This window comes from Aethalodelphis obliquidens, unplaced genomic scaffold, assembly GCF_003676395.1.
Source record: "Aethalodelphis obliquidens isolate GAN/ISIS:26980383/991018 unplaced genomic scaffold, ASM367639v1 scaffold125, whole genome shotgun sequence".
Lineage (NCBI taxonomy): Eukaryota > Metazoa > Chordata > Mammalia > Artiodactyla > Delphinidae > Aethalodelphis > Aethalodelphis obliquidens.
In genome coordinates, this window is record NW_020838069.1 from 1,236,701 (window position 1) to 1,340,583 (window position 103,883).

At 54.5% G+C, this 103,883-nt stretch overlaps 7 protein-coding genes and 2 pseudogenes across 41 annotated transcripts; 2 read left to right on the top strand and 7 right to left on the bottom strand.

Annotated features, from left to right (window-relative positions):
* The first annotated feature begins 417 nt into the window (after positions 1–417).
* INKA1 (inka box actin regulator 1) lies at positions 418–2,654 on the top strand. Its single transcript, XM_027098845.1, is given in 3 exon segments — positions 418–1,067; positions 1,812–2,108; positions 2,110–2,654. Coding segments are annotated over 3 exon segments (1,014 nt in total). The 5' UTR covers positions 418–854; the 3' UTR covers positions 2,614–2,654.
* Positions 2,655–2,828: 174 nt separating this feature from the next.
* UBA7 (ubiquitin like modifier activating enzyme 7) lies at positions 2,829–13,359 on the bottom strand. Of its 7 annotated transcripts, XM_027098837.1 has the most exons (24): positions 11,391–13,358; positions 11,138–11,306; positions 10,904–11,038; positions 10,688–10,794; positions 10,280–10,370; positions 10,044–10,179; positions 9,746–9,843; positions 9,506–9,652; positions 8,909–9,091; positions 8,620–8,727; positions 8,383–8,463; positions 8,150–8,305; positions 7,891–8,056; positions 7,606–7,811; positions 7,443–7,507; positions 7,168–7,351; positions 7,020–7,094; positions 6,582–6,765; positions 5,972–6,054; positions 5,605–5,691; positions 5,322–5,513; positions 3,677–3,769; positions 3,501–3,601; positions 2,829–3,043 (listed from the first exon to the last, which is right to left on the bottom strand). In XM_027098837.1, the coding sequence occupies exons 1-24, from the start codon at positions 11,444–11,446 to the stop codon at positions 2,914–2,916; spliced, it is 3,033 nt and encodes a 1,010-aa protein (XP_026954638.1). In that variant the 5' UTR covers positions 11,447–13,358; the 3' UTR covers positions 2,829–2,913. The 7 variants fall into 7 exon arrangements, with proteins under 7 accessions (XP_026954638.1, XP_026954639.1, XP_026954641.1 ...); XM_027098838.1 differs by lacking the exon at positions 8,383–8,463 and having other exon boundaries at positions 11,391–13,359; XM_027098840.1 differs by lacking the exon at positions 8,150–8,305 and having other exon boundaries at positions 11,391–13,359.
* A 958-nt stretch (positions 13,360–14,317) lies between these two features.
* Positions 14,318–41,825, bottom strand: TRAIP (TRAF interacting protein). 3 transcript variants are annotated; one of them, XM_027098565.1, is made up of 15 exons: positions 41,617–41,825; positions 34,565–34,622; positions 33,978–34,061; positions 31,530–31,569; positions 30,797–30,924; positions 29,471–29,565; positions 28,857–28,970; positions 28,012–28,099; positions 27,169–27,258; positions 26,633–26,721; positions 18,843–18,998; positions 16,554–16,602; positions 16,131–16,280; positions 15,969–16,019; positions 14,319–15,747 (listed from the first exon to the last, which is right to left on the bottom strand). In XM_027098565.1, exons 1-15 carry the CDS (start codon positions 41,712–41,714, stop codon positions 15,622–15,624), a joined length of 1,416 nt encoding a protein of 471 aa, XP_026954366.1. In that variant the 5' UTR covers positions 41,715–41,825; the 3' UTR covers positions 14,319–15,621. The 3 variants fall into 3 exon arrangements, with proteins under 3 accessions (XP_026954367.1, XP_026954366.1, XP_026954368.1); XM_027098566.1 differs by lacking the exon at positions 33,978–34,061 and having other exon boundaries at positions 14,318–15,747; positions 41,617–41,809; XM_027098567.1 differs by lacking the exons at positions 14,319–15,747; positions 15,969–16,019; positions 16,131–16,280; positions 16,554–16,602 and adding an exon at positions 16,976–18,447.
* Positions 40,509–40,863, top strand: LOC113615785 (small nuclear ribonucleoprotein G pseudogene; annotated as a pseudogene).
* Positions 41,826–43,253: 1,428 nt separating the features above from the next.
* On the bottom strand, positions 43,254–55,063 carry CAMKV (CaM kinase like vesicle associated). Its single transcript, XM_027098690.1, has 10 exons — positions 54,918–55,063; positions 47,613–47,721; positions 47,371–47,502; positions 47,114–47,188; positions 46,762–46,900; positions 46,263–46,618; positions 46,028–46,164; positions 45,789–45,867; positions 45,466–45,553; positions 43,254–45,169 (listed from the first exon to the last, which is right to left on the bottom strand). The coding sequence occupies exons 2-10, from the start codon at positions 47,705–47,707 to the stop codon at positions 44,597–44,599; spliced, it is 1,674 nt and encodes a 557-aa protein (XP_026954491.1). The 5' UTR covers positions 47,708–47,721; positions 54,918–55,063; the 3' UTR covers positions 43,254–44,596.
* Positions 55,064–58,718: 3,655 nt separating this feature from the next.
* Positions 58,719–65,880, bottom strand: LOC113615795 (uncharacterized). Its single transcript, XM_027098608.1, is given in 3 exon segments — positions 58,719–59,959; positions 59,962–62,968; positions 65,173–65,880. Coding segments are annotated over 2 exon segments (3,744 nt in total). The 5' UTR covers positions 62,489–62,968; positions 65,173–65,880; the 3' UTR covers positions 58,719–58,742.
* A 1,862-nt stretch (positions 65,881–67,742) lies between these two features.
* MST1R (macrophage stimulating 1 receptor) lies at positions 67,743–87,041 on the bottom strand. 18 transcript variants are annotated; one of them, XR_003431136.1, is made up of 21 exons: positions 85,778–87,041; positions 83,118–84,413; positions 80,300–80,488; positions 80,097–80,225; positions 79,753–79,923; positions 78,914–79,074; positions 78,394–78,559; positions 78,144–78,280; positions 77,564–77,725; positions 77,375–77,468; positions 77,008–77,220; positions 76,760–76,906; positions 76,517–76,679; positions 76,246–76,347; positions 75,964–76,170; positions 75,606–75,686; positions 75,273–75,454; positions 75,069–75,178; positions 74,505–74,806; positions 74,106–74,242; positions 67,743–68,865 (listed from the first exon to the last, which is right to left on the bottom strand). XR_003431136.1 is itself a non-coding variant. In XM_027098790.1 (21 exons), exons 1-21 carry the CDS (start codon positions 86,021–86,023, stop codon positions 68,829–68,831), a joined length of 4,368 nt encoding a protein of 1,455 aa, XP_026954591.1. In that variant the 5' UTR covers positions 86,024–87,041; the 3' UTR covers positions 67,743–68,828. The 18 variants fall into 18 exon arrangements, 16 of the variants coding, with proteins under 16 accessions (XP_026954591.1, XP_026954586.1, XP_026954582.1 ...); XM_027098790.1 differs by having other exon boundaries at positions 74,569–74,806; XM_027098785.1 differs by lacking the exon at positions 67,743–68,865 and adding an exon at positions 71,795–72,342 and having other exon boundaries at positions 74,569–74,806; positions 85,871–87,038.
* A 1,490-nt stretch (positions 87,042–88,531) lies between these two features.
* MON1A (MON1 vesicular trafficking associated A) lies at positions 88,532–101,896 on the bottom strand. Of its 10 annotated transcripts, none has more exons than XM_027098808.1 (8): positions 101,494–101,753; positions 100,338–100,468; positions 97,152–97,238; positions 92,832–92,971; positions 91,117–91,473; positions 89,779–90,544; positions 88,917–89,064; positions 88,534–88,816 (listed from the first exon to the last, which is right to left on the bottom strand). In XM_027098808.1, exons 3-8 carry the CDS (start codon positions 97,217–97,219, stop codon positions 88,676–88,678), a joined length of 1,620 nt encoding a protein of 539 aa, XP_026954609.1. In that variant the 5' UTR covers positions 97,220–97,238; positions 100,338–100,468; positions 101,494–101,753; the 3' UTR covers positions 88,534–88,675. The 10 variants fall into 10 exon arrangements, with proteins under 10 accessions (XP_026954604.1, XP_026954609.1, XP_026954603.1 ...); XM_027098802.1 differs by lacking the exon at positions 97,152–97,238 and adding an exon at positions 94,796–94,842 and having other exon boundaries at positions 91,117–91,602; positions 100,338–100,409; positions 101,494–101,752; XM_027098799.1 differs by having other exon boundaries at positions 91,117–91,602; positions 100,338–100,409; positions 101,494–101,752.
* On the bottom strand, positions 97,025–97,125 carry LOC113615868 (uncharacterized; annotated as a pseudogene).
* Positions 101,897–103,883: the final 1,987 nt, after the last annotated feature.

The window sequence follows — 103,883 nt, forward strand, 5'->3', positions numbered from 1 at the left end:
TCTCCCCTTGATGGCTCATCCAGATCCCATACAAAATGCCACCTCCTCTGAGAGTCCCCTCTCCCAACCTGGCCCGTTGCCCTCATTCCCTGGTATTTTTCTGTCTACAGACTTGTCTAGTTTGTCTCCAGTTAGTCTGTGTCCTTGAACCTAGCCTCCGACTATGGAGCGGGCTCAGGGAAGGTGGGTCAGAGAGCCCCGCCGTAGCCCCTTGTACTCAGCCCGCATGTGGTCTGGGGCAGAGGGGATGGGAGTGTCGCCGCGGGAATCGCAGCTAACCGGGCGCTGCCCACTAGAGGGCAGCCCTGCTTAGCTAGGCCGAGATGAGGGGCAGATAGGGCGGGGTCTGGGCCTTGGCCGAGGCTCCTCCCCGGTGCTGCAAAGAGGTTCGGCGTTCCCGGAGTCCTCTGAGGGGCCGGACCCCTCCCATGACTTCCAGGGACTGTCAAGGCCGGCTACAGGAGCGGATTCAGTGGGTCGAACCGCGAGTGGGCCACATCAGTGCCGAATCCGACGATTGGGGGCGCTCTGCCCGCCCAAGGGCGCAGCCGGGGAACCCGCGCGGGAGGGACCACAACTCTATCCTGGGAAAAATGGGGAAGCTGAGGCTACCGCAAGGCAGCGACTTGTCCTGGGTCATGCAGCGAACCCGGAGTCAGCTCAACGGCCTGGGTAGTCAGGGGCCGGACGCGGCCCAGCTTCCAGCTATAGTCCCGCCCCTCCCCCCAGAGCTGCTGTGGAGTTGGTAGTGGGTGTCCGGCTCACCCACCCGGCAGAGTCCGGGGGGCGGGGCCACATCAGCCCCGCCCCAGCCCCATTGGCTGCGGCGCTAGGGGCGGGGCCGGGGCTGCCAGATGTTGGGGCGGCAGCGACGGCGGGAGCTAGGGAGAGGGAGGAGCCGCGGAGCCAGGCGGAGGGTAAGGGCGCCGCTGGACGGCCCGCGGGGCCCTCTCCGCATCCCTCTGGCTGGAGTTCGAAGAGGAACTGGCAGGCCTGGCGGGGGCTCCGGAACGGGCATGCACAGTGCTCGGCTTGACAGTTTCCTGGGCCAGCTCCGCTGGGAACTGGTGAGGCTTGGGAGCGGGTGTGGCTTGTGAGGACGTGTGTGGGGTGCTCGGCTGCCTTCCTGCCCGAACGGCACTCGGGTGGGGGGCTCTCCCGAGTGCCCATCCAAGACAGGATGGGGGCGGGGCGACGCAGATGACCCAGATGGCCCGCGTCGGGTTTCGGACGGTTGGAAGCTGTGCTGGGCATCAAGTAACAGCCGCCCAGCTGGCCGTGCTGCCGGCGCGGCGGAGGAAGTTGGTGGGAGAAACTTCTTGTGGGGCGGAGCAGGGGGCTGTGAGGGACTAAAGAGGTGTGGCGCTGCTATGGATGCCCCCTATTCCAGGCTGGCCTGTACCTCTGTCCTCTATACCCCACCTGGCAGGTGCTCTATTCTTCTCTGAAAGACGCTGCGGGCTTTGGGGAGCTGAATCCCTCAAGAGTCACAGGATGCCCCCCCCAGCCCTGAGCAGGACTTATTTCCCAATGCAGGCCCGCAACCCTGCCTCCCGCCCTGGTGGCGGGTACCGACTTGCCCGGCGCTGCGTGCTGCAGCCTGCCGGACTGCCACCAGGTCGGCCGATGGGAGCCACACGAGCTTCGTGTGCCAGCGCCCCATGCCGGCCCTGTGCCCACTAGAGGCTTTGCTGCCTAGGCCTGCAGGCCAATCCAGCCCTCCTGGGCCTTCTGTTTTGGAATTGGCCTGACCAGGCAGACAGGGGTGACAAGCACTGCTCCTTCGACTTCTGCCCTCTCTTCTTCCACAGCTGTGTGGCCGGGACACAGACTCACCCCCAATGCCTGGCCCCCTTCCAGAACCCCCCAAACCTGGCCCAGGCATGCGGCTCAAGCACCGGCTCAGGGCCTCAGATGCCTTGGAAGAGGACTCAGCCTGTGGTGTGGAGGAAGAGGAGGAAGAAGCTGTGGTGACAGGAGACAGGGGTGCAGCCTTGGGAGGCCCCAGGGAGCATGCCCTAGACTGGGACTCTGGCTTCTCAGAGGTGTCAGGCAGCACATGGAGAGAGGAAGAGCTGCCTGTACTCCAGCATCCAGCACCCTCAGCATGGCCCCCCCCGTAGACAGCGCCTCTCGGCCAGTGGCATCCCCCTGCCTGGCAGAGCTCCTGCGGCCAGTGTACCACCTGCCCACCGACCACGGCCCAAGTCCACCCCAGACGCCTGCCTGGAGCACTGGCAGGGGCTGGAAGCTGAGGACTGGACAGCAGCCCTACTTAGCAGAGGTCGTAGTCGCCAGCCCCTGGTGCTGGGAGACAACTGTTTTGCTGACTTGGTGCACAACTGGATGGAGCTGCCCGAGGCAGCAGGTGAGGGGGACAATGGGGGTGGGCCCCGTGCCCGTGCTCGGCCCCCCCAGTTCCTGCTTGGCCTCTCTGAGCAGCTGCGGCGCCAGCTGGCCAGGGCACGCCGGGCAGCAGTGGCAGGAAAGCGACTGTCATGCCCACCTCGCCCGGAACCCGAACTGCCTGCAGAGGTCTCACGCTTTGCAGCCCTCATGAGTTGCCGCAGTCGCCAGCCCATCATCTGCAATGATGTTGTCAGCTACCTCTGACCCTGCCCTCCAGCCTGGGACAATAAAGGCCTTTCTCTGCACTGTCCTGGTTCCATACCCCTGAGGCTCCAGGAGGCAGCCTCAGTCCTGCAAGGCACAACTCAGGCAGGCGAATCTAAAGAGCCTTTTCCCTCCCTGCAGGGGTCCCTGTCATGTCCATGTCACACCCCATGTGTCTGCCCCGTGTTCCATCATCTATCCTGTCCACTTACACCTTCCTTCAACAAGCATTTATTAAGCGCCTACTGTAGGCTTGGGATGCATGGCTCAACAGAACTGGGTGGTGGGGCTGCTGCCTTGTCACAGCTTGTAGTGCAAGGGTGGGAAGGTAACGTCCTCCTTCTCACCCTCATAGCTGAGCTCCAATACCAGCACCCGCTGCCCAGGCTTAGGCACCTGGCGTGTCACCTCCAGCACCAGATCCGTCACCCTGGTGGCATGGGGGGGAGAGGGGTGGGGAGATTGGGTAGGTGAGCAGTGGCAGGCAGAGAGTGTCCTGGCATGGACTATAGGGTGTTGGCGGGCCATAAGGAGCCCAAGCCAGGAGCAGGAGCAGCCCAAGACAGGAAACATCTGAAACTATTTTAAGAGCGGCTGGCGGGGTGGGCAGGAGGCAGGAAGCTGTGAGTCCTCTGGGAGTGGGCTGTGAAAGGGGAGCTGAGCAGGGCGTGAGCTGGTGGGGCTGGCCAAGCAGGCAGCTCCTAGAGGCCCCTCCTCAGGCTCTTGGCCCTCACCCCGCCCCCAGCCCATTTGCTGGCTCCATTTGGCAAAAGAAAACTTCAGGAAGGTGTGAGGGGCCCAAATGGGATTGGGAAGAGGAAAGGCTGCTTGTCCCCCACCTCCAACCTCCAGGGACAGAATGAGGTTAAAGCCAGGTGTGGGCTCACCTGCGGGACAGGTGCTGGTCCTGCTTTTCAGGAGACCATCCTGCCGAGTAGAGTAGGGCCTTCCCGTGCAGCAGCATCCTCACCCTCAGCCCATTTAGTTTCTAGAGAGAGACAGGTTAGGTGCCAGCTGGGCCAGGCTGGGCCAGGCCTGGGGGAAGGGCAGGAATGGGGCACACCTGGACATGGGCCAGCAGTGACTCCAGGGTCCTCTCGGGCTGCCCAGCAGGCACTTCCAGGCGGTCCCAACAGGTCCACTTCCAGTGATGGAACTGGGGGGCGGTAGTGGGGAGGAGTGAGAAGCTTCTTACACACACACCCTCCCCCTACCCCAGTTACCAATAGCTTATGGCCCCTTTCCTAGGGGAGGAGCTGGACTAGAGGCAGGAAGGAGAAGCCAGTGGGTGGGGGTGGAAGGTGGGATCTGGGCCCAGAATCTCAACACCCTCCCCGCCCATGCTGGGGCCAGCACAGGAAATGGGGCTACGGGGCCCCCACAGAGGGAAACAGGCGATCCATCACACAGTCGTGTGTGCGTGTGTGTGTGTGTGTGTGTGTGTGTTGTTGGGGGGAGCAATGCTTCCTGAGGAAGCGGGAGCAGGGCTGCTGCAGTCTCTGATAAAACTGCTTGTTCTTCAAATGCAAGGCTGGATGCTGGGGGTGGGGTAAATCCTGTCCCCTAATCCTTTACCACCAGGGCCTTGGACTACTCATGGACACATGGCAAGAGGCACAGTGACTCTAGCAGGAACACAGTCCACAGAGGACTCCTCTTCCTGTCCCTTTGTTCCTTCCTTATTTCTGGAGTCTTGGGGTTCTGGTACCCAGAGCTGAGGGCATAAGGGTAGCAGGCAGCCAGGCACCAAGACAGGAGGAGTTCTGCCAGCTCCCCAGAAAACACAGTGGGGTCAAGCTGAGACGAGGCCAGAGGTGAGATGGGGGACCCTTCCCCTCCCCCTCCTCCACGGACAAAGGCAGCTTGTGTTCTAGCTAGAGGAGGGGCCCCTCACAAAGGGGCTCTGTGTGCTGTGCCCTGAGGGACCCCAGGGCTGCTCAGCAAAAGCCCAGTGCTGGCCCATGACCTCTCCCCTCTCCCCTGGTGAGGGAATTCTCTCTGTACCCTCTCCTCTGCCCTAAGGAAATGCCAACTATTGCAGAGCCTGGGCACACAGCCAGGGGCATTCATAGCCCTACACTTGAAGGAACACACATGTACACAAGCCCACATGTGTACTCACATGCACACACACGCAAGCCCACATTGTGAAAGAGCCCTGCAGTCCCATCTGGCACACAGATGTGCAAGCATGCTCCCTCCATGCCCACACACCACAGGGCCAGGGATGCCCAGACCAGTGTGCACTCACACCTGTGACATGAATGCACACATCCCCACAGGGCTGCACACCCCACACCCGTGGTGGTGAGCTCAGTGCCCTTTAACTCAGGTCGAGGGGGCGGGCCAGGATCCCCATGCTTTGCAAGGCCGATATTAGGCTCTGTTTGGGGCTAGGGCCCTAGTCCCCTCTCCCCCTCAGGGGCACTTCTGGGAAGGAGGGAACTGCGGGGGATGTCTGGCTCCACTAATGAGTTAAAGCTGCAGCTCCCCCAGACCCTGACTGTTGGGGGGTGGGGGTGGTTGACGGCTGCTTCCTGTGTCTGACAGGTCCCAGCCTGGCTTTGCAGCAGGGAGGCGACTGGAGGGAGTCTTGATGACTCCCCCAGAGTCTGGGTCCTGATGAGAGCCTGAAGCTGAAGTAGGGCCTGTTTGGGTAGGTGCAGGGAAAACTCAGGTCTGGTATGGGTGGGGTGTCAAGGGCTCACCTTCTGGATGGCTGGGGCGTGAGGTACCCAGCGGCTAAAGTAGTTTTCAGCCAGGTTCAGGTAGCTGTGGCGAAAGGCACTGCGGGGCCGTGGGCTGCCCACCACCTTATACAGCTCCAGGCCCACCAGGCCAGCCACAGCTGCCGTAGTAGTGGCAATGGCTGGGGTAATCTGGCCCACAATTCGCTTGGTCTGCCAAGGACAGGAGATTTGGTCTGGGCCCAAGGCATAAGGCTAGGGTTTGACCCCCACCTCCAGGCCTGAGCCCCAAGGGGCAGGGTACCTTGGTGCGGTCGGCTGGTGGGATCCCATAATTCTGAGCTCGCAGGCTCGCCGCTGCCGCCACAAAATCCACATGGAAATCATTGTCCTGTGAGGCCCAAGGCACAGTAGTATTAGCATTGTCCCAGTGCCCCTCACCTCGGCCGACCCTGTGCCACTGCACAGCTCTTCACGCAATTCGGTGGGGTGGATGCTCATATCTCCCCACTTAACAGATAAGGAGGCTGAGGCTCGGGGAAGCTGAGCTGCTTCTGGGGTCCTTCTGGGAGGAAAACTCAGGCCAAGGGGCTTCAAAGCTACCTTCTTAGCTCTTGACCTTCCCCAACAACCTCTCTAGCCCGGCCCTTCACCCCCACTTGGGCTCCCACCTTCTCAAATGTCAAGGGTTCCAGGGGAGGGCCCACAGTCCAGATTTCCAGGGCTTCATGCAGTTGCTTCGACTGCTCAGGGCCTGTCAGGAGAAGGGGGTGTCGGGGCAGTCCTTAGTCCCCATGTCCTGCGCTCCTCTGGAGCCTGCTGCCTATCCTTGGTCCCTGCCAAGCCTATCACTTACCACTTTCAGGGAGACCCCTTGATGGATGGTGCAGTCTCCTGTCTAGCAGCCCCAGCCCTCACTTGTGTGTGTGTATGTGTGTGTGTGTGCGCCCATGCACACCTATGTGACTCTGTTCTCATCTGGGGGCCACAGCTAGTTGCTCCCACGGTTTGTGTTTTTTTGTTTGTTTTTTGTTTTTGTTTTCTTTGGCTGAGAGTCTGCCAAAGGAATGGGGGTGGGGTGGGGGTGGGGTAGGCAGCAGGGAGAGGACCTACTGAGGGGCCAGAGGATGAACCCAAGGCTACAGAGAAGCAAGGTCAGAGGGCCTGAGAGGTATTGAGTTGGCTTCAGGGCCCCCAGACCCTGTCTTCTTTCTGCAGCACAGGCTGAGGAGGGTCAGGCCTTTGGGTGACAGCACGGGGGGCCAGGGTCAGGGACCTCACCAAACTCAGCATAAGCCGAAGCCAGCTTCAGGTCACTAGAAAAAATGGGGGCTAAGTCCTGGGGGTCAGGCAATGGCAGCAACTTCAGCAGTCGCCTGAGCACAGTCTGGTCCCGTGAGCCAGGCAGCCCATGCATCTGGGCATACAGGTTGGCAGCCGCCAGCACGTAGAGGAGATGCGTGTCCTGCAATGAGACCAAGAGCATGGGTGGCTGCATGGGCTTGAGCGAGCTTGTGTGGGTGCATGGGGTGGGGGTCACCGCCCATTTGTGGATCTGTTTTGAGTGCCTGCTTCTGCCTCCCATTTGGACACCCACATGTGCACAAACATGGCTCTCTCCCTCTCAGCATCTGTGCATCTCTACAAAATATAGAGGTGCCCACCTCCGCTCTGAGGGGCCATATTCCCATCTCAGGGCCGCCAAGGGACTCCACTCACTTGGCTGGCGTCAAACTCCAAGGGCCGGGGACACTGTTTGGGACCCGACCAGAAACGAGTTCCATTCTCTAGCACCTAGGGAAATGGAGGCTGCTGGGCTCAGTCGGGCCACCCTGAGCCCTCAGCCTCCTGACCCCTAGCCACCCACTTTGTCGGGTGGGAAGCGGCTCAGCAGCTGTGTGATGCCATAATGGAAGCAGAGTTGCCACTGGCCAAGGGCCCAAAGCACGCAGTCTCGCCAGGTCTGTGGACGCTGTCTCAGGACACCCAGCACCACCTGCTGCACGGTCAGCACCTGTGACTCATCCAAGTGTGCCAGAGACGTGAGTGCCCTGCGGACAGAGGAGGAGGTCTGAGGCTAAGCCCTAAGCCTCTTGGTGTTAGGGAGCCTGGGCTCCCATTCACCCTTGTTGGCGGTCTTACTGTTGGTGGCAGTTGACGGTCTCGGCAGACAGATGGAAAAGTCCTTCAAACTCATCCCGGGCCCACTGTGAGGGGAGGGAGGAACCATGAGGTGCCGGTTGGCAAAGGGGTCTGCAGCTGAGGACTGAGCCAGGTGGGTAGGAGTCTCTGGGGTTCTTCTCACCTGCAAGGTGTGCTCGGTTGTGCTGGGGAAGTGCCGCACGGTGCAGACAGGGTAGGAGGCATCCTCAGAAGCTGCAGCGGAGGCGGGGGCTCTGTAGTCCTCAGTCACGTGTGGTATGAACACACAAGCACTGCCCAAGGTGCCCTTTGTGCCCGCCTCCAGTAGTGGCTTCAGATAGTGGGTGCAGCGAGCAGCCACATAGCGCCCTGGCGAAGGGGGCAGAGGGTCAGAAGTGGGGCTGGCACAGCCTCAGACAAAGGGTGAGTTCTAGGCTTGAGCACTCACGGGCCTGGAAACTGTCCAGGGCAGCAGCCACGCCATCCACACTGGAGAAGAAGTTGTCCCCATAGATGTGCTCTGTAGTAAGATCCAGCTGGTAGGTGAGCGGGGTCACCTGCAAGTCTGAGTTCAGGCGGCGAGCGGCCTCTGCAGCCACCTCCGCCTTTGGCCTCTGAGAAGAAAGCAGGAAGACGTTGGGTGGGGGAAGGGGCGCATTGTGGGAGGACAGTCCAGGACACGGGTGTGGGGCTAGGTCAGCACTCACACCAAAGTCCTGAGGCCTGAAGAGAAACTGCCGGCTGAGGTTGGAGCGCTCCACATGGTCCATGTCAGCAACAGTCACGCCCCCACTGCCGCCAGCACCCAGGCCCACTAGGGCAAAGCCTTTGAGCAGCTCACAGCCGATAGCGCCAGCACCCACCTGCCAGCAGGAGCAACCTTAGCCAGAGGGCCAGGACTTGCCCTTCCACATACTCCCAACCTCACGACATAGCTCACCAGGAGGTAGCGCTGGTGGCTCAGCTTCTCCTGAAAACCAGCCCCAAACACTGCAATTTGCCCGTCATAGCGGCAGTCTCTCTAGGGGACACAGACAGGGGTCAGTGATGGCCACTGGCCTGTGCTGCATCTCCCTCCTGCACCCAGTTTTCCAGGTCAGGATCTCGGGACCGTGCTTCCTCTTTCCCCCCAGTCCTGAGTTTGGATAAGGCTTGCACCCCTACCCCAGGTTCTCACCGGTGCATAGTCCTCAGGATTGGGAAAGGGCTCCTCATCTTCTGGAAGGCAATCAAGGGCATCAAAGTACAGCCACTGGTCCAGGGGCATAAACTTCTTGGAGACTGCCTAGAAGTCAGCACTTCAGTCTGGGGACTCTTCCCACCTCCTAATCCCCTCAGATCCTGGCTGAGGGCTGCACCCAGGTTGGTGAAACCCCCAGGGTCACTATCTGGTGTTGGGCACCCTGTGGCACCCACACCGACCTCTGCACCCTTCCCAGCCCCGCCCTGCCTCTACCTGTACCCACCTTCAGCACTTCCTGAGCAGCCACTGCACCCAGCACAGCTGCCATGGGGCTCAAGCCACCAGCACTGCTCAGGGCAACTCTCCGCACCAGAGCCTTATCCAGCTGCTCTTCCAAAGGCTCTCCTTCTGTCCCCTTCAGTGATTCCAGGGCCTGGGCTAGGTCCACCACCATCTCTGCATCAACCTATCGGGTAGAACTCCGTCGGTAAAGCAGCCCCAGCTTGAGCTCCACTCCCCATTTGAAACCTTCAGGCAGCCATCCACCCTGTTCCACAGAAGAGGAAGCAGAAGCCTGAGTGGGAGGGTCCCACTAGTGGATGCCCGGTGCCAGAGAATGGCCCTGGAGGCTTCCCCAACCTGGAGGCACCTTCCAGGCCAGATCTTAGGGGTTAGGAGTAGCATGGGTCCCCAGGCTTTGTGCTTGGCCCTTTCATGGACCCAGCCTCTGGTCTACAGATACTGTGTACCATCTCCTTTATATGAGCGGGGAACTGCTTCTGGATTCAGTCTTGGATCTGTAAGACAGTCATTGTTGCCTCCTGGTAGGTGAGGCCCCGTTAAGACAGAGGCTGGAGGGAGGGGCATCGGGGCCACTCACAGGATCCCAGGGCTTAGGAGGGCGGCCATGGAGCTGCTGAAACTTGTGCAGTGCATGGAAGGCCTGATGCAGGCAGTGGGCACGGTGAACTTCCTGGGGACTCTGGGCCACAACACGGGGCTGAAACAGGGCTGTGTCCAGGGGCTCCTGCAGAGGGCACTCGGTTCACATTCATGTCCAGAACACTGTGGGTCCCTCGAGGTGCCCAAGCTCCCCAACCTCAGATGCACTTGAACTCACGTGGCTCACAGTCTTGGGTCTCTTGACCTCAGTGACAGCCCCACCACGCAAGTAATGAGAGAAAGTTGTTGTGTCCCCAATCTCCAAGGTCCCATCTCCTGGGGGAGATTGAGCCTGGTCAGTATGCCCTCTGAACCTGAGTAGTTCCCCACACCCCATCCTGTCTTGCATCTACATTCTTGATGTTGCTCCACCCTGAGGAAGGGGGAGGGAGAACTTATCTCCAAGGACCAGGCTGTGTCCACCCCCAGTGGGGACCTGGGCACTGAGCCTGGAGTTGGAGTGGGGTTGACTTAACTCTGCACGTGGAGAGGCCGAGGAGCACAGCCGTTGAGCTCCACCATGCCCTCAATGCCTGAGAAAGTCACCAAATCCCCATTGTTGAAGCGGTGGGCATCAGCCTCTTCTCTCAGAGTGAGAATGCCAGGGGAGCCCTGGATAAGAGGTGGCTTGCTCAGGGCTGCCTGTCCCTGCTTTCCACAGGCTCTGGCAGCCCCTCCTTAGTAGGTGAGCACCCCCCACATTAGCACCCACCTGGGAGATGTGCTGGATGGCAGCCACCAAGGGTTCTGCCTCTGTAGGGTCCTGCACAGTGAAGTCCTCACCAAAGTCACAGAACAACTGCCTGTGGTGGGGTGGGAGGGGTCACTGAGATGGCTCAGTTGTTAACTGCCACATTTGTGGTGAAGGGTGACGTACACTAGGGCAAGCCCAGAGGAATCGGGAAAAGAATGCTGGGAGAGGCTTGAAGGATTTACTGGATCAAGTCTGGAGGCTGGGGTAGAGGAAGCACACAAATGGGACTGGGGACTGTATAATCAAGAGGGGATGCCGGGACAGGCCTGAGGTTGGGTGGAGGGGATCTGGAGCAAGCCTGGAGCTGGGGACAGCACTGGGACCAGTTGCTGCCTGTGATGTGGCAGGCTAGGTAAGCCATCTCACCCCACGAGGCCTCGGGTGTCAGCCACCAAAAAGCAGACTCCGTGTTTATGGCAGATGGTGCCCACCTTCAGCTGCTCCTGTAGCTCCGAGGCAGTCAGCACCACCACCTGGGTGGACCTCATGATCAGCAGGGCCAGAACCACTTCAAGCCCACCCTGCTGCTAAAGGCTGGAGGGGGACACTGGGCTGGCCTGGAGAGTAGGGCTGGGAGGGCACCTGGAAGTCCAGCAGCAGGTCCTCGGTGATGTCACCTGTGTGGATGCACACCTGAACAGCTCCATTGAGCTTAGCCAGAAGTTCTTGAGATGCCTCAGCCCTGCTCCTTCCCAAGTCCTGCTCTGAGAGGAAGAACTAAAGAGAGACCCAGTCTGGCTTTAGCAAGGAGTTTTCTCTTGGGCCCTCTCCCCAAGGGCTATGGTCTGGAAACCCATAGCCCCCCAGGACCCTCACCTGGGCAGACAGGTCAGACCAACAGGTAGGGTGGGGATCATGAAGAGTGAGGCTGCCCACGCCCATCAGGACCAGGTTTTTGGCCACCTCAGCCCCCACGCCCTGCAGGCCTGACAGTAGCACCTTGGCTCTCTGAATCCTCTGCATGGCTGGCAAGCCCAGCACATACCTGTGGGTGGGAAGTAAGAGGGCAGGCGATTGGAGATCAGAAGTCAGAAGGCCACCCCGCTCTCCTCCCCACCTCGGGCCTCACAGCTGCCGCGAGTATAGCTCTTCATCCAGCAACTTGGAGGTCTCCAAGACATCCATCCTGAGGCCTGGGGCCGGAAAACAGGCTGCAGCGCTTACAGATAGGGTCTCTGCGTGGCAGGTAGTGCCAGCAGGAGCCAGTGCAAACAGGCACTAAGGCTAAGGAGTGAAGGACACTGCTAGTCACAGCTTTCTTCCTGGTTCCTCTGTCATTTCTGGGGGAAAGCAAAAGTGAAAGTGAAACTAGACTGAGCAGGCTCCTGGTCCTGCCTCCAGCCTGTCCAGCACAGCCTAGCCAGGCAAGGAAGAGTTCTGGCAGCTCTAGGGCACTGGTAAGGTAAGACAGAATTCCTGGATCTGTTCCCCCTCTGGGAGAGCAGGTATTTCTCTTGAGGGAGGGGGCAGGGCCATAGGAGGGATCCATGCGGTCTCCTGTAGCTCCCTAGATGTCCTGAACCTCAGGCCCCTATCCCCCTCAGGGGCCCCTGCCTGGATGGGCTTCCTGCCCACAGAGTACCGGTGGGAACTCCCTTGTCCTGAGCACTCACCTGGTCTCCTAACCACACACAGAGACTTAGAGACCCTAGAGGGCAGAGCCAGTCCCATCCCAGAGGCTGTGAGAGCTTATGGATTATGTTGTCCCACATCCAGGGTTTAAACTACAGACTTGGGGTGGAGCCTAACATCTTTGAGAGCACCTGTGTGCCCCTGCGCCATCTCCTCAGGGATCAGGGATTCCCCTCTGCCCACAGCTGCCTGGTCAGGACAGTCGGCAGCTCTAGGTGGCCTGTCAGGATCTCTCACTGATGAGTGCCAGGACTCAAAGAGGGTTCTCAGTCTCTGAGTGCCAGCCCTGAGAGTGGGAGGCATGGGGCAGCCATGATCACGTGTCCTTATTTGTCATTTAAACTTTTATTTTGAAATAATTATAGACTCAGAGGAAGCTGCAAAAATAGAAAGGAGAGATCCTGTGTACCCTTCACCCACAGATGTCCCCTTCTGCCTTCTTAGGAACTTGGGGCCAGTTCTTTAGAGGATGGACCACAGCTCCCCACAAAAGTCCACAATAGCTAAACCAGGTGCTATCATAAATTCTTTTTTTAAAATTGAGGTAAAATCCATACAACATTAAAATAACCATTTTAAAGTATACAATGTAGTGGCATTTAGTGTATTGACTATGTTGTGCAACCACAATCTCTCTCTAGTTTCAAGACTTCATCACCCACTGAAAAACACCACAACCATGTTAAATAATTGCTACCCATCCCACATCCCACATCTCACCCCCTGGCAAACACTTATATGCTTTCTGTCGCTAGGCATTTGCCCATTCTGGATATTTTATATAAAAGGAATCATACAAAATGTGACCTTTGGTATCTGTTTTCCTTCACTTAATCTTTTTGAGGTTAATCCAAATTGTAGCATGTATCGGTACATCATTCCTTTTTATGGCTGAATAATATTCCATCAGAGGCATATATCACAATTTGTTATCCAGTCACCTGTTGACATTTGAGTTGTTTATGCCTTTTGGATATTATGAATTGTGCTACTACGATTGTTCTTGGACAAGTATTTGAGTACTTGTTTTCAATTCTTTGGGGTATATGTCTAGGAGTAGAATTGCTGGGTCACATGGTAATTCTATGTTTAATTTTTTGACAGACCAAAAAGCTATTTTCCACAAGCAATGTACAGAAGTGATCTCCACATCATGGCCAAACTGGTTTTCCTTTTTTTTTTTTTTTCAAATTATATCCATCCTAGAGGGTGTAAAGTAGTAGGTAATTGTGGGTTTTTTTTTTTCATTCAGTGAACATTTATTGGCTGTGTTATACGTACTAGGTACAGAAACCAGGGCCAGATTCTTAAGTAAGTGGTATCTTCAAATAGATACCAAAAGGCATTTGATGAAATTCAACATCCATTCCTGATTTTTTTTAACTCTTATTAAAATAGAAGTAGATATTTTTTAAAATTGTGGTTTTAACCATTTTTAAATGTACAATTCGGTGGCATTAAGTACATTCACAATATTGTGTAACCATCACCACTATTTCCAGAACTTTTTCTTTATCCCAAAGAGAAATACTGTATCCATTGAAAAGTAACTCTTCAACAATCTTAGATCCCCTGTTTCCCTGGAGCTTCTATTCTATTTTGTCTCTATGACTTTCCCTATTCTAGGTACCTAATGTAGGTGGAATTATAAAGTATTTGCCCTTTTGTGTCTCATTTATTTCACTTAGCATACCTTTTCAACATTCATCTAGGTTGTAGCATGTATCAGAATTTCGGTCCTTTTTTTTATTGTGATAAAATATGCATAAAATGAAATTTACCATTTTAACATCTTTAAATGTACGGTTCAGTAGCATTAAAGACATTCACATTGTTGTGCCACCATCACCACCATTCATCTCCAGAACTTCATCCTCCTAAACTGAAACTCTCAACCCATTAAATAATAACTTCCCATTCCCTCCTTCCCCACCCGTGGCAACAGCCATTCTACTTTCTGTCTCTATGAATTTGACTACTCTAGGTTTCTCATATAAATGGAATTATACAGTATTTGTCCTCTGTCCCTGGATTATTTCACTTAGCTTAATGTCTTCAAGGTTCATCTATGTTATAGCATGTTTCAGAATTTTTTAAAAGGCTGAGTAATATTCCATTGTATGTATAGACCCAGAGTCTTGTAGTTTTCCCTCACAGAGATCTTGTACATATTTTGTTAGATTTATACCTAAATATTTGTTTTCTTTTTTCTTTTCTTTTTTGGTGCTGAAGTAAATGGTATTGGGTTTTTAATTTTAGTTGTTGGGACTTTCCTGGTGGTCCAGTGGCTAAGACTCCATGTTCCCAATGCAGGGGGCCCAGTTTCAATCCCTGGTCAGGGAACTACATCCCACGTGCCACAACTAAGAGTTTGCATGCCACAACGAAGATCCCATGTGCTGCAACTAAGACCTGATGCAGCCAAATAAACATTTAAAAAAAATTAAAAATAATTTGAATTGTTCATTACTGATCTATAAGAAAGCTATCAGCCAGCCACTGCACCCTTAACTTGATGCTACACTTCCCCTCACTAACTGTCCCCGTCTCAAGGCAGCACCAGAGGGGTCCAACCCCCATAACCAAGAGCGTCACTTCCTCCCCAAGAAGCCCAAGGCTCCTCCACACCTGCTGGAGAGCAGCTGGGCACTCTCAGCCTGAAGCATTCTCCCCTGTGCCAGGTCCATGCTGGGATCTGCAGAAACAGGTGAACTCCCATCCAGTAGTGAGAGAGGAAAGTTTAGGGGTCCTCATCCAAGCTAGAAGTTCAAAGGGAAGTCTTCTGGGAGAAAGTGCTTTTGAAGCTAAGATGCAGAGGCTAGCAATCTGTCTGGCAGAGTTGAAAGGTGAAGAGGGGGGTGTCACTGGTCATTTGTTGTGCTTGCTGTGAGTTCCCTGTGTGTCTAAACCCTAGTTCACCCATTTGCTTTCCTGCTTATGGCCTTTGCACTGTGCCCAGGTTAGAGACTGTGGACAAAGCTGAGGTGATGTCACTCTTGCTACAGTCTCCCTGTGCCCTATGAGAGGGCAAATGCCTAAGCGTGAAGCTGCTGGGTCTGGGTCTAGGTGAAGGTCCCGCTTTAGAAAATCATGCCAGACAGTTCTCCAAAGTGAGGGCAAATTTACACTCCCAGAGTCAGGAAGAAAAGACTCTATCTTTTTTATTTCACGAAGAAATCTGGCCCCCCTCCTCTCCCTACCACCATCCCCCATTCCCCGCCCTGCTTGGTCCAGGCCAACAGCAAGTCAGAGAGACAGGCAGAAGCTTGGGCAGGCTGAGGCTGCCTGAGAAGCCTCAAGCACTTTGGTCCTTACAGTCAACAAAAAACCCTGGTCTGCAGGACCAGAAGCAGCCCAGCCACATCCGATCATGGCTATAAATGGGAGCCTGGAATACGGAGCAAACCCTGCTGGCAGGAACAGTGAGCTGATCACATCAGCTCTCACAGGGAGACCCAGTATGATGGGGGGTGGGGCAGTGTGTGTGTGCAGGAAAAGCACAGTTTCTGGGCCTCACCTTCACCCCCATCTTCTTGTTTATCCTTGTCCTCAGGGCTGGTCCTAGAAGAGGGGCCATGCCCCGCAAACCATCTGCCGAGCCAGTCCGCAGTCCTCGGCCTATAAGTCAGAGGCATGTATCTGGCCACTGATCAGACTCACTGTTCTCACTACCACAGGAAGGTGTCCAGCTTGGCCTGGGAGGGAGGGAGCACTGTCCTGGCCCCCAGTCTCTGCTTAGCCCTGGCCTTGGGCTTGGGTTTAACGGGCAGTGAGCGGATCATAGTCGTGTCAGTCTGAAGGAAATGTCAAGGAAGAGGCCTAAAGAGGGGACTGGAATGGAATGCAGGGCAGGAAAGGCTCAGACTTGGTGGTGGGCAGCCCTGCTATACTGAGTAAGGTCTGGCTCTGCACACCTGGGGCTGCAGCCACTGGTGGGCTGGGGTCTGGGGGTACAGGTGAGGGATGATGTGGGCGCCACAGCTCAGCTCAGCCCAATGCTACAGAACAAGGATACAGGCTGGATGAATTTTGTCCGGCCTCCAAGTCCATCGAAGCCAGTCCTTACCTAAAGCAGAAGGAAGAGGTGAGTGGGCCAGGCTAATGGGCTAGGGGGCTGGCCACCCAGCCCCACCCCCAAGGAGGCTGGCACTTGCCACTTTTAGGAAACCACACTCACTGCATCTGTGCTGCGACAGGGCTCTGCCCTGGTCCTCTTGGTTTGTTTCTGGCCCAGGACAGCATTCCGGATGAAGACAGGGAAGGCACCAGCCAGCTCCTCATCAGGCTCTCCCAGACAGCGCTGGCCACCCAGCAAGAGCTGGGACTCCTGCAGAGGAGACCCCAGAGCCAGGCTTGATAAGCCGGATGGCAGCAAACAAGGAGGGTAGGAGGTGTGTTGGAATAGGATCAGGATCTCTGATGCTTCATCAGGAGGCAGGAAGGACAGTGAGTAGGGTTCCCAGGGTGGCTCCAAAGTGCTTCAGTCCTCCAGGGGTGAGAGGACTCTGGCAAGACCCTGACCTCTCAGAAAACCAGATTCATACTCAGTCCCGGCCAGAGTTGGAGGGTGATTGCCTGAGCTTCTTCTGGGAAGCCTTACCTGCTTGGGGCCTTTGGGCATCTTCTTGAGAACGTCCTGAACGGGAGAACTGCAAGAGCAAAACGTGAAGACAAGAGGCAGGTGAGCAAGACATAAGGGGTAGGTGAGGGACTTCCCTGTTGGCAGAGTGGTTAAGCATCCGCCTGCCAATACAGGGGACACGGGTTCGAGCCCTGGTGTGGAAAGATCCCACATGCCGCGGAGGAACTAAGCCTGTGCGCCACAACTACTGAGCCTGTGCTCTAGAGCCTGTGAGCCACAACTACTGAGCCTGTGCTCTAGAGCCCGTGAGCCACAACTACTGAGGCCCACATGCCTAGAGCCCGTGCTCTGCAACAAGAGAAGCCACCACAAGGAGAAGCGCGCGCACCGCAAGGAAGAGTAGCCCCCGCTCGCCGCAACTAGAGAAAGACCTCCGTGCAGCAAAGATGCAACGCAGCCATAAACAAACAAGCAAACAAATAAATATATTTTTAAAAGGGGGGGGCAGGCGAACCAGGCTCAGCACATTCCCCTTGGGGAGCCACCGCGTGGCATGGCTGCTGGCATGGCTGCGTGCTGGGCAAGGCACCTCAGTAATCCCTACCCCAAGAGCAGGTCTGTGAACAGCTGGATAGCCACAGCCACCAGAGTGGTGGAGGCAGGGGAGGTTGGGCCATATTTCAATCTTGTGGCTTCCACTCAGGGACAAACCAATTCCACTCACCATTGGAATGATGGGCTCTCAGTCACCTCACCACATCCTGGGCTGTATGTGGGGCTGGAGAGCCCAACAAATTCACTACCCACAGAAGGCAGGCCACTCATGCCCTGAAAATGAGCTCAGGCCTAGCCCCATCTGCCCAGAGAGGGGTCACCACCTCCAGAGGACCCTCAGTAAGTTAGAGAGCCCGTAAAGTACTCTCAGAACACAGGGTTAGGCCATCTCCCTAGATAAATCTGTGCAGGTAGGGTCTGGGGCAGAACAGGTCATGGCCCCAGGCCCTAGTCTGCCACTCCTAGTTCCAGAGCTGGACCCAGTGTTTCCATCCAACTCCTGGGGACCCTAGCAGCTGGATACCCTCTTCTCATATCTTCCCAGAAGAGTGGGAGAATGGTGACCTAAGGCTGACCCTGTGGATTCTCAAAGCCATAAGGACAGGGGCAGGATCAGGGCCTGCAAATATTGAACCCCTCTGTTCCTGCCCCCATAGCCTGTGGTGATGCCGCATGATGACCATGGGAAGAATCTCCTCTTGCTCCACTTGCAAGTCCGGTTCTGGGGAGGCTGGGCTCCCTCACCCCCCTCACAGGCACTGAAGATGGTAGAAATGTCTCTAAAAGGTATGGTAGCCTGCAGGCCCCAGGTGCCCACTTTCAACCTGTATAGTTAAAGAGGCAACAAGAGGAAGCCAGAGTACCGAGCAGGCACTGATAGGCCCCCTGACTGTAGCCCACATGCTCTAGGTTTGTTTCTCACTGCTACCAGGCCTGGCCCTATACAGCACTGGTGCCTCTGCCCCTGAGTCTGGGGAGGGGTAGAAAATCCAGCTGGCTTTCCCTTTTGTCCTCTCCCTGGGCCTCCTCTACCTCCACTGCCTAACATCTCAATTTCTTTCTCTCATGTCCAAAGTCTTTGACTGAGAAAAAACTTGCTCAGCCCCTGACTCCCTTACCTGAGCAGCGTACAACTACATGGATGTACAGGAGTAGCTCTTGTCTCCATGATGAACTAGTGGCCTGCCTGGCCAAGGACACAGCCTCCCTACTCCCAGTCCCACTGTACCAATAGTGCAGGTCCCACCCATACCACTGCAGCTCCTCATAGCTTTTCATGTCTGCCCCTGTGGGCTACCTCCTTAAGTGGTAGGGCTCTGGTTCCATGGTCTGATATGGTCCTGCCTCAAGCATGAGCCTGTGGGGCACACAATGGAAGAGGAAGTTCAGAGTCCCTGACTTAAGACTCCAGCGAGCCCATTCAAGGTACTGGGAGCACCCTGCCTCCCAACAGCATCAGCCCAGACCTGCCCCTGCTAGGACCCCCATGTTCTCTCTAATTCACATCCCCAACTTTGCTTGAAGGGTGATTGTGAAGATTAATGAGACAAGCAACAGAAGGGCTTTGTACAGATTGAGTACTCAGGAGAGGGCAGAAAGGTAGCTGGAACCAAAGCCATGGCCATGGCCATGGCCAAGCCCAGGTGACCCTCACTGCCCTGTCAGCCACTCAGAGTTATTAGGGTAGGACCTGCAGAGATCTCTTAGCCATCCTCCCTCCAGGCTGTGGAAGGGCCAGGGGCTACCACTTACTGTGCCTTCTCTGGGAAGAGCCTCTTGGCATGGCCACGCTGGGTGCTGGAGGGCTGGGCTGGGGGAGTATCCACATTAAAGGTGGCATTGAGGTCAATATCATCGCCGAAGGCTGGCCGGCGAAGCTTCAGGTTCAGCATCTCCACAGGAGCTGGGCTATAGGCAGAGATGGCCTGGTTAATCAAGACCACAGCGGCAGCCCAGAAGGACAAAAGCCCCTCAAGCATCAGAGATGGCTCAGCTCCAGGGGCCTGGAGCCCACACCTGGTTTAGAGCCATCCTGCAAGGAAGCCCAAATCTTTACAGAAAAAACCACTTGGCTTAGTCCTTCACACAGTGGAAGTCTGGAAGACATGAAAGGAAGCAAGCAAAAACTCACACAAAACCCAAATGTACAACTAAAAGGTCTTTTGTTCACGTAGCCTCATTTCTCAGAATGCAAGGCAAGGATCCTGTCAGAGAGGTGACCACAGACTGAAGTAAAGGGATGTCCCTTCCAGTGCTACTTATTATGACAAATGGCACAATCTTAGAAACTGGCAAAATGACTCCCCTAGGGGGCTGGTACTGTCATAGCTTGAATATGATATACACATTAAAGTAGTGTTTCTAGAGAGTAAACTTAATAACATGGGAAAGTGCTCATATGTTAAATTTAAAAAGCAATACAAAACTCTATAGTCAACAAAAGAAAAAACAGAAAAATTAGACTTCACAAAAATTTTAAATTTCGCGCATCAAAAGATACTATCAATAGAGTAAAAGGGCAATCCACAGAATGGGAGAAAATATTTGCAAATCATATATCTGTTAACGGATTAAAATCCAGAATATATAGAGAACTTCTAAAGCCCAACAACAAAAAAGCAAATAACCCAATCGAAAATGGGCAAAGGACTTGAACAGACATTCCTCCTAAGATGATTTATAAATGGCCAATAAAGGGGAGTTCCCTGATGGCCTAATGTTTAGGATTCTGGGCTTTCACTGCTGTGGCCCAGGTTTAATCCCTGGTCTGGGAACTGAGATCCCCATAAGCCGCAGAATGGCCAAAAGAAACCTCCCCTCTAAACAAATGGCCAATGAAGACATGAAAAGACCCCCAATACCACTAATCATTAGGGAAATGCAAATCAAAACTACAATGAGACACCCCTCACACTCATTAGGATGGCTACCATAAAAAAAAACAAAACAGAAAATAACAACTATTGGTGAGAATGTTCTTAAATTGGAACCCTGTGCACTGTTGGTGGGAATGTAAAGTGATTAAATCACTGTGGAAAACAGAAAGACAGTTCCTCAAACAATTAAAACTAGAATTATCAAGTGATATAGCCATTCCATTTTTGGGTGTATGTGCAAAAGAACTGGAAGCAGGATCTCAAAGAGATATTTGTGTATCCGTGTTCACAGTAGCATTATCCACAATAGCCAAAAGGTGGAAGCAACCCAAGAGTCCATCTACAAAAGAATGCATGAGCAAAATGTGGTATATACATACAATGGAATATTATTCAGCTTCAAAAAAGAAATTCTACAACATGAATGAACCCTGAGGACATTATGCCAACTGAAAGAAGCCAGTCACAAAAAGACTGTATGATTCTACTTACATGAGGTATTTGGAGTAGTCAAGACCATAGAGACAGAAAGGAGAATGGTGGTTGCCAGGGGCTGAGGGGGAGGGGGAGGAAATGGGGAGTTACTGTTTAATGAGTATAGCATTTTTTACAAGACAAAAATTCGGGGGATAGATGTTGGTGATGGTTGCACAACCTTATGAACATCTTTAATACCACTGAACTGTACACTTAAAAATGTTGGTAAGGGACTTCCCCAGTGGTCCAGGGGTAAAGAATCCGCCTTCCAATGCAGGGGACGCGGGTTCGATCCCTGGTCGGGGAATTAAGATCCCACATGCCGCGGGGCAACTAAGCCCATGCGCCACAACTACTGAGCCTGCGTGCCTCAACTAGAGAGAGAAAACCCGCACGCCACAACTAGAGAGAAGCCCGCGCGCCACAGTGAAAGATTCCACATGCCACAAAGAAGATCCCGCGTGCCGCAACTAAACCGGATGCAGCCAAAAAAAAAAAAAAAAGTTGGTAAATTTTATGTTATGTATATTTTACCACAATAAAATTGGGGGAAAAAAAACCAAAGAAAATTCTAGGTATAGTATAATCACATGACTTGTGCACACACATCCCCCACTCTACCACATACAGAAAAAGGACTTGAAGGGATTTTCCACTGGTCAATGGTGACTACCTCTGGGATAAGTCCATATTTTCCAAATTCTCAACAATGCATGTGTTTTTACTTTTTTTAATGGGGGAAGGGTATAATTCTATTAGAAAATTTAAGCCAACAGGATTTTTTCTAGCCCATCCAGACCTGGTGGGGCTCCCCAGCTCCTGTGATCAGAGAACTCCGGGGAGTGGCAGGGGAAGCCCCAAGACCACTCTTTCCCTCAGGAGCCTTTCAGAGCTGCCCACAGCCCTACTCTCACTACTCAGGGACAGAGGGATGAGCTGTGCCGTATTAGTCTCTGGCCAGGAGCCAGATGGGGTGTGCAGATCAGAGGAAAGGAACTACCTGCACTGACTTGGGTAGGTAAGCAATCTGGGAAGCTTGGACTCTCTCTTTCTTTCCCTGGCCAGACCCCTGGAAGCTCTACCCTTTCCTTGCCTGTAGGTGGAAGCAAAGGCTGCATAGACCCACCTCAGACCAACTTCACGCATTGCTTTGCTTCCCACTCTGGGAACCACAGCATAAAGCAGCAGTCAGGACCACTCATGCCAATCTTTTTTTTTTTTTTAATAATTTTATTTTATTTATTTATTTTTATTTTTGGCTGCATTGGGTCTTCGTTGTTGCTCACGGGCTTTCTTTAGTTGTGGTGAGCAGAGGCTACTCTTCATTGTGGTGCTCGGGCTTCTCACTGCGGTGGCTTCTCTTGTGGAACACAGGCTCTAGGCGCGTGGGCTTCAGTAGTTGTAGCCCAGGGGCTCTAGAGCATAGGCTCAATAGTTGTGGCACGTGAGCTTTAGTAGTTGTGGCTCGCAGGCTCTAGAGTGCAGGCTCAGTAGTTGTGGCGCACGGCTTAGCTGCTCTGAGGCATGTGGGATCTTCCTAGACCAGGGCTTGAACCCGTGTCCCCTGCATTGGCAGGAGGATTCTTAACCACTGTGCCACCAGGGAAGCCCCATGCCAATCTTCTGTAAGATCTGTTACTCTGCCACTTTTTACCAATCTCAGCAAGTCCAGGTCCAGGTTAAGAGAGGTGCACTCAGGTGGCAGGCAGGGTCTGGCTATGACAGCCATTTTGCCCTCCAGGTGGCTCAGGGTAGGACTTCCTGCTGCCATTGCCTCAGACCTTGCCCAGTGGTGTTCATGGCATGTGCCCAGCCTTGGCTCAAGCCAAGCCAGTCTTTTTCACTCACACCTCCTGGCCATCCCCAACACTAAATTCAAGACTCAGGAGGTTCTCTCAGTGCCTCCCTCACTCCCCCACACCATCTGGCTCATATGAACACATTTCTTGTTCCCTCAGACACTTCCTGGTAAATCCTTCTTCTTTTATAAGCTCGAACCCTGTTTTTCTTCCTGCCAATGGTCCTTCTTTCCTTCCCACCTTCTGTCTGTCTGACAAGGTGGAAGAGTCTAGAGCTTAGTGGCCATATACACCCCCCAACTGGTTGAGGGCCTGGCTTTAGGTCCTCCTGGGTGATACCATCATCTTTGGGATAGTCACCCATGGCCAACATACAGGGCTTCATGCCAGAGGACTCAGGAATTGGGGCAAGACACCCCTCTTTCCAAAACTCAACCAAGGCCCTGGGCAGACCTATTACCTGTGTGGCACAGGAGTTAGTCAGTGTGTCCTCCATGAACTCATGGCAACCGGCAGGCCTACCCTAAGCAAAGGCCTCCCCAACTCCCTTCAGCTTGGAGGTCAGGGGCTCTTGGGGTCCATGAGAGAGGTCTTCCAAACACCTCCTCTGTGGTTGGGGGTGATAGCTACCTCCTGAGGCCTCCCTAAAATGACAGGAGTGAAGGATAACCCTACTGCAACAAATGGAATGGGCAGCCATCATCAGTACCCATAGAGTTCCACAAAAATCTGGGAGAGAGCATGGCCAGGGGATAGGAGACTTACACAATAGCCAGAACCCACCAGGAGAGGGCTACGGATGCAAGGGAGGAGCGGGGAAGACCTGGATTTACAGATGCATTAAACAAGCCTGAAAATGGGGGTACTGATGGAAGGTGCGAGCTTGGTGCCACCTCTCCCTACATCAGGGAGTGAGCACCAGGAAGTGAGCCTGCTACCTGGGGCCAAGAATGAGAAGGGCCTTTTCTAAAGTCACCTGCAAACCATCCACGGGATCTTACGGCAGCCAGTACTGGACCTGACAGCAAATCCCTCTGCACCTAGGTTCAGACATGATACCAGATGACTGCACATTCTCCCAATCCCTGCCCATAAAGGTTGGGTTCCCAGGACACCTTTCTGTTATTCCTCCTCAGAGGGCCACAGGCAGCCAAGGACCCCCAAGCATGAGAGGGAAGTCCAAGAGAAAGGCCATGATGTGCAAACACTGGCCCTGACAGAAATGAAAATGCTAGACCATAAAACAAGGTATAGCATATTTTGCCAAGGATGTATTCAGCGAGCAAGAAAGAATGTGTGCAAATTTAAAATGCGATTGCTGATTCAGCCTTAAAAAGGAAGGAAATTGGGACTTCCCTGGTGGCGCAGTGGATGAGACTCCAAGCTCCCAATGCAGGGGGCCCAGGTTCGATGCCTGGTCTGGGAACTAGATCCTACATGCGTGCCGCAACTAAGAGTTCGCATGCCACAACGATGGAGCTCACCTGCCGCAACTAAGGAGCCCATGTGCTGCAACTAAGGAGCATCCAAGCTGCAACTAAGGGGCCTGCCTGCTGCAACTAAGACCCAATGCAATCAACTAACCAACCAAACAAATAAATAAAAAGAAAGTAAGCAAAAGCAGGAATGGAAAGTCCCTGGGCACCTAGAGGAAGCCTCTGTGCTTGTGCTCCCCCTTACTGTGGACGCCAGACACAGATGACAAGTGCATGGAAACACCAAGGCCCATGGAATAGAAAGTGGAGGGAGCACGATGGGGAGCTTGCAGACAGCAGCCTTGAGTGATATCCTAAAAAAAAGGATTTTTACTTTCTGCCTTGACTCAGGTTGGGTTCTAAAGGTCTATCTACATGAGATGGTCACTGAGACTAACAGCTCCCTGAGGGTGGGTACTATACCTGCCAAGCTCCGGACAGAGCCCTCATGTTACCTGGGGCTTCCAAGGTGGCTGGGCCGATAGACTCTGAGTGTAGAGTAGGTAGGAGGGACCAGAAACAGAGCTCAGTTTGTCAAAATCAGCCACAGGCTGGACCTCACAGAGTCATGTGCCCATCACACTCCCACAGCCCTCAGACCTAAACTGGGGCAGGCAGGCAGCCCTGGCTCTGTAAAGAGACACTGGAAGGGGCTTCCCTTGTGGCGCAGTGGTCAAGAATCTGCCTGCCAATGCAGGGGACACAGGTTCAAGCCCTGGTCCAGAAAGATCCCACATGCTGCAGAGCAACTAAGCCCGTGCACCACAACTACTGAGCCCACGTGCCACAACTACTGAAGCCAGCGCGCCTGGAGCCCATGCTCCACAACAAGAGAGGCCACCGCAACGAGAAGCCAGCGCACCACAACAAGGAGTAGCCCCCGCTCACCGCAACTAGAGAAAGCCCGTGTACAGCAACGAACACCCAACGCAGCCAAAAATAAATAAATTAAATAATTTAAAAAAAAAAAAAAAGAAACACTGGAGGACCTGAGGTATGAAAGGAAAGAGAAAGACTGAGGAATGAAAGGTAGGAGAATGAGAGGAAACTGGCTTGCATGCATTCACTGCCCCCCTCAGATGCTGACCGGGTACTATGGTGTGGGGGAAGAAGCGTGTGTGTGAGGAAGCTGATGGTGGGGACACAGATCAGGAGGCAGCTCCCGGTCTACTCACAGCCGGGTGTGTACACAGGGGGTAGACCAGGCTCCAGAAAGCCTCTAGAGCACCTCTGTGGACCCTAGCAGCTGATGGCATCTGAATAAGAAGTGCTACCTGTGCAGAGGACAGTGAGCTTATTTCTGCTGAGGAGACTAGGGAAGGCTCCACAGGGCAGCTGACACTTCAGTGTGGAGAAGAGCAGAAACACAGGAGGGCATAGGAGCAGGAAGGCAAGGGGTGTTCTGCTGCATTGGGCAGTGTGATTTGGCTGAAGCCTGAATATCCACCGCAGCCCACAAGGCCAGCTCCATGAGGGCCTGAGGCCAGTGCCAAGGGGCCTGGGAGATGTTTGGCAAGGGAGTGGCATGATGCCCTGGGGCTGCTATACAGGACAGGGGGGGAGGAGTGGGGCGATGGGTCACAAGTCTCACACGGAGGTGGGAGCAAGGAAAAGGGTCAGGAAGGCACCACAGAAGTTAGATGGGCAGGCTCTAGCAATTGAGTGGATGTGGGGAAGAGGGAGCATAATGAGTTTCCAACGTTGAAACGTGGCTCAAAGGGACTTCCCTGATGGTCTAGTGGGTAAGATGCCACACTCCCAATGCAGGGGGCCCGGGTTCGATACCTGGTCGGGGAACTAGATCCCACAGGCATGCCGCAACTAAGAAGTCCACACACTGCAACTAACAGCCCGCATGCTGCAACTAAGAAGACTGCATGCCACAACTAAAGATCCCTCATGCTGCAACTAAGACCCTGCTCAGCCTAAATAAATAAATAGTTAAATAAAAACAAAAGTGGCTGAAATAAAAGTGGCTGGGGGGCTTCCCTGGTGATGCAGTGGTTAAGAATCCGCCTGCCAATGCAGGGGACACGGGTTCGAGCCCTGGTCCGGGAAGATCCCACATGCCGCGGAGCAACTCAGCCTGTGCGCCACAACTACTGAGCCTGCGCTCTAGAGCCCGTGAGCCACAACTACTGAGCCTGCGTGCCATAACTACTGAAGCCCACGCGCCTAGAGACCATGGTCTGCAACAATAGAAGCCACCACAATGAGAGGCCCATGCACTGCAACGAAGACCCAACACAGCCAAAAAAAAAAAAGTGGCTGGGGACTATGCTGGTGGTCCAGTGGTTAAGGATCCGCACTACCAATGCAGGGGGCATGGGTTCAATCCCTGATTGGGGAACTAAGATCCTGCATGCCGCGTGGCTCGGGGAAAAAAAAAAAAGTGGCTGGGCTGCTGGGTTGTGTCTTCTGTCTGGACCATCAGGGGGGCTGCTAGGCAGGAGATTGTCCTGAGGACCCTCTCAGCCCATTGGCTTCTGTGGAACACTGGGGAGGAGGACACCCATCCCTCTGCCTCTGGCTCCCTCTGCTGGCAGCTTTAATGTGCATATTCCTGGAACCAGAAGAGAGTTACAGTATTTCCATGGTTGTTTCAGAACCTGGGGCAGACGGATACATTAGGTGAGCCATTCCATAAACAGGATGCCCTGAGCTGGTGCTCCTGCCCTTTCTCTGACCAGCCCTAGGTACTTTCTGGCCTCCCCTGGCCTCTCCTTGTCAGAGCCCAGAATCTACCTCAAAGCTGCTTTCCAGCTAAATCTTGGCTATCTCCCAGGGCAGGGGGTCCACAGCCTTCAGGCCCACATGGGCCACCCACTCCCACAAAGCCAGGAAGAGTGAGGACACCCTTACCAGGGAGCTCTTCCAGCCTATAGCCCTTGCACCACCCCAGAGGGTCAACAAACCTCTCTAAAACCAGGCGGTTGACAGCCTCACTGTCCACTGGTGGCAGGTTCAGGGTTTCCTGCAGCATCGTTAGCTTTTTTCTCAGGCTCTTGGGGAAGGAAAGAGAAGAGAGTGAAAGAGCCGCTGAGGCACCAAGTCCAGAGGGACTACCAAGGACTGAGCACCACACACGAAAGGCAAGCCCACTGGGAACAGAACAAGGCCCGAAACCCAAATATCAGGCTCAGGAAGCCAGGACCACCCGACCTCAGAACCCGTCTCTGGTGGAGCCCCTACTCTGGTGGTCTCAAGGATGTAGGCACAGGACAGACTGTGAGGAAGACCCAGGTGCTCTCTGTCCTCTGCTGAGGAGGCCCCGGCTCCAGACCAAGGGCCAAGGCACATGTCCTGACCCACCCTGACCCAGGAGGATGCAGGGATCCCAGAGCCACCACCACTGACTGGTGCAAGGTTTCGCGGGCAGAACTGGCCAGCCCTGTTCTTGGAGGGCACATAAGCCACCCCTCGTTCCCGCCTGGCCAGAGATGTCCCTCACTGCGATTTCCTTGTCAGCACTCTGTAAGTCCTTCTGGGCCGACCTCAGCTCCAACTTGGCCTGGTCCAGTTCAGAGTAGACTGTCTGCAACTACAAGAAAGTGTAAGGAGAAAAGGATGAACCCAGGGGTGCCCATGTGCCCTGCCTGCACCTGCTGCTACACCAGCTCGTGGTAGCCCGGGGTCCAGAAGAGCTGGGAACACGGGAGGGAGACCCTAGCTCCATGGGGCTGGACCTTAGTCCGGCAATGTCCATCTGGAGCTGCCCAGGAGCAAGGGCTACTTCCTACACCCTTGCCCATGGATGCACCATGCCCAGAAATAAAAACTGCTGTGCTGACTGCATCAGGTTCCAAGATGCCTTCTACTGGGTGTCCCCTGGTGGCCTAGTGGTTAGGATTCCAGGCTTTCACTGCCATGGCCCAGGTTCAGTCTCTGGCTGGGGAACTGAGATCCCACAAGCCGAGCGGCGTGGCCAAAAAACACAAACAAACAAAATAAAAACAAAACAAAAAATACCCCCAAACAAGAGGCCTCATACTCTGGGCCTGGAACAAAAAACAGGCACCTGCAGCTGTCACATTTGGGACCTGTGTGCTCCAGCCAGCTGAGAGGTACCCAGAAGAGCAGAGAGGAACAGAAGTGTGCAGAGGCTGGGGGGATACCTGCCTGATCTACCACCCTAACTGGACAAGCCATGTAGCCAGAGTCAATGCCCAGTAAGGATCAGAAACCAGCCTCTGTGAGTCATCCAACAGCCCCATGGCCTTGCTTAGGAGACACACATGAGCATGACAAAAGGACAGCCACCTCTCCCCTCACTGTCAGCTCCCCACTGAATTACCTTGCTTCTGGAAGAAAACAAATCCTTCTTCAGTTTGTCGGCTAGCTCCCCTGAGGCCTTCCGCGCCTCTTTTAGATTCTCGTACTCTCTACAAAGGGGCCATGGAAAGACATGTCAGCACCAGACACCTGCTGGTCAGACTGAGCCACAGCACCAACCAAACACAAAGCCCAGCCCAAGCCCTCAGCCCTTCTCATTCCTACTCTGACACCTGAGCCCAGAGGGGACCAGGTGGTGCTGTGGAGGGTCTGGCACCCAATGCAAGGAGAGCTGGTGAGTCTCTGTTCCCTGCCTGCCTGCAGGCACTGGCGATTTGAGAGGGTGTGCAGGAAGCCCCGGCCCCACTACGAGGCCCCCTACACCACCTGACCCCTACACGAGGCATCTGGGATCCTCCATGCCTGTCAGCCAAGTGGTCCCTTTTCTCCCACCTCACACCCATTGTAGTAAACATCTGAGCTGAGTTTCTGATGCAAGCCAGGCAGGGTCAGTAACAGTGCTAATAGGAAACAGGCTCCAGATATCATGATGGGGCTCATGGCGCAGAAAGCTGTGCCAACGTCTTTAGAAATAACACTTATAGTTCACACTCAATTCTCTCAAAATCCTGTGAGGCAAGTTATTATTATCTCCATTCAGGAAGCTGAGGATCAGAGAGGTTAAGAAATTGGCTCCTGGCCACATGGTGAAAGGGGTGAGGGTTCAAACTGAGGCAGCACGGCTCCAGAGCCTGCCCCTTAACTCCACCTGCTGTGCTTTACAAGAGATGGGCAACAGACGGAGAGGCATGGCTGGGGTGCCATGGCTTAGCTCCTGGGCTTGGATAGAGGGGCCAGAGTACACACTTCTTGAGGGACACGCAGTACACAGCCAACTGCTCCACCGCTGACTGTCCCACACCCATGTCGCGGATCATCTCCTCCACCTCGGGCCGCTGACTCTGGAGTAGGAGCTCAATTCTGAAAAACACCCAGCCCACGGCATTTAAAACCTGGAGGCTGATGGGTAGGTACCCAGTGCAGCTCTGCTTCCCTTTGCTGCCGTTGCTATGGTGACAGCCTGAGCTGCTAGGATGCTTCAGCAGGCAGGTCTGTCCAAAGAAAGGCCCCACAGCAGAGCTAAGCACAGCTGCAGCGATGCTGCTGAGGAAGAAGGGGTGTTGACAGAGAGCCTCAGGTCAGGGATCCCCAGAGAGAGGTTCTTGGAACAAAACCCCTGCCAGGTCATTTGGCCACAGGCAACAGGGACAGGGAGGAGTGTGGCAAGAGCCCCCATGGAAAGTAGAGGAGCCCATAGAGGTTGAGTAAGACCTGTGCCCATACTCAGCTAGCCTGAGCCCCCCATGGCCTATGGAGCGTTGAGCTACAGAGGTGAGCCAGCCCCTGCTGAAGTCCTGAGAGCTGTGCCCCAGAGGGCCCTAGATGCAAGGGCACAGGGCAGGCCCCAGATCCAAGCTCACCGCTCCATGGTCTTCATCTTGTTCCGGAGCCGGCGGGCCTCCTCCCGTGCTTGTTTGGTCTCATCCTGCTGCTGTTCCAAGTACTTCATCTGCTTCTGAAGAGCAAACGTACCCCTACATATCTGTTGCTTGGAAGCTCCTGGGGCCAAGGCTAAAGTCACTGGGAGAACACTACCCTAGAACTGTATGCTTTTGAAAATGCTGATAAGCATATGCTCCAACCCCCAGGAGGCAAGGCTCCTGGGCCCCACTCTGGCTTATGCTTTTTCTGCTAAGAGGCCCTAGGCCAGCTGCTTCCTCACCTCCCTGTTTGCTTCCTCCTGAGATAGGTCTTACCATAGGCACAGCCCACTCCCAGGATCTATAGGCCTGCTGGGGGCTGCCAGGGTCCTGTGGCCTGCTGTGTAGGAAGCTGAAGAAGCCTGGAGCACAAATCCAGGCTGCGCTATCCACCAGCTAGACCTATGGACAGTTGCTGGGGTAGGAGAGCTGAGCCAGAGGCAGCTGGCCAGGCTGCCCTCAGTACCTGGCCACTTCATCTCTGACCTGGGACTGCCAGCAGACTCCTGCTCTACAGCCAGGTGCTGGTTCACTCCTTCCTTCCCACTGGCCAGGCCACGTGATCCAGGCCAGCCACGAAGCAGAGACAGAAACAATGAACACCCTGGGGCTCTATCTGTTCACAAGGATGGCTCCCTTTCCCTTTCAAATGGCATCCAGCAAGGACTGCTCCTTCCTACGAGGCCAGAATATCAATTGTGGATTCAAGTCAATCACCTCATGCCCCTCGGAGAGCAAGAGGCTCACCAACCTAGGCTGACACAATATTCATTTGGGTCTAGAGCCACTTGCTCTGCAGGCTTTGATCTGCCCGGTCAGCTCAGCACAGCCGACTTCAAAGGCCCCCTGCTCCTCCCTGGGATGCTGTTTGATCTGGCTCCAGAGAGCAGCCCAGCAAAGAACTAGAGTGCTAATGGAAGGTTCTTCAGGCTGGCTTTGTCAGTGGAGTACAAACCACTTTTGGAAGCACGGCCCAGCCTCACTGAGGTCTTGGCTGAGCAGCCCCTCCATGAAGCACTGGGCAGGCCTCACCTCTCGAAACTACCTAGTACAAAATCCATAAGTGCAGGCAATACGACCCTTTTCTCATGGGCTGGATGGGTACAGCATGGGAAGCCTGGGGAAGATGGGATTTGCCTCCATTTTACAATTGCACAAACCAAGGTATTGACCAAGGCAGAACCAAAAGACAAGCCCAGAGTGATGAGTCCAGGACTAAAACTATATCTCCCCAGCAATCTGTGTCCACAAGGCCTGGGGACCCACCTTGAGGGTGGAGCACAGCATCTCAGCCTTGTCTAAGGCCTTCTGCAGGGATTCAACAGTGGCGTTGCGTTCTTCCAGCGTGTCCCGCAGAGTGTCAATGATAAGCTGGCCGTCTCGTTTTTCCTTCTCTGGAGCAAGGGTGGGGGATAGAGGGAGAGGAGAGGCCCGTCCACACTGCAGTATGAGAACATGGGCCCTTGGGCTCCAGCACACCACCCCAGAGCCAGGTGAGGAACAAGTCTCAGGCCAGAAAGTTGGGTGGCCCGCTTCCCTCTCTGGCAGACACCAAACCAGGGACACCCAGCCAGAGTCTCTTCCTTCAGGGGATGAGACCCTCTTTCTGATGCTTGGAACTACTTGAGTAAAGATTTCACTGCTCTGTGCTCCTGTGGGTCTAGTTAATTCATCATCCCAGAACTCAAACAAGTTCCTGCCAAATTTGGCAGTGGAACCCTCACCTACAAATACTTTGTCCTATCAGATAGCCCCCTCCCAGCCCGGGTCCTAGGCAAGCAGCCTCAGACAAAGAGAAGAGGCTCACCTGATCTAGGTGGACAGCTTCAGTCACCTCCCTTTCCTTTCCTTTTCTGCCAATCACAAGAGCTGATAGGACTCTTGGACATATGAAGCAGGGAGAGTCCCTGGCTCTGCCAGAAGGTTGGAGGCCTTCCTCCCAGGGCCTCTCCCTCCACTACCCAAGTCAGGGGCTTCCCAGGGCCCCTTGGGAACTCACCTTTCTGGGAAAGCAGAGCTCTGGTATTATCCAGTTCATTCTGCAAGGCAATATCCACAATAAGCAGCAAGAAGGCATCAGAGCTGGCCTCCACTCAGCCTCCCATAAGGCTTGTGGGGAGCCCCAGGAGGGGACAAGGAGGCCTATGGGCCCAGGGAAGCATGAACCCTGCACACCTCAAGGCCAAGCTAAGTCAACAATGTAGAGAGAAACCTTGCTTTATCTCTGTGTGCCTTTTTAAAAAGTAGGTAAAATGGACGAAAATAATCTCAGGTACAAGACCCTAGGACAGGAAAAGAGGCATAAAAGCGGCAAAAGAAGTGGAGCTGCGCCTGTGCAGTCAGTCTCATGGCAGAGGCTTCCATCGCTTCCTTGGGCCTGTGCTGGCCTTGACCCTCTCTGGCATTAGCTGCACTCACTGGGGACACAGAATTGGGATGTCCAAGCACCTTGGGCCACCACTGCTTCCCTCCACCCTGGGTCCTGCCTGCTTCATGGTCTGCCCCTCTCCAAGCTCTAAGCTGGCTCTGTGCACCATGAATCTTCCAGCCCCAGAATCCAACAGGTAGGTGAACCAGCACAACTTTGCACCCCTGGATGAAACCTCACCTGCGCTAGGCTCTAACCAGACTGTTGTGAGGGTCAAATGGGCCTCTCAAAGTGCGTGCCTATGTTCCGAAGCCACTGCCACAGAACCACTGAGAGGCTGAAGCAGAACTGAGCCCAGCTCCCATTCAGGAGTCCCATGTACTCAACACCCCTGTGGGCAAGAGACATGCCTACTCCATAAGCAGGAAAACCAGGTTCGGCAGACCTGAAAGGCTTGGCCTAGGGTTCATGGTGGTAGCTAGATGCAATCCAGAAAAATCCTCCTCCAGATTACCCTCCCCAGGTCAACGCAAGACTCAGAATATCGGGCTTCCCTGGTGGCGCAGTGGCTAAGAATCTGCCTGTCAATGCAGGGGACACAGGTGCGAGCCCTGGTCCGGGATGATCCCACATGCTGTGGAGCAACTAAGCCCTTTGCGCCACAACTACTGAGCCTGTGCTCTAGAACCGGCAAGCCACGACTACTGAGCCTGCGCTCTAGAGCCCGCAAGCCACAACTACTGATGCCCATGCGCCTAGAGCCTGTGCTCCGCAACAAGAGAAGCCACCGCAATGAGAAGCCCGTGCACCGCAACGAAGAGTAGCCCCCGCTCAATGCAACTACAGAAAAGCCCTCACGCAGCAACAAAGACCCAACGCAGCCAAAAATAAAAAATAAATAAAATAAAATAAGTTTAGAAAAAAAAAAAGGCTCAGAATATCACATGTGACCAATACTAAGGCCTAGCCCCAGTGCGTGGATAAGTCCCTGTTGTCAAACTCTCTACCCAGGACTCTGGGGCAGGAACTGTTGGTGGCTGAGCTGGTCAAATAGGCCGGACATCTGGAGTGGAAGCGGTGGGCAGAGAAGGGCACACACGGGCTACCTGAGAACGGCTGCCAGCCCAAAGCTACCGCTAGTCCCCTGGCTCCTTCCACACCCAAACAGGGTGCCTTCCAAGCCCTTGCTCCAAACTACTCAAGATTTTGCCTCCCTGTCTCCTAGATCTGGCTCAGAAGGCCAGAAAGAAATGAAGCTGCCTTTGTTGCCTTTATCACAGGGAGGACACGGCTTAAAACTGGGAGCAGTTACCATGACGATGAACATGTTAGCTTTAGGCATAAAAGTTCCACGTTCTTGAAGCAGTGAGGTTCCAAGGACATCACAGCACCCTGGGACCAGGGCCAAATGAATCCTGATCTGACAGATGCCCAGCAAATTAACCCTCAGAGTCCAGGTTCACTTGCAAACCCCAATCCCACTTATTTGAGAGGTTTCTGCCAATCCAATCCCTTTGTACACAAAGAAAGCTAAACTTTACACTTGGAGGGGAAGCAGTATAAGTGTAGGAGGGAACACACCCATCCTCCCCTGCAGTGTGGGTTTCTGTCCTGGCTGCATATCTTGATTCCAGGGGCTCTACCCTCCATTCCTGCTCTGAGAAAGACTCAGGCACCTGGATATATACCAAGTTCCCCAGGCAGTTTTGAAGCACAGGCAGGTTTGTGAACAGTAGGTTCACACAGATTCCCTGGCTGAGGACTGAAAAGATGGTTGTAGACCCTTTGCGAGGTGGGGGAACTTCAGGAGAGGCACTCTGAACTATGGTCAGAATTGCTCTGAAATCCCCAGGGGAGGGCTCACAGTCAAGTGGCTCCCCTCCCCGCTAACAGCGTATTTCTCCAATGACTGTAGCATCATCACTTGTCCTCTGCTCTCTCAGCCTCTGCCTTGAAATCTCTACCAAGTCTTCCCTCCAGAACTCCATCTCCATACTCGAGGTGCTCTCCCTGGGTAGGAGCAGAAAGTGAACTCTCAGAGGGCTTGGGGTTCAGTAGAATGAGATAAATTCTGGGTACCTTTAAGAATTCTGCATCTAAGACACTCTCCTCCTCCTGGGCAAGGTCAAAGAAGAGCTTATTGATAATGGTTCTTTTACCGACCTGAATGAAAGAACAAGATACAGTATGACTGCACAGCTGGGTCATGGGCAAGGATAAGGGTGTACATTCAGCCTAGCCCATCTCAGGCCTAACCTTTCACAGCACATCCCTTGGAGTGAGAGGACCTCTGTAACCCTGTAGGTGGCCCAAGCTGGTGCCACTAGCTTGGTGGTTACTGAAGTCATGTCACTGCAGACCCATGTGGTAACTGTTCAAAAGAAACCCCAACTCTAGGTGCTGGGCATTGCACGGGAAAGGCAGGGAAGGAGACCAAATCTACCCAGGTGAAGACTGGCCCAGGCAATGAGTCCATCCGCCTGCTATCTTTGGGTACAAGCAGGCCTCCCGAGCCGCTCAAAAGCACAAGTGAGGCTCGACCAGCCTCAAACCACGAGGGTCCAAATAGGTCAAAGACATTGCTTAGCTTCAGAGATCCTTCCTCATTCCTGCTCCCTGGCAAGGAGCTGTCTTTAGCTGAGGTGTTTTCATCCTACCACCCTCACCTGGATTCGGCACTGCGGGCAGGTCCGACTTGGTGCTGTCTCGAACCACTGAATTAGGCTGGAATGAGAAACAGAAAAACAGACTTGTGAGCCATGGCTTGGAGCGAGACATACAGGCCAGGTAGCCACCCCGACCAGAACAGCGCCTGTCCTGCTCCTCCTCGACCCAATGCCTGCCTACCCAGGAGGGCAGCACCACAGGCCATGACGGTATATCCCACAAGGCCTGACTGGTACAAGCACTCCAACCAACTGGCCCTTTTTTGGGCCCTGTTGGCTTAGATTTCCCTACCCCTGAGCTGCAATTTTGTCAACTTTCTAGGCTTGGAGCAGGGCATGGGGGAGCAACAGTCAAAGCCAGACTCCCTCAGAGATGGGGGTTGTAATAATACTCCCATGTAAGCTAGGGCTCCAAAGGGGTACACTTTCAAAGTAAGGATAAACTAGAGGTAAAAGCAAGTAGCAGTAAAAGCAAAACACAGCCCAGCTATGCACCATCTGCTTTAAATTTTAATTAAAATAGTCTCCTGCTAGGGAATTCCCTGGCAGTCCAGGGGTTAGGACTCCGTGCTTTTGCCAAGGGCCCAGGTTCAATCCCTGGTGGGGGAACTAAGATCCCACAAGCTGTGCAGCGTAGTCAAAAAGAAACAAAAACAAAATGTAGTCTCCTACTGGTAAACAATCCCACCCCCAGGAACCAGGGAGAAACAGAATCTTTTCAGGAAGATGATACCATAATCCTAGGCCTCAATTTTTTTTCTATAAATAATTTTTCAAATACATATAATACAAAGCTAACAATGCACAATGGAATACTACACAGCAATGAGAACGAATGAGTCTACAACTAAGAACAAATTATGGATGAATTACATAAATATAACATTGAGGAAGAGAAGCCAGATACAAAAAAAGGTATATTGTGTATAACTCCATTTACATAAAGTAAAAAAGTAGGCAAAACTCATCTATGTTGCTGGAAGTCAAGACAGTGGCTATCCTTATGTGTGGCGGAAAGGCGGGCAGGTGGGAGTAACTGAAAGAGTGCACCAACCTGGGTCGTTGGACTCTTTAATCAATAGAAACTGATAAGAGGCCAGAGGAGAAATTCAGGCAAGTCTTTATTGGGACTTGTGCTGCACCTCAGGGAGCAAAAACAAGCAACAGGTGCCCTTGCTTGCTCACTGTGGGGCGGGGGGGGGAGCTGGCTCCTTAAATGGGGTGAGTGTAGGGGTGGGTTGGCAGATTGAGCCACAGGGGTGGCTTAGGTAGTCTGCCCACCCCTTTGGTGGTGCTGTGTGCAGGGGTCATGCACAGTACCCTGCTTTTGCTCCAGGCACTTCAGAAGCGACAGCTGGGTTTTGGCCTTTTTGTATTTTTTGTTTGTAATTTGCCCCAGCTGCTGCACACATGTACTTATTTTTAGTCCCCTATAGTTTCTCTGTATTCTGTTGCTTGAGGAGAGGTTTGTCTAGGTGCAAGTGCAAGCACTCTGGCAGTGTCCCAGGTCCCAGCCTGTCTCAGGAGGAGGTTTCTGGAGTGCTGAAGTCTAGTTTCTTGTTCTGAATTCTGGTTGCAAGGGCGTGTTCAGTTTGTGAAAATTCTGCAAGCTACACACTTATTATATTTGTACTTTTAAAGGTTTTATTTATTTATTTCATTGATTTATTTTTGGCTCTGTTGTGTCTTTGTTGCTATGCGTGGGCTTCTCATTGTGGTGGCTCCTCTGTTGCAGAGCATGGGCTCTAGACGCCCGGGCTTCAGGAGTTGTGGCTCACGGGCTCTGGAGCGCAGGCTCAGTAGTTGTGGTGCACAGGCTTAGGTGCTCCGCGGCACGTGGGATCTTCCTGGACCAGGGCTCGAACCCGTGTCCCCTGAATTGGCAGGCGGATTCTTAACCACTGTGCCACCAGGGAAGCCCCTATATTTGTACTTTTTTTTTTCTTTTTTTCTTTTTTTTTTGCTGTACGCAGGCCTCTCACCGCTGTGGCCTCTCCCGTTGCGGAGCACAGGCTCCGGATGCACAGGCCCAGCGGCCATGGCTCACGGGCCCAGCCGCTCCATGGCATGTGGGATCTTCCCGGACCGGGGCACGAACCCGTGTCCCCTGCATCGGCAGGCGGACTCTCAACCACTGCGCCACCAGGGAAGCCCTATATTTGTACTTTTATGTAACATTTCTTTTTTAAAAATTTATTTATTTATTTATTTTTGGCTGCATTGGGTCTTTGTTGCTGCGCATGGGCTTTCTCTAGTTGCAGCGAGCAGGGGCTACTCTTCATTGCAGTGTGCGGGCTTCTCATTGTGGTGGCTTCTCTTGTTGCGGAGCACGGGCTCTAGACGCATGTGGGCTTCAGTAGTTGTGGCACGTGGGCTCAGTAGTTGTGGCTTGTGGGCTCCAGAGTGCAGTTTCAGTAGTTGTGGTGCACAGGCTTAGTGGCTCCGGCACGGCACGTGGGATCTTCCCCGACCAGGGATGGAACCCATGTCCCCTGCATTGGCAGGCGGATTCTTAACCACTGCACCACCAGGGAAGTCCCTGTAATGTATTTCAATAATTTTTTTTTTAAGTAAACAGTTATACAAGGAAAAAAGCACTACATAGTGCAAACCAGAACATATCCACAAAGACTTAAGATATTCGGATTTTCACAGACCATAATAAACACATTATGCTGAATAAATAAATATTAAGATTGAAAATATCAGCAGAGGGCTTCCCTGGTGGTGCAGTGGATAAGAATCCGCCTGCCAATGCAGGGGACACGGGTTCGATCCCTGGTCCGGGAAGATCCCACATGCCGCGGAGCAACTAAGCTTGTGCACCACAACTACTGAGCCTGTGCTCTAGAGCCTGCGAGCCACAACTACTGAGGCCCGTGCGCCTAGAACCAGTGCTCCACAACAAGAGAAGCCACTGCAATGAGAAGCCCGCACACCGCAACAAAGAGTAGCCCCCGCTCGCCACAACTAGAGAAAGCCCACACGCATCAACGAAGACCCAGCGCAGCCATAAATAAATAAAAACTTTTTTAAAATTAAAGAAAAAAAGAGGGCTTCCCTGGTGGCGCAGTGGTTGAGAGTCCACCTACTGATGCAGGGGACACGAGTTCGTGCCCCGGTCCAGGAAGATCCCACATGCTGCGGAGCAGCTGGGCCCGTGAGCCATGGCCGCTGAGCCTGCGCATCCGGAGCCTGTGCTCCGTAACGGGAGAGGCCACAACAGTGAGAAGCTCGTGTACCGCAAAAAAAAAAAAAAAAAAATTAAAGAAAGAAAATATCAGCAGAGAATTCGAAAATAAAAGGTGACATATCAGAATTTAATAAGGACCAAACAGAAATTCTAAAACTGAAAAAATGGCCAAAATTAAGAATTCAATGGATGAGTTTAATAGCAGTTTAGACACAGTTGAAGAACTGGTACATTGATAGATAGGTCAGAGGAAACACCGAGAATTAGAAAGATGGAAAATATATGAGAAATGATAAGAGATATAAAAGATACTGTGATAAGGTGTAGCATACATATAACTAGGAATTCCAGAAAGAAAGTGTTAGGTAGAATAGTGTCCTCCCCTCAAAAAGTGTACGTCCTAATTTCTGAAACCTGTGAGTATGTTACCTTATATGACAAGAGTAATTTTGCAGATGTGATTAAGTTAAGGAGATGGAGAGATTATCCAGGTGTGTCCCATGTAACCACAAGGGTCCCTGTAAGTGCAACAGGAGTATTGGAGTCATACAGAGAGCTGAAGATGTAACACTGCTGACTCTGAAGATGGAGAAATGGGCCATGAGCCAAAGAAGGCACAGCTCCACTTCCATCTTGATTTTAACCAAGCAAGACTCATTTTGGACTTCTGACCTCCAGAATTATAAAATAATAAATCTGTGTTTTCTTAAGCCACTAAGTTAGTTGTAATTTGTTATAGCAGAAATGAAAAACCAACATAGAAAGAAAAGAGATAATGGAATAGAGGCAATACATGAAGAGATAATGGCTGATAATTTCCCAGAACTGATTAAAGAAATTGTTCCACAAGTTAAAGAAACCTATGATTCTCAAGCAGAATAAAAATAGTAACAAAAAGAGAATTGAGGTAACTATATTATTGTCAGACAAAATAGACTTTAAGTCAAAAATGTTTACAAGAGACAAAGAACGACTTTACATATTGATAAAAGGTTCAATCCAACAAGACATAACAATTATAAACATATATGCACCTAACAAAATATATATGAAATATATACATGGAAGAAAATTGTACAGAATTGAAGGGAGAAACAAAAAGTTCCCCAATAAAAGTTGGAGGTGTTGGGACTTCCCTGGTGGCTCAATGGTTAAGAATCCACCTTCCAGTGCAGGGGACAAGGGTTCAATCCCTGGTCCGGGAAGATCCCACATGCTGTGGAGCAACTAAGCCCGTGCACCACAACTACTGAGCCTGCACTCTAGAGCCCACAAGCCACAACTACTGAAGCCCGTGCACCACACCGCAAAGAAAAGTAGCCCTCCGCTCGCCACAACTAGAGAAAGTCCGAACGCAGCCACGAAGACCCAATGCAGCCAAAAAAATAAAGTTTAAAAAAAATTATTTAAAAAGTTGGAGATGTCAGTACCCCACAATTTCAATAATGGATAGAACAATCATACAGATAATTAATATGGAAATAGAGGACTTGAACAACTCTTTAAACCAAATAGACCTAACAGACATATACTCCCCCCAACAACAGCAGAACACACATTTTTCTCAAGTGCACATGGAACATTCTCTAGGAAGGTCATATGTTGGGCCACAAAACAAGTCTTAAATTTTAAAAGGCTGAAATCACACGAAGTATCTTTTCTGATCAAAATAGAATGAAACTAAAAATCAGTAACAGAAGAAAAATGAACAAATGTGTGGAAATTAAACAACACACTCTTAGACAACCAATGGGTCAAAGAAGAAATCACAAGGGAAATTAGAAAATACCATGAGATTAATGAAAATGAAAACATACCAAAACTGTGTAATACAGCAAAAGCAGTGCTAAGAGGGAATCTGATAGCTTTAAACACACAGAATAAAAGAGAAGACACCCATTAGGATGGCTATTATGGAAAAAAAACAAAACAGAAAATAAGTTTTGGCAAGGATGTGGAGGAACTGCAACCCTTGTGCATTGTTGCTGGGGATGTAAAATGGTGCAGCTGATGTGGAAAACAGTAAGGCAGCTTCCCAAAAAATTAAATATAGAATTACTGTATGATCAGCTATTCCACCTCTGGGGATAACCCAAAAGAAATGAAAGCAGGAATGTGAACAGATACTTGTACACCAATGTTCATAGTAACATTACTCACAGTAGCTGAAACATGGAAACAACCCAATGTCTATTAACAGATAAAGGGATAAACAAAATGAGGTATTTTCATACAATGAATACTACTTAGTCATAAAAATGAAATTCTGAAACATGTTACAACATGGATGAACCTTGAAAACGTTACGCTTAGTGAAATAAGCCAGACTCGAAAGAACCAAATGTGCAATTCCACTTATATGAGGTAGCTAGAATAGAAAAATTCAAGGAGACAGAAAGTAAAGTAGAGGTTTCCATGGGCTGTGGGAAGGGGAGAATGGAAAGTTATTGTTTAATGGATACAGTGCTCTGTTTGGAATGATGGAAATGTTTTGGAAATAGATAGTGGTGATGCTTACACAACGTTGTGAATGTACTTAATGCCACTGAATTGTACACTTAAAAATGGTTAAAGGGCTTCCCTGGTGGCGCAGTGGTTGAGAGTTCACCTGCCGATGCAGGGGACGCGGGTTCGTGCCCCGGTCTGGGAGGATCCCACATGCCGCGAAGCGGCAGGGCCCGTGAGCCATGGCCGCTGAGCCTGCGCGTCCGGAGCCTGTGCTCCGCGGCGGGAGAGGCCACAGCAGTGAGAGGCCCGCGTACCGGAAAAAAAAAAAAAAAAAAGGTTAAAATGCAAGGCATCTTTGAGCTCACTGAGTAAACACCCTTCTGATAAATTTTAAAATTTTATGAAGAAGTTATCATTGAAATTAAATGGTGGCAGACACGTCCAAGGAATATTGCAGGAATTTGATCCCTTTATGAATCTTGTGACAGGTGAATGTGTGGAGATGGCAACTACTGGGCAACAGAACAATACTGAAATGGTGGTAATATGAAGAAATAGTAGCATGTTAAAAGTTTTGGAACAAGTATAAACAATGGCTGTGTTCACCAAAGAAATCAATTGTTTCCACGTGTTCCCTTTCCAAAGGGCCTGTTTTACAATGATATAAAAATCAGGTTGTGTACATTTTCATACTAAACTTTTTTGTTACGTAAACTTTTGCAAAAGTTTTTAAAAGGTTAAAATGTTAAATGTTATCTTATATATTTTTTACTATAATAAAATAGTGTGTAGTAAAAAAATGAAAAAATGGTTAATTTTATGTTACACATATTTCACCACAATTAAAAAAGGAGCTCGGAATCAGCCTGTTCACAGCTGCTAGAGGAATCTCCCCACTAGCTGCACACTCAACAGAACGGCTTGATTAGAAAGCACCTCCTTACCCTTCGATGTTAACTTGGGTTTGCTGAGGTCAGTGAATACACTGAAGTGTCTGACCAACGAGATGACTCTGGACAGAATCATTCCAAACCATCAAACAAACCACAAGAAATCGGGTAGCCAGCAGTCTACTAGGTCTCGAAGAAACAAAAGGGCTCGCTAATGTGGTGAAAGTTCATTTCTGCCCGGGGTGCTAATTTTGAAATCACATCTCTTTGCAAGTCGATCAAAGAAACCCCTACTCTGCCTTCATTAAACCAATCCTGTACCCCCGACCTCAGCTCAGCTGTCACCTCCTCCGGGAAGCCTGCCATAACCCGCCTCTGCCCAGGTCAGGAACTCTCGTGGGGCTCCGTCTAATGCCGTCCTCATCACCAGTCTGGGCTCCGGGTCGCCCGGAGGCCCGACACCCCACAGTCCTGTAGCCGTACGGGGGCGAGCGCCCAGCTCCAACAGAGCAGTCACTCACCACTGCAAGTGGAAGATGTGGCCGCAGTGAATGGCGGCCACGTCGCGGGAGTGATCGAAGAAGTCAGAGCAAATGGTACACAGAGCACGGATAGGCATGACGACTGGTCTCAAGTGGCCAAGGTAGCCAAGGAAAACGCGACGGGTTCAGCTTCTTGGCCGTGCTTCCGCGTCTCAGCTTGCTTCAAATTTGGCTCCCGAGCGCAACTTCCGGGAGCGGATCGGAAGTGGCAACAAGGCACGTGAAAGCGCGGACTGAAGGTTGGGTCCGGATTGGACGAACCCTCAGGGGCGGGGCTTAGCGGCCCACCGGCCGTAAAGAATCCTGGGGCCGAGCGCGGGCCTGAAATTGCTAGCGGTAATTCTCAGGCGGCTCGCGGGAAGACAGCCGGTACCGCAGGAGCGCAGCGTTGGATTGGCACGAAGAGCAGCTGCGCCGCCGGCCGGGCCCCTTTCTGGGGCAAGACTGGGAGTTATGGTCCCAAGCCAGAGCTGGTGCCAGGTGCGCTGGGCACGGGCTTCTCAGCCTCGTTCTCTCGGCGTAGCCTCCTCTGCACTTCGGGGGAGTCGAGAAGACCACGGCCGTAGGGGAATGGGACGACGGTCCCGATGGAGAGCGGGTCCCCTGGCCTCTGGACAGTGCTCGACCATATGGTGGAAGCCCATAGTTCCCAGACCAAAAGAACGCTCCACCCTCTCAGCCTTCCGCTCTGAGTGGTCCTAGAAAGATGGACACAGGTCCAGACACCTCAAGCTCACTCTGGCTCTATACAAGCAAAGCTTGATGATCCCTAAGTTTAGAGGTGGCAGGGTCAGTATCCTGACTTTAGTTCCTAGCTCTCAGGAGGATCAAGTTTTTCCTCGGGACTGCAGTAGGGTTGGAATTTTGGAGGCCCAGATGCTTCATAGATGAGTGGCTAACAAACCTTTTTCTTATTCCCACATCAGAGAAGTTATCTTTGGGGTCCTCTCTGAGAAAGAGCAGCATACCTGGTGAGTTCACCTGGGCTGATCTGGGCTGGAACAAGTATTCCTAGGAGTTTTCATGATTAATTATTTTTAGCAGTGTTACTCCCGTCTCCCCAGAAAAAAACCTTGTACAGAGCCCCATAATATAAAGCTGATCTGTTCCACCTGAAGTAGACCCACAGTAAAGTCCTTGGGGCCTATGTGGAAAACAAAGGTGTTGTTTACAGGAAAGAGGAATCAACACAAAGGGCAGGCTAGAATCTTTGTGTAATGCCCACCCTGCATCCACTCCCCAACCCAGGGAAGCCCAAAGGTCTCTCCCTATGGTGGATGGCACTTGGTGGGTTCCAGGTCTACGCCTAAGTTAAGATAAGGGCTCCTTGTTCAACAGGACTTGTGAGAACATAGACCAGAGGTTATTCCTCGGCACACGCCCAGCACAGTACCCACCACCCACATGGATTTCTGGAGTCCAGAGGACCTTGCCACACCATCAAGGAACACCCTGTGGCAGGGATGAACTGTACTCTCAGCCCAAGCAATCCGCATGGCACTGAGCACAGACCACTCACTACCTGTGAACCTAACTCCCGGCCTCTCCCCTCCCCATTGCCTTCCAGGGGCCCTTCCCCAGTAATATAGAGGAAGCAAAGGCGAGAGGGTGGCCAGAGGCTTTGGCAGAGTGACATTTATTTGCCAGGTTCAGCAGGTACACAGCCCACCGACCTTCATACACCAGAGCAGACCCACAGGCATGCAGGGAGAAGGGCAGGACTACCCCCAAGTGCCAAGCGAGGGCCAGGACCAGTGCAGCTGCCTGCCCAGGCTGTAGTGGGGTCTGACAAAGGGCACCTGCCAGGAGCCTCTGTTAGGAAACTGGGGAGCTTTGTTCCACTCCCTCATTCCAGCAAAAGCAACTCAGCATGGCTCAGAGGCACCTGGGCCTCTCTCCAAGCCTTGATAGAAGGGAAAGTGGGTCATAGACATAGAGGGGGTTCCTCTCTATTTTGTTGTTGAATTGAGAGAGCAGAAAATCTGCCCCTGTGAAGGGCAAACCCCGAATCAGACTATGGGACACTGCCATACAGCAGGCCCCCAGGTATGGAGAGGACTGTGGACTGAGCCTGAGGGAGCCCATGTGGGAAGAGCCAGGGGCAGCACTCCTTGTTTGGCCCAGGGTAAGGACCCAGCTAGGCTGATACACTAGGTGCTGGGCCTGCACTCTGCCCTCCCAGATCTCATTGCCACATCCTCATTGCTCCTCCTTCCCCTTACAGGCTCAGGCAGTTCAGGGCACAGGGCAACCCACTACAGGACCCAGGAGGGCAGGAAATAGAACAAGAATCTTGGGAGAGACTTCCAGGGACAAAGATGGAGGCTTCTAGCCTCCAACTCTTTCTCTTTCACTTCTGAGGACCCCCATGGCTACCAAGCAGTGCCCCCAGCCATGTGACCAGTCTTGTCTTAAAGCATACTGCCTGAGATTATAGCATTCTCTATACCAACCTGTTTCCACTCCTAGAGCAGCCCACACACCACAGGCACATACCTTCATGTGCAGGAGCCTAAGACCGCTGACAGGGCCTCGCTGGAGGACCAGCTCTCAGGGCAAGGCCACCCAATTTAGGGCCTGGGAGAGGATGGGACCTGCAGGGCCTGCCTGGGGGAATTGTGAGGCAAAAAGGGAAGGGGGAGGGGTGCAGGGACCTCCTGAGTATCCCTAGAGCAGCATCCCACAAGAAACAGAAACTGATGAAGCTAGCAAGACAGAAAAGCCACAAGGAATCCATGCAGGGGCTGGGGCTGGTCCTGCCTCTGGCCTGCCCACCACTCACACACATACACACAGGAGACGAAACTGCTCTCCTGTGGCCCCCAGACATGCCCCATGCTGGGAGGCAGGGGCAGGGGAGAGCGAGGGCATCATGCCAGTGACTCTCTGTACAGTGAGAAGCCCCTCGTCCACTCTCCCACCCTCCTGCCCATCCCCCGCCCCCCCACAGCCTGCCCACTCAGCTGGTCTCCTCCCTCCGAGACTCCTGGGCAGAGCCAGCAGCCTCTTCCCCTTTACTAGAGGGTGGAGCCTGGCCTGTTGCGCCCCCTGGGGCTGTGCTGTCCGGCTGGGCCAAAGCCGGCTCAGGGGTGGCAGCAGCCTTGGTGGCCAGTGTGGCACTGCTTTGGGTAGTGGGCATGGTGCTCTCTTCCACGGCTGGTGTGGCTCTCCCATCAGTGGCTGGAGTAACACTTCTGTCAGTGGCTGGGGTGACACTCCCATCAGTGGCTGGGGTGATGCTCCCATCAGTGGCTGGGGTGATGCTCCCATCAGTGGCTGGAGTGGCACTGCCATCTGTGGCTGGGGTGGCACTACGGTCTGCAGGGGCTACATTATCACTCTTCGTAACACCACCCACTGTGGCTGGGGTGGCACTGCCCCCAAGGGCTGGGGCAGCTCCACTTGCAGCTGTGGCCCCGCCTGCAGCCCCAGAGGTGGCAGTGTCTGTGGCTGGGGCAGACTGGGCTGCAGCCGTGCTGGACTGCTCCGGTGCCCTGAGCCGTTTCATGAGGGTGGTCACTCGGACAGCCTTCTGAAAGAAGGACAGTGGAGAGAGGCTCAGAGCGAGGCTTACAGAAGCTGGATCCATTCCTTTGCGAAGGCCAAACCCAGACCATTCCATCGTGCCCTGGCTGCCTCTGACCAACCCAGGGCCGGGGACCCAGCTGCTCAGCACACCTGCCTAAGGTAGTAGCAGTGGCTACAGCTACACCTGACGGTTGAAGAAAAGCCTGTGTGTGGCTGCAGGGGTGTGATGCAGGCAAGAAACTGTGGTGCCAGAAGGAGCACTTGGGATCAAGCCAGGAGAGGGAGCCATCCAAGCCTTACCTTCCACTTAGCCCTGGCAAAGTTCTTTTCAATCTGGGCACAGACACCATCCTTGATGTTCTTATCAGAAGCAGCATTGCCAGAAATCCTGGAAAGGGTGCAAGTGCGTCTGGATCTGAGGGGGTATGGCCTTCATGGAGACTGTGCCCAGCCCTTTTTGTAAGACCCAAGGATTACCAGGCAGACCCTCTGGGTTGGCCTGAGCTCTGGGTGTCCCTTGAACCCCAATTTGAGGCCTCAAGGATAGAGGCTGCTAGGTGTGAGGAGGACAGAGGCCAAGGGACCCCTGGCCTCTCCTCCCATCCTCCCTGGGCCCTGCTCACCACTCATGGGAAATGGCCTCTTCCGCAGTGATCCGCTGGTCTTGCTCCACCTCCATCAGCCTTGTGACCAGGTCTTTGGCTGGGGACAAAGCCAGGGAGAGGCTAGGCTTGGGCACCCCATTTCACTGTCTAGAGGTGATGAATGGGCTCGGGGATAGGATCAGAGTCCAACAGAGAAGGCTGAGAGCAGTCCCCCATGCCAACCCTTCACTCTGCCCTCATGCTGGGCACCTCCTCACCCGCCTGCGAAATGTCATCCCAGTATGGAGAGTCAAACTCATAGTCGCCAGCCAGGATCTTGCGGAAGAGGTTCTTGTCGTGGTTCTCATAGTCATCTTCCTCCACCTCCTCATAGAAAGGTGGATTCCCTGAAAGCCTACACAGGGTCCCAAGGACAGGGTTACTCAGGAAGGCCATGGACACAGACCCCCACCCCACCTGGCTGCCAGGCTGTTTGCCGGCTTATCCACTCACAGGATGTACATGATGACTCCAATGGCCCAGCAGTCCACAGGGCGTCCATACCGCTGCCGGCCTACCACCTCTGGGGCTGCAAACAGTGTCCACCTGCTGGTCAATATCAGGCCTGGCCAGGCCTTGTACCACTCACACCCATTTGCTGGGATAGGGACTTCCTTCCCCCCCCACCCACCCAGAGCCACTCCTTGAAGGCTGTGTCCCACCCTGCCCCACCCCACTCCCTGCTTGCCCAGGTACTCGGGGGTCCCACAGGGCTCCTTGATGAGGCCATTCTCTAGCTTAGCCAGGTGAAAGTCGCTGATGACAATCTTTGAGTTCTTCAACCGGTTGTAGTAAACCAGGTTCTCCAGCTGCTCCAGCCAGGAATGGCATGTGGGTGGGCAGAGGAAGAGACCATGGAACCCTCAGAGGCTGGACCACGGCCCTGAGGTGCTGCCCACCCCAGCCCCAGGCCGGCTGCCAGCTGACCCTTTGACCTGATTGCTGGCCTCACCTTGAGGTTCCTGTGCACGATCTTGAGTGAGTGCAGGTAGGCCACCGCCTCCAGGACCTGCCGCACCACGTTGCTCGTGTCTCGCTCCGAGTAGTAGCCCTGGTCCAGGATCCAGTCAAACACCTCCCTCCCCGTGGCCCTGAGGGACACCAGCCCCTGAGCCCGGCGTGGGCAGGATCGGGGGTGGGGCAGGAGCACGTGGGCAGGCTGCCTACACCAGGCAGCTGGCTGGGCAAGGCACAGGGACCTGGGACCCCAAGGGTCCAGAAGGGGGGCCTTCCCTGGCTGCAGAGAGCAGAGCAGGTAAAGACCTGGGGGACTGAGGAATCCTGGTACCCAGACCCACACTCACAGCTCCAGGAAGATAAAGTACTCCTTGCGGGTCACAAACACATCCACCAGTTGTAGGATGTTGGGATGCTTCACCCTGGCAACAGAGAGAAGAGCCAATAGATAGGGCTGGGTGAACCCCTAAGAGAGGCTCTGGTCACCACTGTGAGCCACAGCAGACTAACTGGCCAGAGGCTGGTACTACTTGAGGCCTCCGGACCTCGAAGCCCTTCCCGGCTACCTCCCCTACCCCACCCCACCCCTGGGCCGCATACTCACATCTTGAGGATGCCTATCTCGTTCTTGGCTGCCTTCCGCACCTTGCGGCCATCCCGCTTCTGGAACTTCTTGCAGGTGTGCAGCTTGCCTGTTGTCTTGTCCTTGGCCCGAAAGATCTCACAGAACTCCTCACTGCAGCCAGCAGGCACTCCACTCAGCCCTGGCTTCAGTGTGGGCTGTACTCCGCTCCCCTTTCCCCAGCCCTTGCCCACCCACCCTTGCCCAACAGACCCGGCACTCACGTCTTGATGACCTGTCCCAAATCATATCTGTCAGTCACCTCCGATGGCTGGTTATAGTTCTTCTTGTCACCCAGAGTCACACACCCAAACGGCATTGCCGGGCTCTGAGCTGTGGGCAGGATGCGGTCTGGTTCAGCTGTACCACAGCCCACTTCTCCCCACAATGTAAAGGTTGCGTTTGGGAAACCCCAACCTGTCTCAGACCAAGTCAGAGGCAGAGTCTACACCAGGAAGGGCTAGAGGGTGATCAGGCTCAGATCCAGTGCCTGCTTTTCTGGCTGTACCTCCAACCACTCAGCTTGGCTGCCCGAACTACAACAAGCCCCTGCGCTTATGAAAAATATAGTAAACTGACATATCCGTGAATCACTTCGCATTATATACAATCTAAAGAAGATTTATCAAATGATTTATTTAAATTTCAGTAATTCCACAGATGAAAGGGGCTGTATCTACCCACCCATCAGAGAATCATCTCCACGAGTCTGAAGATGCCAAGTGTTGGCAAAGATGTGGAGAACACGAGCACTGCTGGTGGAGGGCAAGTCTCCCCTTTGCTAAACAGTTTGGTAAAACTACTGAAGTCGAACATATCCTGTGCACCAACAATTGCACTACTGACTATGTACATTTGTGCAGCAGGACACTGGTACAAGAGTGCTCATGGCTGCAATATTCAGAATTGCCCCAAACTGGAAACAGCCCACATATCCATCAAGAGCAAGATGTATTGTGGTAGAGTCGGTCACACAATGGAATATTGTTACAAAACAATGGAAATGAGGAGCTACAGCTCTACGCAAGCACATGGTCAATCTCACCAATACAGTGTTGAGTGAAAAAAATACCAAATACATATAGTGGGATTCTACTGATACAGAGTTCAAAACAGGCAGAACTAACCTATACTGTTTAAGGATACAGACATACTGGTAAAATTATAAAGAAACACTAAGAAATAAACATCATGAGTCTTTCTAAGAGAAACAAAGAGGTTGTGATTGGGGGCGGGGGGATTCTGGAGGACCTATTTCTGAACCTGAGAACCACCTGAGTCGTGGTTTAACAGGTGTTCAACTTTATAATAATTTGTAAAAATGTACATACACATATTGGGCACATTCCTAGATCTTATATTTCACAATAAAAAATGTTAATAAAAATTATGGCTATCCATACTGAAGAATACTTGATAGCTATTAAAAAGCATAAAATAGATCAAAATGTGCTACTGTAGGACAGTCTCTGAAAAAAAGCAGGGGACAGAATGGTGGGTAAAGCGTGCTACACTGGGAAAAAATTTTTAAAGTTTATATGCCTGTGTACACTCACAGACTCTTTTCTGGGAGAAAATAAGAGTTCTCTTTGGGGGAAAGAATTGGGTGTCAGAGGGGCAGATTTATACCAATTGTTTATTAATTTTCTGTTAGGATTTGTACTGTGATTACTTTTACTGATTTAATAAATACTGCAGGACTTCCCTGGTGGCGCAGTATATAAGACTCCACGCCCCCAGTGCAGGCGGCCTGGGTTTGATCCCTGGTCAGGGAACTAGATCCCACATGCATGCCGCAACTAAGAGTTCGCATGCCACAACTAAGGAGCCCGCCTGCCGCAACAAAGACCCGATGCAAATAAATAAATAAATAAATAAATAAATGTTGCTTGGGGATTCTTCAGAGGGAGAACTCCCATCTGGGTGGAGAAATGAGGAAAGGCTTTGAGGAAGAAGCAGCATTAGGGCTGGGCCTTAGAGGGAAAGGATTTGCCAGGAGGCAGGAAGGGGTAATGGTCCAGAAAAGCAAGACAAGCCTGCCTAGTGCCTCACTGCCAGGGCCCGCAGGAGACCTGGACCATCAGGTCCAGGGGAGAGGCCCCTGGCCAGGGGTGGCTATTCCAGGCACAAGGATGACCACATGCAGCTGACTCCAGTAGGTTCCAGGCACTCTGGCACCCGGAGCATGGCACCCCCCGGGTCTGCAACCCTGCCAGCCCAATCCTCACCTGAGGTGCTGAGTGAACTGGCTCCAGCACCCACAGGAAAAGGCACTCACGGTCCTTGCTCAGAGGTAAACTTCAGGAGGGGAATTGGTGACAGTGTCTGGACCTTTCCAGACCTGACCCAGAGTCAGCCTCCTTAATGCCTGGTTGGTGTGACACTGGGATGATAACACACTTCACGCTGAGGCTGCATTGAAACTGCTCTGCCTCTGCTGACTGTGCATAGTCTCCCTCCACCCCGATTAGCACTTGCTATGCTAAGGGGCTGGGCTGGGGCCTTGGCTACCTAGATGCCCCCCTACCTGAAGTGACTCATAGCCACAGGGTAGTGAAGGAGAGAGGAAGCCACCACCAGAGGAGGCAGCTTGGTCAGAGGGACTCTGCCAGCCAGGGTCAAAGGCCAGGACCCACACAAGCCCCCTGGTCAGCGCTGGCTGCTGCTTGTTTCCTCCCGGGCGGAGGCTACCCACTTCCTAGGGCACCCAGTCCTGAAAGTTCTCCCTCAAATTTGCCCTCCGCTTTAGGGAACAAATTCCATCCAGGTTCTTTGGACTCAGGGAACACAAACGCATTTCATCAGTGTGATTCAAGCTAGGGCTTAAGCCATCTTGTGAGGCACTGCAGAGGCAAACAAGAGAAGCTTTGAAGATCGTCCCTGACTGCGTATCTTTGCCGCCATGGTCACAGCCCTGCTCCTGCATCTGCCGGGAAGGAGCCTGTGGCTAGAATCCCACTCTCACAGCTGAGAGCAGAGGCATGGCCACCCACCACTGCCGGCCACCCATCTCTATGCCCAAACAATCCGGGGGAGGGGGCTTGCATCAGTCCCCTCATTGGTCTTATGTGCAGCGATTCCCTTCCCAGGCTGCAATCCAAGGGCCCTGTACTGGGTGGGAGGGTTGTACCTCAGCCTACAGGTCCCCCAGGAGGGCTGGGAGGGACCTGTGTCCCAGCTCTGCCGCTCTGCTTACACCATTCCCTCTGGCAGGAATGCCCTTCCCCCAAAGCCTCCCATCAGTATCCTATTTGTCACGGCAGAGTTATTTTTAACATTAAAAAAATCAGCAACTACCTAAACAACCAACAACAGGTGACTCGCCAGCTCAACTGTGTCCATCCAATGGCAGGAATTGTGGGCACTGGCAAGGGCACTGCCCATCCTGGCCTCTCTGTGGAGCAGCCTCCACATGAGCTAGGTGCTGAGACCAGGGCTAAATCTCTTCTTTCATTGTGATTTCTGACATTATAAGGCTATTTGTGCCACAGATTGGCTGCAACGATCCTGAAGCTCCAGGCTCAAAACCACCCTTCGCTGAGGTAACTTCCACAAACTCCACCTCCACCCACCCCACACCAAGAGCTCCCTGCTCAGCCGCATGGCGTGGGAGGTTTTGTACGTGCCTGTCCCTGATCTTGGCCCAGCTTTTGGCCGTGCACAGGCACTCGTACCCGCAGGGACCCAGGGCTGGTCATGGGGGTCTGTCTCCACCACGGAAATCCGGACCTCTGCTCAGTCACATCAGCCTGGAGCCATGTCCTGAAGCCTCATGGCAGGGGCAGGGACAGATCTGTCTCCTCCCTCCCACAGCGGCCCTGATCTCAGCCAGTCACTGCCTCTCCTCACTAACCTAACTGCACTCACTTGCCTCCACCCGCAACCTGGCCCCAGGGCAAAGAGAGGAGAAAAGGGGGCCCTGCTTCAGATTAGCATCTTGGTCCCCTCCACCCCCACCCACTCTACCATCTGCTACCCACTGCTGCTGCCTAGGAGGCTGCCGGTGTGCGTACCAAGCCCCTGGCACCTGCTTGCAACAAGGGGGCCCTGGCCCCAAAGCAGGGAGGAGAAACTGAGGAACGGCTTCAAGAACAGTAGAAGGCCAGGCAGAAAGAGGGCGTGCATTTTTAACCCCCATGGCCTGGACAGCCCAGACTCAACATGCAACAATAGAGGGCTTCCCCCGCAACGACAAGGGACCTGGGCTCGGCCTTAAGTCCACACTGGGACATGGGAGGGCACAGAGGTCCCATAGCTGCCGTTTCCCTAAAGACGTGGTTCCTTCCATTCTCTGCAGAGAAACTGACTGGTGTGCACAGGGGGCGGTCCAAAGGGAGCTTGGGGGAAGTGCAGAGCCTGGGGGAGCCTCTAAGGGAGCCTGAGGGCCAAGCATTCCCTAGCTACTGCCTGCTCCTCAGGTCTGGCCCCTCAGGCAATGCTGATGGAGCCTCTGCCTTGGTAATAAAGGGTCCCCTAGGGACCCTACTGTAGCCTAAGACAAGTCTGGCCCAGGGGAGGCCCGAAAAGGACAGAGGCCAGCTCCAGAGGCCCAGGGGTCCCACAGAGAGTCCTGGCCCCTCCTCTACTGGGGTCAGCCTGATTCAAGCCCCACATTTCGTAGCCATAAACAGGAGTTACCTGGCACCCTGGTCCTCTGCCATGTGGGGCTTCAGACCTTGCAGTAAAACTAGGGAGGCCAGGGGGGGCCCAGGAGGCCTCCAGCTGCCTCCCAACAACTGTGGGCAACACCTCCCAATTTAGTGGCAGCTGTGAACACCAGCCTGCAGGCAACCCCTCCCCTTCCCTGCTCTCCTCTCTCAGGGACTGGAGCTGGGTTTCCTGATGTCATAGACATGCCTAGGCCCAAGCTCTGCCCAGCCTACCGCAGAGACCTCACCCACAGGATGCAGGACCAGCAGAAATAGAGACCTCACTCTCAGGTCTGTGTCAGGAGGCAGAGTCAAGTTTCTCGCCCACTATCCAACTGCTCTAGGTAACTGGGCAGGGGGCTGCCCTGGCTGGGCCTCAGGCTCTAGCTAAATCATGGTCCGTAGTTCCTGCTGCTGACTCTCTCCCATCTAATGAGGGCGCAGGCAGAGGGCGGGGGTGCTCTCCAGTCTCAGGGGTGGGCATAGGATCAGGTGCTGCCTCCAGAAAGTTCAGCCTTCAATAAGCAGGCAGAGCCGAGAGCCAGCTGGCCCCTTCCAGGCACCTGGGGTCCCAGTCTTTGAGCCCCTGAAGGAAAATTCACTGGGGGCCCTGCTTCCCTGTGAGCGGAGGAGGGGAAATTCAGGGAAGGCCCCAGAGTAAAGGGTTGCTATGGTGATGGAAGTTTTTTAAAAAGGAGAGGGGAGGGGAGGGGAGAGGAGAGGTGTTATTCAAATTCTCCAAGAATTCCCTGAGACTTTGGCCTGATTCCTTCCCCATGGGTTCTGTGACCCTGGTCCCCATCAAGGAAGGGGAGGTGGGGAACTGAGAGACTTTAGAAAAGAGAGGGGCAGGGACACAGAGAGACAAAGGCAGAACCTGTGATGGAAGGGGAGTAAAGAATTGACACAGTAAAAAGGATGCAGGCACAAGGACACAGGAGGGAAGGTGGGCAGGGGGTTTCAAAGGGGCCTGTGGATGCCCAGCAGAGCCCTAAGGCCTCCATGACCATGTGCTCTGCACACCTGGACCAGGAGCTGCCCCTGATGCCAGGACCTCTGAGACTGACCCCTCCTGTATTCCCCTAGACATGCACTGAACTTGGTGTGGGACAGCCGTAGCTCTGGGAAGGAGGCCAGCTGTTGCGGTCCCCTCAGAACAGTTCCTCAGCCTCTCTCCCTGTCATCACAGCAGCTTAGGTGAGGAAGGTCCAACATGTTGAAGGCACAGGCTTGGGGGATGGAAATGAAGCTTGGAGACCTGGCTGCTTCCCTTTACAGCCCCTCCTCTCAGCTGACCCAGCTCTGCCTAGACTCCCCAGCCACCCCCACCCCCATCTGCTGTCCTCTAGAGGCCTTGGGTCCCCAGGGCCTCTCTTGCAGCTCAGCCTAATTCCCTGCCACCACCGTCCCCCTCCCTGATAGTGGATCCTGTCTGAGGGCCAGAAACAGCACCCCAAGCAACCTAGAAACAGGATAACAACTGCACAGCATCCCTCCACTATGCCTCAGTTTCCCTGGATGGATATCACTGACTCTGTAGTCTTCTCCCAGGGCAAGGACTGCCCACCTGCCAGGACAAGGGCTGGAGAGGAGGGCCAAAAGCTGATATGGGAAAGGCAGCCTATGGCACCTGGGGGCGCACACCAAATGCTGTAAAAGAAAGGGAGAGAGACCTCTTCTCCACCACAGGGCCCAGCGCCTGACACGGAGGGGAGTAGAGTCACCAATTGCCCAGCTGAGGAAACTGGGGCCCAGCAGGTGCCTAAAGCTGGCAGGAATCAACTGGGAGTTGGGGGGGCAGGAAGGGCACCAGGTCTCCACGCGCGGTCCTGGGCGGGGGTCGGGGGGTGTTGCTCAAAGCCTGGGCCTTGGAGGAGGGTGGCAGGACAGGGGCTGGACTGCTGCAGACTGAGCTTTTGGTGAGGGACAGAGAGCCCTGCTCCCTGGGAGGGAACCTGGTGAAGCAGGCTCTGCCTAGCGGTGCGGACAAAAGCAGTTTGGCAGAGCTATGGGGGGCTGGGAGAGCCTAGGGTCTCTGCCAGACACTACAGGCTGGGGAAAGCAGAAACTCACTCGCTCATTGTTCACCCTGCCAGCCGGGCGCCCTGCTCCCCACCGTGCTGCCACCCTGACCCCCTTCCCCAGTGCTGCTGACTCGCCCCCGCTGGCACAGCAACACACATGCGGGAGGCACACGTGTGAGCACCCAGCCCCGCACCTCCCAGCAGAAACATGTGCGTCCCCCAGCCCCACCGCGCAGCGCTGGGTCGGTGTCCTGGACCCCCGGCGGGCCCTCGAGTTCAGGCTTGGAAGATGGATCTTGGCTAGGGGGCTGCTGGTCCCCAAGGGCTTGAGCCTCCTCCCCCACCCCGCGGCAGCCCCGCCCAGCCCCCTTCAGGTTGTCGCCCATAAAGAACTCTCGTTGTCATGGAAATTAGTGACTGCTTAGCGGGAGGGAGGGGGCCCGGGGGCAGTTGGGAGGGGCCGGAGGCAGCTCTGGGAGTCCAGAGGTACAGCTGAGCCCTCGGCCCCTACCCCCACGGGGCACCACGAATGTTGGAGGGTTAATGTTCCCACAATTAGGAGCCCAGCGAGACGGAGGTGGGATGGGCGACAAGGAGGGGAGATTGGCCTGGACTTGAGTCTCAGAGGCTTCCCTTGGGACCCCCGACCCGTCTGAGGCGATGGGGAACTTTAGCCCAACCCCGCACGCCGAGCCCTGGATCTGCAGAGCCCGCGTGCTCTGCCCCCGCCGGGACCCCAAGCCCTTGCAGCGCCCCGGCGCACTCGGCTACCCGAACCTCGAGCCAGAGACTCAATCCCCTAAGACCCCACAACGTACGTTCCGGGGGCGCCACCCCCTCCCGGGTCACCCCGCACCTGCAGCGCTGGTCGGTCACAGGGAGGAAGCGATCGCGGGTTCAGTGGGGCGCCGAGGGCTCCGGGGGCGGCGGGCAGAATCCGCTCCGGGCACGCGGGGCAGACGCGGCGCCAGCTGCAGCCACTTCGGCTCGCGAACCTCCAGCATCTCCCGCCGCTCGCCGCTCCGGATTCGCACCCCGGGCCGGGGGCGGGCTGGGGGCGGGGCCTCCCTCAGCCGGCTCCGCCCCGACCCTGGAGGAGCCTGAGCCCGGAATCTCACTCGAAGGAGGGCTGAGGATGGGGTGGCAGCAGAGAAGGTGAGCACTGGCCTTCCCGGCCCCGGCCAGGCTTTCAAAGGCTCCCTTAGGCCCTTGGACTGACCGGGCAACAAGGACCGGAGGGGCCTTCCCATGCCCATTGTAGAGGGTGCGGAGTAGAAGGTGTGGGGAAAGCCTGAGTCCTGGAGCTGCACAGGAGTGTCTTGGCAGGTAGTAGTCCCCAGGGGACTGGCGTTCTGCCCAGCTCCCAAAACCTGACCCAAAGAGCGGAACCCACTTAGAACCAAGTGGGCAGTTGCTAGGGCAAGCTGTGCTACAGACAGGCCTCCCCTAGCTAGTAAACACACCGGGGTGTGTGTGCGCAAGTGAGGGCTCCAGACCTTGGTGGCAGAGTCTTCTACCCATCCTCCCCTCCCCTCCTGCAAGGTCCCATCCAGGGTGGCTGGCTCAGCCTGCCCCCTCCTGTGTGGCACTGAATTTCTCAAGCTCTAAAAGTTACCTATGACATGGCATAGACTCTGCTTTCTTGACAGTTTAATCACCCTCGAACCCTTCCTGAACAGCATCACTACTGGTGGCCTGGGCTGGGATATGGGAATACAAGAGAACTACAGCACCATGGTGCCCCACCAGACGTGGCCCCTGACTGGAGGAGGCTGAGAACTGCCGGGAAGAGCCTCTGAAGGAAGTCCTTGGCCATTTCTCTGTCCCTTGTCACAGAGGCACATGGACCAAATGCTTGCCCCGCCCCACCACAAGCCTTGAGGCCAGTATCTGAAGGCCAGACTTAGGCTTCTCTGTGCCTGAAACTGGGCTCCACCCAACCAGAACCCTCTCAGTGAGCCTTCTGACCCCATCCTGGGTGGGGTCATCTCCAAACCCCTGGCCATGTTGAGTGAGTCTCTCCTGGATGGTTCCCCACAGCTGCTGACAGGAGTGACTGCCCAAGTGAGGAAGTTGGAGCTCATGCTGGGGCTGGAAGTCTAGCCTGGGAAATGACTGCTCGAACAGGACCCCTCGATATCTTTCTCCAGAGGGGGTGTCGAGGAGCCCTTCACATCCTTCCCTGGTTTGGTCATTGCTTCCAGGCCAGGTGGGTGTCACCTCTGGGCTCCCTGGGCTCTGGGTGGTCTCATTCATGGCACCAACTCCACCACTGGGTAGGAATCTCCTGGTAAGCTGGGCATCTGCAGGGCAGAGCTCTGAGTCTCATCTCAGTATGCTAAGTTCATGTCTGCAGAATTAATGAATGGCCTGGCACTCAGTCTTTCCTGCTGTCTGCCCACTGTCATTGAAACAATGGTTCCGTGTGTTGTATGGTGCATCTGATCCTCGGCTTGCTGACCCCACACGTGGTACACACATTTTCTGCCTTTCCTGAAGATCATGGCTATCCAGGCACAGAAAAGCTGGGCCAAGGAGAAGCTGGAATGTGGGGGATTTAGAGGCAGGGGAAGAGGTGGCTCGCTAGAGCCCTGCCTCCTGCTGGCAGTGCTCCACGTCTTCTTGGTCCCGTGCACACTCCATGTGCCTGTGGGTGAGCACGTGGCAGGGTGTATGTGCACACGTGTGATTATGTCTGTGTGTGTGTGCTCTTATGCCAAAGGAGATGGCAACAGCACAGTGTGTGCAGCGGTGCCCAGGGGCACATGTGTTTGCATTCTGTGTCCACCCAGGCATGCTTGCTTGCATGTGCACATGGACGCTGTAGCTAGCTAGTCCCTAGAGCCACTGGTCCTCTTCCTACCTGGCACAGGCCTCAGGATCGTGGGGGCTGACTTACAGTGTGAAAGCTGGACATGGGAAGAGGGTGGACCATGGACCATGCCCAGGGGTGGGTGGGGGCTGTGATGACCTTATATCATTGGCCATTTATAGTCTCTCCACGAAGGGCAGCCCCTCACTCTCAGGTGTGTGTGGGGATAGCCAGGTCTTTGCCCTTTGTGGAGAGGACAACCTAAGACGAGAACCCAGGGTTGGGACAGGGGCATGGCTTGTCCCTCAGCTCCCAGCCAGAGGGGCACCAGCAGGGTAGGGCTTCAGTGTCTTTTTTTTTTAAAGAATTTATTTATTTATTTTGGCTGCGTTGGGTCTTCATTGCTGCAGGTGGGCTTTCTCTAGTTGCGGCGAGCAGGGGCTACTCTTTGTTGCGGTGCATGTGCTTCTTGTTGCGGTGGCTTCTCTTGTTGCAGAGCACGGGCTCTAGAGCGCAGGCTCAGTAGTTGTGGCACATGGGCTTATTGGCTCCGTGGCATGTGGGATCTTCCCAGACCAGGTATCGAATCCGTGTCCCCTGCATTGGCAGGCGGATTTTAACCACTGCACCACCAGGGAAGTCCTGGCTTCAGTGTCTTGGCTTCAACCTCCAGCTGCCCTCCAGGCAGGAAGTAGCAACACCAGGTGAATTCTTCTTCTCAGCTCTTCCAGGCCATGGAAGACATGGACCTTTCTTCCTACCCCCACTATTCAGAGCCAGACAAGGTCAGGGGCCGTGGCTTCTAGCCACTCCCCTGGCCAGAGGGACAGCGGGAGGCCCTTTAAAACAGAGTGGAGTTTGGGACAAGAGCAGGGCAGTTGGCACTGGCATTGCCCCATAGCCTCTATGAAGATCTCCTGACGAGGCCTTTACCCTGGCCACCCTGTGGGCAGAGGCTGCCCATCTTGGGAGGCACAGGAGGCGAAGGGAGCCCAAAGTTGACAGTTCTGGCTCCCACCAAAACTAGATAGTCAGAGAGGCAGGATAAGGTGTGAGTCTCCACGTCCTCAGAGACTACAAAGCAGGCCAGAGCCTCATCCCCCAGCTCAGGTTGTATCTCCCACCCAGGATTCAGGATTTATCAGCCCCCCACCCTGATTTCCTGCCCCAGGGAACCAAAGGCCAGCACTCCTATACCTTCATATTCTGACTGGCTGACAGAAGCACCTGCCAAACCAGCATAGAGCTCCAGCCAAGGTTCTGACTTTAGGAGGTATCTGCATTATCAGGCCAGCTCCCCCAGGAAGCCCAGACTCTGACAGGGACCCTCCTTGGGGGTAACAAGTGCTCCAGGGCCCCAGCCATCTGTAGAATTGTTTGGCTGTTGTCAATGTTGCTGGCCTCAGCGCCCCGTAGAGGGCCCAACATGGGGGAAGGCAAGCAGTCTTTTCCTCTGGAGCTAGGGGAGGGGGCTGCCCGCCCCCATGACTCACTCCAGGCTGTGTGGGTTATTACATTATGTTTGAAATTGCCATGGCAACGAGCTGGCAATCAAGGGTAATTGAGCTTGTCGCCAGGGCAACAGGGCAAAACCCACAGCTGCCACTCTCTGTGGTTGCCCTTGGGGTGCAATAAAGGTCAGGCTAGACCAGGGCCAATGTCAGCTGTGGGGCTGTGGGGCTCTCTGGAAAGGATAGGATTGCCAAGGCCCATGGAATTCCAGTGTGTAGAGGCAGGGTATGCCTTGGCAGTGCCAAGGGCCCCATCCCTGACCACATGCCTGGATCCCTGCCCTTCCCTCCACCACCCTGTGCCTAAAATATGCCACAGTGGTCAAAAGAAGCAGAACCAGAAAGAACTTTTATGTGCTCACAGATGGTACTTATAGATGGCCCATGGGCCCTCCTCCTCGTACTCACGGTGGCTGAGCTACAGGCTCTGGAAGGAGTCCCGGGACGCCATGATGGAGCCTCCAAGCCAAGCAGCAGCAGCACGGTGCAGAGAGCCCAGCACAGTGGCACCGGGGCCCAGCTCCTGTCTCAGGCACTCAGGAAAGCCACTCAACAGGGTGCCGCCACCGTCCAGCACCACACTGGCCAGCAGCTGCTCCTGCTGCTTGGCCTCCAGCCGGCTGATACTTAGGAGGGCTAGTTGTGGAAGGCCTGGCTGATTGAGGCCTAGAATATTGGGCTGGAAGAGGGCCTCGGGGCAGCAGAAGCACTCAGAGCCCAGTGTGATAACCTGCTTGTCTGCAAGCAAAAAGTCCACCCGGGCCAGGGCCTGGGCACGGGCCATCTCAGCTGTCATGTCCATGGGCACATAGCAGCAGGCCTCTTCAATCTGGTTGACCAGCCATGCCTTGAACAGTGACTGGCCACCTGCCGGCAACAGCTGAGCCAGGTATTCAGTGAGGTCAGCACCCGCCACATCCAGCCGGTAGGTGTCAAGTGGGGCCAGATCCCCGGTGATGATGGGTGCCACAGAGGAGGTGCCATGGCCACTGCCCAGCACCAGCCCAGTGGTCCGCCCATAAGCATAGAGTGCCAGCAGGGCCTGATGCACTGTCTGCATGGCTGGCACATGGAAATGCTCAAAGAGTATTTCAGCCACCTTTTCTCGGTTCGTGCATGGTGATGTGGGTGAGTCCGCCACAAGCACAGCCAGCTCCTCGGGCTGCACACCCAGCCTGCAATAGAACAGGTGCTGCCACAGCACCTCCAGTGCATCCCAGTCAGAGACCACTCCTCGATTCAGCACCGAGTAGGAACCCTCTCGGTTCTCAGGCACTGCGTACCTGGGCTGGCCGTGGACTGGATGCTGGAGCAGGTGGATGCGTGAGCGCAGCACACTGCGGACGTGGTCCTCTCCAGCCAGTCCACATTTGGTGAAGCCTGTGCCTGTGTCGATCACCACAGATGCCATGTCCTGGTAGGGGTCCCGTGAATGGCGGCAGAGCACTGGGGACCGTACTGGCAGAACATCCATGGTGGGCACCAGCTCACAGCAGGCCCCTCGGAGAAGGCCAAGCTGCGCGACCACTGGCGAGTGTGTAATGTCCTCAGCTGTCAGCTTGAACCGGGGGCCGTGGGCAAGACCTTGCAGCCAGGACCAGGTGTGGTGAATGTGAGCAGGGAAGGCTGCTCCTCCCGCTCCCTGGGGCAGCTGCCAGCTTGCCAGGATGAGAGCCGATGTGAGCTGAAGCTTTGACCAGCACTGACACCAACATTTTCTCTGCTTACATAGACACAGGTCTCCTCAGGGGCCGGGGTCACCCGAAGTACCCCCACATGGGTAGGCGGGCCCAATGGCTCACCTTCCTGGCACAGGGTGGAGGCCTGACCAGGGTCCCTAGTGGTGGGGGGACCTCTTGAGAGAGTGGGCTCATTGGAGATGGGGGGTTCTTGGGAAAAGGGAGGCTGCCTAGTGAGAGAAAGCTGCCTGGCAATAGGGGCTCCAGTGAGAGGGGCCCGACCAGGAAGTGGGGGCTGCTTGGTGGAGGGGGCCTGCTCAGCTAGGGGTGGCTATCCAGAAAGGTGGGTCTGCCTGGGAAGGGGACGCTGCTCTGCAGAGGGAGGCTGACCGGCCGAAGGGGGCTGCCGGGAAAGGGGATGCTGCTCAGCTAGTGGGGGCTGACCACAGAGTGGGGCGTGCCCAGCACCTTTGACCTGAGGGCTGTCAGGGTGAGCAATAACGACCTCTTTCTGATTGTGGTTGCCTACATCCTCCTGGAGCAGGGGTCTGGGCACCTGCTGGTTTTTGGCTGGTGGTACAGGCTCTGGGGTCAGCTCTGAGTTCATCCACTGCAGTTTCTTGGCCTGGACCATAGAGGTGTCCTGCATCCTGGAGGCATCCTGCATCCAGATGGTGTGACTAGTTTCGGTTTTTTCAGCGTCAGGTTTGGACCAGCCAGGATCATAGGCATGGCTCAGTATCCTCTCTCCAAATTGGAGGGGCATACCCAGTGGAACATGCCCAGTGAGCATCCCCATCCTGATGGGTGTCTCAGTACCAGGGGAGCCTCGTGACTCCAGGTTGAGCCTGGCCTCTTTGGGAACCAGGGCCACCTCTCGGTAGCTTCCAGATGAAAGGCTGGAGGGCACAGGGCTGGACACCATGGGTGTGGTGGACCAGAAGCTAGAGCCGTCACTGTCAGGGGAGAAGATGGGCATGGTCAATGGCCGGGTGGACAACGTATTTTCAGAGGCACAGATGGATGGGTGGCTGGGCATGAGGCCCACCAGCACTGCCCTTGAGCCCATGGGGTCATGGCACAGCAGCCCCGTTCTGGTGTTGCCCGTGGCCATATCAAACACCAGCACACGGTCTTCCACAGCATCCCGGAGCTGGCAGGTAGGGGCACTGGAGGGGGGTATCTGCATGGCTTCCTTGGGAGGCTGTACTGTGGGGGAGTTGCGGCAGGTTACTTGGTAGGCAGACGGCGGCACATTGGAGCAGGTGTTGCTGCAAGCATTGAGGGGCTGCTGACCTGGCTGAGAGCTGCAGATCTCCTGGTTACCCCGCTTGGACTTGGGGGTTTCTGGAGGCCCTGAGCCCGGTTTGGGGCTGCCTGGCCTGGAGGTACAGACCATGGGTTTCTCCACTTGGTTCTCAGGCTGCCTTGGTAACACCGGCCTTTGGGCAACCTCGAGCTCCTGGGCCTGGTCTGGGGACTCTTTTGGAGTGCGTGCTGGGGTGGCAGGCTCATCCTGAGAATGGAAATTCACTTTGTCCTGGCAGGATGTGACCCCTTTGGGAGACTCCAACTGGATAGACCATTGGTTGCCACATTTCCTGGGCAAGAGGTCTTGGGACAGGCCCTTGGTGATGGCATTGGTATCCATCAGGTGGTCAAGGTTGCAGGTGTAAGATTCAACTGCTGCTGACATTGAGATTGTATCCAGAGCTGGAGTATTTGCCTGAGTTGGAGTTGGAGTTGGAGGAGCCTGAGCCGAACATGGGCACTGGCCCTGGCCCTGAGCTTGGGCCGGAGCCAGAAGAGGACCTTGGGCTGCAGCTGAGCCATCCTCCCCTGAAAGAAAATACGGTAGTCACCGGCTCTTCCTAATGCCCAATGGGGCTATCTGTTTGGGGCTGCAGGGGCCTTTGCCCCAGCCTACTAGGACTTTAGCTGGAGCCTTGCCCTCCCCCGCCATCTGCACCTGAAGCCGGGAACAGCAGAGTCCGAGCTGGGCCACATCACTGGTGCGGTCACCGTGCCTGCACACCGGTAGGGCCAGGGTCCTGTTCTCTGTGACGAGATGTGTTTGGGCTCCCGCGATAGAGCCTGGAAACGAGCTAGTGGAGGAGAGTCTCAGGGAATCCTCAGAGGCCCGCTCACAGCCACATTGGGAGCTAACCTCAGCAGGGTCCCAGAGTTGCTGGTGACTGGGCTCGTGTGTATGGGCCTGGGAGGCTGAGCCATAGGACCCATCAAGGATGGCCTCGGTGGACAGTGACAACCCCTGCCTCAAGTATACAGATCCTGAGCTTATCCATGGTCCCTGGGACCCTCTAGGGCCACCGCCCAGCTGCTGGCTGCCAGCTGAGGGGTGGCCCTGGGAGCCCGATGGATCAGGGCCCCCCACTTTCTTGTGACTTCCATAGTCCTGCTCCATGCCCTAGGTGCCCTGCCCCCACTTCGTTGCCATGTGTGGCAACCCCACACATCACAGCCCCCAGTGACCTGGGGGAGGGTGAGAGAGTGTGGGAAACCAGGGGCCCCACCCCCCTGAGGAATGGGGGCCTGCCCAGGGAATCTTGAGAGGTAGAAAGGCCAAGGGACCCCAGTGAATTCTGCCAACCCTAGACTGGCCTCCTCTCTCCTTGCCAGCCAGGTGGCCACTCTGCCCAGGCCAGCCCTAGAGGGAGGGCAGTGCTCCTAGAGGCGAGAGCGTGTATAAGGCCAAGGGAAAAAGGTAGGCAGGGGAGATACTGAGGAAGCCCCTGGGTTCCCAGTTTACCTCAGATGCCAGACTTGGCTCTTTCTCCCCATTTCCCACGTGGCAACTTGAGACGTAAGCCCTGACCCAGGGATGCAGTTCCAAGTGTGTGACCCGAGGCCCCTGTGGGGGGCAAAGCCCCTTCACCACTCAGTCCTGCGAGGCAGAAGTGGGTGAGGGGCCCAGGCTCAGGCTCTAACTCCCCTCCCCCATGTTCCCCAGCTCCCGCTCCAGGGACAGCAGCTCCTTGGCAGTCTCTCTGCTCCAGATGGCTTTCCCCTGCCTGTGCCTCACAGAGCCCCCTCCCCAGAGTCACATGTCCTTGAGGCCCAGGACCAGTATCCCACAGAGGTGGGGATGGGGACGACACGGGTGGGAGTGGGGCCTCTGCTCAGAACCCTCAAGTCAGAATGTTCTAGCCCTTGTCATATTGTGTCAACTTCACCTTGGCCAGAAGGGGGGCAGAACACTGGGCATAGGGCTAGGCCACCAGTGGAAATTACAGGATGGGCACAGTGGGGACACAGTGGTTAGGGGGCTGTCCACACAGTGGGCACAGGGCTGGCTACACAGTGCGGGTATGGTGGGTGCAGAACTGGGTACACATTGGGTACAACTGCATACGCAGTGAGGACAAGTTGGACAAAGGACTGGACTTGGGTAGCACACAGAAAAGAAAGCTATTAGACGAGGTGGGCAGTCCTACCCTCCATTTTGTAGATGGGCAGAGGGTCAGGGAGGAGTGGGACCTGCCTGGACAACCAGCCGAGGCCCAGATGTGCCCTGCAGCCACAGAGGACAGGCCTAGTTTGGGGAACTGACCAGTGCTACAGGCCTGAGTCTGGAGGTTCTGACTGGGGCGGGGTCAGACCTTCCTCCTTCCCCCAGCTATGAGCTCTGGGCCTCCTCCCTCTGTCCTCCAGGGCTATCCTTTCAGGCCTCAGTCTTTCTACCCAGGAAACAGGTTTGTGGAGAACGAAGCTGTAGTCTCGTCCTCTGAAGCGGTGTGTTTTCACAGAAGTTAAAAATAGTGCTTACGGTTGGCCATGGAGTGTGAAGCGATGTGACCAGGGACCAAGGCTAGCTCTGTGCTTCGTCTGCACCTTCCTGACTCGGCACTGGGCAAAGCCTGACGCAGCCATGTCTCAGGCCCCCGGACCCCCTCCCCCTTCCCCAGATGCTGCCTTCAGTTAAGAATGGGGATAGATGTGGCTGGACACTGCTGCTCACCACACACTATGGCCCAGGAAGGTGACAGAGCCCAAGGGTCTGTGGTCTGCACATGTGTGCATTCACACACACATACTTGCTGAACACTATTAACTTCATTAATCTCTGGCCCCAAGCAAACTGTTTTTTAATTTTGTTTTGTTTTTCCCCATGACAGAGATGCTAGTAGCAGCCTCCTGTGGTTGTGGGAGGGCTGGAGAAGCATGGAGGGAGGCCCTGAGTCCCTGCCTGTCCGACCACTGAGCCATCCCCCGACTCCTGCGAAAGTGAGGCATAATTCTCCCTTTCCGGGCTGGAGTCCTCATGAACAACGGATCTGAGAAGGGTGTGCCCCACTAAGGAAAGACCAAAGAAGGCAGCCCGGAGAGAGGAGAAAGCTTTTCCCACCTGGGAAGCAAACACCCCTTATAGCAATAAGAACAGTGACTGCTATTGACTGGGCCCTTCCTCTGTGCCAGGCAGTGCTGAGCACTGTAACCCAGCCTCACAGCAATTCAACAAGAGCCGGGTGCTGTCACCCTTATTTTATAAATGATGAAATCAAGGCACAGGGAAGAGAGAGAATTCACAGAGGTTGCAGCTAGTGAGTTGTAGAGCCAGAATCCGAAGCCAGGCCACCAGGCTCTGGACCCACACTTCAGGAAACTACAATGCCATCACAGGTGTCATGCGCAGGGCCACGTTGGCATGGACCCTGCTGGAGGGGAGCCAACATGCCTCCCTTCCGATTGCTGCAGCCCCAAGCCCCCACCCAAGCTGTAACCCACATGGCCCTGTTCCTCCTCCCAATAGCTTAGCAGGTGGCTCAGGCATGGGAGGGGGCATTTTCCTGGGGGGCACTAAGCCAGTGCCTCCCAGGAAGCTGTCAGTACTGAGTAGGGGCTAGTTACATACCCTGTGGGACCTGGCTGAGTCTCTTGTATTCAGAATTCTTGGCCTGCTGAAGCCCCTCTGCTTTATCCAGCTGAGGGGAGGGGCAGCAGGCAGTTAGAGAGGATCCCAGGCTGGGCCCCTTCTACCTAGCCCCCTCCTGCACCCACTCCTCATCCCCCCCATCCCCTCCCCCCTCATCAGGCAGGGACATTGCCCCTGTACCCCTCCCCCAAACATGTTTTTAAATAGTCTCTCACCAGGAAGAAGGGCATCCAATTCTATTTCTGATTCTGGAAAGTGAGGAGGGCCAACATGTTACCATGGCAACCTAGAGAGCCCCTCCCCCAGGCTGAGCCCATTCCCCAGGCTGAGGGCTGTCTGGGATGGAGGGGCCAGGAAGCAACAGGAAGGAGCTCAGTCTGAGGGCGAGGCCATACAGAGGCTCCTCTATGAGGGCGGGTTCCAGCACTGCCTCCCTTCACACTTCACCTGACCCGCTCCGGGCAGGCTTGGGGGAGGGCCCCAAACCCTGTGGAGAGGGTCAGACTTCAGAAGATGGGGACAGTCACCTCACTCTGAGAAACCCTCCTTCCCAGTGGATCAGGCTGGAATCCTCCTACCTAGGAGAACTTGAGGGTGGTGGGCAGGAAGGGCATCAAGAGGAGAGGCACAGAAGGCCCCATTCTACCTCATGACCAGCCAAGTCTCCCAGACTTGCTTCTCCAACACAGACATATTTTGGGCTCTGTTGTGCTCTCAGGTGTCAGCTCTGTCAAGTCCCTGGCCCTGCACTCTTCCAGTCTACCTGCCTTCCCCTCCCTGTACTCTGGGAAGACTCGACATCTCCAAAAATCTAGGATCAAAAGGAGCCTTAGGGACTTCCCTGGTGGCGCAGTGGTTAAGGAATCCGCCTGCCAACGCAGGGGATATGGGTTCGAGCTCTGGTCCAGGAAGGTCCCACATGCTGCAGAGCAACTAAGCCCGTGCGCCACAACTACTGAGCCTGCACTCTAGAGCCCGTGAGCCACAGCTACTGAAGCCTGCGCACCTAGAGCCTGTGCTCCGCAACAAAGAGAAGCCACCGCAATGAGATGCCTGTGCACCGCAACAAAGAGTAGCCCCCGCCCGTCGCAACTAGAGAAAGCCCACGTGCAGCAACGAAGACCCAACGCAGCCAAAAATAAATAAATAAAATAAATAATTAATTAATTAAAAAGGAGCCTTAAAGGGCTCCCAGTGCAGCTAACCACTTGATAATGGAGTGAAAAGCAATGCCTGTTTCCCCAGAGGTTCATCTCTGCCTACTGTCCAAGGGCTCAGACACCAGCCCTCTGTCCCAGAGGCTGCACGTGGGTAGCACTTAGGTCTGTGGAGGGAGGGCACTGCAGGTAGGAGCACAGCCCAAGCAGAGGCAGGCTTCTGAAGAGACCCACAAGGACCTTGTGATCGACACTCTCTGGGTCCTGATGGGAAACCAAAGCCCCCCAGGAGGAAGGCTGTACCCTCTGTCTGTCTCTCAGCTCTACACCCAGCACTCTGTCTGTGTTTTCCTCTCCACCCTGTGAACTCTAACTTCCTGCTTCCCTGGAAGTCTCTCCTGTTCAGGGTGCACCCATTCCACGGAGGCAGCACCATGTTTGAAGGAGCTGGCACCTTCTCCCTGCCCCGCTGCTTCACCCCAAAGAAAGGCAGTCACAGTGCAGAAAACCCCAGTCCTAGAGGAAACTATGGCAGGGTGAGGGGTGATAATCCACTCCTCATCTGGGATGTGAAATGCAGAACCTGAGAGTGCAGGAGGACATGGCTTTTGAGCTTTAAGGCACAGGGAAATTTAAATAACAGATGTTTAAACAACCTTCCCTGCAAGCCATGGTGCAGTGACCCCTCTGCTGTGATGTGTTACAGCTTAAAAATAGCCCACAATGAACTGCTCTGAGCTCCAATTGACTCAAGCTTACGTAACTCTGCGTGAAAGATGGCCAGCCGCACCAGCCAGGAGGGAGGACAAGAGCACTGGCACCCCCCTGACTGCTGTCCACAGCTGGCTTAGGGGCTGCGGCCAGCTCCTCACCCTCCCTGGGAGCAGCCTCCCATCCAGGAGCCAGCAGCAGGGAGTGGGGGGAGGAGGCAGGACTTCATGCCTGGCAAGAAAGACCTCCAACCACACCTGTGAAGGGGATGTAAGGAAAGCTGCCCTCCCTCAGGGTCCCTGAGGAACCCGGGCCCAGTGGAGGGTGGGGGCGACTTTACGAACAGATGGCTGGGGCTTCCCTGGTGGCACAGTGGTTGAGAGTTCGCCTGCAGATGCAGGGGACACGGGTTCGTGCCCCAGTCTGGGAGGATTCCCACATGCTGTGGAGTGGCTGGGTCCGTGAGCCATGGCCGCTGAGCCTGCGCGTCCGGAGCCTGTGCTCCGCAACGGGAGAGGCCACAACAGTGAGAGGCCCGCGTACCGCAAAAAAAAAAAAAAAAAAAAAGAACAGATGGCTGGACTTCCCTCTTCCCTGGTGGTGCAGTGGTTAAGAATCCGCCTGCCAATGCATGGGACACGGGTTCGATCCCTGGTCCGGGAAGATCCCACATGCTACGGAGCAACTAAGTCCGTGCGCCACAACTACTAAGCCTGCACTCTAGGGCCCGCATGCCGCAACTACTGAGCCCGTGTGCTGCAACTACTGAAGCCCGTGCACCTAGAGCCCGTGCTCCGCAACAATAGAAGCCACTGTGACGAGAAGCACGCGCACGTGCACCACAATGAAGAGTAGCCCTCCCTCGCCACAACTAGAGAAAGCCCACGCGCAGCAACGAAGACCCAATGCAGCCAAAAATAAATAAATTAAATAAATAAATTAAAAAAAAAAAAAGGAACAGACGGTTGGGTCAGAGAGACCAGGGCAGGAGCCCACGTGGGCAAAGTGACTGGGGCAGCCCAAACAATTCCTTTCACCCTTTGAAGAGGGGCCTCCCCAGCTTGGAGAGACATGTCAGCAGGACCGATGCCTGGCTGAAGCTGTCGCTACGGTGGAGCCCAGGGGTGGAGCTGACTCTTTGGGGGTCTCTAAGTCTCCATGGTCCAGGCCGCATGGAGCCGGTCAGGGGGGTGGACTTGTAGCATGAGAGAGGGAGCTCTGGCTTCAAAGCTGATCAAATCCTGTGATCTTGGCCACCAGCTGCTGCTTTTGAGTCCCCTGCCTTCCCTGATGCATTCCCAGATCCCAACTGCCCAGAGTCCAAGACTGACCACAAGTGTGCAAGTGGCTAAGCCAACAAGAAAGGCAACAGATTGGAGAGAAGGCAAGGATGCCCCTGGCTCTCGCGCTCCCTCTGCCTCTGCCCATGCTGAGCCCCAGCAACTTCCCTCAGCTCCTACCACCTGAGCTCAGAATAGGAACCATCATGGGCCTGGCCCTCAAGCTCCCACAGAGCAACAGTGAGACAGGCGAGGGCCAAATACAAGGGCCCTCCTGCCACCTGCCCAGCAAAGGCTGGCTCTCAGGACCACTAGTGCATCTGCTTCCCTTCCAATGTTCGGGCTGCAGGATGGGTGGAGCAGAAATTGTGGGGGAATGGGTAGCTGTGGAGGGACAGGAGCTGGTCCTGGGCTCTCTTGGCATCTAGGCTCATTGGGTTAAAAAACCCAACTGGAACAAACCCCAAAAGAATGGAGGGAGAGACTGAGGCTCAACTGGCCCCCCTGTGCCAGTTGATGGGGAATGCTGGGGGTGGTTCATCAAGTCATCCCCCCTCCTCCAGGCCGGAGTAGCTCCACCTCCAAGCTGGTTGGACCCTCACACGGGCAGAAAAGAGGCTCTGAGTGAAGAGATGCTTGGTTCCTGGGGTCTTCATGGAGGAGAGTTCTCCAGCCCAGCATGGAGTAAACGGTGTTTTTCATTAGGGCCTGGCAGATACTGGATCAGTGCTCAGCTACCGATTCCTGGGGCTGCTTCTCTCTGGGCAGAGGCAATAAGTGTGAGAGGTGCATCCCAGGCCTTCCTGAGCCTCAGACACTCCCAGCAGTGCCCACGTCCCCCAACCCCACCCGGCAGTGGAGGGTCCTGCTCTCTCCTACAGGTGCAGGGAGTTAGTTCATGAAATGGCACCAGAGGTGGACCCGGGATCTCATGGGCTGAACCAAGGGAGTGGCGGATGAAGCCACTGTCCCAGAAAGTTCTCAGGATTTGAAATGGGGCTGTGTCTAGAGCCCTCAGGTGTGACCCCCTAGAGAACCTTTGGATCCCTGAGGAAATTCTCTGATAGGCTGGGGCTTTGGCATAAGGGGAATCTCAGACCAGACTCATGGTCCCCTATCAAAGCAGGTCGGTCTACCCCATGCTTGCCCTCCAGGTGCCAGACAACAGCGACACCAGTGGGCAATCAGGAGGATGTGAGTCATCTGCTGCTTCCTCAGCCCCAGCTTCCATCCTGGCCTTCCTCCAGCCTTTATTGGCACCTGCTGGGCCCCAGCCCCACTGGAGATGAGGAGAGGAACTGACACCAGCTCTCCACAGCTCATGATGGCAATGCTGGACTCCCAAAGCCCTGGGAGAAACCCGTGCTCACGCCATCCCACCCTAGTGGCAGGCCCAGGCCCACCAGGGCCACCAGCAACCTTCTCCTTGGACCAACCATTATTCAGGCCTCCCCCAAGGCAAAGGCAGTCCAGCCTTCATTAGCCCTGGAAACCACTCAGAAAACTCCTGGTCCCCCAGCCCATCACGGGGCCGAGAACCTATCCTCCCTTCCTCTCCTTCCTGGCGGCCCAGTCAGGAATTGGAACCCTGCAGTAGTTCCAGCTCCCAACACTCCAGATGGACTTAGGACTATCAAGTGGCTCTGAGAAAAGAGTTCAGAGCTTGGGGGCTGCAGCATCAGGGAGAGGGGGTGCAGCTGTGGCAAGCACCTGCTTAACTGTGTCCCCTCCCTGGAGAATCCTGGCCCTGGAGGCCCTTGGCCCAGAAACAGGCCCAAAGCCCCACATTCTGGCTACACAGGAAACCTGACATCCCCTGAGCTTCTTCCGTCTCCATTCTCCGGGACTCCTCTCCTCGCTAAGCTTCCCTCCCATCCAGAGACCCCCTTCTCTCTGAGTCCCTCTCTTATGAACAGAGAAGCCCATGGTCCATACGCTGCAGAGGCCCAGTGGGGAAGGAGCCTCAGTCCAGCTTCAGTGAAGCCTCTGAGCCTTCTTCTCACTCCCCACCCAGCTCCAAGCCCCGGGTGACCCTTAGATCCCCAAGATGAGGTTAGGGCACAAGGACTACTAGTTGGAGGGATGGAGACAGTCCTTTCCAACTGGTACGGGGACCACAGCTGTGGGAATGCTCCAGAACATTCCACTCACCTCTCTCCCAGCCTCAGGGGTGACACAATGGGGGAGAAAGAGCCCAAGGGTCCCTGGCAGAGCATGCAAGGCTACAACCTCCTCTGCGCCTGCACTCACGGGCATCAGAGGTGTAGGGGTAAACAGGCAGACGGAGTCCATCTCTTCCCCTCTCCAGCTCATAGGCCCCTGATCTTCAGACCCTTGCACTTGAGCGTGAGAGTCTCCTTTTAAGCTTTACCCCTGTCCTCAGAGTCCTTTGGGTCCCCATATTTGGGCCTCCCTCTGGCCTGAGATGACAGAGTAGGCAACAGATGGGTAGAAAACAGCTAGGCAGCTCCAGTCCCAAGGAGACCCCCACTCTGCTTACCAGGGAGCTCTTGCCTAAACCCAGGGTTCCATGCATGGCAGGGCAAAGAGCTGGGGACTCAAAGGGAAGGGAGCCTACGCCCTTTAGCGTGAGCCAGGGTCTCCCAACTAATGAGATAGAGGCCATGGGGGACCCGAGCAAGAGAGAGGAACCAGGACTTCCCTGGTAGCACAGTGGTTAAGACTCCATGCTCCCAATGCAGCAGGCCCGGGTTCGATCCCTGGTCAGGGAACTAGATCCCACGTGCATGCCACAACTAAGAGTTTGCATGCCACAACTAAAGAGCCTGCGTGCCGCAACTAAGAAGCCTGCCTGCTGCAACTAAGACCCGGCACAACCAAACAAATAAATAAATAAATATTTTTTTAAAAAAGAGAGAGAGAGAGGAACCGCCATAGTGCATGTCCCTGGCTCAGTCACCCTGATACTCCAGTCATCCACACCAGCAGAGGCCAGCGACCCCCTCAGCATTGAGGGCACGGGGGAGGGATAGTACAAGGAGGAAGCTGTTCTCCTTCTCTGGTGGAGCCTGCCCCTCTAGTGGGTATTGTACAGTGGCCTTGACGAGTATAAATAGCCTAAGCAGTCTGCACCTTGAAGCTGGTGCCTTGAAAGTGTGGAGCTGAGGCCTTGCTGCTGGCTCATCTCTTTCAAGGCTGCAAGAGCAATGCTGGCAGGATTGGGGGGAAGGGGAGCAAGTCTCCATGACTTATCAGTGGGGGGGGGGGGGGGGGGGGGGTGGGGGGAAGGCCGCAGGTAGAGCAGGGAGCCCTGGAGTGGGGTTAGGGCCTGGGGAATGGGACAGGCAGACTGGGCAATAGGAGAAGCCAACCTGGCTGCTGCATATCTGGGTATTCAACCCACCCCTCTCGGTTCCATCCAAAAGCCCCCAGGACCCTGTAACCTGGATTTGGGCCTGGCCTCCCCTTCCTGTTCTCTGGAGCCTTCTTGCTGACTCAACCCCTTTCCAGCCTCAGGGTATTTGCATGTGCTGTTCACTCTGCCAAAAACTCTCTTCCCCCCCCCCCCACCCCGACCGCTTCTGGCACAGTTCCCACCTGACAAAGTCTCAGCAAAAATGTCACCTCCTGGGGTGGTTTCCCTTACCTCTCTATTCATCTATCTAAGGCTATCCTCCATTCCCTCAAAGCAGCCTGTCTTTTTCTTCCATAGCACTTACCACAATTTGTAATTAAATATTTATTTGTTCATTTAATGATCTAAGGGCCAGTGGTCACCACTGAGTCCCCTGTGCCCAGCAGCCAGTTACACAGCAGACACTCCATAAATACTCACTGCATCAAGGATCCCATCACTGGCCCCCACTGGGGAGTGAGAGACCAATGTGCCTTGTAGCCCTCCTGTGCCCCTGAAGGTTAAGAGGCAGGGACAGGGACAGGGCAGAGGCCAGCCCAGAGGCAGCTTGGGGTTAACTCCCACCGCTATGCAGGTCCAACCCCCCAATGCCTGCCTGGGGCTGAGGTCACGTGGACTTTGGTGGCTCTGAGAGGGGCCGGGCCACCTATACTCCTGTGCACTGGTGGGGATGGTGACTATTCCAAGGGCATTTCTGCCTTGTCCGGGGCACCAGGGCCCACGTTCACGTAGGCCACAGGCAGCTGCACGTAGTGGTCCCCTCGCAACGCGGCCACCAAGCGTTCCACGTCCCCTGCCAGTGCTCCAAAGGTGGGTCGTGCTGCAGGGTCTGCAGCCCAGCAGTGCTGCATTACTGCGTACCTAGCGGGTAGAGGAAAACATGAGGGGCACGGTGCACCCCTACCCAGAGATTCTGCGTTATCCACCTGCTGTTAGCCCCCTGGCAGGCCACATGGGATGTAGAGCGGGTGACAGGGCCTGGTGCCTTGCATCAGCCAATTAGGGGCAGCTCTTCTCGACTGCCTTCCCACCCTGGCAGAGGTCAAATTGCCTCAGGGCTGAGAGGCTGGACTCCTGTGTCCTGTGACCTGGGTTATGTGATCTTGAGCAAGTTCCTTAACCTGTGTGTGCCTCTGGAGTCTTCTCTGATCACAGAGCTATTGGGGCATAAAGTGAGAGGATTCCTGTGAAGTTCTTAGCTTAGGCCCCGGCTCACAAGCTATCATGGTTATCATCACGTCTTCCAGGAAGGAAGCCCAGGTCCAGTGAAATGGGGATTAAAAGCCCTGAGATGTGTGGGGCAGCTCATTGCACCATGGATTCCAAGCAGAGTTTCTCTAGGTTTGTCTGTTGGGTCCTAATACATGACCCTTTATCTTGGAAATGTCATCCCTGCCTTAAATGATACTAAAAGTGACCTACACACAATAATCTCATATAATTCTCAGACCTCTGAGGGTGGTACTGTTATCATTCCAACTTCACAGATGAGGAAACTGAAGCCCAGAGAGAAGGGACTTCCCCTGGTATGGAGGATGCCATGGTATGCCACCCAGTTTCCCCCCTTCATTCCCCCTGTGACTTCTGATGGCTCTTGGCTGAGGCCCCCTCTAGGAACTGGCCTAGGCAGAAAAGAAATGCCTCCTCCAAGCTCACACTCCTTCCTCAGGGACATCTGTAAGCAGTGACTAATGGATGTCTGGAGCAAAGACCTGGGCCCCTTGGTCTCAATTTCAGAAAACTCTGAAGGGCCATCCCAATTACAGAGGTCCCCGGGGGATGGACTGCAGCCTCTGCTGCATCTGCATCACAGCCCAACGTCTCCCCCTACCTAGTCCTGCGTCCCTCGCCCCTAACCTACCAATAAACCCCCTGCATGTAAACCTCCATCTCAGAATCTGTTTCAGGGAGCCTGACCTGGAGGCAGATAGGCAGTGAAGTTAATTTCCCTTACTTTGAACCAGGTTCATTAGTGAAATAAATAATAAAAAGCAAAATCAAGGCAGGCAGGGCTGTGAGGAAGGGTGACTCATACCCTTCTGGAGCACAAGCTGGGTGAGACAGTAATCATCAACCACCTTTACCTATGACCTGGCTTTTCCTGTTCTAACCTCAAAGACCTCAGCACAGCTAAGGCATGCATGCTGCTTATGAAGCTGAACCACGCGACAGGCACTGATGAAACACAGCTGCTGCCATGCCTCTGGAAACAGGGAATCTGAAACTATATCCAACGAAGAAAACATTCTGATCTGGAGACGTGGAGGGGGCTAGTGTGAGAGCTAATGGAACCTTTCCTTGAGGTTAAGTAAGTGGAATAAACGGAAAACAGCCCCTCTTGGCATGGTGAGGGGAGAAGAGTGCTGGGAAATCAAATCACTGGCCTCAACCCAGACTCTGAGTTGGGAATGGTGTTACCATGGCAACCATGATATCCCTCCAGCACCAAGCCTCGAACGGTGGTGGAACCACAGATGAGGAAACTGAGGTCCAGAGAGGGTCCCTTTCTAGGTCAACCAGAGAATCAGTCAGAGAGCCAGGCAAGAACTCTGTCTCTGGCCCCCTCCTCCCCTCCTTGTCTCTGGGGCCCAGCTCCCTCCCCATCGCCATTTCCACATACTCACAGAGAATCAGGGCAATACTCAGGCTGGGGCAGGCGCCGACCCTGGGCCAGGAAGTGCATGAGGTCAAAAGGGTCGATGTGGGGGTATGGTGGGGCACCCCGTGTCAGCAGTTCCCATAAGAGGACACCAAACGACCACTGTGGGAGGGGACAGGTGAAGGGACTCAGCTCTCGCCCTGGGGAGGACAGGTGGGCCCCCCCCCCAGGTCCTCTACCTCCTAGAACCCTCTAGCTGGAAATGAGGGGCTCAACGCCCCCAGTCAGAGCCCATTCCTCAATACTTCACAAGCATTTCCCTCTGTCCCCGCCCACCACCAGAGCCGTCCAGAGCTGGGGCCGGGCAGGGCCTGGATTGTCTGTGAGAAGCCAATGAGTTCACAGCCTTCTCTTGCCCTGACACCTGCCCAGAGGTGGACGAATGGGCTGTGGGGCTGCCCAGCGTGGGGATTCCCTGGGCTTATCACCATCCGGAGATCAATGGGCAAGGCCAAGTGTTCTCTGAGGCCGTGTGGACTCTGGGGCAGGTGGGGCCTAACCACGTCGGACTTGGTGGTGAATCTGTAGGTCTGCAGGCTCTCTAGCGCCATCCATTTGACAGGTAGGCGAGCATGGCGGCGCTGTTGGACACTGTAGTACTCCTTGTCCAGGACATCGCGGGCCAGACCAAAGTCAGCCACCTTGACTGTGAATGACTCATCCAGCCTGGGAGGGGAGAATCACACTCAGGACGGGCCCCCACCAGGCCCTGAACCCACCTGTTTCAGACCCTTACAAGGTTTCTGAGCCACAGTGTCCGACTCAAGCCTGCATTGGGCAGACAGGAAAACTGAAGCCCAGAGAGGGAAGGACATGCCCAGGGCTGCACAGCAAGGACTGGAGCATGGGCCTTCCCTGAGGCACCTTTAGCTGCACGCCCTGGTGCTCTGCCCCTTGGCTTCACCCCAACCTCACTCTGGCTGCTCACATGCAGTTCCGAGCAGCCAGGTCCCGGTGCACAAACTTCTGCTCTGCCAGGTACGCCATGCCACGGGCCACCTGCAGGCCGAAGCTGATGAGGTCCTTCACTGTGGGGCTCTGGGGGCACAGGTGGGTCAGTAGGCGAGGACGGAGCAGCTCCATCCCCAGCTGTTGCCCAAGCCCCCCAATCCAGGGCCAGCTGAGCACTGACCCGCTGGGGTGAGCGGATGAATTGGAGCAGGTCTCCATGGCGCATATAGGGCAGCAGCACGCGGGGCAGCCCTTCAGGCGGCAGCACGATACCAATAAGAGCCATCACATTTGGGTGGTGCAGACTGCGCATGAGCAGCCCCTCACGCAGGAAGGCCTCCACCTCCTGCACCTCCGTGATGCCTGCAGAGAGGCTGGAGTCAGGCCCAGGGCAGGGAGGCCCTTTACAAGGGTCAGATGGGGAAACAGAGAAGAAAGGTCTCCTGCTCAAGGTCACTCAGAGCAGTGGTAGCACAGCAGGGACGAGTATCCTCCCAGCCTCTGCTCCACTTACGACTCAGCGACTTGATGGCACAGTGGATTTGATTCTGGGCCTCGTCTGTGTATTCTCCATGGTAAACAACTCCAAAGTGACCTGATGAGGGAGAGACAGTGAGAGGGGGCCCAGTGCCCAGGGCTCACACCACACCCTCCCACTGGCAACCAGACCTCAGAGCCCCAACTGGCCAACCTGACATTAAAGACAAGCAGCAGCTTCATGATGGCAGAGCCTGCAGCCCCCCCACACCCACGTAATCTGCACCAGAACCCACGGAAGACAGAATTCCTATTTCACAGATGAGCAAATGGAGGCTCAGAGTCCTGCCCAACTATCCCTTGAGCCCCAACCCCACCTGGCCTGGCCCCCAGACCTTTGCCAATGACTCGGTCAGTGTGGGTGACTACCCACTCGTGGGGAATCAGTACATCCTTGACCTCGGCCAGGAGTGCAGAGTTCAGGTCCCCAAGCTGGATGGACTCTTTCCGCAGCAGTGGGACATGGGACCCATCCCCGTTGCCTGAGAAGGATGTTCTGTGGACCTGAGTGGTGGAATCCCGGCTATCAATGGCAGGGGCTGCTGAGAAAGAGAGGGAATGAGGGGCTGGTGGACCAGAGAGTATGGTCCCAGCTTCTAGCACCTCCACCATCTCACCAAGGCCATTTCTATAGTCAGAGCTTGAGCGGAGCAGAGGCAGAGGCATGGCTCCAGTGGTCCGGTCCAGGGATGCCAAGTCATCCAGGTTCAGAGAAGGGACTGTGGAAAAATGGCTCCTGGTAGCCAGCCACTCCAAGCTCCTAGAGGCTGACCCCTACCCAGGAGGTGTGAGTAGACCCCTAAGACCTGGGCAGAGAGAGGATATAGGGACTTGGAGATGTCAGAGTTTGGGGGTGGGGTTGGGTCAGGATGGGAGTGGAGAGCTCACCTAGCTGTTTTCTCTGGTGGTAACTGAAGACCAGTATGGTGGCCAGTATAGCCACAAGCAGGAGCAGGGCCAGTAGGACACCGAGGAGTGTGCTCTGTGGGACCCCTTCCAGACCTGGCCGCACTACCTTGCCCAGGATGTGACACCCACCATCCACACAGACCTGGAGGCAGGTGGCAGCTCAGGCCCAGCCTGTAGGTCCTCAACCCATGTTTCCCATAGAGGGCCAGCTGAGCTGCCTACCTGCAGTGGAGCACCGTCCTTGCCAAGTTGCAGGGAGGGGGGAAGGGGGCAGACAATCACATCCCCCCGCAGCTCATGCTGGCAGCTCTCACCACCCACGGTCACGTTCACATCCACACAATCAGCCACAGCGCCCAGCCCAATGTACTGCAGAGACAGTCATGAGGGCTGGCCATTGCCCCCATCTCTTCCGGGCAGGCTGCAGCCTTAACGCTCCACTGCCTCCACCCCCTATCCTCCCCACTTACCTCAAACTTAACGGCATGCTCCTCAGGCTTCAGTGCGACCAGGTCCATGCTGGGTGGGTGGGGTGGGGCCAGGAAGCGAAAGCCAGGCAGCGTGAAGCCAGCAGCTCCATCCCCCTGGGCACTCAGGTTCCCCGTCACCCACCCCTGTGGTCCTCGGACCACGTATTCGGGCAGGCGGCACCAGTGCTGCTCCGGGAGCTGCCCCTCACACTGCTGGGTCCATGCGAGAGTGGTTAGCCCGGTATCCCACCTACAGCCACCCCAGACCCCTCAGCCCAGCATGGGCTGGGGCTGGAACCCAGGGGACTGGTGTGGCCTTCCTCCCTCCTGGCCAGTGCCCACTCGGCAGCTACCAGTGCCCACTCACCCTGTTCTCCACTGCCCTGCGCCCATCATGGAATGACAGCACGAGGTGCCACACTGAAGTCAGATGCTGGCCATGGATGGTGACGTGGGAACCACTGTAGAGGAGAGCAGGGTGGTGGACTTGGGGTGCTCTCCGAGGCTGGATCCCTCATTCTTAGGAGACCAGAGCGGGCAAGGAGGTGGCACTTACGTGTAGCCACAGTTGGGGCTGATACCCAGCATGATGGGGTCTTCCTGATAGTGGAAGTTCCAGGAGCCAGGCACTTCGGCGCCCCCCACCTGCAGGCGAATGGGAACGCGGGCGGTAGCAGCCCCGGGGGGTGTGGTACATAAAAGTTGCCCCTCGCTGACCCTGCAGAACAGGGGGATTAGGCTCAGGGGCACCCTCCATGTGATGGCTAGGCCCGACTCCTCCAGGAGCCTGCTGACCCCTCCCAATTCCTCTGTTGGTCATCTCCTCAACTTGCCCATACTCCATGGGTCTGTCTGAAGATAGGGTGGTCCCAGAAAGGCCTCCAAGAAGTCAGGGAGGGAACAGGTTCCCCCCACAGCCTTGGCTGCAGCCAGTGGACTCTGTAATGGGCTCTCTTGCCATCCCAAACCACCTCTGGGCTGGAGGGAGCAGAAGACACTTCTTCCTGGACCTGTTCCCTACACTGAGTGACTGAGCCCTCCTCCCCCTGCCCTGTCGGGGATTCAAGCCCCACCTGGTGAGGGCTCCCCTACGTGGGACCCTGTGGCCTCCCATCCCCTTTCCCACTGGCACTTACCGTTTCAGCAGGCACTCAGTCCCATTGACCAGCACAGCCCGGCTGGTGCCAACAGACAGGCCTTGGCCTTCAAGGGTGAGGCAGGTACCCCCTGCCCGTGGACCAAAGAGGGGTTGTACTGCTGTCAGCACGGGTTCCTAAGAGGGCATGGAGGTGGCTTAGCTTGGAGCAGGAGGCACTCCACTCTAAACTCTTCCCTGCCCGAACTGCCCAGTTGGCCAAGGGCACAAACAAGGAAAAGTGGCCTCACCATGAAAGAGAAGCCTCGCAGCATGGAGGTGCCATCTACCCGGAAGTGCTTGCCCAGTGGCATGTTGGTCACAGTGAGGCTGACGTTGGCAGGCCCGGCTTCCTGCGTGCCCAAGGGCTCCAGTTCACACTCAAGCTCCTCTACAAAGTCCTTCCGGGGTACTTGGCTGGGACATCAGGGGAACTCAAGGTCAGCCAGGGGTCACACAGGCCTGGCTGCATGCCCACCACAAATCACAGGTCTCATCTGAGCTTGAAGATAGCATCTCTCTAGCCATGGCTTCATCCAGGGTCGGCAGGATCTGACGGGGAAGGGACTAGCTTTGCCATGACTCAACAGACAGGTAGAGCATATGTAGGCTCAAGAAGGGACAGAGATGTCCCCCCAGACAGAAAGCACAGAGCTACTACAGCTTGCCTCATACCTCCTTGCCCCATACAAGCAGAGGACAGGGTCTCACAGGGAAGGGGCTGCTTGGTTATCCCCATCAGGGATAGAAAGGGCAGGGACCAAGTCGTACCTGAGGTTTGAGTTGCCTTTGAGCAGCAGTCGGCAGGGACTTTGACCCACAGTGACCTGATGGGTGCCCTCAGGCACCAGACCAGGAGGATGCAGGTAGAAGTTGGAGCCACACAGGGTCAGTCTTGTGCTGCCCCTTAGGGGTCCACTGTGGGGGCTGAACTGAGAGGGGAGGAGAAGATAGCCTGAGTCCCTTTATGGGTCAGGACTCTCAGCCCTGTCTGCTTTCCCCTAAGTTTTCTGCCACACTCCTTGCCTGCCCCACACTCCAGTCACTCTAGGTCACTTGCTTGTCCTCACTCAATACTTTTCTGCCTCTAAGTCTTTGCATGTGCCATCCCGTCTGCCAAGAATACCCTCCTTGGGACTTCCCTGGTGGCACAGTGGTTAAGAATCCGTCTGCCAATTAAGGAGACACGGGTTCAATTCCTGGTCCGGGAAGATCCCACACGCCGCGGAGCAACTAAGCCCATGCGCCACAACTCCTGAGCCTGCACTCTAGAGCCCGTGAGCCACAACTACTGAAGCCTGCGCGCCTAGAGCCCATGCTCCGTGACAAGAGAAACTACCGCAATGAGAAGCACATGCACCGAAATGAAGAGTAGCCCCCGCTCACCACAACAAGAGAAAGCCCGTGCGCAGCAACGAAGACCCAAGTCAACGCAGCCAAAATAAATAAATAAATAAATAAATTTATTAAAAATTAAAAAAAAAGAATGTTCTCCTTGTAAACACTGAAGACATCCCAGGCCTGAGGAAGATCATGGTTAAGACCTGCTGACCTCCACCCCAGGCCCGGTTTGTCCCACACTTACCTGTGCCCTGCCAGGTAAGCCATACCTTAGTAAGCTCGGGTGGGCAATGGTCCTGTTGCCAGGAGCCAGGACACTCCTTCTGCCGGCCACACATGCCCCCACACCATCCACAGCCCATGAAACGCTGTGCCCGCAGGCAACGCCCACAGGTGAGGAAGTGGCGGCAGCCAGGGCCCTGGATAGGTACCTGGAAGACCTTGGACAAACAGGGGGCTCAGGGGTGGCTGAAGGGGGAGACTAAGCCCCTTAGACCCCCTGGTCCTACTGTAGATCAGGGTGGGGGGACCTGTGTGTCAATGCCTCCTTGGATCTGATGGAGAAGCTGTGCTCCCAACAGCCCGGCCCCGGGCCCTACCCTGCCCACCTTACCTGGTCCCCAGAGGCAAAGAGCAGGTGGTCCCCAAGGCGACTGACATCTCGATGCACAGGCTGCCCATTGCTGCCCAGTGAGAAGTTGGACACGTACAGCAAGTAGTTGAGAGACCTGGCCAGCTCCACCTGGGACAGGTCGGCTGTGAGCAAAATGGGGACAGGGATCCCGGGACAAGGGGCCGTGGAGATGAGGGACCTACCTGCAGGATGCGCCCATCGGCTGTGCCCATGTGGGCCACTGTGACATTGTCGAGACGTGTCACGTGCAATGCAGTGACCTGCGCTGGTCCTAACAGCCCGTTGAATAGGTCCACCCGTAAGAGGCTGCTGCTGACCAGCAGAGGGAAGTGGCGGCAGCTGGTTTTGGGGCTGGGAGCCACCAGGCCAGGCTGGGGAGGGTCAGGGAAGGAGTCAGGGCTCATATCCATGAACTGGCCCCTTGGGGCTTCTGTCAGTGACCACAGCAGCCTAAACTCCCACCCGTCACCTGGCCTGGCTGGAGAAGGCCCCAGTCCTACCAGTTACCCCACTGCCTCCATGGGGCTCTCAGATGTAGCAAGGCCAGGGAAGAAGGCCAAGGCTGGAACGCTGGCTCCCCCTACGCCTTGCCCTACCCTGCCATGGCCATTCTCATAATGAGTTACTGAGTTTTACAGAGCCAACCCCATTCTGTCCTCACAGCCACGCTGTAGAGTGGGTTCTCTCATCACCCCCATTTTATAGATAAGGAAACTGGCTCAGAGAGGTTTGCTCACATGTCAAAGGCCTTATCGCCTCTCAGAAGACGAACCAGGTCGGAAGTCTGAGCTCCTGACCAGAGTCCTCTCCTGCCCCCTGCTGGTCCTGCGCTGCACTTCAACAAACCCTGTCCCCTCTTCAGCCTTCAGTCTCTCCACCTGCTTAAGGGGCTGAACTCTGAGGTTAACTGGCCAGCACAGGGTTGGTAACGTCGTCCTTCTCCCTGAGATGCCAAAGGTCTTTCTGTACCTCCAGCTTCTACCTGTACTTCCTTCAGGGTACAGGAGGGATAAACCAAGGCCTGAAGGCCCGGGTAAGAGGAGACACTAATTTCTCCCCTGCTCTTAGCAGGTGGGTGTTTGGGGGACACTCAGTGCCCCAGTGCAGAGCTGTGGAAGCTTCTAGGAAACCAGGCAGTGAGGGTATGGATGCAGGGTATTGGAGCTGGGTGCAAGGTGGAGGCAGGGCTCTGTAGCCCAGTAGCTTGGGACCCTCCCTTGCCAACACTAAGGGTACTCCTCAAGGCTGATAGAAGGCCCCTATCAGACTAAGTATGCTTAACTCAGTCCTGAGACCTCAGTGCTGATTATAAGTCTTGGGAACAAGACCTCAGCATAGAGCTGGGCTCTGAAACTCCACACACTGGGTCTATAGGGTGGGTGGGTGGGGACTGGGACTCTGTCCTCACTGGAGGTGAGTAAAAGTCCTGGCCCTAGCAGGAAGCCAGCCAGGTGTTTTCAGTATGACTCAGGGACAGGTGGGGCTGTGGGGTGGAATAGAGGCCCTACCCTGGTCAGAGCTGCACCGCTGCCTGTTTGCCCCTGGGCTCCAGGGCTTGAGATTAGTCCTTTTGGAGCCTTGCACTGCCAAGTCGTGCTGGGTGTCTTCTGATCCCCTGACCACTAGCCAAGTCAGGGAGAGGTTCTGACTCCCCAGAGAGAAGGAGAGGAGGGCAGTCAGGGCTGCCCAGTCCCAGACTAGGGATCTCAACCCCTAGGGCCTCCTCAACCCAGAGGGAGTCAGTTGAAGGAGGGAGGCAGAAGATCCCCCCACCCCTCATTGTGTGTAAATTCTCTCCCACCTCTGGGGCATCAATCAGAGCGAAAGGAGTCAGTGAAGAATATCACAGAAGGGCCAGAGCCCCAGGGCAGCCAAAGACTTGGAGAGCAGTGACTGTGGGTTAGCTCCGTGAAAGGCCACTTGTCCAATGCCATTTGTTTGTTCGTTCACCCCATTTCCTTGGCGTAATCTCTTGTAACGTAGGGTGGGACTGTTTCAATGGCTTCAAGGGATACGGTTTTGGGTTTGTCATCAGGGAAGCATTTTAAGGAATGTCCTCTTACTCTCTGCTCTAGCTCCCTGACACCATGGCTGAAGAGAACCTGGGTAGGGTCTGCAGGAAGGAGCACCTAGTTCAACATAGGCTGGGAGACCTCCTGCCTGGGGTGAGAAGGGCCCCATCTATGGTGAAAGTCTGGGACTCCTACATGGTGAACCAAATCCAACCAGCCCCTCCTAGGCCTTTACTCATCCCCAGATGTTTAGTTGCTTGCACAAGACCGGGGTGAGCCTCCTGGAATTTACTAGAGCCAAGCCACCTTCTCACTATGTCTTGAATCCTCCCCCAGTCACCCCATGGAGAACAATCAGGGGTGAGTGGGTCCAGAAAGCCCAAGGCATGCAGGCTCTCTGACAAGCCCCCATCTTCCAAGGCCCGGAAGGCTCTCTGGAACAGGGGTGGAGGGGAGCATTCTCTGACAACTCCTGCCCCACCCTCTTGAGAAAGCAGAGCAAAACAAGTATTCCCGCAGGGAAAGCGAAAACGTGTTGGTGAGTAGATGTGAGTCTGGGTGAATTTGTGAGTATCTGCCTGTGGGGGGGAGGGTGCTGTTTTTTTGTGTGTCCCTAAGGGTATATGTGGTGGGCAGGTAGGAAGGGACAACCATCGTTGTACCCAGAGTTTGGAAGTGTGCCTGGTAGAGAGACAGTTATGATGTAATCCAATTTTCACATAACAAGAGAAATTACCTAAAAAAGCAAGGGGCCACGGTAAGTGAGAGGGTGAAAGAGCAAAATGGTGTAGCAACAGGGTCTAGCCTGGCTGGGAGATGAGCTTCCAGTGTGGCCTTTGTTTGGCTGATTCCCTCACACCACCCCCTAAGAAACTGGGTGGAAGAGAAAACTTCTCCCTGCCTGCCCTCCCCGTCCCAGATCCTCTCAGTGCTGGAAGAGAAGCATGTGCACACTGCTCACAAGTGAGGGCCCTTTCTTTCTGCTCACCGGGTCAGGGCAAAAACTGGGCAACTGGAAGAAGTCGAGGCCTCGCCGGAGGCCAGGGTGGACAGGAGGCTCACAACAGCGCTCCACACCCTGCTCGATGAGAGTGTCCAGCAAGTCTACAGGGAACGCACAGACGACAGAGTTGGGATCCACACCTGGGCCGCTGTCTCTGCTAGCCGAGAAGACCCCGAATAGCACTTCCTGGCCCTCAGCGATGCTCAGCTCAGTGGCCAGTCGCCCGCCCACTGGAGCAGCGTGGGCCGCCTGCAACACCGGGTAGGGCTGTGCGCCCTCATGGGCCGCGCGTCGCCGGCGTTTAGGTGCAAAACGGCAGTCGAGGACCAGCTCGCGGTAGTCGCCCAGGTCAGTCTCGACAGCGCTGAGCCGTACCAGGCGCGTGTGTAAGGCGCCAGGAGCATCTACCACGTTGGCTGGCTGCACAGTCAGGAAATAGACGAAGGCTCCTGCACGGAAACTGTACACGTATTCGATGCGGTAGGAAGCCAGGTGCTCAGGCATCACTGACAGTGCTGCAAAGCCTGGTGCAAATCCTGAGGCGTCGGCCTTGAGGCGCCGGATGGACACTGATCGTGGGCTGAAGCTGGCGGCCACCGCCGAGTCCAGTGAGGATGCCACGTAGAAGTAGGAGGCATGACCCTGCTCAACCACGGTCACGAGGGTGCCCAGCGGGCTGGCTACACAGTCGGGACAGTCCTCCGGATGATTGTGGTGCGCCGAGAAAAGGCAGACTGGTGGCGCCAGGTGCAGGGCTGTCCCGCGGGGCTCTAGCTCATGCAGGAAGCAGCGTCCCCGAAGGCTGGAGCCACAACTGATCAGTGCAGGCAGCACCGGCTCCAGCACCAGAACCTGCGCATCTGTGTCTCCCGGTGGGCCGTGGGGGCCTGGGCCACAGGCCGCACACGTCTGGCAGCCAGGGGCCCCAGCAGGGCCGGTGGCCAGGCTCTCAACTGGCTGCAGATCAGGCCCAAGCACATGCAGGCGATTTCGTGTGGCCACGAACACGGCACTCCCTTCCCTGCCGCCCTCGTAGGTTGCCACAGCCTGTACCGGCCGGCCAGCCGAGAAGCTGGGCACCAAGTACTCCACGTCAAAGTCGCAGGAGGCAGCATAGGGGATGCGCGGGCACTGCCAGGACCCTCCCGTCTCGGGCACCGCCGGCAGAAGCAGCAGCAGCAGTAGCAGCAGTAGTAACAGGAAGGGCTGCAATGGCGGCGGGTGGAGCTCCATCGAGGCCCAGATGGCGGCCCGCGGAGGTTCCTGCAGGCCCGGGCCTGGCTGGGAGCCAACGAGAAGTCTGGGTTTGGACAAGCGTCGAGCGCCGGTCCTGGGAGCCCTGGGGCACCGACCCCACCAGGACTCCTGAGATGCCCGCCGCCTTCTCCTGCCCTCGGGTCTGAGCACCTGGCGCGGGCGTACACACACGCAGAGAGGCCGGGGCTTGGAGCAAAGTCTGAGTGCCAGGGGCGGGGCGGACGGGGCCAGGGTGTGGGGGCGGGGACGTGGGCGGGGCCTGCTCTATGCCTGGCCTAGCCCAGCCCTTCTGCCTGTTCGACTTTCCTGGCCCTCGGAAGCCTGGGTCCTACACCTACACTTGGTCCCCTTTTTCTCAGTGGCCTGTGGGTGGGTGTGCGTAGAGTGGCCTGGAGAGAGGTTAAGTAGATCTGAGCTGTCCCGTCCTGCCCCCCACGACCGACTGGGCGAAGTGAGGGGGCGTGTTGCCCCAGCGCATTTGAGGACCACCTGGCCTATTTCTTCTCTTAGCGCCAGGATACAGCAACATCCTCAGACACTCGTTCCAGGCAGGGCCTGGGGGACCCACCGTGTGGGAAACAGAGGCCAGGAATGTGTGGAGAACCAGAGGGAAGGTGTGGAGAGACCTCAGGAGTGGCACTAGCCTCTGTGGGCAGAGACTATCCCTCTGTGGGCCTGCCCTGGGTTGACAGCGACAGGATGGTATCAGCATGGTGCATTGCATCCCGCCTGCCCAGGGCAGGTGGGATTTATAAGATGGGGCCAGCCCTGTTGGCTGGACATTAGAGTCAGAGGAGAAGCAACTTATGTGGAGGCCCAACCCTAGCTCTGGTCTGTCCACTGCTGCCTCAGTAGGTGGAAGCTGTAGGATGGGGACAATAAAACACAAAATGTTGGCCTTCATTCCTGGCTCTGCTCCAGGGCCTCCCTGATATGAGGGAAACATGGGCTTTGGCTCTCAGGGCACCTCTAACCTGCTCTGTAAGCCATGCTGGGCCTCAGCCTCTCAGTCTCTGAAATGAGGGTGCAGTTCTCGCTAGGTGGTTACCCAGAGTTCTCTCTCCAGGCTGTGATATATGCAGGGCAGGGATAGGGGAGTCAACTCAGTTCTGCTCTTGCCATCTCTCAGCATCTGCTCCTTGGTAACTTGGCTCCCCGCAACACTGGAGGGGGGCCCTGGGGTACATCCTTAGCCTGACATCCCCTTCAGCCAGGTGGGCCTGGACCCTGGAGGGAGGGAAAGCATCACAGGGTGGCCCATGGCTGAGGTCTGAGGGACCTGTGAACTGTGAGTCCCAGAGCTTTGGAGGATAACGGGTGGGGGTGGGGAGAGGAGCCCTCAGCCCAACAGGATTCAGCCTGACCCTACAAGTATCTCCTCTACTCACCATCCAGCCCATACTCCTTGTTCTTCCTTCCAGGAGCACCCTTTTCCCTTCCTTCTCTTGTAACTTAGGTGGCATCTCCTCCAGGAAGCCTACCTGATCCAGGCGGTGACAAGTCCATCTTGTGGGTCCCACAGACCCTGTGCTACACCTACCCCAGCACAGTTTACTCTGGATACCTGACTCCCCCCATCTCCCATTCCTAATGCTGGACTCCCCTACCCCTCCAGGCTGGAGCTTAATGAGCATCTGGTGACAGGGTGGAAACAGCACGGGGGCGGCCACACCCAGTGCTGGGAGGATACCGTGCCTGAGGCAACATAAAAGGCACTCCCTTCGCTAACCAGAATTGGCCCGGAAATGAATAAACACACATCAGAAATTATGGCACCATTCCTGTGTTCCACAGTCAACATGTCTAAAGATAGTCATGCAGGGCAGAACTGATATGAAACATTCCCTGCCCGGCGCTGAGACATGGGTTCTTGTGGCCCCTATTCTGCCTCAGGACATTGGGAGAGACTTATAGAGGTTGGGAGGAAACCTGAGGGGTCCTCCCCGTTCACCTGTTTTGGGGGTGGATGTGCAGCAGTCAACAGCTGGTCCTCTGCTGCCATCATGTGGCCAAGTTGTTGGCTGCCCCCAGGCTGGCATCTCCTCTGAGGTAGCCTTGGTCTTTGACAGCAGGCATCCACAGAGTGCCCCTTCCTCCCTCCTCATCCACTTGGTCTGTGGGAGCGGGGCAGGCAAGCCATGTGGGTGAAGTCAGCTAATGGAGCCTTGCAGTGCCGAATACAAGCACTTTCTCAAGGTGAGTTCACAAGGCCTGGCCCACGTTCAGCTAAGGACCTACCCCACTGCCCTTGCATTTGTCACCCTGAAGGAGTGCTAGCTACTTTGCCCTCTTTGGGCTCTCACTCCCCTCTGAACACTACTCCAGAGAACTAGTGCCAGCCTCTTTCTCCAACGCAAAGAGATCATCCTAATGACAGCAGGGGGACCTCTGTAACCACAATATGACCATGTCACTCTGCAGCTTTAAAACATTCTGTGGCTCCCCACTGCCAGACTTTTACCTGGAGTTTGAGAACCCTAGGCTTTAAAGACTCCTCCAGCTTCACTGTTACCCAGTCGGACAAGGTTCTTTACCATACCAGGTTTCATACCAGGTTCATCCCTTTGCACATGCTCGTTGCTCCACTAGGAACACCTTTCCTGTTTGTCTGTTGTCCCTTCCTTGCTCCCCAAACAGGTAAACCCTGCACTCTTAGGTGCCTGCTGTCCTAGGTATACACACTTATCTAATTGTGACTATCTCTTCCCACCCCCACCCAGAATAGGTGCTGAACGGCAAGAAGCTGGAAGCCCTGCAAGGATCAGGGTAGCCAGCAGGGACACCTGGAGGCTGACCACTGACCAGAACACCGGTAGCAGTCAGAGACAGCTAGCCTGGCATCACCCTGGCCCCAGAGGCAGTGGTTTTGTGCCCTTTCCAGGATTCAGGGAAGGAACAGAAACAGCAAGCAGACAGAAAAGAGACCCAGGGCATGTGGGCAGTGTGAGCAGCACCCACCAAGCCTGTGGCTGCTCCAGAGGGGCTTTGGGGTCTGGGCAGGTGGCCTGCTGCCATACCCATTCTAATGTGATCTGGGGTGGGGCCAAGGGCAGGGGCTGTGCTGCCATTTCCTGGGACAGTAAGTGACTCATTCCAGTGCATCCTTGGCCTATGCCACCTACAAAGACACATTTTCCAGCATGGGTTGGTTTTAGTGGCACCGTATCTTGCTCCAGCACTCAGAGACTGCGTGAAGGTGATTCACTCTACAGTCTGAAGACCATATTCCATGGACACTATTCTCCCAAACACTTCCTAGGTCTTCTGTTTCCCTGGCCAGTGAGATGGTTCAGTTGTGGCATAACTGGGAGAGTCCCCAGCAGGAAGGTAGAAGCTTTCTGCACTGTGCCTTGGGCTCTGTCCTAAGAAGGTCTCATGGTAGAGTGAATGGGGCTGGGCCTTCACTGCTGAGCCTCCTGGGATGTTCCTGGTGACCCACGTAGGCTGGGCCATGCCAGGGAACAGGGTGACTGAAAAGAGCATCAGCCCTTCTTAGGGCAGGGTCCACTCCAGCCCCAGAGGTCAGCTGGGTCTTCTTTCAGGTCCTCTGGCTCACTCCTGGGGGCCATCCTAAGGAATGTGCTGGCTAGAGGTAGGGGAGCTGAGGTGGACAGCCTTCATGAGGAACCCTAAGCTGGAATAGTTTCCCCAGAGGCCTACAGCTATAGTGAGGCTGGACTCTGAATTTGTGCTGAACACTGGGCCACCTCACCAAGGGCTCCCACCCATGCCCGGGCTCAGACTCTCTCCACTTGACTGTCCCTGTCTTACTCAGCTCAGCCCCTGCTGAAATACAGCAGCCCATTAAGCAGAGCCACAGTCAGGGCTCCCAGGTGGTTGGGTGGTCCTTCAGGCCATGCAGCTGGGAATCCCACCTAGGAGTGACAGGGGAGGCACCAGGGGCTCAGACTGAGTGTGGGGTGGGGCATCGCGGGAGGTTGGTCGTGGTGGGGAAGGCCAGTGGGGTCCTAGAGAACACTTTACACGTGGCAGGACTTTAGCTGAATGAAAACAGCCCCAGCCCAGGGGCCAACTCTGAGCACATGTGATGCTGTGCATGGGGAAGCATGGGCAGGGCCTAGGGAGGAGGATCCAGCGTCTGTGTGTGAGTGAGAGTGAAGGAACCAGTGACAAGGCCCACAAGTGTCTTCCCCAAAGCACTTTAATGCACACACCAACCGACAGTCCCTGCCTGCTGCCTGGGCCAGAGGCCAGCCCCACCTGGAAGCTCCCATGGCTTCCACAGCCTGGTGTGCCTAGGAGGGCCGAGCCCACACACATTCTCATCAGTATGTGAGGGGCGTGAGGATGAAGAGGCGGTCTTCTTCTTTGCGGATCCAGCGCATCAGTTTATGGATGGCACTGACGGCCGACGCCTTGGTCCCCAGGGGGCTGTAGCACATGTAGAGCTCAAAGGCGCCTGTCACCTGGAGGAAGGGGGCACAGGGTGGTCATCCAGATTAGACAACCCTTGTGGCCCTTGCCCAGGACCCCGATGAAGCCCAGCCCATCCCAGGGCTGCCTTACCCAAGCCAGGAGGTTCTCGTTGGGGCCCGTGTAGTAGATAGTCTTGAGTGGGCGGGAGGCATTGTGGGCGCGGCTGTGCAGGTACTGGTAGAGGCCCAGCAGCCGCTCCTGCTCCTCTTCACTGGTGTACGGGGCCTCGATCTCAGGGCTGGAGATGGGGGAGTGGGTTCGCAAAGGAATGACTTCCACTGGCTTCTCTGGAGATCCAGAAACACCTATTCCTGGCCAGGGAGACTCCACCATGGGTCCTACCCTCCAAATGCCCCCCCACCCCAGGACAAGGCATTGTCTCCTCACCACTGAAGACTCCCCAGGACAAAGCTGGGCCCACCCAGACTGGAGCCCTGTTCTCCCCTCTCCCCCAAGTTCATGGCATCTTTGGTGACCCTCCCTTGGAGAAACCAATCTGGGTTTAGGTGTCCTAGACAGAGTGACAGGTCTGAGATGAAGGAAAAGTGAGCCAGGAACCTTCTGGACCAAAAAGGGGTAAAAGGAGGATAGAAGATGCCTCATCTGGCCCCAGCCCCTCTGCTGGAGGAGGAAGTGGAGGAGTTGTGCATCCTGGGCTGGATCAAACTGACCAAACAGAGGAGACCTCTGTTCCAGCTTCCTTCCCTGGGTGTATTGGGTATTTCAAGGCCTTATGGGAAATGACTGAAGTAGAGAGGTGTATGCTGATGGGGAGTAGGGTGATAGGGGGTTTGGGCCCCTGGTATCAGAGTCAAACAGACACAGCAGGTCGGTCCATTCCCAGAGGGGTCATCAGCTTCAGGACTGCATCAGAGCTCAGGCCCAACCAGCCGCCCACCCCCACCCCACGCCCTTGTCTCCCTCAAGCAGTCTCCCCGAGGCCCTCCCTCACCTGGTGAAGAGTCCCGAGCTCTTTGACTTATAGAGGAAGTGGCGCAGGTCAGGGATGCCCACTTGGGAAACACTGTAGTAAGGTGTGCGCAGTGCCTCCCGCAGCGCCAGGTGTGCTCCGCGCTTTCGCAGGCGCTCCTGAAAGCGGCGGCGGCAGTCAGACACTGCAAAGAAGTCCTCACGGTCGGTGGAGACGAGCAGCAGGCAGAGATCCGTGTCAGGCTCCAGGTACGAGATGTGTGCGTGGAAGAAGCCGGCTGCGTTGAATTTGGGCAGGCACACGGGCGTCCAGGCCTCGCCCTCGCGGAAGGACGAGGAGGAACTTATGAGGTTGAAGAGCAGGTGCAGGTCGATGGGGTGCAGGAATTGGTCCTTGCGGCGCACAAGCGCCACGAGCTGGTTGCGCGCCAGCAGGATGGAGAAGACGAGGCTGCGGGCGCGCGCCTGCTGCAGACTGGCACTCACGACGTCGCGCACGGCCGCCGCCAAGGGCAGGCAGCGCGCCGCCCCCATCAGGAAACTGGGGTCTCGCGCCATGAGCTGCAGCAGGTTGTCCGTGATGCGCTCAGAGCCCGAGAGCAGGCGCCGCAGGTCATAGTTCTGCTTCTGCTGGAAGATGTGGCTCAGCTGCGCACCCGTAAGAAGGCTCAGGATCTGGTAGTAGATGTAGAGCAACTCTTGCGCCAGTTCCTGTGCCGACTGCCGCGTGCGGGCCACCGCCACCAGCACCAGTGGGCTCCGGCGCACGAATACTACCTTGTAGCCATCTGATGGGACCGATGGATAGGGGTGGTGTCAGCTTCAGCCCTTCTCCGGAAAGCCCTCCCTGAATGGCCTGCCCTAGCACCCTCAGAGCCCCGCTTTCCACAATCTCTCCACCTCCCCTCAGAACTGTGCACACAGAGGGGGCTTCAGGATGAAAGAAAAACAGATGCCCATGGGCCCCCCTTTCCCCCCTTTCCCCTTTCCTGCCACTTGTTTCACAGACTGGGACCAGCTAAAATGCAGGAAGCACTTCAGAAAGACACACATTCTTGGGCTAAGTGGCAAGAGCTGGGTGGGGCTCAAGACCTGGGATTATTTTGGTTACCTCCCCCGGCTTCTCACCTTCTCCAAGGGCAAAGCCCATGTGCGAGCCACCTTTGGCCCCCACAACAGCCCTATGAGGCAGTCAGTGTTGTTTTCCCGTGTTCAGATGAGGACCTGGGGCTCGGTGAGGTGGAGGGACTAACCTTGGTCACATAGCACATCCCAGCCCTCTAGTCCCTGGGAGTCCGAAACCTGGTATGGTCTCTCCTGGCCAGGGAGACCTCCTGGCACCCCCCTCCTGGTGGCTCACCTGCATGGATGGAACGGATGGCATTCTTGTCAGCCTCCAGGAAGGACACCAGGGCCACCATGACACCCATGGTGCTGGAAAGTGCCTCCTCTGACCCATAGCGGGAGTACACAGGCTTCCCTGCCTCGCTCAGCACGAAGACATGCTTCTGGTGCAGGCGCCATGCCTCAGCAGTCTCCTCCTCATCCCCTTCACCAGTGCCCTCTCTTGGGGGCTCTGTGGCTGGTCGCCCAGCTGCCCCTGGGGACTCCGGCCAGTCCTCAGAGCTTCCTGGAAGCATCTCCTCCTGCAGGTCTCGGGCGACACCTGTCAGCTGGGTGCTCAGCTCACTGAAGTCCTGGCTGATCTGGCGCATGTCTGTAGGCAGAGGTGGAGGACCACCAGCACCCTCCTTGGGGCTCTCCCCAGAAGCCACCCCATTCTCTGATTCTGTCAGGTCCTCATAGGAACGGGCATGGACGAACATGGCACCCTCCTGTCCGGCACCTGCCAGCCAAAAGCACTGGTGTTTAGAGCAGTAGCTTCTGGCAGACCACCTCACCAGCAAGGTGCCCAATACAGTACTCTGCCTGTCCTGATGAGGTAAGCCACTGTTCCTTCTGGCTACAAGTCATGCTCTGCTGTGACTTACAGCCCACCAGCCTCCTCCCCTCACACTGGGAATAAGACCCCAACCCCTCAAGGCTGCGGTGGTAGCCAGTATCTGCCTGCCCCTCTCACTCTCATCTCACAACCCTTCGTGCATCTGCTCTTTGGATATCCCCACCTACCTCAGGGCCTCTGCATCTCCTGTTCCCTCTGCATGGAAGGCACTCCCACCTCTTTGCATGCCAGCTCCCTGTCACACTTCAGCTCACAGCAAAGATGTTAGTTGTCCCTGTCACCTGACCCCCAAACCCAGGCACTCTATCATATCCCCCTCCTTGACTTCTCTTGCGGCACTTATCAGTTATTGCCCTTCTCCCCAACTGCAGTGGGGTTCCCCCTCATGGGCAGGAACCTGGTTTTTTGCTGCTGTGTTCCCAGCACCTCGCCCTGTGCCTGGAATACCTCCTCTGCTCAGCAAATCTCTCTCCCTGGGAGAAGGCTCCCTGACCCTGCACAGGGACCCATGGTTCCTAACCCCCTCCACTGGAATGCTCTCACTAGCCTGTGGCTCCCCCAAGGCAGGGACAATGTCAGTTTTCCTTTACTGATTTTTTTTTGGACAGAAGAGTTCAAGAGATATGTTTTGAGTCTCTATTATGAGTTCAACACTGTACCAGGCATTGGGGATACAACAGCTCTGTGCTCAAAGAGCTCACAATCTTGTAGACAAGAAAGATGGGCAATACATACACACACAAATAAGACTACAAAATAACTAGTGTTCTGTGCAGAGCATGGTCAGGGCAGGCCTCTCTTGTGAGGAGGTGACATTTAAGTTGAGAGCTGAGGGAGAGAGAAGGAGCCAGGGAGGTACCTGTAGACACAGGAAATAGGAGAAGAGCCCACACTGGTGGCAAGACAGCACAGGGCAAGTGGCACAACATGAAGTGGAGAGGAAGGCCAGATGCACACTGAGCCTGGATCCTTGCAGTATCCCCAGCACATGACAAATAGCTAACAAGTGAGCATGCATGAATGAGTGACAGTGAAAGAGTGGTTGGGAATCCCGATTGCCCTCGAGGCTGCCCTAGCTGTAAGCTGGCTGGGGCTGCGCACCCTGCCCATACCTGGCTCCATTCCCTGGGCCAGTCCTGGTGTGGGGCTCTCAGCTCTCTCCACACTCTGCCCATCAGAAGGAGCCAACGTGCCATCAGGGCCTTCGCTGCTTCTCTTCCTCTGCATGTCAGCAGCCATCCCTTGGGCTCTCCTGTGGGGCAAACAAAGGCATCATTGAGGGTAAGCAGGAAGGTGCTAGTGGCAGGAGTCACTGGCATAATTAAGAGCGGTTAAGTACAGGAAAGTATCCCTCACCAGGACCCAGCTAACTCAAACCTCTGGGGAATGGGTTCTGAATATTCCCTTCTAAAGAAGCGTGCTGTTCTCTTTCTGATTATAAAAGAATGCATGGGGGACTTGCCTGGTGGTCCAGTGGTTAAGACTCTGTGCTCCCAATACAGGGGGCCCGGCTCAATCCCTGGTCAGGGAACTAGTTCCCACATGCTGAAACTAAGAGCAGCATGCTGCAACTAAAAGATCCCTCATGCCACAACTAAAGATCCTGCATGCTGCAATGAAGATCCTGCCTGATGCAACTAAGACCCAGTGCAGCCAAAATAAATAAATAAATATACTTTTTTTTTTTTTTTTTTGGCCGTGTTGGGTCTTCGTCGCTGCTTGTGGGCTTTCTCTAGTTGCGGTGAGCAGGGGTTAAGCTTTGTTGTGGTGCGCGGGCTTCTCATTGCGGTGGCCTCTCGTTGCAGAGCACGGGCTCTAGAGCGCAGGCTCAGTAGCTGTGGCGCATGGGCTTAGTTGCTCTGCGATCTTCAGGATCTTCCTGGACCAGGGATCAAACCCGTGCCCCTGCATTGGCAGGCGGATTCTTAACCACCGCGCCACCAGGGAAGTCCCTGTGTCGGGTCTTAGTTGCGGCACTCAAGCTTCTCTCTAGTTGTGGTGTGCAGTGTTTCTTTCTCTCTCTAGTTATGGCACGTGGGCTTAGTTGCCCCGCGGCATGTGGGGTCTTAGTTCCCTGACCAGGGATCGAACCTGCATCCCCTACATTGGAAGGCGGATTCTTTACCCCTAGAAGTTCCAGGGAAGTCCCAGTCCCTATGTGGATTTTTATGTAATCCTGATCACTCTTCTCTGAGGCAGGCACTCTTGTCAGACAAGCTTTATATATGAAGAAACTGAAGCTGAGAGAGTGTAAGTACATTGTCCAATGTCACGACAGGAAAGAAGCGCTGGAGCTGGTAATTGAAACCATTCTGTATCCTGATATCTTCCACTGTACATCCTACCATGAACATTTCTCCATTCAAAACTGAGTTGACCAATCAGTTCTTTTTGATATTTAGACATTTACTATGAACAAAGTGAGTCAGAGTAAACAGGCCTAAGCCTTGCTTTTCTCCTTGCATTCTGTACCTTTTGAATTTGGCACCAGGGCTCACCTCTCCAGTTAAAAACAACTATGGACATGTCGGTTCTCAGTGCCCACTTGATGGACACTAAGGACAAACTCAGCCTGATCTCCCAGTCCTTCTGCAGCCTCAGGGCCAGGTGGAGGTGGCCAAGAGTGGATGTCAGGGATAACGAAGTTGGGTGGCTCTCTTGGGATCAGCCTCTAAGGTCCCTTAATGTCAGGCTGAAGGGTCTTCATTTGGCAGGCAACAAACAATCCATAGGAGAGGGGTTCCATCTGAGGCACTAACCCTTTAGGGAATAGAAATTTGGCTGGATGGGCTAGAAGGGCAGCGAAGACTAGTCAGAGACTCATGAGGAAGGCACTGCAGGCAGGCCAGGGGCCTGGGGGGGACTGGTGTTAGTGTGAGCAAAGCAGACTCTGTCCCTGCCCTCCTGGAGCAGAGTCCATAGGGAATAATTGAGGCTTGTCCCTTACTAGCTCTGTAACCTTGGGCAAATGACTTCACCCTGAGCCTGGCATGAAGTAGGTGCTCAAAAACGTTCATGAGAAGAGTGATTTCAAAACAGTGTCACCAGCACTAGCATTTGTGTGGCCCCCACTTACCTGTGTCTAAGAACTCTCTCCGACCACAAGTTCCTAGCGGGCAGCTCCTGCAAGTGTACCCAAAGAGTTGATTTTCAAGCTCTTCTGTCATCTTTGTTGTAAGCTATGGAATCCTTTCTTCAAATTAATCTTGTAAAGCAGTTCAATGTGCAAAACAGACAGAGAGGGAGGCAGGGCCAGAGACTGGCCTGATGGCCACGCCCCCACTGGTCCCAGAGCACCACAGAGTTAAGTGGGGGTTGGGTACCACTGGTCAACAGCATCACCCCACACAGAGTGCCCTTTGAATAATCTTCAAAGGAAGATTATTTGGGAGAACATCTACCTTTTGGGATTTTCTAGGCCACCAGTCCTGTCCATCAAGACAATCAAGAGTGATGGTTCCCAGCGAGGGTCAGAGCCCAGAAGACCAAGGTGTGGTCCACCTTTTCTGATGAAGAGTAATTAAGAAGCTGCATGCCCTCAACAGGAACCTGGGGAGGCATCCAGAAAGGTTTCCTCTGAGACTGAGACCAAGAGGAGCAATCCAAAACAGGCCAAAACAGCCACCGCAACACCACGGAGCCCAGGGCAGTGGGTGCTAAGGAAACTAGGGCATGTCCAGATCTTGAGCAAGAAGACACAGGCCACACGAGAACCTTGGAGACCATTATTTTACAAGCTAACCTAAAAGCCCGGTTGGGGTCTGCATTGCTGTGTAAAGAGAGAGCGACCCCAGAGAGATGAGTCTGTCCATATATAGGCAGAGGGCAAGCTGCTACTGCCAGTCCTGGGGTTGTGGCCAGGGCTTCTGGACCTGGCTCCTTGGATGGAGGCCTGGATTGGTATGTGCTTTTTTCTGAGGAGAGGGTCCAGAACAACTACTTTAAATGGGAATGCCCTACATTTCTATGTGTACTCACTTTCCCACTCCCCTAGTGGAGAGCTTCACATCTTCTCTCTTCTCAAGCTTCCATCATCTTCTCCAATGCTCACCCTCAGCACTATCAGTGATAACCTTACCTTCTATTTCACTGAGGACATGGAAGTCAGCAAAAGAGAACTTCCAAGATTCCCACTACCACCTCACCTCACCTGCCAGACTCTGCCTTCCTCCTTCTTACTAAAGATGAGCTGTCTGGGCTCCACTAACACCTCCACTCCAGCCCCTCTCACCCATCCAAGCATATGGCTTCAGCAGCTGTCCCTCTCTCTCTCAGATCATCAGTGTCCCCTTCTCCCCTATTCATCACCAATATACTGATGTTTCTTCCATTTTCCAAACACCTTCCCTTAGATGTGTTTACTCTGTTATAATTCATTGAGCTGTACTTATGATTTGTGAACTTTATGTTTGTTTTATTTCAATTAAAACCTTAAAACAAACCTCCCCTTAACTCTACATTCCCCTCTAGGTACCACCCTATTTTTTTTTTTTTTTTGCTGTCCTTTATAAAACAAACAAACAAACCTCAAAACAGTAAACAGTACTTGGAGTTTAATTAGTCACGTAAGCTAGGCTATGCTGTGTAACAAATGAGTGCCAAAATGGTAGAGGCTTTACACATAAAGGCTTTTTTTGTTTGTTTTGGCCATATCACATGGCTTGTGGGATTGAACTTGGGCTGCAGGCAATGGAAGTGCAGAGTCCTAACCACTGGACTGCCAGGGAATTCCCTAAAGGCTTTTCTTTTTTTTTTTTTATTGCAAGCATTTTTTTATTGAGAAATAATCTATGTATAACATTATATTAGTTCCAGGTCTACAACATAATGATTCAATATTTGTATATATTGCAAAATGGTCACCACCATGTCTCGTTAACATCCATCACCACACAAAGTTACAAAATTTTTTTCTTGTGATGAGAACTTTTAATACCTACTCTCTTAGCAACTTTCAAATATACAAGCATTATTAATTATAGTCACTATGCTGTACATTACATCCTCAGGATTTATTTATTTTGTAACTGGAAGTTTGTACCTTTTGACCACCTTCACAGATTTTGCAACCATTTTTTAATAAACTCTAAAGGATAATATGTATTAAAATATTTACAAGTTCCTAATTTGACAGGCTGACTCCATTATATACAGCAGGGGTCCCCAACTCCCAGGCTGCGGACCTCTATCTGGGACGTGGGCTGTTAGGAAGTGGGCCGCACAGCAGGAGGTGAGCAGCGGGAGAGCCGAAGCTTCATCTGCCACCCCGCGCCGCTCCCCATCACTCGCATTACCGCCTGAACCAAAAAATATGGAACGCTTCAGGAATTTGCATGTCATCCTCGCACAGGGGCCACGCTAATCTTCTCTGTATCGTTCCAATTTTAGTGCTGCCGAAGCGAGCACTAAAGGCTTATTTTTTGCTCACGTACTGTGGGTTTGGTAGCAATTCAGAGCAGCTCCCTCCGGGCAGTGATTCAGGAATCCAGGCTACTAGCATATTATAGTTCTGCCGTCACCTGGCAATGGAAGACAGGGCTGGAGGGTCATGTCAGAACTCTTAAATACTTCAAAGTCCAGATTGGCCAGAACTAGTCATGTGGCCAGAGGGACTGGGAAATGTGGAGCGCTCAGGTGTCTCTCCACTTTTCCCATTCACACTTGAATCCATTCCAACTATTACTCCAGTAACACTGCTCCCTCAAGGTCTCCAGTGACCTCCAGGATCATCTCACTTCACTCAGCAGCCACAATGATTATTTCCTCTCTCTCAAAACACTTTCTTCTCTTGGCTTCTGGCACATCACTCTCCTTTCATGGTTCTCCTACCTCATGGACCACTCCTTCTAAGTTCTCTTTACAGTTCTTCTTACTGTTGAGGGACCAAGATTTCAGGTCTTGGATCTCTTTTCTGTCTTCATTCGATCCCTTGGTGACCTTATTCGGTCTCATGGTTTTAAATTTCACCGATAAATTAATGATTCCAAATTTTATTCACAGCCCTAATCTCTCTTCTGACTTCCAGAGGCACACACATTTAACTGTTTACTTGATGTCTGCCCTTGGATATCTTATAGTATCTCAAAGTTATATGTCCAAAACTGAGTTCCTGATCATCCCCTTAAAAAGTTGTTCCTCTCAGAGTTTTCTCCATCTCAGTGAAAGACAATTTGATACTTCCAGTTATTTAGCAAAAAATCTTGGAGGCATCCCTTATGCCTCTCTTTTTCCCGTACCTCATATACCAAACCACCAGCAAATCTTGTCAGCTTTACTTCAGAATACAGGTACACCCAGCAAAATGTCTCTCATTAACCTTTGCCACATAGAATGCCTCTTGGTTTTTAATACACAGCTGTGGTAGCCAGCCTTCCAAATGGTCCCCAGTGATTCTCAACTCCCAGCATTCAAGTCTATATACTCCCATCCCACACTGAGCAGAACTAATCTATGTCACCAACAGGATAATGTGAAAATGACAATGTGTGACTTCTGAGGCTAGGTCATAAAAGACATTGTGGCTTCTGCTTTGTTCTCTTGGATCACTCTCTCCAACTCCAGCCATCAGCCATCAGTTGTGAGGACACTCAAGCAGCCGTAAAGAGAGGAGCTCGTGGTAAGAAACTGAAACCTGAGAACAGCCAGTACCAATGTGCTAGTCACGTGAGCAAGCAGTGTTGGAAGCAAATCATCTAACCCCAGTCATGCCTTTGAATGACTGCAACCTCATGAGAGACACTGGGCCTGAATCATCCAGCTAAGATGCTCCCAAATTCCTGAACCTCAGGAACTGTATGAGATAATAAATATTTATTATTGGTTTGAGCTGCTAAGTTTTGGGATAACTTGTTACACAGCAATAGATAACTAATACAACAAACTTGTACTGATTGAGCTTATGTTTACATAGAAAAAAACTATTATCAACACTTGATCTATATTTTTTAATAAAGGAATGTGCATTTAAAGCCTCAAATTACATTTCAAATAAATAGTGCTGCAATGAACACTGTGGTACATGACTCTTTTTGAATTATGGTTTTCTCAGGGTATATGCCCAGTAGTGGGATTGCTGGGTCGTATGGTAGTTCTACTTTTTGGTTTCTTAAGGAACCTCCATACTGTTCTCCACAGTGGCTGTATCAATTTACATTCCCACCAACAGTATAAGAGGGTTCCCTTTTCTCCACACCCTCTCCAGCATTGCAACAGTCTTTTAACCAGTCTCCCCACTTCTGTCCTTGTCCCTGTACAGTCTATCCTTCTCACAGCACTCAAAGTGATCTGCTTGAGACAGAAGTCAAGTCACGTAGCTCCTTTGCTCACTAGTCTGTAACGGTCACACCTAACCCAGTGAGAAAGCCAATTTCCTCAGTGGTACACAAGAACCTCTCTGTCTACACGCACTGCACCCCACCCCCCAAATTACTTCTTCAACCTCATCTCCTGTTCTTTCCCCTACTTGCTTTGCTTCAACCCAGCCACACTGACATTATGGCTTTCCTTGAGTATACTGTAAATGTAAATCCTGAGTATTCCTTCACTTCAGAACTTTGCTCTTGCTGAATTTTCTGCCTGGACCACACCTCCCTACTTTTCCCCCTGCCCCCCACCTCACCTATTCCACTACTTGGCCAAATATCTACATGACTCACTCTGTCACTTCCTTCAGGTTGCTGCTCAAGTGTTACCTTATCAGAGAGGCCTTCCTGGAATATCCTGGATTCTTATCTCCCTTGCCCTGTTTTATTTTTCTACATTGAAGGTAACCCCGTGAGCTGTCGCAAATTTCAGAATGTCAGCTCCATAAGCAGGATTTTAATTAACATTTGTCAGATAAATAACTTTGGAAGGGAGAAGATGAAAGATCCTCAGAGAACACCCAGCTCCAATGTAGCCTTGGGAGACTCCTGCCTGTAGGGAAGACTTAGTCCTTGGTAGTAGTTAAGTGTTCAGTAACAGTGGCTCTGGAGTCAGAGGGACCTGTATTAACCTGGTTTGGTTTTATAAATCTCAGCTTTCTCACCTATGAAATGAGGATGATGACAGCACTGATTCATTGGGTTGTGGAAGGATTAAATGAGATAATCCATGTAATTTGGTTACCCTGGCACAGAGTAGGTACATATACACTCAGCTGTCTTTAGCACATCATGATTATTCTTATTCAGACCATGTGTACCTGCACTTATACACAGATCCAGTAATCTCTGCCATGTAAATCAGTCCTTTGCGAGTTTGCTCATCCTGAGCCAGGCCCTTAGTGAGCAGGACGTGCTTCTGACCTCATGAAGCCAGGTGGGCTCTGGCCTGAAATGACCCATCTGTGATGCTGGGACAGAGATGCCTTTGGGCCTAGGGCTGGGAGTTCCTCCAGGCTAACTGGCTATTCATCCTGAAATTGCAGGACAGACCTGTAACTTCCCTGCTGCTCCCAGAAGTCTCTCCCAAGCTGAACTCCTTTCTACCACATGTCCCTACTCTGTGGCCTTGCGCCTCTGGCTCAAAGACCAAAACAAGGTCTACAGCAGCTTACCCCTGAGGGCCCACTATCCACTGATCCCAGTGGGATTTAGGTAACTGCGCCCAGCATGGCTGAGTACTACCCAACATGGTACCTGCATGTTGTGAGAGCAGGGTCAGCTGGCTGGGGCTAGTGGACATCTCCTTCCGAACAGTTCTCCAACCACCTGAAATCATGTAGTACCTCAATATCTCCAAGGCAAGTATCGGGGTCCAGCCAAAAGCCCTGGTGAAGCAAACAGTTCTCTGGACATTTACACTGGAAACTAGGCAGGGAGGGTGAATGACTCATAGCAAAACCCACCCCAAACCCCATTGGAGCCATAACCTGTGTGGCTGAAGCTCTTGGGTGGCTGGGCCTGAAGCAGTTAAGCAAGAGAGGTCTCTTGGAAACAGTCCCAGATACTCCCTTGGGGCCCCTTCTCAGGCAGCCTCTCTAGAAGCCCCCAGGGCTTGCTATTTGCCCTACAAGTGCTCTGCTGTGCCTTTGAGCAATGTCACCAAACAGGTTAGCTCAATCAGCCCTTCTGGTATGCCTCCCTCCTCTAGGTGCCTGGCCTGGAGAGAGGAAGGGCCTTGCAAGAACTCCTCCCTACTGGGTCCCTACCACTCTTGCTCCCTCTTCCTGCTTAGATTGTGCCCTATCCTGCCTTGACCCTTTGGGGAGTGGGCTATCTGGGAGGATGGTGCCAGGATGCATGGATGTGTGGCAGACAGGGTCCAGGTGAGGCTGTGCTGTAACTGCTTCAGCAGGATGCCTACTCCACGCTGAGAGTATAGCTTGGTACTTGTCACTGCTAGTGGTCACTCCCCTTTCTGACAAAGGCTGCTCACCCTCCCCAGCAAACTCGAGCCCAGAAAGTGTGGCTCAACAGGTGCAAGAGGCAGCTTGGTTATCTGAGCCAGGGCACCCTTGAAGGCAAAGTCCCAAGCCTCAAGACACTTTCAGGAGCTTCCTGCTCACCCCACAGTCAACCTCTGCCAGTCTCTGAGAGCACTCTGCTGGGCCGAATGTGTGTGCGTTGGGGCTACAGGACTTTGCCCTTCCAGCCGAAGGAAGAGTTCCAGGCCTCGCCTTTTGTATTCCCCAGCTGGGAACCGGCGAAGGGACCCCAGAGAGACCCAGTCCTTCTACCGCAAATAGCAGCGTAGACTGCAGGGGCCCCCAGTCTTCAAGCCCCTCCCTTCAAAGATGACAGTTCTCCAGTCTCTCGGCGCCCCCAAGCCACGTGGGTTGGCAGTCGGACTCACCTGTTTCTCGGGGAGGGGGAAGGGGTCAGGAAGCACAGAGATTGCCGGTCACTGCCCTCTGCCGGACCCCCGGGAGGTCACGGGTGTCCGGCCGGGCCCGGACTGATGGTTCAGGTTCGCGGGACCACGGCCCCCTGCAGACACAGACATGGCCACAGCGCAGGCCACCGCTCCCTCCCACGGCCCCTTGCCCGGCTGCCGGCTCAAGAAGACAGCACTCGCCGGCCTCTGGCGGCGAAGGCCCGGCTCCAGTCGCTGGGCCTGGCCCTGCCCGCCCCGGTGTGCATTATGGGAAATGTAGTTCGCAGTGCACGGCCGCCGCGAGGTGGGGCGGGGCGCCAGGTCCCGGCAGAGACCTGGGCGGGGCCTGACCCGGGTCAGCGGTGGCATCATCCCGCACCGCCTTTTACAGGGTCCCGGCCAAACTCAGGCACCTCCCCAAACCCAAAGCCTGGGGTGGACCGCAGGCCCAGACTTCCTAGCTCCTCCGCCCGAGCCAACAAGAGGTTTATTTAAAGCGAAAGAAAGAGACTATGGCATTGTTTCCTCCACTAATTGTGGAAGGACAGTGCAAGTTTGGGGGCTGGATAAATGTCATTAGTGGACCCGGCCACACTGACTGTAAAGGATGTAGGCACACCAACTGCTGCTAAAGGAACACCCTTTTATTTTTTTTACATTTTTTAAAAATAAATTTATTTATTTTTGGCTGCATTGGGTCTTCGTTGCTGTGCGCGGGCTTTCTCTAGTTGCGGTGAGTGGGCTTCTCATTGCAGTGGCTTCTCTTGTTGCGAAGCACAGGCTCTAGGCACACGGATTTCAGGGGTTGTGGCTCACTGGCTCTAGAGCACAGGCTCAGGAGTTGTGGTGCACAGGCTTAATTGCTCCACGGCATGTGGGATTTTCCCGGACCAGGGCTCGAACCCGTGTCCCCTGCATTGGCAGGTGGATTCTTAACCACTGTGCCACCAGGGAAGTCCCAGAACATCCTTTTAGCCACGTTTTCATATATCAGTATGAATCTCTAGAATGTAGCTCTCAACTCTGCACATAGAATGACCTGGGGAACTTTTAAAAAAAGATGAATGCCTGGATACCACCTCTAGAAAAAAACAGGAAAACATAAAATCAACAAGTTTACTTTTGGAGAGTAGTTTAAAGAAATAAAATTAGGGATTAACAACAATACTGCTCATGTTTTCTCTGAAGCAATTAAATCACTTAATAACCTCATGGTTAATTCACCCAACAGTTCAGGGATGAAGGAAAAAGTATGAAGTCACTCCTTTGATTCTCTCTGCTGCTCCAAACACCCCAATGCAGTGTTCTGTCTCCATCTCAGTCCTACACTGGAATTGAGGGAGAGCTCTGCCCCTGGGCTTTTCTCATAGTCTCAGACAGCTGCCACTTGGAGCCTACCTCCACAACACTGGACTGTGACTGACATTGTGACAAAGCTGTGGCCTTTTACCGGAGATGGCTTTGCACAGGGCTTAGACCTTCGCACATAGTTTAAGGGGAGCTTTCTCCTCCCTTTTATTGATAGTTAAGAACGTGTGAGAAAATGCCCAATTCCTTAACTATCTTTTCCCCTGGGAAGGAGAGAGGAGTCTCTCCCTGTCTCCACACGTCACTCAGTATTTTCTCTCCTTACTAGCTCAGCAGGACAGGCTCCCACCCTTAGAGTAAATATCATTTATATAGTTTTACTCTCATTAATCCTGCCATATTACATTATGAGAGTTCAAGCCAAGAAGGTCTCATATTCTCTGGTTGACACAGAAATATCCTGGCTACATTCCATTAACCAGAAGCTGCAGCCCCTAGAATTGATCCCTATAGAAGACAAATTTAAAGTTTTTTTAACATACCTAACCAATCTCCTCAACAGTCTCCACGTGACCTCAGGGCTTATCTGAGTCCCACTCTTGCTTTCAAGCACATCAGCTCAACCAGATAGCACCACTGTCATTTGGAAGTATTGCATCTCCTTAGCCAAGCAAGTGGCCATTTACCCCATGGGCTTCTGGCTAACTCTTGAGCCTAGGACACTCAGAGCAAACCGTTGTGGCTACTTACGAAACGTTTCAAGGTTGTGATTTAAAACTCTGTTTAAATCAACCTATTGACCTATATTTGAATATTGGGACAACCCTTCCTAAACGTCACTTTTTTTTTTTGTGGTGCGCGGGCCTCTCACTGTTGTGGCATCTCCTGTTGCGGAGCACAGGCTCCGGACACGCAGGCTCAGCGGCCATGGCTCACGGGCCTAGCTGCTCCACGGCATGTGGGATCCTCCCGGACTGGGGCACGAACCCGTGTCCCCTGCATCGGCAGGCGGACTCTCAACCACTGCGCCACCAGGGAAGCCCTAAAGGTCACTTTTTACT

Excerpts from the sequence above, each read along its gene's own strand:
- CAMKV (XM_027098690.1), bottom strand. The coding sequence starts at position 47,707 with ATGCCGTTTGGGTGTGTGACTCTGGGTGACAAGAAGAACTATAACCAG. Across the intron at positions 46,901-47,113 it reads TACTTTATCTTCCTGGAGCT|GGCCACGGGGAGGGAGGTGT; the intron begins GTGAGTGTGGGT and ends GGTGTCCCTCAG. Across the intron at positions 45,170-45,465 it reads TTGCCAGGGCTAAGTGGAAG|AAGGCTGTCCGAGTGACCAC; the intron begins GTAAGGCTTGGA and ends TCCTTCTTTCAG.
- MST1R (XM_027098779.1), bottom strand. The coding sequence starts at position 86,023 with ATGCTCATTAAGCTCCAGCCTGGAGGGGTAGGGGAGTCCAGCATTAGG. Across the intron at positions 77,469-77,563 it reads AGCCCCAACTGTGGCTACAC|TGGTTCCCACGTCACCATCC; the intron begins GTAAGTGCCACC and ends TCTCCTCTACAG. Across the intron at positions 76,348-76,516 it reads CCACCAGAGAAAACAGCTAG|TCCCTTCTCTGAACCTGGAT; the intron begins GTGAGCTCTCCA and ends ATTTTTCCACAG.
- UBA7 (XM_027098837.1), bottom strand. The coding sequence starts at position 11,446 with ATGGATGTCTTGGAGACCTCCAAGTTGCTGGATGAAGAGCTATACTCG. Across the intron at positions 9,844-10,043 it reads TCGGCCTCTCCACGTGCAGA|GAGATGGGACCTTGGAGATT; the intron begins GTTAAGTCAACC and ends AATCTCCCCCAG. Across the intron at positions 3,044-3,500 it reads GACCAGCACCTGTCCCGCAG|GGTGACGGATCTGGTGCTGG; the intron begins GTGAGCCCACAC and ends CCATGCCACCAG.
- MON1A (XM_027098800.1), bottom strand. The coding sequence starts at position 97,219 with ATGCTAGTAGCCTGGATTCCTGAATCACTGCCCGGAGGGAGCTGCTCT. Across the intron at positions 90,545-91,116 it reads CATCCGTTCCATCCATGCAG|ATGGCTACAAGGTAGTATTC; the intron begins GTGAGCCACCAG and ends CGGTCCCATCAG. Across the intron at positions 89,065-89,778 it reads AGCTCGGGACTCTTCACCAG|CCCTGAGATCGAGGCCCCGT; the intron begins GTGAGGGAGGGC and ends CCCCATCTCCAG.
- TRAIP (XM_027098565.1), bottom strand. The coding sequence starts at position 41,714 with ATGCCTATCCGTGCTCTGTGTACCATTTGCTCTGACTTCTTCGATCAC. Across the intron at positions 28,971-29,470 it reads AAGATGAAGACCATGGAGCG|AATTGAGCTCCTACTCCAGA; the intron begins GTGAGCTTGGAT and ends GGTGTTTTTCAG. Across the intron at positions 16,603-18,842 it reads CTCTTCCCAGAGAAGGCACA|TTCTCCCGTTCAGGACGTTC; the intron begins GTAAGTGGTAGC and ends TTGCTCTTGCAG.